This window comes from Parambassis ranga, chromosome 2 (genome assembly GCF_900634625.1).
Source record: "Parambassis ranga chromosome 2, fParRan2.1, whole genome shotgun sequence".
NCBI lineage: Eukaryota > Metazoa > Chordata > Actinopteri > Ambassidae > Parambassis > Parambassis ranga.
Genome location: NC_041023.1, coordinates 4,087,195 through 4,213,729, shown reverse-complemented (window position 1 = coordinate 4,213,729; position 126,535 = coordinate 4,087,195). Strand labels below are relative to the sequence as shown.

The following is a 126,535-nucleotide window of genomic DNA, read 5'->3' as shown; positions in this document are numbered from 1 at the left end:
GTGTGCAGACATGCATATTTTAACGCTTTCAAAATCTATCTGTGGGCTTTAGTGTGGCTCAGTGATGGATACGTTGACAAACTGGTGAGTCAGCTGACACATCAGGAACTCAGCAGATCTGTGCTGCTCAGCAAAAAATATGTACGCTGGTATATTCTGAAGAACAACCACTATTTTAAAAAAGACTCAGTCTGCAGCGTTTCTGCTTTTAATTTTTAGCGTCATCAGCCTCCATCTACAATAGAGCTAAATGTGATTTCATCAACATCAAGAATATAACACTCAATCACCAAATCTATTTTAAATTACACAGTAAAAACTTGTGTATCAGAAGGAATTTGAGTGTGGAGGTTTGTCATGCTGCCCTTTACATCCTCCTTCCCTGCATCTGTCCCTTGATCTGATCTGGATGACGTCAGACATCTACATGTTCTGTTAGCATAAGCATAACCTTGTGTCTTTCTCTGTGTCATGCAGACAGAGGCAAAGTTTTGAACAAAAAGCTGAAGCTCTTTGAAAATTCCATGAGGGAGCAGAGGTAACAAAACCAAACAAAGTGAACACAAGGATACCCAGAAACCACAATCACGGCGGGACAGGTAATCACAAATAGAGGGAACACAAGAGAAGGTAAAGCACAGCAGAACCCAGGAAAATACCAGAAGAACTGGGAACAAACAAACCCAACAGAACCAGATACCGACAGAGGGTCTCCTAAAGTGAGTCAATGCCCACAGGCTACGGTTAGAGCAAGAATAAACCTGTTTATAGCCCATAAAACAGCTGGATGTCAGTTGACCTCAGCCTTGACTGAGCCTCTTTGTGTTTGTGTCCATCTTGTTTTTCACACATGGGTCAAGGATAAAAAGTATTTTTAGTTCTGTGTAACTGCATAAATGGCACCACTGACAATAAAGCTGACCGTGACCACTGATTAAAATCTAGAATAGTAAAACCTACATTTTGCATTTTGTGACTCATGCTTCACCTCTTTGCCTGTATTTGGATTAACTGGGAGTTTACGTAGGTGGACTTAGATGCTGACTACAGGGTGACATTCAGATGAAAGTTATGGGTGACGTCACATCATTTATTTACAGTTTATGGCACAGAGAGCAGCATCGATCTTCTCATTAAACACTTTTTTAAAAGTTTGCTGGACATTTTGTTTGTAGCCAATAAACTGGCACTAAGCTCGGAGAGGAAGCCGTCGATAACACAGACCTCTGTTCATTATCTGGCTTCCTGGCAAGGCACTTAGAAGAAAATAACAGAACTGCTGTGAAATTCTTTAAGACTCACCGCGCATGAAAAGAAAACAGCTAAAGCGCTCCAAATATCAAAGTATTGATTCTGATAGAGCGGCACAAAAAGAGCAGTAATCAATGTTAGAAAAACACACACACAGTGTTTGATTCTGAAAGATTGCACTCAATCGATTAGCTCTGAATAAAGAGATCCAAGGCTTCAGCCTGTTCTGAGAGGAGCTCGTCTGAGTCAGTGCAGGACGTTCAGCTTCAGACGGAGTTTGCATGCTGCTGCTCAGGTGCTATCTGTCCAGATATGAAGACCTGGCACGCAGGATAAACTGCAGCATAAATCAGAGACAATGTAAGCAGAACTGTCCCGTGGTGAGATGAATTCACCTCCTCCTCCAGTTTAGAGGCATTAGGAGGCTTCTTTCTTTCTCTGAGAGATGCCCACATGTCTGAATCTGATGTTTGAAGACTGAACAGAAGCCAGAGTGTTCCTGCTGCAGCGACTCCATCCATCATTTGATTCATAGTTGAGTTATTTTCAGCTGAGTTTTAGTGGTTAAACATTTCACACTTTTTACAGCAGCATGTCTGCTGCACTCTGAGGACCCGAGTGCACATTCATGACTCTGCCCTGTATTAAAGTGTACAGTTTAAACAGCAGAACAAACCTCAGCTGTGAGATCAGTCCCAGCTTGTATTATAACACAGTCTCATAATGGATGACCTTTTCAAATTAAATCATTCTTCACTGTTTAGCATGTTGTTGCACCGAACCAAGCTGGCCTCTCCATCATGTTTCTGGTGCTATGCTAAGCTAAGCTAACCAGCCTCCCTCACAACCACTCACTCCCTCACACCTCCAAGAACCTAAACAAATAATCTGAACATATTTTTGTTCAGTGGCGTCTCCGAGCTACAGGTGGAAAATATGAGCTGTATCGTCACTTCCTGAGCCGACAGCTGCTAACAGTGGCTGTAACAGCCTGTCTTCTGATAGCTGAAACTTTCAAATGTTAACATCGATTGCAGGTTGCTATAGGCAACAAGGGAAGTATTGTGATTCAATTTAATGTTATTTATACAGCACTTTTTTTCAATCAGAATTGTCTCAAAGCGCTTCACAGAGACCTGGACCCTGAACCCCCTTAAGATCAACAGTGTCAGGAAAAACTCCCTTTAACAGGAAGAAACCTTGAACAGGACCCGGCTCATAAGGAGGAACCGTCCTGCTGATAGAGGAAGGAGAAGAAGAGGGAGACAGGACAGAGAGGATGAAGGAGAGAGAGAGAGGAACAAACATGCAGCAAATGACACCAAACTGAACTGAACTTCCAGGCTGACTTGATGTTGCTACAGTTTCAGATTCATATGGTGGTTTTTATTTGCATGTAAGCTACATTCTGACATGAAAATTCTTATTAAATATTAGTTTTGAATCGCAACATTCATCACACACATATCTGTAAATTTACTATGACTTAGTCTAAAAGTTTGTCATAAAGTTTGTAATGGGTTAATTTTTTGTGTGAAATGCCACAGTGAACTACGCCTGTCTTGTTTTTGTGCCATGAACATCACCAACATGGCCGTCACCCTCGACCACGATTCACCATGAAGGAAGTGAAAACCAGACGACCTGGTCCTGTTCAAGGCTACAGAGTTACAGCCGGGCTTCATGTCATGGATTTAATATGTGATTTTAATAAACACTGTAAAATCCTGGTAAAACATGTGGCCCTGCAGTCAGTCATGCTCTGTGGAGAGCTGATGAGGAGTGTTTTTAAATATAACAATAACTGTATAATAACAGGCTGAGTGGCTCAGATATAAAACCTGCAGCAGATACAATAAACAGCAGAAAGGTGTGTTCTCTCCACCACAGTCTGACAGAGATCTGGTCTGTGGGTATGCGTAAAAAAAATGCTGTGCTACACTGAAAAGCACAGTAAGCAGCACATTCAGCACTCAGACTGCAGCACGGTGTGTGATCTGAGCTCAGGTTACAGAGGAAGTGTTTTCTGTCACTTTCTAAAGAGGACGTCTGACGGGAGACATGTGATGTCAGCGCCTGACACGACTTCCCAAATGAAGCGTGCGGTTCAAAAGGCTCTTTACAGCTGGTTATAATGGAGGGAATGTGGTTATAATGGAGGGAACGTGGTTATAATGGAGGGAATGTGCCCGTCTCCCTGCTGCAGCTGCCATCAGAGAGGCAGAAGAAGAGGAGCATCTTTAACTCTGTTAGCCGAGCTGAGCCGTGGCGGCATGCAGGCGTTTCTCCGTAGCAACAGGCTGACCCCGTTTCTATGGTTATGGTGTCCCTTCTGCATTTCTTCCAGGACAACGATGGCAAAAGAAAAAAAAGGAGAAAAAAAGGGACAGGAGTATGTGGGCGCTGCTCAACCTACAGCAGGTGGCTCACTTCATCACCATGAGCAGAGGAAGAGGCTGGCAGGTCATGTGTGTGAGTCCTGCAGCTCTCCTCTGCAGGTTACACAGTTCAACAGAGATTTACCTATAACACCCGCAGACAGGCGGCCTGGCTCTCTCTCCTCTGCCTGCAGCCTGCAGGTGCACCCTGACAGGCGGCCTGGCTCTGTCTCCTCTGCCTGCAGCCTGCAGGTACACCCTGACAGGCGGCCAGAGCGTGGGGACGTCACTTTGTGCAGGATTCTGAGTCTTCTGTAAGTCCCTCTGAGCCGACTGAATCCAGCAGATAAATGATGTGGAGGCTGATTTTATGTCCAACCTGTTAGCCTGCTCCTCCCTGTTCCTTCAAAGAAAAAAGAAAAGAAAAGCTGAAGCTCAGCACAGCCCCTTCTCTCTCGGAGTTGCCTGCCGTTGCTATGCAACAATCAGAGTAACGAGAATCATTATTGAATAAGTCGTTAACTTAAGGCCTTTCAGACCTGCAGACCTGATCTTACTCCTGACAGAACAGAGTGTGTGTGAGGGTGTGTGATCCGTCACTCGTTCTGATGATTGGCTGTGACAGCTGATGATGAGTGGCTGCCAGGCGCTGATGTAAAGCGCCGCCACGGACGCTCTGCTTCCTGTCGGTCCCCAGTGTCCGCAACCACACTCCAGCTCCTGACCCCGAGTGACCCCTGCAGCAATCCAATTCTATCTCCTGCTGCCAGCTGCCCTGAATGATTACTCTGACTAACTCCATTCATGAAAGAGTGTGTATGTGTGTGTTTGTGCCTGTGTCTGTGTGTGCGTGTTTGTCCGTCCATCTGAGTGTTTTTGTATACAAGATGCACATTTGTGAGCAGAAGCCTGAACGATTAACGACGTGTTCACAGGGTTGTGTTCGAAGCTCTGACAGTGTGTGTGTGTGTGTATTACAGGTTTGATTGTGTGTCTGGGGGGAGTCCCCTGGCAAAAACACAAAAACAACACAGACACCAATTAAAGCTGCTGTGATGTCCTGGCCCATGTCAGTAATCACATCAGTAATAATGTGCCTGTAGGAGGAACAGGCAGCTTTAACCCTTTCCTGCCCACCTCAGCTGTGTCTACATGAACTCACTGCTTTCTGTAATTAGTTTAAACTAATGGACGCACACAGGAGAGACATCTATGTTCTCACCGAGGAGAGCTGGACAAGCACCAACAAGAACTTTAAAGTAAAAAAGAACCTGATGAATTGTTCGGGTGTTATTCTCGTTACCATGGAAACACCAACCCCTTAGCACTGCACCAGCCACACTAAAGTTAAATAAGGGGCGGGGCCTGCTTAGGTTATTGGAGCTGACCATTTAAAACTGGGCAGTGACAGTATAGCAATATGCTAGCTACTTTATTGGAAACAAAAAATAGAAATGCTACTTTAGTCAAAAACCAGGAGAAATCTGTTCCACTGAGCTGGAAGGACTAATCTAATATCGCCACCACAGACTCCAGTGTGTTGCATTGACTCTCTTACTTCGTCGTAGTACACCACTGTCTCCATGCTTAATAATACCTCTGTCTCACTGCTGCTCTCTGATGTAAGGAGGATCCTCAGAATCTTTTTTTTCTTTATTGTTATTCTGCTGCATTAAATGAGCTCAGATTAGCATTAGAAACAGAATCATTTGATGGAGAGGTGAGATGATTCCTCCTGTTTAATTATATTAATGAGGTGAGAGAGTGAAGGTCATCTGGAGGATCATGTCTGCCTGTCTAGAAGCTCCTCCAATTACTGAGGCTGCTCACAGTAAGCAGGAGATACAGCTGATGTTTTCACAGCATCATGCGACTTCCTGTGAATCCAGCGCCACATTTCTGTCTGAAACTGCATCTGCAGCGGTTTCAGTGGTGATAAATGGGCAGGATTTTTTTTTAAATTTACAGACCTCCCATGAGCAATTAGGTAACACCAATTACCATGAGCTTTCCCCTGGGGGGTTTGTTGATTTCTCCCTCTGGCTTTCTGTCTGCAGGCTCCTGAACATCTGCAGGCATGCATGTGCATCTTACACAGAACCAGCTTCCCCTGACATCGGTGCTCAAGCACAGAATCTAATTTCACCTCCTGTGGTATCGCTGTTTTCCTTTCAACAAACATGAGCCGACACAAGCCTCACTTCACTGTGTCACAGCCGTATCACACAGAACGTCTGTGGATTCCTGCGATTGTTATTTCTGTGAAGCAGATCTGCACGGCTTCATTCGTGGAGCTGTTTCTAAAAGAGGAGAAGAACAGAACCGGTCGGATTTCTCCTGCAGCTACAGCCTCTTTCAACACACATGTGCGTTTCAACAGGAACTGACTGAAAGCTGCAGCATCACAGGAAGCAGGGTGAACAAAGCAAGCGAGCAAACAACGTGAACAAAAGTGTTTCAGTGAAGAAAACTTCCTGTTTTACCTTTAAAAACTTGAACTTTTTGGTACAGCTCGGTGCAAAACTGAGAATCTACAATTTGAAGAAATTAACATTTATTGATCCATTGTCATCTTCAGTGAGTTTACAGGACTTTAAAAAAATCATTCTCCAAAATTAGCTCATGTTAGCTTGCTAGCCACCTCATGGATAACAGCAGGGGGCTGATCTGGCTGCCATATTGTTTAGAACATTTCAGCCAACCTTACACAACAGCATCAAGCCAGCTAGCTGTAGCTAATGTAGCTCTATTTTATTTATTATGTTGGCTGGTTTGCAAACAAGAAGCTATAAGAGTATTCTTTCGATCAGACCAGTGTTTTTGTGTTATTACCTTGACATGTTTCGACTGCTTCCGGCATTCTTCTTCAGAAGTCACGTGACGCCAGCTGATTTTATGCAGGTTGTGGCGCCATTCTCCCACTACTCCAGGTAGTAGGGGAACAGCGCCACCTGTAGTCCGGCTTCTTCAGCACTGTGTCCCAGGTGTGGGACAGCAGTCTGGTCTCCTCAGTACAGTGTCCCAGGTGTGGGACAGTGTGAATGTCCCCTCGTCCCGGTTCACTGTCCCGTTGGCCCGCTTCCTGGTTTTGATTAGCTCCTTAATCCAACATTTGAATTTGTTGTCCTCATTGCCGATTACTTTTGCCCCATCCCAGTCCATAATGTGTCTTTCCCTTTTGCAGTGATCCGAGATTTCAGGTTTTCTTGTGCTTTCTGTTGTGTCGCCCATGTGATCTTGATCTTCCTGTTTTGCCAATTTAGACAAGACAGGCAGGGTATTTCGTATATGGCGCTGTTCCCCTACTACCTGGAGTAGTGGGAGAATGGCGCCACAACCTGCATAAAATCAGCTGGCAGACACTTCACCGGTAACATCATGTGACTTCTGAAGAAGACTGCAGGAAGCAGTCAAAACATGTCAAGGTAAAAACACAAAAACACCGGTCTGATCGAAAGAATACTCTTATGGTTCAAAAGGTGAACACCAAATGAATCTTCTTGAAGAAAACAAGAAGCTAGCACATTTGTTTGCCTTCATTCACTTCAACAGTATTTTAGCATAGCAGAGCATAGGACGTTGACTGGCTATTATTTCTGCTCAGCATTTTGCTCATGCTAAAATTAGCGAGCATGCTAGCTAAGCCCAGCTGTAGCTTTGTGAGACCTTGTAGCATTGGTTGCTACAGTATGTAACATTCAATCCAGGCTAACTGCAGTTCACTTAACAGCCACAGGTGTCGCTGTAGGGTTCCTTAATACACATATAGTCATTTACACACTGTTAAGTTAAAGCTTCCACAGTCTCTGGGTTTATTTCCACATTGTAACACTTTAAATAACAAAATAAACACATCTCTGTTTGTTTGAATGGGGAAACTTGGCTCCAAATCTAAGAAGAAAAGCCTCATATTTAATATGCACACATCCAGCCAGCATGAGACACTCTGTTGGGGACTGTAATAAACTGTTTATCTGAAAAAGCCAGCAGAAACTCTTTAATGTGAATAAATGTAGTTTAACAGCCTTGGAAAAAATATATAAGCCTGTCCTTAAAATAGAAGATAACCAAACAGACATTAAACCTGCCGGCTGAGAGGATTTTCTGAGCGCTGTCTGGGTCTTTTCCGCTTGTCCCGTCCATAAATTCAGCTGAGCACCTCTAAATCCTCATCAGCCGCTGACACATGGGAGCAGGACTCCCGCGCCGGGCTGGAGCCGGCTCTCAGGCTGATGGAGCCGTACAACTTCGCTGCGTGTTTGGAGTAGGCGAAGGCTTTCCTCCTCATCATCTCCCCTTTCCACATGGAGACCATGAGCAGCGTGGAGAGCAGCACGCCCCCGAGCGTGAGCAGACACAGCCCCGCTATGACGCACCGGTCCAGATGGGCTCCCACTCTGGCTTTCTCCCTCTCCAGGCGCTCCATCTCCCGCGCGGACACGCTGTCCGGGTCCACGCGGACGTCCCTGGGGACCGTGTAGGATATGGCGACCAAAGAGATGCCGGTGACCAGGCAAGTGACGGCGATGATGAAGCCGTAATCCACAGACTTCCCAGAGCCGTCAGAGGACAGGTCGTCGTCGGACAGCAAGTAAAGTTCAGAGATGTCCTCCTCCTCCATCACCACCTCCCCCTCCTCCTCCTCCTCTTCGTACAGTTCACTTGAGGAGCTCTGACTCAGTCGACACAGTCCTTCCTCATCCTCTTCCTCGTGTGTGCAGGTGAAGGAGGTTTCCTTTTCCAGCTCCGGGGCTGCTGGAGCCGCTCCTCCGCCGGCACGGAGCCACTTCCCCCCGGTGCCGCTGAGCTCAGCGACGCGCTCCGGAGCTGTCCGCGGTGCTGAAAGCTCCGCTCCGCCGCTGATCTCAGTGACCTCTTCCGGAGCTGTCCGCGGTGCTGAAAGCTCCGCTCCGCCGAGAAGGAGCGACTTTCCGACGCTGCAGCTGATCTCAGGGGGCCGCTTTAAAGGCAGGGAGGCGGCTCTGGGATCAGCGTGATCAAAGTAAAAGAGTTCCAGATCAGCCATCTGAGCTGGGCTGGGCTTCCCGGTCCGTCAAACCCATGCGGCCGCCTCTGTGAGAGGAACGCGGCGGCTCGAAGCTGCAACAACTTTGATTCTTTGCATGTTCGCAGCAGTCTGAGCAGAGCGGGGTCTACACGCTGCTCTCTGCTGGGCGCACAGGCAGCAGCTTAAAGTGCAGCTCAGCAAGTCAGAAACAAGCCTGTAACACAGAAATGATTCCTCAGCTGTGAGCTGTCAGTTCAAACACTGGGTAACCACGTCTGATTCCGCGCATAACAGGCTATTAAGCAACAGCATGCGGAGCACCTCTCCCTCCGTCCGCGCCTGCCCGCATCCTCGACTGATTCTGCTCCCTGGTCAATTAGAGGGAAAGGTTTGTCAGACCCCTCCCACAGACTGAGCCACAGTAGACCGCCTCAGAAGGCTGATTACTGAGCCAACTCCAGTGTTCCCCGGCACATGCACCCTAATCAGCTGAGAGGAAGGAGGAGGAGTAGGAGGAGAGGAGGAGGCATCGCTGCTGCTGAGTAGATTTCAAAATAAAGTAGCTTTTTTTCTGATAAGAAGCTCATCAGACCTTAATGCGGTCCATCCTGTGGAGAGCACAAACGTCTGAGGTGGATTTCTGTGGCAATTAATCCCACAACTGATGAGGAATGTTTACTCAAAATAAGAGGGTGGAGCTCAGCCACACTTATGTGGATTCATTTACCGGGGCTAATGAATGATTGAGGTGGATTTAATTTGGACCTCATTCAAAAAAGAATGAACGTCTGAACTTTTATTGTAATTAGTTCAACAGCTGCCTTAAAAATCACTCACATCAAGCTGATGGTGGAGCTAAAGATGCTGTAAAAGCAGAGTGATTGTGGTTCAACCTCTGGGGATTATGAATGTTTCAGCTGTGCTACAGTAATTTCAACAGTTGTCACATGCAGCATTTAGCATATAGCTTATGATCATGCAGGAGGAGAAGCAGGGAAATCACCAATTCCAGTGAGTCAACCTCTGGGGACCATGACTGTTTAGTCTAAGTTTTATTACAATCCACCAAAGAGTTAATATAACATTCCAGTTATAGTAACATATGTAAGATTAACGGTGGCATCACAGGAAAAGTTACCAAACTGATTAGGGTTCATCCACAGGAGAGCATGAAACCCTGACCAACACCTAATCTAACAGGTTTTGGGACATTTCACTTAAAAGTACACATGCAAACTCAGAGTGGAGCTAAAACACTGTCACAGACAGTTAGCACAAACAGTTAAACCTCTGAGGATCATGAATATGTCAAGTAGACTCATCGAGTAGACTTCACACAACGCCAATATGATGGATACCAAAGTGACTAGGATCCATCAGCTGGGTATTGCACTAGATTCCATTACAATTTATACCAATGCTTTTCAATTCAAAACACAGCTCAAAGAGTAGAGGAAATATCACCATTCCAAAGGTGAATAGGATTCATTCTCTGGGGGTCATGATTATTATATTATATTATCAGTGAAGTGATTGGGATGTAACGTCAATTGCCCCTCGGGGACAAATAAAGTAGTTCTGAATCTGAATCTGTATCCTCTGTAGATATCATCGCGCTCATGTCGTTGCAGCATTTTAATAATCTGTATAATCTGTATTCCCACACTGTGAGTGACACAGAGATGTAAGAACGAGTCATGTTCATCCTTCAGATGAGCGTTCTGCTCTTCATATTCCTGACTGGCCCATTTTCAGGAGAAACTCTGATATTCAGTCTAAATGGTGTCACATCCTGCTCAGACAGAGCAGCTCCCAACCGGCAGCTTTTCAGGAACTCACAAAAACAACACAAAGCTACAATGTAGATCTATGAGTGTCGAATGTTCCTGCACTTAAAAGACAAAACAACCATGTGACATTATGCAGAAATGCTGAGCGCCTGATGGAAACCCTTAGTGCTCCTCTCTGCCTCTGCAGAGCACTGGAGCATATGTAGGTTATGCTGTAGGTAGCCAAAGGTCACGATTAGAGAACGCTTCAGTGCGTCGCCATTGAAGTTCACTTCTACTGTTTACTCAGATCAAGCACCCTGATGCTTGATGGTGCACAGTGAGAGCTGTGTGCTGTACATTTAGCAGTCAGGACCTTTTTAAGAGAGGAAGCAACAAAAAGCACCAAGCTTCAAGGCGGGTTAACATGTCTGACCTTGGACAAAGAAGACATGTTCAGAGCAGCTGAATTCACAGCACAGACGAGACGGGTCACAGTTTGGGGCCAAAACAGACCATTTAAAACTCAAAATACATGTACCTCAGACTCAGGGTCTGGTCACCCGAGGAGGTTTGTGTAGACAAGGCGGCATAGAAGGCTGGTCACACGGATACTGAGACATTTCAGCAGCAGTTTGTGACCATGGATGAGACCTGGGAACAATCCAAACACAGTGGAGTGTCCAAATCAGTCTCCAAATCAGTGAGATGTGCATGAAGGTCTCTGAGACAACCTTCTGGAACCTGTCTGCTCCACAAAGGGGCTTTGAGGGGCTACACTGACATAAACGTGACTCTTCTACCTTAGACCACAAAGCTGAGCCGTTCATTTCACATGAACAGGGTGCACTCCTCTCTCCTCTCAGACATGGTCACACTGATGTGGGCGATAACCAAGGTTAGATTCTGTTACTTCAGGTGCTGCTTCAGTCAAGGTTCCTCTCAGTCCTTACAGCACACAGTCCACAGTGGGCTCATTGTTAGGTTCTGCAGTGTGAACAGTACGAGCAGGGAAACAAACAGACTGTTATATAATGCAGTGTTTATTTCATACTGATGCTCATGTTGCTGCAACGGTTAATAAACCTGGACTCAGTGTGAAATGACCACAAGACCCTGAACATGAGTCCACAATGTGAACACACTGCTGATGCATTAACAGTGATTCCTGACCCGCCTGCAGCTTTCTGACATACATAACCATGACTGTGCCATGTCACAGGGAGTCACACAAAGACACACACATGGTGGAGCCCGAGGCATCAGACCAGTGTTAGACATGCTGCAGCTTGTGATGATGAAATGTCAGCATCAGTCAAACGTGTAAAGATTTACATTTCAACTAACTCGAGGAGAAAGTACGTTACACAAACACACAAATCATGTAGCATAAGACACGAGGTCATTATCAACTGATTCCAAGCAGCAGGAGGAGAATATTGAAATGTTCTATGAGAGTGGGGACAATACATTCTCATGCTGGATTGCCAAAGGATGTAGATCCATTCACAAGATGAAAGTATGTCATGTTTATGCAGGGAGGACTCAAACACGCACACACACACAAATTCAACAGAAGAAGGGAAAAAAAGCAACAGAGGCATTCAAAAAAACATCAGAAAATCCGAAAAGCAAAACACCTGAACCATCAGGTACAGCCAGAACTGAGGAAAAGCCAAGAACTGAACTGAGACCAGCCAGAAAAGAAGAATCCTGAAAAACCTCTTGAAGGGGGCTGACCACAGGCACAACACAACAAAACACAAGAAGAGGTACAACACATGGAGACACACAGGAAACCTGAATTTCAAAATAAGACAGGAAGCACAACCAAAACAGAACAAATTATAGCAAAGCCAGGAGAATAACTAAGACACGCCTCAAAACAACAAGACCAAGGATCCTGATAAAGTACCGTACACCAAGAAGTGACTTATAAGCAGGAGCGGGACCACCATGTCTGTTTAACCCTACAGGGTTAAAGGGTGCTGTTTCTCTGAGTGACATTCACAGTGCAAGCTTCCTACTTCTGTGACTTTGTGCCCACCTCTCATGCGCCACTTCTTTGGCTGTATTTAGATCAAACAGGAGTTTAGGATGATTCAGAAAGTGCCAACACTGAGTTATGTGGCTCTTTGGAAAACCTGTGGGTGATGTCATGATCAGGAGGTTATCAATCATTTTAACCCACTGTAAGGGGGCAGATGACACTAACTTCCAGTTGTTCTGTTCTTTATTAACAAGAGTCGTCCAATCAACAAACTGTCTGTTTCTTATGATAAAACCATCTCTAAATCTGTCTTTGGTTTGTTGAGGTAATGATGTTTGGGCGTATTTATAGACTGTAGTTGCGTCTGATGACTCTGAGGTTCATTTCTGCTGTGTGCTCCTGAGGTCTGAGTGTGTTTAACCTAATTTTCCTCTACAACCCACCACCACCCGGCAGCAAACAGACAAAGAGAAAACTCATCTCAGTAGCACTTTACGTGCAGCACAGCAGTCAAATTTAAACTAACCACAGACAGATGTTCTGCAATGTCGGCCTCCTGCAAAATATTCTGCTCCATCACAGCTGCAGAGAGAAGAAACCCCAGCGGTCTGTTCCCATGACATGTTTTCCTAGTAACACCGCTGCTCTGCTATTTATGATCTAAAGTGATTTGTCATTTCCTCCAGAGACGCTCCCAACCAGCAGGCCCATTTTATTTACGCCATCCGGTGAAGTGTGGCATTTTACGCTGACGGGTCTGCTGTGAAGCTGCAGCGCGAGTAAAGCCAAGAATAGCTGATGGGAAACCAGCAGCAGCAGCAAAGACGCTGGTCCAAGGTTAGACCAGGACACAGGAGGACACAACTGAGTCAGACGGCCTTGCAGCAGGCCTGGGAGGATGAGGAGGATGGGACTGGACACACACACACACCCACACTGTATGTACAGTAAGAGCTGAGTCAAGCTGAGGTCTTAAGCTGAGCTCTCTCTGCTCTCACTCAGCACTACTTAAATGTTTTGGTGAAGGTTCAAAGAGGTAAACAGTGATAATAAAATCGCAGAGACATCAAACGAACCTTTGCCCCGAGATCAGGAGCGCAACTACAGGCGACAGAGCATCAGCAGGAGACAGACGGCCTCCTTTCACTTCCTCTGATAATCCCTCTGTCTGACACACACGCACACACACACACACACACACACACACACACAGGATTTGATTGAAGCAGAAGTTTCCGATGAGGTTGCGTGTTGGAAGTCTGTCCCGTGTTTGACTGTTTGTGGCAGGTTGTCTCAACAGATTTCTGAGACGTCTCAGTTTGCTTGCAGTTTTGTAGATTTGAGACAAATGCTGTCTTAAAACCCGCAGTGGGAACTTGTCAACACATGAGAAACAAGTGCAAAACAAATATTTTGTGTAAGAATCATCTGTTACAGTTTATGACTGAAAGCTCTGAGCGGCTTTAGATGATCATGTAAAGATGTCACTGATCATGTATCCTCTGCATGTTAAACAGGAGAGATTTGTCACTTAACTGTTTTGACTCAACAGTAACACTTACATGTTTTTAAGATGAGAGCATATTCCTGCTCTGACGTGCAGTTTCTGATCAGAACATATGATCATATTGCCCAACAAACAAGGGAACAATACGGCTGCAAAACTCTCAGTAAGGAGTAAAACAGCAGGTTTGGGATGATGGAGAATATGGTGGAGCTACACTCAGACATCTGAGGTTCTCCCTGACACCTCAACCTGATGTGTTTTCACCAGGCGTTAGCTTTTTGTTTTGTTTTTAATCACAGCAGCTTCTTGTTAAGAAAAAGATTATTTTAAAACACAATAATAAAAATGAGGAACAATCTCTGCTTGGTGGCGCCTCCATCTGGTAGTGGCTGCAGGCCGCACTCACACGTCCTCTCTCTCTGAGATGTTTATCTTCCTCCTCTGAGAGCTCAGCGTGACGTTTCTATGAGCTCTTCCCACCTTTAAAGCCTTTGGTGGAATCGGATGAATTATGAATGTGATTTTTTTTCACACCTGAACACAGAACTCCCTCAGTGTGTGTGTGTGTGAGGAAGACAGAGACTAATGCTGTCTGTCAGTGCAGGTTATAGACTGGACCCCACAGTGTACTTATTATTAATGAAGGGAGGTCAGGGACAGAGCAGCAGAGAGGTTTTATGACTGACCTTGAGTCATTGGTCTGCAGTGAGTGAGTGTGTGAGTGTGTGTGTGTGTGTGTGTGTCCTTTAGAATGAGCTGCCTCTGTAAATCAGAGTGGTCAAAGGTCTTTTTACATTTAAAGTACTGTTTACGTCTTTTCTGAGTTATTACATTTATTTGAACTGCAGCTTTTCCTCCAACAGATTCATTTGTTTTATTTACTGTACATCACGGGAGTGAGCGTATGTGTGAAACAGCCACATAACTCAGACAGAATGGCCACATTTTACGGTTTGGGAGCAGATACAGCCACGCTGATGTTACAGGCACACAGGCTGCAAAACATCGCCGTCTCCTTCCATCCATATTCATGAGGAACCTGCGGAGAACATCATAATCTTTCCTCCTCTGCCATCTCTCATGGTATTTTTGTCAGACCTGAGCAGCGCCTGTGTTAAATGTTTCCCAGGAAACATGGTGTCTAATGTTTCATGAGCTCACACGCCATCGAGTCCTGTGGCCCGGCTTAAGCTGTTTCACTTCTGCAGATTTGTCTCCTTTTTCTAAATATAACTGTGATGGAAATAAAATCAGACGCTGGAGGATTTCCTGCACTCCTCCTTTTCGCTGCTGCACTGACGACTCACTCAGATTTCAAGATGTTTTTCTCAGATTTCTTTCTTTTAACGGTGTGATCTTGTTATTCTTTGTGTTTGTAATAATCAACATACTCACCCAACTCACCCAAGTTAGCATGATAGCCCGTTAGCCATAGCCCGCATTTCCTGTGCAGCACCAATAGTGAGTGAGTGTAGCTCGACATGAGACAGAAGAGGTGTCAGAGCTCCTGGTGTGTGTGTCTACTACACAAATCATCCAACCACTAACCCACATGACGATGTGATGGATGAGCTGCGGCCTCCCGTCTTTGGCATCAGGGGACATTGTTATTGGGATGCGATGATGCAGAATCAACAGCCTGCTCCCTGAACAATGAATAAGAGCATCAGACTCCAGCAGACAGCGTGGTGGGTGTACAGAGACTATAAACAGTGTGTAACTATGGAGGATGTTGCTGTGGTGTTGGACAGTTTAACAAGGGATTGACTCACTTTTGGAGCTCCTAGAGGCTGCCAGGTGAACTGCAACTTTGGACACTTCCACACACTCTTGACTTCATTTTTTAATCCTGGATTTTGCTGCTCTGTAGAGACTACAGCACCTTTGTTTTCAGCTGCACCAGCTCAACTTGTCTTCATTAGTGTTAACAGCCACTCTAGTGCTAGTCTGTAGTTACCTCTTCTCGGTGGCGGGTTGGTGGATGGACTCCTCTTTGCACTTCATAATAAAAGCTGCTTGAGGATCTCAGAGCTAGCTCCTTTAATGAAGCCGTTCAAACATCTCCTCAGCATATCTGTGAATATGAATGTAAATGTGGTCAGAATATGTTAATTAGAACTCTTGATGAGAATCTTGCAGCCTCTGATTGAATAAAAAAAGTGAAGATAATGAAGACTTCTCAAAACTATGAGGGTGAAATGTCTCATTAAGTCTTTTTATTTGTCACATCTGACAGCTGCAGATAAGAAGTTAGTAAGAAGAAACCTTAAACACAACTTACTGATAAACATGTAGTCCTGCCCAGGGTGTACTGGTCTGCTCCGTCCTGTAGGGGGCAGTAAAACTCTTCCCCTCAGTCTCTGCAGAAGCTGCTGATGTGAATAATGTAATCAAGTGAAGACGTTCAGTGAGGAGCCGGATACAGCAGTGATGTCTCCACGATTAATGAAGACTGATTTAAGCATGTGGTTGAAGATGATTAGAGGACATGACGGAGAGCTGAAAGAACGGCTCAGTCTGCTTTAGAGTTCATTTCTATCTGAAATAAAAACACTCATTCAGCCTAATAAACACAATAACAACCAGTCAAACACACATGGGCACTGTGATAAACTGCCTCTTTTCTTCACTGTTGGGAAATAATGGGAGAAAAAAAAGGAAGGGGGCGTCATCGTTATGTAATTCCCTGCCGTACGTGGTTCCACCTGTTGCTCGGGATGGATGGCTGGCAGATCCGCAGCTTCGAGCACAATGGCGTGAACAAAGTGAGTGTTGGCATGATGGCCATAGCTCTCAGCTCGGCACAGTTGGTGAGGAGGAGAGTTTCCCACCTCCACAGAGTCGTGCAGAGAATCTGCAACAGCAGATTCCCATGTCTTTGGACGGCGTGGCAGCTGATGCAGGTCACTGTAGAGCTGGGTCTGTGTGCTTTTCATGTTGGCTTTACAGCAGAGGACCTTCGTGTGATGTTATTTACTGTTTCAGCTGCTTGGGTGGTGAAGTCATTTGCATCAATGTGACAAATCACAGCTGAAACTCAGACTAATGAGGCTGAAATGTGACGTATAGCCTGACATATCAGCAGCAGATGTCTGAGAATATGAGCAGAAGAAATAGAATACGAGCATCACAGTGGACTGACAGTAAGAGCTAAAGTGTTATTTTCTTAACGGATGTTTAGCACAAGGCTGAGCAAATATTTCCCACATTATGACACATTTGTGTGTAGAAGGAAAAATCAACTGAAACCAAAGCAGAAACCTGACGCGTGGAATCAATGCACATCTCCACCAGCAAGATGAAACGAGTAGAAACCAGCACACAGAGTGAACACCACGGAGAGCCTGACGCCACAGAGCGCAAGGCAACAGACCCCTCACACTGTATGAAATATGACAGCATGTCCTCATGAAAAAAAACGCCACGTTTGGTCAATCATACATCTACAACACACCACACTTGGTTTGTTTATTGGCGCCATTTTCAGCTGCCGTCATGACAACTGCCCGCCTCCATGAACACAGCCAGAGAAAGACACACACACACACCATGTTCAAGGACTGAAAGATCAACCTCATGTTAGGTTTTCCTGAAGAGGAGGGACTGGAACGCAGCATAGCCTATTGTTTTGTGAACACTGACGTGAATCATTCACACATACATGAATCAACCATTTCATAATATAAACAAAAAGTCCTGGGTTCATGTCCACTCTGTGGCACCGGTGCTTTGGTGACTGAACTCTTTTATTTAGTTTTCCACTCCTGGTTAGGGTTAGGCATTAAAAACAGGGTTGTAGGTTGTTGTGTTGTTGTGTCAGTGTTTCACTGGAGGTCTCCTGCTGCTCAGCTCCTTCCACATGAGCTTTGTGCACATGCATCATTCTGTCACACAAACACAAAAAAGCATCTTTACTGTACACACTGTGCAGCCTGGTGAGCTGCACACACGGCAGTTCGCTCCATTCTGCAGCCTGCTGAGCTCAGTGAGAGGCACGCCTCACTGTCTGAACCAGCTCCATCACTATCACTGATTTCTGTAAGACGGATCATGGTGCTGTTACAGATGACAGCTGATCGTGTTGATGGGGGAGGTCTGATTGGAAAATAGAATGATGGGCTAATCCCCCTCGCATGCGTATGAGCGCTCGTGCCAAAAGGAAAGCTCAAAACCAAGCCGCCATCTGGCCACACACACAGTTTGTTCTGAGGAGAGCGAGGCAGCACGCCGCCCCTTTTACGCACAGCAAGAGCGCGAAAATACTCCGGAGACCGAGCGTCTGTCTGTCAGATCACGATGCTTTAACGAGCAGAGGACACTTGGGCAGATTCTCGAGCTGTTTAAATCCGTCAACACTTTATTTTCTGAGCTGTGAAGTTGGCGGACGTCTCGTTTCTGCCGTGCGTAAAAGCGGTCCACTGCGCCGGGAAGGTGATTCAAGAAGATGGAGAACCTGACATCCGCTCCAGAGCTGAACCAGACTCTGGGTCCGTGGACGGACTACAGCCTTCAGTACAAGGTGGTAAGCAGCCTGCTTCTGTTCGTGATCTGCGCGCTGGGGATCGTCGGTAACGTGATGGTGATCCTGGTGGTGCTCACCACAAAACACATGAGGACTCCCACCAACTGCTACCTGGTGAGCCTGGCTGTGGCGGACCTGATGGTGCTCACCGCGGCGGGTCTACCCACAATCACCGACAGCATCTTTGCGTCGTGGGTGTTCGGACACTACGGCTGCCTCTGCATCACCTACTTTCAGTACCTGGGGATCAACGCGTCCTCCTGCTCCATCACCGCGTTCACCATAGAGAGATACATCGCCATCTGCCACCCGATCAAAGCCCAGTTCCTGTGCACTCTGTCCCGGGCTAAGAAGATAATTTTGTTCGTTTGGGCTTTCACCTCGCTGTACTGCGTCATGTGGTTCTACCTGTCAGACATCCAGGAGCTGGTGTACGACAACGTCACCATCATCACCTGCGGCTACAGAGTCCCCCGGAAGCTCTATCTGCCCATCTACTTCTTCGACTTCGGCGTCTTCTTCGTGCTGCCGCTGCTGCTCTCCGCGGTTCTGTACGGACTCATCGCGCGGATCCTCTTCCTCAACCCGCTGCCCCCGGACCCCAAAGACAAGAAGAAGAACGGACACAACAACCACGCCGGCAACAAGGGCGCGAGCTGCAAGAACTCCCGCCACTCCAGCTCCACGGCGACCTCGCGCAGACAGGTGGGTCCGCCGCGCGCTTTCACTCTGAAAATCACAGTATTCGGACGAATATTGAAACCCTAGGGATTACTTTCTTTTTATTTTCATTACTTTTTATTTTTTTTTAAATACTTTAATGGCTGCCAGCATAGAGCGCTAGTGTGACTAGGGAGGAGCTGGGATCGAACTACCAACCTTCCGGTTATTGAACAACCCTGCTCTACCACTGAGCCGCTGCTGCCCCAAAGAAAGCTACTTAAAGCTGAAAATGAACAGTGGATCAGAATGTTATAATATTAATTCTACAATAAATATAAATTAAACACATTTAATAAGTAAAACTATTATGGCCTCTAAATTGTAAATTATATTTATATTTATATACTATCAGTTGAATTATTTCATTCTAAAGTCTGTATATTAATACATATAAAGTACAGCCTCCAGCAGGAACATCTTTAAATTCCTAATACTCATCTTGAAAAGTTAAAGTTTGGCTTTTAAAGACTAATTCAATTTTAATTAATATCAATTCAAAACATATAAATAACTAAACCATCAACAAATTGATGCAGCTCTAAAAGGAATTTAAGTAAGTTTTTTATATACACATTCAGGCAGATTTTACTTCCTGATGTCATTTCTGATGCCTAAATCCAACCCAATATTTCAGGTTAGAATAAACTGGTTTTACAGAGGGATTAAAGGTCGGCAGAAAATAGCATACATCAGTAAAAAATCTAATCTAAATTTAATCCAATCTAAATTTCTTCAAAAGTTGTTCAAGTGCATCCACAAAGTAAAATGTTTTAATAAGTTTTCTTTTTCATGTAATCTTCAAATGTTTTATAATTTCACTTAATAATAATAAATAAAAAACCAAACTGCAGCCTGGTATATGTGACCTTTAGCACGCTGTGGCTCAGTTCAAAAAATCATCACACCGAATCAGGAACCAGGCAGCGTGAGCCACAGCTGGCAAGATGTCAGCAACCTGGCAACATTAAGATTTTAAATGATGAACCTGTGATCAGGCCATTTGACCCTCTGATGAAACTCAAACTGAATAGAAACAAAGCATCTAACACAAGGAATAACAAGGACAAAGATGGCAGCAACAGAGGCCACAAAAAGGAGCTACACATGACAAGCTAACTGCTCAGCTAGCTTAGCTTTATGTATCATAATCATGTCTCTCTGTTTCCCTCTACAGGTGACGAAGATGCTGGCAGTGGTGGTCGTCCTCTTCGCCGTGCTTTGGATGCCGTACCGCACTCTGGTGGTGGTTAACTCCTTCCTGGAAATGGCCTACCTGGACACCTGGTTCGTGCTTTTCTGTCGCATCTGTATCTACCTCAACAGCGCCATCAACCCGGTCATCTACAACGCCATGTCGCAGAAGTTTCGCGCCGCCTTCCGCAAGATCTGCCGCTGCGGACGGAAGGGCTCTGACAAACCGGCCACCTACAGCGTGGCTCTCACCTACAGCGCCGTGAAGGACACGTCGATGGTGGAGAGCACCGATCACTTCACCACGGAGCTGGAGGAGCTCACCGTCACAGACGAGCTGCTGTCGGATCAGAAAATGATGTTAGCGGACGCCTGCGTTTACGGGCAGGTGAACTTCAGTGACGCCTGAGTTTGTCTCAGGCCAACATCCTGCAGGTCATTCCAGGATTTAAGACTTAGAAAATGTTGCCTAATGGAGTCTTTTAAGTGGGAATATCGTTTCCTGAGTGCCTGCTGACCTTTCTGAAGGCAGGCTGCTGCAGCCAGAGATGTAAACACAGATTACAGCCACTGATGCGTAATAACAGCCTTTGAGGCACAAACACGCTCGCCATGGAGAACCATCCCGGACATTGTTAAGCCTCAAACATCCACAGATAAACACTCTCAGCTGCTATCTTATCTCAGAGCTGCCCACGTAATATAAGCTCCATGAGTCAACAAAACACCAATGTGAACAAAAACACCATCCTGATATCAGATGGACGCTGTCACAGAGACTCATTGCTGATCAGCTGCTAACATCAGTGAGCCGCCCTGCACACATTCAGCTAGCGGAGCTTTAAACCAAAGACACAACAAAAGCAGCAACTCCGGGTTCAAGTGTGGACTGCAGGATTTTTTTTCTCAGCTGCAGCTCGATGCTGATGTTCACACCCCGAGTCAAAGAAAAGAAAGACCTCCCCCCCCTCCCAAGCAGCTGGACCAGCTCACATCCGGCCCTCCTGATATGTTCAGGGTAGGCGGTCCATTAAAGGCTGAGTCACACATGAACGGCCGCTCGCACAAAAGGCCTTACCTCTGCTGCCGAAGGCCTCGACCACAATGTGAAGCCCGACAGGCTGTGCTGCCAGCGAGGCAGGATTACTGAGAGACGGCAGCAGAGGATCCAAGAAGTGCCCAAATCAAGTTTACTGTCCTGTTCCTGTTTGTCTAAAGAACTTCTATCTTTATGTGTTGCGCTTTAAAGTGACAGTATTTTCTCAGATCTTCATGGTGTTATACTGTAATAAGTTGATTTTGCATGGCAGACCTCATCATGAGAATGACAAAGCTAAGATTTCTATCCGTTTTACACCGAAATTAGTGGGAATTAAAAAGGGCAAAGCCCTTTTCTTTACCCAGAGGTTGAATTAGCTCTTCATTTAGCCACAAATCAGGGTTACAGAACAATACCTGCTACAAAAAGGTGATTTACTGCAACCAGCAGAGAAGCACGATGACCAGAGGCCATGTTACATATACTGCTGTCATCTTTTACCTAATGCTGAATGAATGATGCTGGAGAAGGGCGGGTGTAGTAAAATACATACTCCTGAGCGGTCCTAACCCTCGGAGACAGCGCAGTGTCACAGATGTCGGTGTAACATGTGGAACGTGGCGATGTTTAGCTGCAGTGCTGTGAGCTAAGTGACCGTGGTGTCCGTGGATGTGACAAACCATCGCTTCGCTTATCTGTGCTTCAGATGTGAGAGCCGTCTGTGAGCCCCTGAACGTGGCCCCGTGATGTTTGCTGTAGATACGCTGACGCTGTGTGACGTTTACTGACCGATCAGTGACAAACAGCCTGCCACACTGAGGGAAGGCATGTGTCACAGAGCTGCGTGTGGAGCAGCTCGTTCGTTGTTTAAATGTGCTGCACAGGGTTTTAGGATCAGACTTGTGTTGTGTGTGTGTGTTTAAAGTGAAGCTCTGTGTGTCAGATGTGTATTTGATGCCTGTCTCTTGCTTTTATTATTGTTCCTTGAAACATATTTTATTATTTGGTGATGTATATTCAGATGAATGTGATGCTCTTTGTTTGATGGCTGTATAAAAATACTTTTTTGTCTTTATGTTGAAAATAAAGTTATTTATGGAATGAAACTGGAGGATTTTTCCCTTTTTGGAGCAACTTTAATATGATGATAATAATAATAATAATATAACATTATAATATGATATAACTTTTTCTTTCTGGCTCAGCTCACTCACTGGTTGCACTGAGCAAAACTGAAAAAGCAGGAAGGAGAAGAATTAAAGTGTTTGGACAATCAGCCAAACTCAGCCTCTCTCTAGTAGTAAATGAAGGCTAATACACTGCAGTGGTACATTCATCCTCCATTATCTATACATTTTCCTGGGGTCGGGTCACAGTGGCAGCAGCCTAAGCAATGAACCCCAGACCTTCCTCTACCTGACATCAGAGGTGGCTAATGCACTAATCAATCATTTGTATGTGATGGATGTTTTCAAACATTAATTAATATATCTATAATTTTAAATATTAATGTGAGCTGCATCAACATGGTGCCTCAGTTATTTAAAAGACGTTGGTTAAAAACAGTGTTTCCTTCATCGTCATGCTCAAAGGCTCCACGGGCTAGCATGCTCATTAGCGTCCTGCTGACAGACCTGTACAGACCTTGCACGTCTATAATTCCCATTATCAAAGCCAGCTGACTTCCTGTTGGCTCCATTCACACATGAATGAGTTTAAAGTAATCATCATGCATACTCGTTCTGTTATTAAAATGTCACTTTGCAGGTTTAGAAAACTCAAACATGTATTCATTTTCTTTACACATGCTATGCTAAGTATGAGGAATGCTACATTGACTAGCGTGCTAACCAAGGAAGCTGTGTGCTTGCTTCATTTACAATATAAATAAAAAGTGTCAAAGTGTCCACAGCTTGTTGCATTGGCCCCAGGAGGCCAAAAATAAATAGTCTATCAGCAACCAGACAGTGAACGCAGCATGTCATTTATATTCAGACGACACAGAGCCAATAAACTGTATCCATGCAGTGTTCAGACACTGAATGTAAACAGCAGCTTTCATCCATCACTGCATGTTCAACATAATGAACATTTAGACTGAGGCAGACATCAAGTGTAGCTCCTGGGAGGGGTTTTATAACAGCCAATTTACTGTCATCGCCATGAATAACCTGCATGAGTGGAATGTAAAAAAGCCTCCTTAGATTTCTCTGGAGTGTAAATAATGTTTTGATGTGTGCAGGTGATTCCAATCCATCAGCGGCTTCAGAATCAGAGGTGAGAATGGCTGTGAAACGACTCATTTCTGTCAGGCTGCAGAGAGACGCCAGCCTCCAATAAAGAGTGAGGACAGCACGGAGGCAAAACGTCAGCGTCTTTGAAGTCAGAGTTTTTTTCCTCTAAGAACTTTTGTGGCAAAATCGTCCAATAAAACAAAAAAAGTGTAAAAGGTGTAATCCATAAATGTTAATGATAAAGGACGACAGCTGACAGCTGGATGTTGTGTGTGCAGACGCCCACTGAACGCAGCTCTGACTAAAAGCCCTCACATCTCGGTCGTTGTGTTTTTCCAATCAATGGCAATATGGGTGTCAAAACGTTCTTCCAGCATGCTGAAGGCTTCTGAACGAGTCGACCATGCTGTCAGTGTCACAGTCCACCAAAAAGAGTTCATGCACGTGATGTCACAGGATGTGCGGTTCCACTTACTCAGTGTCTTGATAAGTGTCGGCAGTGTGTTGAAAACTGTGGCAGACACAGATATAAAAAGGTGAAGAGCTGTCGTGTGACTGACTGCTTCGACCTAACATGAGGCCGATACTTCAATCATCCAAAACGGCACATGTGAGCATTGTTTCAGCCGCATCTTTCCATGTCATCACAAAACCTAACCGCAGGTGAAAACCAAGCAGCTTGTGGTCTCAGAGGGGCCAAACCTTGGACTCCTGAGTCCCTAACATGAATTCTGACCCAGATGTTTGCAGCTCCCATGATCAGATGGCACTGATCAATACAATGACAATAATAATATAGTATATGATATCGTCCCTGCTGGACGTAACTATCAATCAAATGTGGCATTTTTTTTTTTTTTTTTTTTTACAAAGAAAGTCTCTGTTGGCTATACAGCTGCTCGACTACACAGTAAACTTCACCAACACTTCCTCCAGATGACAGGTGATCACTGAGAACCTCAGAGCAGAATCACCACAGCAATTATCCATTAGCAGCAAAATCTGAAAAACTAGAGATTACCAGAAAAAGTGACGCTCCTCATGTGACAGGATGCAATTATCAGACAGTCGGCAGGCTTCAGGCCGTGAATAAGACGAATCACATTAGTGCCCCTGTGGAAGTTAAATAACAGAGCACAGCCTGAATTTAGCTTAATCAAAGTGTCAAAACAGACAAGGTGCAAAAAGAAGGAAGAGCGATCAGAGAGAGAAAACCATGGAGGGACAGGAGGACGAGCAGCAGAGACGGGGGAACATGGGCAGGGAGAGATAAGAAACCTTCAGGCTCATTAACTCTGAAGTGAGCGTGTTTCAGCACAATAAAAAGAGGCCTCTCTGTGATAACAGGGCTGTAATGCTCAGTGTAACACTCCTGGACAGAGGGAGCCACAAAGACAGGGGGCGGTCTAATTGCAGCTCTTGTGCTGAACACGAGCAGCCTCTATGAATAATTATAACTGTGTGAGGAAGAAGACCAACTGTGTCACAGGCTGTTCGAAGACAAGTCACTGCTTCTCCTGACAGAAAAAAGTCTGAGCTCCAAGGCAGAACATGTATGTGGATGTTTATTTCAACCATAAACCCGAAAATCTGTTTTATTTTTAACCACTGTCACCAAACATGAACTGATGCTTGTGGATAGTTACACTGATATATGATGCAGCACTGTATCAATCCACTGCAAAAAGTAGTCCCCAAGATTGTACGCTGACAGGAAGTTTTTCTCACTTTTTCTTTGTTTTGGTGGAAAAGATTAACAATAAGGTAAGTTTAGAATATCAACAAGCAACACACACATCTTAGCATCTTAGCTAGCAGGCTAGCTTCTGGACATTTAGCAGCTAATGAGACTATGCCCAAACACTGGACTGGATTCGCCAGTAGGTGGACAGAAACCCCTTTAATTCTAACTAGGAAGGGTTAGCTTAGCTTAGCATTAATAATAATAAAAGAAAAGGCAGGAAAACAGACAGTGTGACTGTGCAAAGCTAACCAAACTCAGCACCTCTACAGCTCGTCAATCAGATATTAAAATTAGTTTGTGTTTCTGTACAACAAACAAAATGTAAAACATAACTATCATTTCAAAACAGTGACCACCAACAGAATTCTATGAATGAAAAAGTCCTCAAACACATCTCGTGTCAAGTTTTCACTGCTTATATCGTCACATTGGATGCCCGCAGACGGGCGGCCGCCACGTCGTCCATGATGGTGTCAAAGCTTCTCTAGGAGCTCTATTCATTACCAAAGAATGTGCAATCACCTCCGTAACTCACTGTATGCTGAGAAATGTGTGGGTTTGATTGATTTAATCATTTAAAAAGGTGCAATCACACCTGCAGAGGAGTGCAGGCTTAATCACAAACCAATTGTTTTTATCCTGACACAGACAATGACACCACTACACTGAAGCAGATGATAAACAGAAATATGATTTATGTTGAATCAATGGAAAATAACAGTAGAATTAGAACACAGTGTTGATAGATTTTCATTATCGATAACCTATACTGGTTGAAACTGGTTGAACAACAAACAGGTGAAGACGTATTTAAAAATGGCAGCTGTTCTGATTTTCTAAAAATATGGTGTGCCACAAGGTGCTTGTGTAGGTCCTCTACTCTGGTGCAGCATTGAAATAAAGCTGTCTATACAGGGAAGAAAGAAGATACCAAACGTCTTGTTGTCATATAGGAAACAGCATATTGAAAAAGTTGTAACCTCCATGATTGAGGAATGGGAATCACTAAGAGATGTGCTAGATTTTTGCCACAGCAACACATTCAAAGGCTCGTTCTCACCCACTTAGATTACTGTCCAGCTATATGATCAATAGGTCCAATAAAAACCAGGACAAACTCCAGTTAGTGCAAAATAGCTACACACATAACTTTGAACTATAACAGAAGGACTAGTACGAGCAGAACTCACACCACACTGAGTTAATGATCGGTGAAGGACAGACTGAGTTTTTCTGCTCTGCAGTATAATAAAGTTTTAATTGTCTAGAGCACCCAAGGTCCTGTGTACTAAGAGCGACGGTTCACATCAGGCTGTTTTTCACTCCCAGCAGAAACATGCTGTTATGTACTGAGAGAGACGAACCATTATCAAGTCACATTGTGTTTAAACTCGAGTTTTGAAACGACTCATTTCATGCATGCTGCTGTATTCTTCCCTGTCTTATTTCGTCTTTTTATCATGCTGATGTTATCTGTTGTAGTGTAACGTGAGCCCGAGGAAGAACATCATGTATCATCATCATGTAGAAGCTGTTGTGAAATCCAAAATAAATAAACGACACTGAAGAAAAAAAACTTCACGATCGCAGCGCTCCAACTTCTAAACAGAGGAACAAACATTTCACAGGAACAGTGAGGACACACCCGAGCCTGCCCGTCTCAATCTTTCAGAAACACTCATGCTAATCTGCTAATGCTATTGGCTTTCTTATTAAGCATCAAGTAGCAGAAGTAATGTCCAAACATCTGTGAGTCTTTGAAAAATGTGGACATGAGGTCACCCACAGGTCCACCATGAGTGAAATCCTCCAAAATGGAGGACAGTTCCACCATCTCAGTCCTCACTCAGTCCTCACAACATCTAAAATAAACATGTTTCACAGGCTCCACACATTACTTTTTCAGTGCCTGTGCTTTATCTTGGTCTGTTCTGTAGTACATCATCACAACTTTACACAACTCAGCAACTTCACAACCTCTGAACATCAAAAGTCTGGAGGTATTTGATGCTTTTATCCATTGAAACCTTTGCTAAAGCGAGCTACTGTTGTTTACTGTCATTGTGTTCAGACAACAAACTCACATCTTGTAGCCACTCCTGCACATTGAAGGTCGGCCCACAGGTGGACTTTGTCTGTCCTCAGCACAGCACCAAGCTATAGGTTCCTGAAATGCCTTTTCGAGTCTCCATTGAAGGCTGCTGTGTCCTCCTAAAACTCTTAATACACAGGAAGAGATTGAGTGAACAGAAAATCACATATATTTATAATTTTTGATGTAAATATCTAATTAATGACCCTTCTGTTATAGGTGCTGGATTGTTGTGTATCGTCTCCCCGGCTGCCTCCCCTGTGCGAGCGTGCGACATCCTATCAGCTCACCGCAGGTACAAATGTCATAAAGTGAATTGACTCTAATTGACTCTATTGAAGCAGTTGTTTACGCTGAAATGTCATATGACTCTCAGCGCTGCATAATCCTCATTATCTTTCATTATGAGTCGTTGCTGGTAAAAGTATATCACAGACTGAGGAGGGGATATGAGTCAGGCTTTAATTCAGGTCTGCTTCTGACCCTGCAGCTGATTGCTGTCAATCTTGAAATTTCTCCTTTAATAAAGTAGTTTTTAGCCCCGTGTTTACCTGACAGCAGCCTATGACGGTCTGTGAAGTGCAGCTACTGTTTTTCATTTCCCTGCCGTCGTCACGCGGCTCGGCGGCGTGTGTTCTTCTTTTTGTGTCCTCAGAGACATTAGTGAGCTTTGACAGGCTGCCTTCAAGTAATCTAAGGATGCTGGTGCGGCTAACAAAAGCAAAAAGCGGTGCCGTCTAATGCAATTGCACACCAATAATTAAATAAAGTGAAGCAGGGTTTTCCTGAACAGAACAATGAGACAGAAAAAAGGCGATTAGAAGAGTACAGAGGAAATGGCAGCACTCAGTGGAGCTGAGGACACAAATTGAACGTAGTCTCGACAAAATTGCAGAGGAGAATTGGACTGCAGCCTCTGACGGGAACTCACACACTGTTCCTCTCAAAACTCTGAATATCTGCGCAGTTATTCTTTCAGTCCTTTTCTTATTTTCCCTTCAGCAGACATGGATCTGTGTATTTACAGGAGGCAGAACCTCCTTTTCTCTTTAGAACGAGGAAGAAAAGTCCATTAGCGTATCTCTGAGTGGGCTTTTGGAAATGTCACATGTTTACTAGAAAGACAAAAAAAAAAATAATGCAGCTACACGTTGTGAAGTTGTCTTCATTATTGATCTCAGAGGGAAAAAAGGACACTACTTGAGGTATTAAGAAAAACAATCAGAGCCTGTTTGACAAGTGCAGAATTTCCATTTCGATGTACCCAAGCAGGAAAAAGCAGCGGCGGTGGACATGATTAAATTTTCAGGCCTCTCGTGATTGAGGCTAATGCAACAGAAGCCGGTGTGATGTGAGAAATATGTTTATGGAAATTTATGGAAATGAACATTTCCACCGTCATCACTGTGGAAATGTTCCAGGGAGCCCAGGAGAGAGGGATTCCATCAGTGTCCAGCTCCCCGCTGACCAGCTGACACAGCCAGCCTTCCACAAGTCTGTTACACATTCAGAATAAAACGTACAGTTTCCTGTGATTACAGCAGCGAGCACAACTCTGCCGGCATCACACTGTGTGTAATGAATGGGCAGAAACATAATGAGTCTAGGAAACATTGTGTTTTAATATTGTTTGTTTATGTTTTGAAAACAAGCAGGTTTAGTTTGGAATCTTCAGTTTGGAATGATCACAGTGTGAGAGAAGTCCCAAATCTAATTATTATTGACCTTTAGAACAAAGAGATTATTGGAGGTCAGGACATACAGTCTCTCGTTGGACGCTCTAAAGCCCAGGATTGGTCTATCGGAGTCCAGGCTCGCCACCTGTTGCTTGGCAACCTGTCCTACCTGACGGCCCTGCTTCCTGTTGAAGAGGACGGTCTCCACCGGCGACGGCTGTCGGTAGATAAAAGCCCGACGGAGACATTCGCACAGGGACGCGTAGGAGAAGTTTGGAGCGCAGGTGGCGAACTTCTTGTCTCGTTTGGATGCCTGGACGTAACCTGAGAGAAGATCAGAGGCCAACAGAAAGGCTGTGACATCGATTTTATACAGACAGGAAGCGGGGGGGGGGGGGGGGGGGGCTGCCTATAAATACAAAAATACAATAAAATACAAACAATAAAAGTATCACTTTATACATCTAAATATAAAAGCTGTATAGAAAAAGTGCTGCTCTTCTCCCCACAAGAACTGACCGTCCAGAGACGAACCAGCTCCTCTAACCTGCAGGTCACTGCTGAGAGCTCACAGCGGAGCAAAGTGTGCAGCCGGGTGGATGTTATGGTGCAGGAGGCGGCGCAGCTCTGTCAGATCTAAATTACCGCCCTTAAATCAGAAGGGACACCGTGGCAACAGGAAGATTGGTCTGATCTCTGCTGAACAAGCTACTTGGAAAACAATCAAGCAGAAACCCAAAGCGTTCCTCAAGTGAATGTGAATTGTTGCCTAGGGCCCCAAAAGTGCCTGGAGTCACCTCTGTGTGTGATGACATTGGCAAGTAAGAGCAGTGGCTTTTTGTTACGGTCCTCTGACTTCAGTAACTGAAGAGACACCTTTACTGCAGCTTAACTATAACCTGCTGTAGTGGAGCACAGTCCACAGTAAACACATGTTACTCCCAGGTCTATATGAAGCTGTGTTATAAATCCCTATTACACTAAAGTGCTGCTTTGGCTCCTTTCATTTTTTCTCTCTGCTTCATTTTGATTCATTGAAGTCATTTCAGAAAACATCCCTGGGATCAGTCAGCACTGGATGATTTATTCCAAACAGATCTGGGCTGATTGGTGAAAACTCGACGAATGAAGCAGCTGTCGGGAGTGAAAATTGAAATAAAACTTGTTCCAGAGGACGTCGTTTGAGACGAGAAGAGACGAGGAGATAAATGAATCAGAGGCTGAACGAGATCAACACATCAGCGGGTGATGGATGACGCTGTTCTCACACAGCAGAAGCTCGGTCTGTTACGTTATAATTACGATGTTTTTGTTGTTTTTTTTCTGCCCCTGTTGTCGTTAACTGTCGCTTTTTATTGTAGCTATTTAAATTGTTGTGTTTGCTGCAGCAGGATGGCAGATGTAAACAAACTTAATAGCCATAAGAATGAATAATTCAGCCTGAGCAGGTGTAATTCATCAAGAATGGAAATTAAGTTTGACTTCCGCTGGGCTCAAACTGTTTCCACACACTGAGACTAATAAGTGGCATGCCTACAGAGGACTGGAACATGGCACTCTGCTCATAGCCCATCTGCTTTAAGGTGTCTGCTCATATGAGGAGCTGTGGACTTCTGATCATCAGCTCGTTGGATGTTTCTTGTGTTGAGTAATGTGTTCAGATTTATCTTGGTCATCATAAGCTGACCGATGCAACTTGACCGACAGATCGGAGACACTAGAGTTTGGCTGATCTAATCAGCAGTCTGAGCTCTTACCCAGCGCATTAAAGGTGGCGATGTGCTCCCACATGTTACTGGGCTGGTCGGGACGAGGCTGCCACACCAGAGCGTCCACATCATGTCGGAGGCAGAGGCACGGCATCTCAGAAGGGTCCACGTCCACTGTGAATAGGTACTGATGGCTTCCCAGATTCACCTGAAGACAAACAGACAGGCAGGAGGGTGTTACCTACATTCAGATTCATGTTTGGATCTGTCAGTCTGCAGAATTAGCAGCACTTCTCTGTGACAGTGAGTGGTGACGGGGACATGGTTTGATGAAGTGCGACGACCCTGGAGCCAGCTGGGGGACAGGGAGACAGTGATGGACAGGTGAACTACTCTGGGGTTAAAATCTGGGACTCTTCAGATAGACTAGAGGTCAGCATTTTAAAAAAGGCAGCTTCTATGCTAAATGTATTTAGAAATTTCTACCAGGAGGAGGAGCAGGTCTTTCTGAAGCCAGAGGGATCCTCAGCTGCTCCCAGATCAACTGGGAGATATAATCCCTTTAGGGAGCCCTTGGCCTGCCCTGTGGCCTGCACTTAGCTGGCCTGGCTCTAAAAAGGGGGCATCAGGTGACCAAATTACCTTCTTTCAAGCTTCTTTCAATGCTTCTTTCAATGTGGAAAAACAGCTGGATGTTTGAAAGCCTTTTGTCATTTTTGTCATTTTAAGTGAGTTGTTAAAAAAAGAAATAACCCCCCATACTGTCACAAAAATGAATCTTATCAATAGAGACCAAAATCACATCTCTTCTGAGGACTAACGTCTGAGCAGTATATATTATTATGACCACAGGAGAGCGCTTGATATGAAACCCTCCAATCTTATGGTTCCCTGGAAAGCATAGACTACACCAATCAGGTCGCAATCGCACTTATAACATGCAGGCAGCTGGTAGTCCCTCCCAGGATGCTAACATGTGAACTTAAAATTCTCATAAAAGCTTTTAGTTTTTTAGTCTCCTGGTCTTCCTACATGGTCAGTGCTTTTCTTAAATGGAGACATTCTTGTTTGTGGCAGGTCTTCATCTGGAAATGAATCATAGCTGAATGGTAGGCGATAAATATAAAAGCCCAGTATTTGCCTCACATCCAGTTAAAGGATGAATGTGCACTGACGTAAATCTGTGTGTGTGTGTGTGTGTGGCAGAGTGTGTGTGTGTGTGTGGCTGTGTGTGTGTGTGTGTGGCTGTGTGTGGGGCAGTGTGTGTGGCTGTGTGTGTGTGGCAGAGTGTGTGTGTGTGTGGCTGTGTGTGTGTGTGGTATGCTGCTATTCTAATGTGACTCTTTGTTTTGGAAAGAAGCTGACCGTTGAAATGACATAATCGCTGCTCGACATTGACTGTTCACATCGATCCCTCACTTAGAGTCAACCCACATGATGCAAATCCATCTGCCAGCCTGTCTGAGAGGCTGTCAGCCAGTGCTGTCCTCCCCGTCTTACATCAATCTTGACAGCCATTGAAAACTCAGTATGAACCGGCTCATACGTTGGTGGTTGATGTTTTCTTCACAATGACAAGGCATCACTCTGCCTCTCTATTTTTTCTTCTATTGGAAGCAGCGTGTGTGTGTTTGTGTGTGTGCTGACTGACTAAATAAACAATAAAAATATGAATTAAATATGGAGGCTGTGTGTCAGGGAGGTCTTCCTCTGAAAACCTACAGCAGGTGATTTCATTGATACGTTCATGCTCCTTCTTTAATCACTAATCAATCAGAGGAATGAGCCATGTGATGCTCAAACCTGAGCACAGCATAAAGGATTGTCTTTATGACAAAAAACCAGTGAACCAGCGTAATATACATATTAAATCCTCACTTCTCCGGCTACTTGAACGGATTATTTCCTAACAGAACACAAAGGTCAAAAGACAGGTAAGAGAGGAGAAACTCTGATTTCCTGAACCTATCCAAGTAGTTTTTGTTGTTAAATCTTCACCAAGTACAGACCGAAACGTATAAAACATCAAAACAAAACATACAAAAGTGAGGTGCAAAAAACATGCATGTTGTTCTACCCTGATCATAGCCATAGGTCACACCCTTTCAGTCTGTGAGAATTCAGTTACAATCAGTTAAAAATCAGTTAATTAAATCCGTCCTCTTTCCAGCTGGTTCCGATACAAACCCTATCGCACCAATAACACCTGAAATGGGCTGCTTGCACCTTTAAAAAACATATTCAAATATTTAATGACACCTTGGTCCTCCAAGCTGCAGCTCTTTGGTGGGTGAGGTGAAAAATCCTCTGATCTGTACATTGGTGAAACTGAACAACCACTCCACAGAAGAATGGCAGAGCACAGGAGAGCCACCTCCACAGGACACGACTCAGCTCAAGGAAAGGACACTCATTTAAGGACAATTATGTCCACAGAGAGGACGGATGGTTTGAAAGTCAAGGAAGCATCTATGTTTAGCTTTTTTTCTTCTTTGCCTCCCTGAGTCGTCATTGGACCCACTGCAGTAATTACATCACACAAAAACAAGTCCATCCACCTCTCCCCCACTCATGGAAGCAGACGGGTGTTATCTGGTTACCATTATCAGGTTATTTCTGCGCCACCTTTACTAAGAATTACACTACCTGGAAGAATAAAACGCATTCCTGAAACACCTGAAGCTTTACTTGGTTTTCTGTCTCCCTGCCTGTGACTAAAAGTCGTTATTGAGCGACTAACCTTTGACGCTCCATACGTCTGGCTGCACATGTCTTTTCCTCATTATTTCACACAACACCTTTTCCTGCAGCCGCCGGCCTGCATGCTGTGTGACACATGACGCACAGTCTGACCTCTTAGTAAACAGTAATGCCAACAAGGTCGTAACGCCAAAGAACTCTGCATTGTGTTCGACTTTAGCTCCTTCACAATGACGAGGATTAAACCGCCAGCAGCAGAGTGGAGCATTGGATTAAACTCCTGTTAATTCCTCCGTTACCTTCAGACACACTGCTCAGAATACAGAGTGAGACGAAGCAGGAGGCTGATTGATGATCCATTGACAGGATGATTGTCTCGTTCAGCAGTACATTTATTGCTAAGCCAAAATGATGCAGTGAAAGTCTGACAGGATCACATCTCTTCTCATCCATCACTTTACACACGAGCCCCCTTTGTATCCATCTATATCAATAAACACAGCTATATGATCCCAGGAGAACGCTTCCCTGTCAGAGGCCAGGCTCATTTGTTTGTCATTGTTCGTCTGTACTTTTCTGCAGGTATCTGTGGCCTCCATCACACAGAATATTTGAGATGGGAGCACCTCACCGCTCTGTGCGAAAGGGTCTGGAGGGGGAACGGCGTGGCATTTTGTTGCACCTCTGAGGTGGAAGTCAACACCGCGTGGAATCAGAAAAGCCAAGCATTCATATCATCACACACCGGACCTCATCATAGGTGAAAAAGGCAGAATAAACAGAGTTGGTCTTAAAGTGAGATCTCAGAGCGCCGCTGTTTTTGGAGCTGCATGTTTCCGTGTTTGTTGTTACTCATCTTTTTGTCTTTCCGGTCTCTTCTCACCCCAACCGGTGGAGGCAGACGGCCGCCCACCCTGAGTCTGGCCCTGTTGGAGGTTCCTTCCTGTTCTGCCTCACACTCACCAAATGCTGCTCGAGGGAAGATTTTGGCATTTTTTTTCCCATTTAAAGTGAATGAATGGTTAAAGGACAGCTTTTAAAGGCTTTAAATATGATGTCCTGTCATCTGTTTTTCCATGTTGATGTCAGCTGTTCCATCTACGTGTATCCGAATACATTTTATGTACAAACATACATACAGTCATGTGGAGCTCACCCAGGTCTTATTAAAAAGGACCTTGGAAACATTTTATACAACATTCATATTACCAGGAATGTTTGTATGAATGGCCACAGCAGAAATGCTAGAAATATCCTCCTGAAGGTTCATTCAGGACCTTGAAATGTTTTCACATCCACTTCACAGTGTCCTCAAGTTTTGATTTAAGTAACAGTGGAGCCTGACAGAAGCTTCCTGTCAGCAGCCTGGTCTGATCCACGCCTCCATTAGCTGAATGCTAGCATTTTATGGTAAACATCCCCTTCTATAGTACCAATATGAAAATAAGATTTTAGTTTAGTTTTAGTTTAGCTATTTAGATTAATTTACTCCTATTTACTAACGACTAAGTCATCATGAGCGCCCTCTAGGGTAAGCTGCTGCAGTGTTTACAACAGGTGTATATACCGTATATACAGATGGCCAAAAGTGAGGCCAAAATATCTCACTTACAGACGCTACCATGTTGGAAAAAGGTGCTGAAAATGTATTTAAAAAGCACTTTTAGTGTTCAATTCTGTGCATGTCACATTCACTACAATAGAGGAGGCAGCGTTTATGACCTATACTGCACCCAGCCACCAGGGGGCAATCCAGATGTTTTGGCCTCACTGTTTAGAAGCTGTTATGTCATGCATCTTTATACTAGTATCTTAGTAGATGGGCCCCTGGGGGTCTCTGTGGATCAGGCTTGTTTTAGTGCATCTAACAAATGTTCAATTGAGTCGTGATCTGGTGAGTTTGGAGGCGGGGTCAATAGACACAGAGCAGAACACTGCATTTCAACTAGAAATTCAATGTTATTCACATCACAGGTCAGTGGTTCTAATGTGGCTGATCACTTGGCTTGCATTAGGAGGCTGCAGCATCAATGCACAATTTTAGTCTGTATAAAAAAAAGTGGGCATAAATTTCTTTGTACCTGCTCTCGAAAGCTTTTTAGCGAAGGTCCTTTTCTTTTTCATCAAAGGATTTACAGGCTTTGTAGATGGAGACAGGAAGTGCGAGGCTGGAGTTATGAAAGCAAAAACAAATGCATCTGTACACAGAGGCCAGATGTCTGTAATAACAGCTGAAATGCCAACTCTCTGTCATCATCACTGATGCTGCCGTCATCTTCCTGCTCGCCCGCCTTTACAGAGGAGGACCAAACGATCGTTATTCAGATTCTTGCTGCTGAATTTTGTCTTTTTAAATCCATCCGAAGAAAACCGACAAGACGACCTTCAGCTTGCTGTAGGATCGGCGGTTTAATCCCTTTCCCACGCCGTCTTAACCTCATGGGCATCACAGCTAATTAGTTCTTTGAGTCTAAGGGAAGCAGATTACCTGAAAGCTACTGGCGGGTGTTTTTCTGTCAGAAGGTGAATGTTCAGACTGTGCTCTACCATTGTTAGATGCTGGTCGGCTTTAAGAATCACACCCGCCCTGGATGACGAAGCTGACACCTGAGAACAGTCCAGTTTCACACCGTGTTTGTCTCTTCACACCGTGTAAAACCAGCAGAGCCACACATCACTCAGCCTGACTCTGATCCACACAGATCTCTGCTGTGCTTCAAGCATTGCATCAGTCACCTCACCACAAACTGAACATTTTACAGAGTTTAAACACAGACACGCTCTGAGGATGAATGAGCACCCAGCTCTAAAGTTCAGTCTTAGAAACATTTACATCTTAACACAACCAACAAAACAGTCTGGAGAACAGCAGACCCGTATCTGTCTTCAGTCTAATCTCTGTACATCAGTGTGCTTTATTTCTCCCATTGCTCTACCCACATGCATTTAGAGGACGTTTATTCTCCGTCCGTTGGTACTGACCCCCTTTAAATGCACCTCAAATCCACAGAGACCAGATTCTTGGTATAGACTAGAATCAACAATAAAAAAACAGAAACCTGGCAGCAAACTGTAAACCTACAGCCAGAGCCTTATAGTTTCTAGAAAAAACATAAACATATCAGTAATTAGAAAGTTTTACCCAACAAACTGAGAACCCTATGAGTGCGACTGGATGAGACACATTAAATAGTCCAACCCAGTCAAGCACACAGTGTATCCAAACAGAAAATGCTTCCAAAATTCAAAGGGAGTAAATCTGTTAGCAGCCACAGCTAGCGCTGATAAAGATAAACCTAAAAATACAGCCAGGCACTGACGAGGCACAGACAACAACTGGCTACACAGGTTCTAACCAACATTTCAAACCTCAGTTTTTAGAATTTAATCACATCTCAGAAACCATACATCTATACAGCATTCGGTTCCACCAAGCTGAGAAGCATATCCGTTTCTCTCCTGAATGAATGCACATGGAAGCAGAAAAACCTTTTTAAAGTGTGTATTATGCGTCATTACAGCCTCTGTGAGTGCACACCGACTCCTGCTGCAAGGACAGGCGGGCTGAGCGAGGTGGAATCAATTCAATTCCTGCTCCTAGAATAAAAAGCTTTTTTAAAGCCATTATTTGATATTTATGTTATATGATGTGGTTATTATTAAAAACCTCAAGATTCAATCAATCTGCTGTGCCAAAATCCTGTGACAAGATGTTCAGATACGCTCCATTGTAACAGGTATTACAGATATGGCTGTGGATATGACTCAGAGCCTCCCCCCTGGAAAACGCATACAAAAACCACTTTCCCTCTTTTCAGCTGGGATCAGAACCAACGACAAAGGTGCCAAATTAATAGGAGGAAGTGCAACCTTAAGCTGGGAGGTTTCATGGAAAAAAAGGTCAGCGAATATCCGGGCAGGCGGGCAGGCAGCTGGAAGCATTAAGGTGGACGCAAAGAGAGACGAAGAATAGAAAAGTAAGGCCTTGTGGATGAGATACTGTACAGAGGAACACATGCTCACACACATGTGCAGCGTATCCTTCAAAAGGCTGATGGAAGCGACCATAATCCACCGTATTTAAGGGCAGCAGCTCACCTGGCTGCACTATTAACGGAGTGAATGGAGGGAGCAACATTAACAGGCTTTTATTCACATTGAGCCCGTCAGCACAGAAGCACCATACTGTATATTCAATACTTATTATTAGCCTTTTATTACATAATGAAAGGGTTCATTTTTGACTGTTGTAAAAGTTTTTTGTGATGGAGAATTCTTCACAAATTATTTGGTAGCAAATGAGACATCTGTGATGGACTAATGTTCCCAGATGAATACAGCTTTTTTGCAGTCTGCTATATACCCGCTGCACTTACACTCAGTATTTCCAAAACACTGAGGTGAGGGTGAAACAGCTGCTTTTACAAACACTGGCGTCACAGAGCAGCAGAGCTTTTTTTTTTTTAATTGGATCCTCAACATGAACCCGTTACGTCCTTGAAATACAAAAGAAAAAAAACATTTATAAATCCATGTTTTCCTCAACCTCTTCAACCAAAACTGCAAAGTATGACGTTAGTTTTTCACCTTGGGAGCAAAGAATGAGGAGAGGAGAGAAGGGTGGGAGCACTTCCTGTTTTTCTACAAGTGGGCAGGGTCTTAAACAGACCCAGGCCCTCTTCTACAGCAGTGATCATCAAGTAGCAGCCCATGGACCATTCAGCCTGAATTCAGGATTAGCCTAGTTAGGAAGGAAAACACATGTTTCCAGTGTCTAACCCAGGGTGGGATTGAACCACCAACCCTGCGGATGGGGATCAAACACTCAACACTTCAACCCTTAAAGCCAGGTTTCTTCATAATAAATGACATAAAACTGCTGGCTCTCAATTAGCACTTCTTTTGTTGTTTCACATGCACGTTTTATCTATTGCCAGGGTTATGTGCAGCAGTCCTCCAAAGACTGCTTTCGGAAGACAGAAAACTCTTATGTGTTTTTTTATACAGTTCCTTTTTAAAAATATAGCTCTCCAGGTGGTCTAATAGCCCCCCCCCACACAACACTCCTACAGCCTCACAAATATAAATATCACAACAGCCCCCTATAGGGGCTTGCTGCTGTACAGGTAATGAGTCTATCAACACTGACATATTTAGAAAGGAAATTTAATAAATCAATATATCAAATAATCTTACTAAGCAACTATCTCTGTTTAGAGACATTCAGTTTCATCATGCATCAAACTGAGATAGGCCATAATAGATCTCATCTATGAGTGAGAACCAGAGAGAAATAGGGGGGGGGGCTAAGTGGATGGAAATCTGTTGATATAAAAACCGCTTAGTTTCTAAGTTTCTAAAGTGGGACTCTGTGACAACTCATTGGTCTGAAGTGTCATTTGCCAGGAGACACAATTTAAGTAGCACTGTATATAGCAACACATTGTAATACAGCTGTTCTCCGTGTTTAGTCAAGTAATGGTGCTTGAGATTATATTCCTTTAGGATGGTGGAAGAAAAATTATATATAATATATATATTTTTTCTTTGTTTTAACACACACTGTGTGTAGTTTTATCTATACGAAGGTCCCAGCAGGAGAGATGGCTGCTGGGGAACCAGAAGGAGGGAGAGGAGGCCGACCCAGAGATCCCTGTTATGTATGAAGCATACTACCAAAGACAATAAATGATAGCAGCAACATCATCGAGGCTGTAAAGATATAGAATTACAGTCTGTTTGGCATAAATGTGGTGCTAGATACTGACCACAAGACTGTTTGCTAACCAGCATCATCACATCACAGCTTCTACTGAGGGATGCTTCTGGGAAAAATAACTTAGAATCTTAGCTTGACTACCAAAAAAAATATTTATCTGTTCCAAATCTATAAGATCTGACCTGCAGCTTTTCAGCATCTGTATCCATTCGCTCGTCCTGACAAGTGACGCACTGCTGCTGGATGAGTGTACGCACACAAGCATTTATAAAAATAGCAAACAGTCCAGCTTCTTACTATTCAAGTCACGAGGGCGAGTGCTGAAGGGGGTGAGCCTTTTCTTCTTTATGGGCTCTCCGGTCAAGTGGCTTGTTAAGGGGCATTGACTGCCTCACAGGGGCCTCGGCTGGATAAAAACACGGTCTTATAAAGGCAGCGAGCATCAGGCAGCCGAGGCTGCACCTGAGGGGAATGACGGGTGAAAGAGGTGACAGGGGCTGAAAAGGTCAAAGATGAGGGCTCACACCTGAAGAACGGGAGAGTCAAAGTGTTTACCAGTGAAGAGGGAGGTGTTACTCACCACCTGAGTGGGCTTAAGTGATTCTTCATCAAAGTGTGTGAGGCTGAAGCTGTCTTCTGGAAACCCATCACACTCCTCCAGCTCCTGAGAATTACAAGAAGGCTTGTCCCTGTCAGGGTTTCCATTCTAGACAGAGAGGAGAAGCAGGAAACACTTGTTACTCTTGTTTTGCATTCATTAACATGTGAAAACCTTGATGTGCACCAAAGGTTTCAAGTGGTCCCACATGATCCTGGTGAAGGGTGAGAGACAGGAAGTGGCTTAAAATGCTGAGAGAAGGGATGTGTGGAAATTTTTAGAGGAGGAGGAGGAGGAGGAGGAGGGCTCAGAGCCGCTGAAGAGGAAAGTATGGAAGGCCTCAGAGGAGGGAGAGACGCTAAAAGCTGGAAAGAACGGTTGTGAGAAAACGAGAAACAACAAACAACAGCCAAGCGTTGTGAAAGGTTTATGGTGGAATAATATTTTCACACATACACTGCTGAGTGATTTACAACTTAACGTCTGAGTGACATTTCCAGAAATGACGACTGAAGAATGATGCTACTGCTTAAATAGGGGCTCTTTTAACATTGTTGATTTATTTAGTAAACAGAGCATGTATGATTCAATACTTCTAACTTAATAAATGACGAACCCAGTGTTGATTTTGAGCAAAGTTTACCAGAATTCTGAAGCCAACTGGACATGATCCTCATGTTGTGTCGCCATTGAACAAGAAAGTATTGAACACACTCCCATTTTCATCCATATAAGGATTCTGCTGTCTGTTAGCTCTGAAGAACAGACCGTTGCTATGGATAAAAGGCCTTTGCTAAGGATAACAGACTGCTAAAAGAATATTGCTATGGATAACGGCCCGTTGCTAAGGATAACAGACTGATAACGGACCGTTGCTAGGGATAACAGACTGCTAAAAAAAATTGCTATGGATAACAGACCATTGCTGCGGGTACCAGACCATTGTTACTGATGACAAACCGTTGCAATGGATTGATAACAGACCATTGTTATGCAATATGGCTGTTGCTATATGGATAACAGACTGAACAGAAAGTTGCTATAGACACGACTCGCAGGAAGGATCATTTGCAATCCACTTAAGAGGTCTGGACTGGACAGAGGAGGATGGTAGAGTGTCCATTACATTGAGTACTGGACTCACCAGGTCCTCAGAGGTGAGGTGGGTCAGCCTCTCATGGATGAGAGCAGCCTGCTCATCGCTCATCACATGCTCCCCTCTCCTGTCCCCCATCACCAGCTCTGGCCACATGGGCCCCTCATTGCGCTTCTGCAGGGTCACCTCCAGGCTGAAGACACAGAAGACACCAATAAATACATGTTCCCTCTCAGACAGCAGACTCATCCTGACTGATCCATATATAGATGAAGAGTTCTTTAGTTTTTTAGTGTGTGTGTGTGTGTGTGTGTGTGTGTGTTGAATTCCATGAAATAAAATCAGAATAACAAAATAATTGTAATTTGTATAACTTTTAATACATTTTTGCCAAGATTGAATAGGAGCTCTATATCATTCAAATGAATGAATGGTAAATTTTGAATACTAAAAAGGAAAATACGTTTTTCCACAAACACTTCAGGCCATTTGCCTCCACTGTGGCTGCAGGTGTGGAGTCTGCATAATGTCATTCAGTCCTATACACTGGATCACACTGTACTTAGTTCAATGATACATAAGGGCCTATTTGTTTGCTCTGGGCATTTCACTAAATGATGGTAATGAGGACGAGTCTTTATGAATTCCAGAAAAACAAGAATACATCAGAATAACATTAGAATGACATTATCCTCTCTGATATACATGCTACACATGATGTGCCTGAAGATCCTCAGTCACAGTTAGGATTTAAATATAACACAGCATGCAGCACAACAGGTGTGAAACACAGAGAGGGTAATTACTTCGACTCTCTGGGTAAAGAAGACATTTATCATGCTTTAAATATTCAAATAATCTTATTTATTTTTTCATTCATTTTAAATAGCCTGCTTCCTCCTTCGGTGTGCCATGCTGGGTGCTTGCTGCAGCTTCAATCCAAGTATGAGCACATGGAGCCTCAGCAGCCAGTCTCATTTTTACTCTATTGTGCTGCTGGATGTTATAAAACAGCTATATATTTGGGCAACAATGAGAAGATATAAAAGAGACACAAAGGGCAGCTTCTTAATTCACTTCTGGACAAAGCAAAGCAGGACGCTGCTCGCCTGTCTGCTTATAAAGAGCATCACCCATTGGTATGGAAAAGACAACACACAACAACACTGTAACAAGGAGGGACTTACATCACAAATACACACGATGATACACACAGCCGTGCCAGATTTCTATCTAAATAAATGCTGCTGTGCATTGTGTTTGGCTGCCATGGTGTCCTTTGTGTATTGATGGTAAATCATCCAGGAGAAAGGCGGGATTTCAGTGACATACTCGCAGATTAAAAGGGCATCTAGACTTAAACAGCAATGCCAACATTTGTCTTTGTTTGATAAGCAGCAGCCATCTCTCAGCTCCTCACCCTCAACACACACACAGCTTATCAAGGATTATCAGAAAATTATGAAACATGTTTTTATGCTGAATGGAGCTCTGGAGGTCTGATACTGAGGGAGACACTTATAAAAGGTCTTAAACCAGAGGATATGACTCAACATAAAAATCTATCAAATATGAACAATAGTCTACTTTTCATAAACTCTTCAGTGTGAGTTATTGTTTTGCTGCAGTGAATAACAGTGGATGTACTTTGGTTCAATGACAGACATACCATCCAGATTTCTCTGTGGACAGACAGAGATTCAAGCCTAAGATCAGGAGGATTATGGTGGCTCCAAAGTGAGGTCACTGAGACAAAAGGTGTGTAAATGAGGCGAAAATGTTAAAAATGCTATATTTAACACCTTGTGATTGTGTGCCACCGCTACAAGTTGCATCCATTTCTCTCCAACGTCATACACACCAATCAGCCGAAACATCATGTCAACCTAACCTGCTCTGCACTTCGAGCGCCTGACCCAGTCCTCTGGTCTAAATCGTCCAGATCCTTCTGCTGCCTATTTTTCCTGAATCATGTATATTCTGTGGATGAAATATTATAGCTGACTGGTGTATGTGCTTAAGATTTTTAAAGTGTTTATACTAAAAGGTAGGGTAGGAGATTTTGAAAACTCAGTGAGAGTCAGCCAGATTTCCAAAGAAAACACACGCCCCTTTCTCTCGGAGCTCACCCCAAAGCCACGCCTACCAATCACATGTACGCGCATTACCTGAAGACGAAGTCTGTGACTTCGGCCATCATGCATGTACCTCTCTGGTGCGCGCAGAGCAGGAAGAGAGTGACAACCAGCCAATACTCTGTGCAGGGTCCACCCGTAGGATTGGCTGATGTTTTTAGTGTTTTATAGCTTCCACAGATGATTAATATTCTTCGTTTTAATGTGAAACTGCCGAACTAATTGGTTGCTATCAGATTGTAAAGAGAAGTTACACTAATTTAACAAAAAGTGCATCAGAATGAAATCTCCTACCCTACCTTTAATACTTCTGAATCTGGAGGAGCCTCTACCAGTGTTTCAAACACCTCATACCATCAATCATAAAGAGTCCTGCGTTACCATGGCTACCCCGCAAAGGAAAAAATAAATTCAGCCACCATTTTCTTCTTTCAATCATTTCAAGTTTTCAAGTTTAGGAAAAAGGTTAAGATGTACACCTACTTGTAAATCAAGAGCTTTACCCCAAGTCTCAGACTTGGACACTCTTAGGACACTATAAGGCGCCTAAACTATAACATCACAACCCTGAGACTCTCCCAGCTCACTGAGTGAACACTATAAAAAAATACATTTTTAGATCATTCAGATACAGTAAGTGTATCCATGAATGAACTGTACACGTTCCAGACTGCAGACCTTTTGTCGTTTTTGATGATCCAGGCGCTGGCCTCAGGGTCCACCGCCGCATACAGCTGGCCTTCCAGCAGGGGCGGGAAACCCCGAACTCCAATGCTCACGCTGTCCGCCGTCAGCCTGAACTGCACCTCCTCTTTGGTGACGCCCTCAGGCATGCGTACGCACACCGTGATGTCCTCGGCCGTCTGCTGCCAGAAGTAAATGGGATCTGAGGTCAAAGAGGAGAAAAATGTATGATGTCGCCGTTAATGATCCAGCTGTGGGAGATTCATACATAAAACATCTCAAACAGAAACTGAAGGGAATTACTGCTGAATATTCAGAGACAGCAGGTGGGAGAGTTTAAAATAAATCACACTGTGCTGCTTTTTTCCTGCACAAAAATGAATTTTAAACCTGCATTGTTGTACAGAAATAAAGTCAGGCCATGAAAACATACATTTATAAGGGTCAGAGAGGGCTGATTGATAAGTTTGCGACCAAAGAAGAAGAAGCAAGACGAAAAATGCATAAAACCACCAGCCAAAAGAGAGTCGATCCCATCCATCAGCAGCCCCGTTCACCTGGCCTGTCCCGGCAGACCTCCATCCTAACAGTGTAGCAGTGTCCAACATTAATGTAAATTTATCAAGCGATGCCTTTGCCAGATGTAGATATGAGAGGTTATGTCTTTAAATCCTGAGTCAAATCTGTGAACAGCTCGCAATCAAACTGTGCAACTTTTGGCCCTCAGCCAGGAAGCACATTAGCTGTTGGTAATGTGAATCACTGCCAGGTGCTGATTCGTGTTTTTAGAGAACATCAATGACAAACATTTTTTTAGAAAATGGTGATGGCCACAAAGTCTCAAAAAGGCTCCTCAAAAACCTACGGTCCAAAGTTAAAAACGGTCTCTGGAAAATACCCATCACGTCATAAAAATTCTATTTTTCTTCTTTTTTAACAAATACCGTTTATTTATTGGATAAACACAGAGTGATCAGACTTTCTCCATTTACTGGTGCACCACAGACACATTCTTGGAACAAATCTGTTCACACTGATGCCCACATTATTGAGAAGCCAACTCTCTCTCTGCTGCCTCTGACTCAGCACGTCCTCTGGCCTGTTACAAATCAGGCAACACCTGCACTGAGCAGAATACCGTGAGGAAATAAAGGGAGAATTCTCCTCTAAACTTCGAGGATGGAGGTACACTCTGACAACAGCTGTGTCCTAAGACCCCGTTCACACTGGGGAAACCAATCCAGCTAGAGCGGGATTTGGGCCGTATCTGGATATATCCTGTGTGAACACTGCGAATCCTGCTATATCCAGCTTGATTTCAATCCACCTCATGGAGGTGAATCTAGCCGGATTGGCTCAAATGTGGCTCAGGTCTGAACGCAAATGCAGATAGCGAATCTGGCTAGCGACGTGCTACTTTCGGTTAGCGATGTGCTACTTCCGGTTCACGCATGACGCATGCGCACACACGGTCCTACCGTGGCCTGAGCGGACTCTGTATATTACGAGGCGCCACCTAGCGGTTTGGAGGACCGCAAACAAGCCGGATTAAGCCGGATTGAGTGCGGACACGCTTGTGTGATAGCCAGATTTTAAAATAGGTCTGAACGTATCCAGCTTAAAGACTATCCAGATACAATCCTACTCTAGCTGGAATGACTTTCTCCAGTGTGAACGGGGCCTACATGTGCTCCGGTGCTCAATAAAATGATAAGATAAGATCGCACACCGAGTCAGAGGTCTGATAAATATCTCTAAAATAAAGCCGTCTTTTATCAACAGAGGCCTCTTCATGTGTACATCTGATCTAAAAAAAGGAGATTCATACATGTTTTCCTTTCAGGGTTGTATCAGGTCAAAGGTGTCCTGCTTCCTGTAATGCAGCTTATAAAAAGATACAACGAGCCTACGACTCAATAGTCCTCCATGACTACAGACGACATGATTCAAATTTAATTAAATAAAACATCATAAAGTCATCAGGAGATATCAGAGAGCTTTTATCCACTGCTGGGAAACCACGCCGAGACTCCATGTCCTCCATGTGTTATTATTATTACTGCAGCATATTAAAGGGTGGAGTTAAACAATATGAAATATAAGCTGCAGTTCCTCAAATGGCCACTTGAAGCCAAAAGAGAGTCGATCCCCACAAACATCCCACAACACTGTCACGTCCATTCCTCCATTTGACGAACCACTGAACATGTCTCCACATTAAAGGGGCTGTGATGTTCAGATCAATGACTGATGTGAGAGCAACCGAAACGCAACCAAAGCACAAGATACAGATACAGAGACAGATCTGAGCCGGAACTGTCATATATATCCCTCTCTGATAATAACTAAAGCCAGAGCCGGTCCAACTGTGATGCAGCACAACAGTTTGACGGAGCTGCGAAAAACTGTGACTCGTTCATTATTACCCTTTGTTATCAACAAAGAAACTAACGAGGAGGAGAGAGGAGGGCTTCTCCTGCTCTCCTCTATGGACTGCCCACAGAGCAGTCACATGTAATGTACACTCACACCTGATTACTTCTGGTATAAACGTACTTTAAAGTGGATGGTTTTGTTGCCCAGGTACCTTTTCCATCTATTCATCAGGAGCCGTTCTCTATCTGCATGAAGTCAGCTGCCCCCCCTCCCTCTCAGCACTTACAAGCTTCTTTGAAGATGCTTCCTCTCTTGACATCTAATCCACCTTTTTCCTTTTAGAAAGGCAGAAAGCTGATAAAAGGATGGGCTGAAAAAGCTGCCATTATTCTGCATCCACACACACACACACCTCACCCTGTCTGGGTCATCAAGAGTGATTTTTATTTTATCTTAAATAGCTGTTTTTCAGCTTGTTTAGCAGAGTAAAAGCAAGAAAAAGGACCAGTTGTTGAATGTTGAGATCGTATAGATTCTTTCATTGATTAGAATAGATTAAATTGACTTATACACAGAATACATGGTTTGTCTGGAGTATTGAAGAGATGTCTGAACATTTTTACCAAATAACTACGAATTAATTATAAAATACAGAAACAATCATCTATAATACTTATTTTCTATCTAACAAAAACAGCCTGTAACACACTGACATATATAAATGACCTCAACACACACACACACACACACAAGCACTGGTACAGATCACCTAAGCAGAGACCTCAGAGACCGTGCTGCCCGCTCAGCCGTTTCCATGGTGACAACCAAACCATGCCATCGACCCCAAGCTCTTAAAAGGTAATGAGCAAGAAGAAGTTGTGCAATCAAGAGCAGGCAGATGCAACTGTGTAATAAATCTGAAGCAGAAACTGAAGAGGATCAGCAGACAGCTCGACTTTTTACTCTGTTTCAGCTGAAGACAAAAGAATAGATGCACTTTTTATGGTTAAACAGGGTCTGAAATAAAGAGTAAAGACCAAAACCCCTGTAACCATCAGCCTTATAAAGATGTATAAAAGGTTAAAATACTCTGCAGAAGAAGTGTGCTGATACAGGAATGTACAAACTGCAGGGCTGCATTAGAAATAAGCCCGAAGCTTGGATCCCACCCAAACAGGAGCCTTCCGGATGCGGAGCACTCCCAAACGCTGCTTCTCTGGACCAGACTTCATGTAAAAATCAATTCTATACAGTGTCTGCTGGACTCCAGCCTCTACACACACACACGCACTGTATTATAAAGCAGCCAAATCCTCAGTAAATTCTCTCTGCTGTCCTGGTGCCTGACTTCCTGCCTGCTCGGTCTTGTCGCTGCAGATTGAGGCGCCGTAAGAGAACCAGCGCATATCTTTCACAGAGCAGAGCGGAGAGTCGCCTCTCAAACGCACCGCATACAAAGAACACAAGGCTGCAGTTCCTCAAGTGGCCACTTGTGGCTGGATCCATAAACCCCCATAATGTCCCACTTTAAAGCAGAAATAAACATGTTTAGAGAGCTGTGACATAACTGAGAGAACTCCATCATCTTCCTTGCTTATTTCCCAGCAGCACCTCTGACCCACCTGTCTTCTCCATCTCCATGGGCTCCGGTTCTGGCTGCTCCACAGGCTTGCCGTCCACATGTGTAAAGACAAACGGCTTCTCTGAGGCCACCATCAGGCCCTTCCCCTGGGGCTCCACTGCCGCGTAGTGAGGCACCGACTTCCCCCTAAGGACCCTCCTCTTCCTCACCTCATACTTCTTCTCCTGACCTGTGTGTGGAAACAGAAGGGTGGCATGATGAAGAAGCCAAAGTAATCTCATCTTCCATTAAACTGAGATCTAATGCGGACAGAGAGGTTGTGTTTGAGTCTTCCTTCTGCAGATTTATCGACTCGTATACCAACCACATGATACCTGGCAGAATTCTGTTAGATTAGGGATTAAAGCACAATATTAAGTTGTCTTTTAAGAGCGTTCACAGCCAGTATTACCAAAGAAAACTGTAGGCAACATTGATTTCAGAGACCCTGAAGTTCAGATGAGTCACAGCAGCTGATTGGTATTACCCAAGTGTAACCACTAAACAAACAATAAAAGCTTAATCTACAGAAGGCAGATATCAAAGGGCTGCGTCTTTAAATCCCACTAAATGAGGCAGAGACTCTGAAAAGGCTGCTTCTGTTGTTTTGTGTGTCCAATATCTGAATCATTAGTCAGGGTGCCTTTCTTTCTCAGCGAATGCCAAGAACTTTAATGAAAATCCTTCTTGGCAATGTTTGCTTCAGAGTACTCTAATCTCATCTGGGACACAATAATTAAACTCTATTAAAGGAAGACTGCAACTAACACTTCAGTGTGCTGTAATTAAACAGGACTTCAGTTGTCTGCTGGATATGAAGCCTGCAAAAAAAATACTTAATATCAGGCCTGAAACTTTGAATTCTAATTATGTAGCTACGTCTTATCTCGAAATCCATGAACAAACGAGCAGCGGGGGCAGCGCAGCACCCACCCTGTCCTGCAGTGTTGGCGACGGTGATCCACTCCAGGCTGATGGAGAATCCGCTTCCTTTGGTTTCCTGCGGGTCCTTCTGGATGCGCAGCAGCAGAACCTCCATGGTGTGGACGCCAGCCTGGACATGTGAGACACTGTGCAGGACGGTGAAAGGTTCCCCCGTGTCCTCAGTGAACAGAGGCTGCAGAGGACGACATGGACAAGATAAGGCAAAATCACACTACTGAGCCGATAACTGTTGAAGTACACTTGAGAAGAAGAACTGTGATGTCATAATTCTACAAAAAAAGATTTTGATTTTAAATTTCATTTTTGTTTGTTTTTTAGCAGATTGGACGTGACAACAGACCACAAAATGACACAACCAGAATCGAGTCTTCATCACTGCTGTGTGATAAAGTACAATGATGAACATGCTCCTAAATATGCTCACCTTTGTTTGAACAGACGAATATATTTCCATAAACATCCTGTGAGCACAGCTTTATATAAATCTGTGCTTTTCATAACTTTTCACCTTTACAGTTGTTCTCAAACTGTAAAAGTTTAGGAAAGAGCTGCTGCATCTTCTCATGAATATGAAACAGTAATAGCTCTTAAATTGAGTAAAAAAGCCCAAATTTACCATCTGAATAATAAAAGGCTAATACAGTCATACAGATGAATGTCTTTAAGCAAATGGCCGTAGCTGTAAATGTTCTTAAATGCATTTAAATGCACTGTCAAAGACACATCTGTCTTTATTCTACTAATAAAATGCTAATTCAAACTAGTATTTCTATATCAGTGTCTGAAGCTGTTGATGTGATGCTGAGAAGCCCGGTTTTAATGTGACTGCATAAATCTGCTTTATGAGGCAGTTTATTATTGGTATATACACACACACAAAGTGAGAGAGGCAGAGTGGTTTGGCTGCAATCCCCGAGTGCTGAAACTTAAAATTAGAACATTGGAAGTTACAGACTGCAGGGCTTAAAGCTTCATTACAAATTCCTCTCCTGCTCTTTGCTTTCAGAATTGCTCTAAATGTGCTTGTTCGAGGGACGACACTCATTTGCAGCCAATCCCAACTGCACGCCTGTTAACAGGATAAAGTGCAGACAGACATCATTCCTTACTACGACAAGCCAATTACCAGAGGCTGGACAGGCTTTTAAACACAGGAAATGGCTCCTCTGAAGCTTGAATTTGGATAAGACCTCAAAAAAAAGCAGTTTGTGACAAGATCCTGTGAGGATTACCGACATATTTTATAACAGGAGCGTGCAGCTGCACTCTGATCTCTAAACTGGGTTTGTGAAAATCATTCATATTAATAGCCATCTGGTAAGAAAATGCAAAACAAAAGTAGTAGTCGATTTAGTCACCAACAGAGGTCAATAAAAGGTCAGGAATGAGCCTTATTGTTTTCCATACATTAGATTCTAATATTCTGTGGAAGCTGTACTTACCTCCCACTTGGTGTGGGAGCTGTCTCCCCTTTTGCCGGTGCGCAGGAGGCACAGGCGGCCGCTGCCATCAGACAGAGCAGCCCAGGTGGCTGAGGTGAGGCTGAGGGAGGCACAGAGACGGTCCTCGCTCTGGCTGGACTCAGGGTTTACACGGTACACTTCTCTAGGCTTCCCCAAGGCCGTGTCCTGGAATCACAACGTGACAGACCCAACAGCATGAGAGCTATCTACGATTCATTCACTTCAATCAAGTTCTTACTACATTAATTGATGAAATATCACCTTCTGGTTCTTAAAATGGAAAAGAAAATGCAAGAGAAATTTGATTTTTCTTTGTTTAATGAGGCACCTGAATTTAAGCTTTAAGGTGGATAAGCATAAGAATGGTGCAGGAAGAAGGAGGAGAGGATGAAGAGGAAAACAATCAAGGAGGAGAAGCAAAAAAAAGGCAAAGGAAAGAAATAATAAAAAAATGAAGGCACAGAAGAAGAGGCAGCAAAGGGTGGAGGTGGTGGGGAGGGGGCAGATTTAAAAGCATAAAAGGGAAGAAGAAGACGTTTTTATAGTTGAGAGGCTGCAGAGTGGTGCAATCTGAGTGAAAGAAAACAACATGTGGGCGTCCATGTGACTTGGCCTCGTGTGTGTCATTCATATGAGAGCTTTATCAGTAATAAATAGATATGTCACCTTATGAGCATCGCTCTCCGGATCAAGACACACTGTTTCAAGTGTGCAGCAGCTGCCCTCGTGTTGCCATGGAGCGTGACACTGTGCATTATACAGCTACCTAATGTATGATGCACCTCTGAGATCATTTTCTCCAGCAACTGTGCCGTTAATGCCCCAAACAGAGCCCGCACAATGTGCCGACACTCCCCAGCAAACGACACAAAAGGGCCTGCCAATTATCATGTGATGATTGTAATTATGATCTGAGAAACACACGTCCATGAGGAGTCATTTAATGGTGCAACTAACAGCGAAAAATACAGTCTCCTAGGATTATGTTCTGAACATCATCATCATTATTCAGGCCAGTAAAAAGAAAACTCCAAAGCAACTCTAATTATCAGTAATTACGGTCAATGATAGCAGTTTAAAAGGTCGTCTCAACATCTGGGTGACAAACCTGTACCAGAACGAGACATACAGACTTCATGAGCTGATGAATCCTGACTGAACACAAAGTAAATGAGCAACACTATGTCAATGATAAAATACTAATGTTCTTTTTATCCTTTTCTCTTGACATCACCTGCCAGTAATGTATCAATGGATAATTCTGCTGTTGTGTTTGGTCTCCACCTACTGGTGTATCAGGTGCATTAAAATCAACCAATACTCCTACTACTGCTACATCACTGGGATGTGATGGCACCAACAGGGCTGCTGCTGCACACCTCTTTTCTTATTCACAAAAAAAGATGATAAAAACTGTGTAAGGAAAAACTTACAAGGGTGACGGTCAGATTGAGCACACGTCCCTTGCAGTCCACAAAAAGAACGCTGTCTTCGTACCATGGGTCTATGTGCAGGTAATTGTACATGCCAAAAGCACGCATATGTGCCAGGGTGTACTGAGCGTCCTTCAGCTTCACCTCCTCCACAGCTGCAGCAAGTATGGACACAAAATATAGTTACATAAAGACATGAAAATTTTTATCTTTTTCTTACTGGAAAGAAAATATCAAAATATCAAATCAACTTTAAATATTTATATGTCAGTGATATATTGCATTAGTGCCCCTGACATTTCTGTAGTTTGTAATGTAGCTGTGCATCAATTGTCGCCTAAAGAAATATAAACTGTGCTAATTACATAATTTCTTTCTGCTCACCTGTGTCTTTTATGCAAAAACAAACATTTCTAACCTCGGTGTTATTCTGATATAGCTACACATTATCACATAATAATATTTAAATGGTCCTATTGTTTATTTACACTTGCAGCCCTGAACTTTAGTTAATTGGAAGAGCTTAAACAATAATTTGAACCCCCAGTGTTGCTTCAGTGTAAGTTAGCATTACCATTTACCTTTTTAAATACTATCAGCCTGTAAAAATGCATCTTTCACTCCTTCTTATTGCTAAAACACTAACTATATCACAGCTTGTATTAATGCTACTGAGAGCTAGCCGACATGCTAACTGTCCTGTAAGTTTCTTTCACCTGCATCCAGCTCTACGTTGTAGGTCGGGATGGCGTCCAGAGACAGCCTGTAACTCTCGAAGTTGGGGTCCAGCAGGTCTCTGTTGACCTTCAAGGAGTAGTTAGACGCAGCCATGTCTTCTTAATAAAACCAGCTCATTCACAACTTGAGCAGCAGCAGCAGTGATGAAGAAGAAGTCACGTTAAACTGACGCTTCCTGTTTTGTTTCACACGGAGATATTTTACAGCGGACTCGTCCTCCCGCAAGCGCTCATGGGAAGAAGAGTTTTTCTGTAATTTGTCCTAAAATGTTGTTTTAATTTGTGTTTATGACCTATGTTGATTCAACTAAACGTGTTTTAAACATAAAATAATTCATTAACCATTATTATTCGGTTATTTTTATGTTTTTTTTTTAAATTAGCTTTTAGCCGGAACCGTGCCGCTTTTTTGTTTTAGGCGGTACCATTAAGTGAAGGGACCGTGTGTTCCCAGCTGATCCTTCCCGACAAAGGTATCGTCTACCTGATTGCTAGCTAAATGAAACCATTTATTGTGTTATATTTCACATTGGTCCGTCCAAACTGACACCGGCGGAGTTTTGTGTTTGATTTCAGGCAGAACATGAGCAAAGACTCCCAGATGAGGGCTGCAATCAACCAGAAGCTGATAGAAATGGGGGAACGGGAGCGGTAAGCGAGACTTTCCCTCTGCAGTGATTTGGCGCTGAATGTTCTAGAGATGATTGAGGCTCTTTTTATATTGTGTCAAATAATCAATGTGTTTCCACAGGTTGAAAGAGTTACTCAGGGCAAAGCTGGTGGAGTGCGGATGGAAGGATCAGCTAAAAGCACACTGCAAAGGTAATGCTAGTGTGTGTGTCTGTGTGTGTTTTACATGTGTGATTGTATTGAGCTGTATCAAAATAGTGAAATAATTTCCTCCCACATGCAGATGTGATCAGAGAAAAGGGCTTAGAGCACGTCACAGTGGAGGACCTGGTCACAGAAGTCACGCCAAAAGGCAGAGGTACAGTACAGATACACAAACACAACAGCAGGGGGTGGAAGAAAGATGACAATCATGTTGAAGTGCTTCATCTGTATGGGTGTACAACACAAAAACACAATGCTCCTTTGGATTTTTTATCAATAAAAACAGTAGAATGCTGACTTACTTTGAGCATTTCTGCCCCCACCCCGCAGCTCTCGTACCCGACAGCGTGAAGAAAGAGCTCCTGCAGAGAATCCGCGCTTTTCTAGCTCAACATGTCACCTTGTGAATGTGACGATTTCCCTTCTCAGCGTTTTGTTTTTGTTTGTTTTTTTACTCACTGTAGATCCACGATTGAAATCCAGACTGATGTTTGTTCTCATTGTGAGCAAAGTGTTAATTTTATTTTGTATTGTGTGTTTTCATATTGATTTTAGTTTGTTATGCTGCAGTTTTGGAGAAAAAAAAATAAAGTCATGCCTATTTTTGGTCACTGAGGGTCCTGACTGTTTTTATTTATTCACATTTAAACATGCAGACAGAACTTTATTTCTAATGTTTCAGCTGACAGCAGGATGAGTGATTTGTGCTAAAAATAAAACTACAAATATGACAACAATGTCACTGGCTGTCACTCAGTCTTGAGGCTCAAAGAACAGACATATTTTTGGGTAATTATTGGAAACATGAATGTGTTTAATAATGTTCTAAATAATCTGTTCTCTAAGTCACAATCAGTATTCTTACTTTTTTCTTAGAAGTTTTAAACATGTATCCAGTTCTCAGGATCTGATTTACCATTTTCCATCATTTTGCTCAGTGTTATTTGATCATGATGCTCTGATGCTGCTGCGTCACTTTCTGAACCTGCAGGACAACATTTCTAAATATTATTTCTCAGACTTTGTGGGAAGAGCTTGTCAGTTCATTGTCTCTGCCTCAAACAGCGCAGTGACAAGAGCGGTAGTTATGGTCTTAGTCTTTAATTTGGTGCGTGGGCAGAGTGAGAGATTGTGTGTGGGCTGTGTGTGGATGTTGTACAGTACACCACAGTACAGTAGGTCCCTGTGTGTGTGTGTGTGTGTGTGTATACCTCACAGTACCTCAGTGCCAGCGCTATTCATAGGGAGAGTGTTCATACAAAAACTGGAACTGAATGCTTGTGAAAACATTAACAAATATGAGCACAGATTCAAATGAGAAAGTTTAACCCTTACACACACACACATATATACACATCACTACCAACCACTGAATACACTTTGGTTTTGGCTTTATGAACTAAATGTCAGACTGAAAAATAAATATATATTTACTGTATAAATGTCACTTTTGGGCAGAACACAAATCAAATTTTTTTTCATGCACTGGAAAAGAAAAAAAAATGTTTTAGATGATGATGTTCTCGTTTCTGTGGCAACAATGGCAAAGAGGAGCCTGACAGAGGAGCTGTAATTATCGTGTTAGAGTAAAGCCTCGCTAAGCTCTGCTTTGTGTCGTGTAACAAATGCAGAACATTTCTTTGGGCAATCATATTTGACATTAGGTTTGACAGCACGCCAGCTGTTTTAATGAAATAGTACAATGAACATTTTGGTATGTCACGAGCTGCTTTAGATACAATATTAGAGGTACGACTGTGTGAAAATGTGTGTATGTGTACATGTACAGTACGATGTGTCTGAAGCCTCTGAAGGAGCACACAATACAATAAGTATCAGCAATTTGTATAAATATCTGAGAATATGGAAAATACAATACAAACTACACACAAAGTGCATTTCAAAATTAAATAATTACAATTAATTAATTAATTATTAATTAATTTATTTATTATGAGGGGGTGGTTGGACGGTGGAAAGAGTACTTTGAGGGTACCCCAGGTCGCGGTGGAGAGACTAAGTCTCTCGGCTGGCCTGGGAACGCCTCGGGATTCCCCCAGAGGAGCTGGAGGAAGTGTCTGGTGAGAGGGAAGTCTGGGTGTCCCTGCTTAGACTGCTGTCCCCGCGACCCGGCCCCGGATAAGCGGTTTGAAGATGGATGGATGGATTATGTAATCATTCTTATTATTGTAATAAAAATATTGTTTTTAGTTACAAAGATTAATGTATTCATTTATTTTCATATTTTATGATCTTTGTAATAAATGATACACGCAGGCACAGTGTGAATCAAATTATTAGAGAAAGTGAAATAAATGGAAACACTGATGTTAAAGCAACACAGATGTGTTTAGAGGCACTGATAAATTTGTCTGGGCTTGTTTTTTAACATCCCTCCTCCTCTTCTTCCTCTTTTTGACCCAGCTTTCTTTCCTGTTACTGTTTTATTGGGAAATCATTTACATACTGAGCAACAGAGTGAGGCCCGCAGGACTCAGGGACGTCCTGCTGGCCCCGCCCACTTTCAGGTGAGAGGCGGAACACGGAGTTCATTATAAAAAGTCAGTGAAGGTCCCGGCACGCTCACACAGTCTGCATCTGTCTGTGCGCCACGTTTAGACAACAGGTCAGTGTTGTTGATTACATAATTTCATTTCATTAGAGATGAGATTCTGACAACAAGACGTTCTCACTGCTTTAGCGTTTAATACTTCACCATTTTTCCCAGTGAACGTGAACGCAGCGCGCAGGTGAGGCAGCAGCCAAATCTGGGAACTCCCCGGGATGGAGACCGCGATGAAGCCGGCGGCTCCCCTCCTCCTCCTCCACCTCGCACTGTGGTGTGGTTGCAGTAAGTCTCATCGAAATCTATAACATTTATGAAAGTATCATTTGAATTATGTTTAAGTGTTGCAGTCGTTTATAAATGCGCAGAAAAATGCGCAAAAGAAGACATTTTTCTTACATTGGTGACTTTTCAGGTGCGCAACGCATTAACTATGTAAACCCACATCTTGGAAGCACCAATGGAGCAACACGACTCACCATTTCAGGAGAAGGTAAAATGATTAACTTCATAGAGTTCATGTTATATTCACACTCCATGTGCTATAAGGTGCTATTTGAGCCTTCTGTCACCAGACTTGTGCTGTAAGTGATTGTTTTCTTCCAGGCTTTGCTCAGCAGAACCAGTTCCAGCTGAACCCACAGGATGAGCAGTTTGGAAACCGTGTGACCCTGGTGTCCAGCACCATGTCAATCCCCTGTGACGTGGAGAGAGACTCGACCCACAGCAACCAGATCCTGTGCTACACCAGGTACACAAATAATCTGTGATTGGATCTGGAGCACTTTAGTGACACTTTAATGCATCCAGACTTATGATGTCACCCATCACAGAGCCATGCCAGAGGACCAGTACATAGTCCGAGTCAGCGTGGACAGCATGGACATTCCAAACAGCAAAATGTGCAACGGATACTACAACAGCTACCAGTGCAGCTTCTATGTAGGAAACAAACACACAAACACCACACACACACACACAGGTCTGTCTCACTCTGACTGTCTCTGCAGACTCGCTGGTACCGCACGCCCACCATCGCCTCTGTGAGTCCACTCAGTGGTCCTCCAGGTACAGTTTCAACACACACACACACACACACGGTCTATTACCTTCACATTAAACGCACATTCAATCACTCTGCAGGCACGCTGGTGACCGTACGAGGACGGATCTACACTGATGTGTACGGCAGCAACACCGACCTGAGCTCAAACGGCCTCAACGTCAGATTCCTGAGGTATAAAAGTTTAACAAAACAATTCTTCATACAAATGATACAAAAACACCCTGACTGTTGCTCAAAAAGAGAAAGAGAAAACAAAGTTACATTTTGGGGTAATTTAAAGAAAAAAAGTCAGAATTTTCTCTGAATTTTTTAATTAAAGCCACAATTAAGAGCAAAGGTTGGAGGTAAAAAGTCAAATTTCTGAGAAAAATAATATTAGATAAGGTAGATAAACTCAAATGACTCAAAAACTCAGAAAAAAAGTTAGTTACACTCACTCAAAACAGCTCATATATGTATCCACCTTTTAGGAAATAAAAGTTTGAGACTACTAATTGAATGTATGCAATAAAAATAAGATGTTTTCCTCATCATCATCATCATCATCATCATTTCAGATCCTACATGGGAGGGATGCCGTGTGAGCTGCTGAAACCAAACTCAGATGAACTGTACGTGCTGCTTATTAACAAACAGATCATCTGTTGTTTCATTACTTCACACAGTAATTAAAGAGCCTGCTGAATATTTCCAAAGGTATCAACTACAGCTAGAAACTGAAACTTCCACCTGGGGATACATGAGCTGCAAAATGGCGGGCACATATGTTGGTAAGCTGCTTTTTGAAAACTGCTCCTAAAAAATGATCCAAACTGGCCTTTAATGATCATGTTTGGTTTCCAACAGGTCATCACAACATGAGCTACATCCTGGATGCTGACTATGGAAGGTAAGACACTGTTAGAACTGTTAGAACCTCCTGTATCCGTGTCACACACAGAGGCATCTCTACAGGCTACAGGGGCCCCTCGCACCACTATTACACCAACAGTAAAAAACAGTGAGTGCAGTCAGGTGGGGCCCCATCAGGGAGGTTTTGCTACTGTACAGTGTAAACTGTGTTGGCCCTCAGGGGCCTCTGCCATACAGATGCCAGCCTCACCTGCTGTCAAGCAGGAGCTCTGATCACATGATCTGTTCCTGTCTTTCCACCAAGAGAAACTAATGTGATCTCTATGTCTGACACAACTCAAAGAAACAAACCTTTGTTGAGTCTGGGTCACAAACATCCTGATGCTAAATATAGCTGCTAACCGTGTGAGTCTCTCATTATAGTAAAATAAGTCATGCAAACAAAATCTTTGGATCCAGCCCTGCAGGAGACAGGAAGTGTGTCCCGTGTCAGACCAGCATAATCTGATATCTTGTCAGTGAATTGGTGATAATCCTGTTTTAATCCAGACAGATGAGGTTAAAGTTTGGGTTCCACTGATCAGATCAATGACATTTTGTTCTTTCTAATGTTTAGGAGTTTACCGGACAGGAATCTGTACCGTGTGTCTGCTTCAGGAAAACTTTCCATGTTCCAGACGTTTGCAGGTACGTCAGAAACAGTCATGGCTGTGTAGAACTCATTCACCATGACAGCACCGTGAGATGTTTTTCTTTGCGTGTGTCTGTGTCTCAGAGGTGACCGGAGTCTCTCCGTCAAAGGGGAGCGTCCTGGGAGGAACGCTGCTGACCATCTACGGCCGCTTCTTCGACGAGACGGACCTGCCTGCGCGCGTCCTCGTCGGAGGTAAATCAGAAAGGAAAACTTCACCAGAGCGCAGCACCATGGCGACCATGGTGGTGTTGTTATCACACAAAGTACAAAGTGTTCTCCAATAAACAAAAACTGGTCTGCAGACGCATTGTTGGGTCTTTAAGTCGTGTGGTGGTGATAATCCTTTTCAACACAACAGTGCGTGTGCATACTTTGAAACAAAAGCAGCTGTCTGACAGTGGAAACATTCATCTAAAGCTCAGAGACACAGTAGACCATGACAAACCGTCCACCGTCTCACGCAAGATTGATTGATGAGTTTTTCAACACAATGCTGACGTTCTGCAACAGTACATGAAGACGCTCCTGTGTGTCTTACACAACTATACAAGCTGCTGTGTAATCTCATGTAGAGTTCCAGTGACAGTATCAGTCTGTGCAGATCTTAGAGATTTTGTTGTTGTGTTTTCTTAGATGCTTTAAATATTGAGAAAAACTGAAGAAAAACAGCACAGTGCACGTGCAGTGAATCATTTTCTTTAGTTTCCCACAGGTGTTACAGGGTTGTTTTACTTATTTTCAAGTTTTTTTGTTTTAAAAAAAGAACTTTTTTATTCAATAATCAGCGACCACAGATCACTGAAATGACATTTACTGTATTTCCGGATGGCACTAAGCTAATTTTCACAGAACGTCCCGCCATCTTTCCTCCTAAATATAAACCTCTCTGTGACTCCGACGTGCTTTCAGTCACTGATGGTTTACATTTTTCTTCAGGCCTGCCTTGTGAAATCCAGAGTGTGGCTGATGACAGAATTCTATGCAAGACGGCCAGATACCAGATGAACAACAACATCACAGTGTACCCAGGTGAGCGCTCCTCCTCCTCCACTTGTCTTCATCCATCCTGCTGTGTCATTACCTTGTTATTCTTCTTCTTCACTGGAAGAATTTAAAGTGTCCGTCTTATCAACCAAGCTTGATGAAGATGATTTCAACAGGTCACACCTCATTGAGACTGCAGGACTTTGATGTGCTGCGTGCTGGAACGAGATAATCTGTTATCAGAGAGTGACAGCTGAACATTTTTGTAATTGTACATCATATAAACGACGTCAGCGGCAGATACAGCCTCTGCTTTTTAATGGTCTGACTATTTCTGTGACTATTTCTGTCAGGTTTTAAAACAAGATAACATCTGGACATGATGTGGAGAATCCTTCAAAATAAGAGCATCATAATGGTCACTGGTCACTTGGTATAAAAAATAATAAAAGCTGTTTATTGTCAGGCGGCAGAGGACTGAAGATGGACGTGTGGAACAACACAAGGCCCCGTTACCTGACCGACATTCGCAGCTACACTGACAACACAACTGGATACTGGACGCAGTGGATCGACACCCTGCCCTACGTCTTTGCACAAGAACTAGACTATTTCAGCACACGATCCACCGGGTTCTTGGTCCCTCCGGCCAGCGGCAACTACACCCTGTACCTGAACTGTGACGACCGATGCGAGGTCTACCTCAGCAACAGCAGCCGCCCAGAGAACAAGGTACAAAGACGGCAAGGGTGGCAAAATAATCACAGATAACCTTTCATTAAATGTTTGTTTTTTACTACTTCAGGTTAAAGTTAGTTTCCAGCCAAGTTATGTGTCAGACTACACCAAACTGGACTCACAGAAGTCAGCAGTAATGGCTCTGGAGAAAGGAAAACCGTAAGCACAGGCCTACAGATCTTCCATTCATGATACGCAGACAAACATTCCTGATATGTTTATGATTTATTTTTTATTTCTGCAGCTACTATCTGGAGCTGCTGCAGCAGGAGTATGGAGGCGCTGCCAGCATCAACCTGGCCTTGTTCCAGGAAAGCAGCTCCTTCACAGCAGACCAGACGGACGACGCCGTCAACGAAGTGCAGCTCATCACTGCTGAGTACGACGTGTTTGATGAGGAGCAGGTGCAGTGTTAAACACATGACATCACAGATTTTCAGATATACAGATATAAGAAGATCAAATATTGTATTTAAATTATCCACAGAGATAACAGCTGTCTGTAATCATGTTTTTTCTGCTGTGAAGTTGAACATTTAAACATGGAGGTCTGTGCGGACTGACACTTTTGGAGACAGCCTCCAGTGGCCATTTGTGGAACTGCACCTGCACATCATTTCTGCTTACTGTAACCCAGGTGATTAGCTTTGGCGCATGGCCCACCAGCGGTGCTGCCACAGTCAACGAGGTCCAGAAAGTGAACGTCAGCAGCAGCTGTGCCGGCCAGCTTTGTGGGAGCACCTACTTCAGCCTCGGCTACGGAGAGGCCAACACCGGTAATAATGATTCATCTGATGATTCTAAAAAAGGGAAACTTTTCTTCTGTTGCACTCATTTGTTGAAACGTCATCGCCTGCAGGACCAATCCCTGTCAGCGCCTCAGCAGCCGTGGTGGAAGCCGCCCTGAATGACCTGTGGTCCATCAAACCCGACACTGTCCAGGTCACCAAACAGGATGACGCCGATGGCTCGCACTTCACCGTTACATTCAAGTCTGACAGAGGTGAACACACAACACGGCAGCACTGACTGTGTTTTAGCGGACCAAGTGCATTAAAGACATTTATTTTTGTCTGCAGGCGACTTCAAACCTCTTCGCTACGACACTTTTGGTGCTGACATCAACATCACCGTTACCGAGGTTACCAAGGGGAGCAGCAACATGAAGACCTTCACTCTGCTGTGGAACGGGATTCCCACAAAGCCCATCGCCTTCAACGCATCCGAGTCTGCGGTCTGTGACCTCTCACTCTCAGGTCGTTCAGTGATTTGATGTTAAGTCTGTTAAATCATGTCTCATGTGGACCTGCACAGGTTCGGACGGCTCTGGAGGACTTGATGAAAGGCGAGTGTCCCAGTGAGATCCAGCCCAGCGAGGGCACCGACGTGAAGTACTTCAACAACTACGAAAAAGACAACTCTCAGGTCAGTAGGACAGAAGCACCTTTGACTCTGTAACATGAGAAAAGTGAGAAAAAATCATGAGTGTTTTGTGATGTCACAGTTTAACAGTGCTCAGAGAGGGACCCCCGTGCTGTACGCTGGTTTCTGTGGCCTGTGGTCGCTGAAGAACGCTGAGATCCTTTTCTCAGAAACCTACACCTCAGAGTCCGGAGTCACCTACGGGCCCATTTTACTGGATACCTACCCCATGGTACAACATAGCACTGCTTTATTTTCATGCACATGAATACTTGCACAGTTTATTTTGTGTATATCGTTCTTGGTTTGTGCTGTTTTTCATTTCCCATTTATTTCCTCCCAGCTCTGCTTTGCATACAAGGGAACTCTGAGGAATGAAGTCGGAGTGGCGTTTAATTACCGCAACAGCAAAGGCCAAACCCTGACAGCGACCTCAAAGGTCAACACGGTCTTCAACAAGGGCCCCATGTCAGTGAAATCCAATTTTTATTGTCCATTCATGTTGATGTTGAATCTGCAGTGTGTTAGTGTGATTGCTTCTCCACAGGTGGAGTTACAAATGTGTGGACCTGCTCAGCCCTCTGCAGACAGGATTCATCGGCAGCAGGTACAACCTGCAGCAGCTGAACCTCTACAAGGAAGCCTCAGGCGAAGACTTCTTTGTGGACGCAGTTCACATCGGAAAGAGACCGACCACAGTCGATGAAAATGGTACAGACGGAGCAGACAGCAGCTGTTAAATAGCTTTTATGATCAGTGACTAATCCAATTTTTGCCTCTCACAGCTCTTCCAAACAGGAGGAGGCCTCCTCCCTTTGAGAACTCCGGTCGCTCTTTCGAGGCGGTTTCTGTCAGCAAAGACGCATCGAATGCTTCCAAGATCAGCTACGTCATCAAAGCCACGCCTGTAAACTGTGCGTTTGATTTCCCACTGATGGAGGTCGGCTTCCTGCAGGTGAGGAATTCAAGACCTGCAGTACTCCTCTGACAAAGAGAGCAGGTGTCAGCTTTAAGGGTCAGTGTCTCCACAGCAGTGACTCATAAAGACAGAGGAAACGTTCAGCAGCCTGCAGCCGTGTGACATAACTTAACGAGAGGCGCCAGACTGACCCTGCACACGCCCATGCCTTCACATGCTGTGCTGCCATCATTTGCCTAACAGATTACAGCATTAACTTTCCCCTGACAATTTAGCATGACCATGAACCTTCAATTGTCTCCTCTCAAAGATGTCCAGGAGTGGCGAGGACACGGCTGAGTTCAGGGAAAGATCGTCCAGCGTCAACATCACTCGTCCTCACAGAGCCACGCCCCCTCTGAACGGCACCTTTGATGTGGAGATTTATGGAGGCCGAGCTGAAGGTAGCTCACACAGACTTCATATTTGCATGTTTCACTGTCCATGTTCCACAGATAGGATCATCCAAAAGGCTGGATCTACAGTTACCGCTGAGGGACCACAGACTGTAAACAAATCCAAATCAAACTCTCTTGGTTGGTTAAACAGCTCTTGGTTGTTTAAGAAACCACTATTTCTTTCTACTGAAATGTTTAAAAATGGTTTCCAACAGTCACATTATGAGCTAATATGTTAGCTGTTGTAGTTAAAGACACGCTGCAATAATGTGTCTTCCACTGTGTGTCTCAGACCTGCCTGTGAACATCAGTGTGGAGGACCTGAAGTACGCTCTGGAGGGAATCGAGGGGATGGGCCAGGTCAGCGTATCCCAGCAGGGAAGCTGCAGGCAGCCAAAGTGGAGGGTGGCGTGGCTCACAAAGCCCGGAGACCAGCCCATGATGCAGGTCCGGCTCGACTTCTCATCCTCCTTTTGTGTTTCAGCTTATTCTCAAACTGGGTGACTGTGACCGTGCTCCTCGTTACAGGTCAACGACTCCTCAGTTGTCGGCAATAACGCGGCTGTTTCTGTACGTGAGATGGTGAAGGGAGGACTGCTGATCCGAGGCCTGACGGGAGATTTTTTCCGTGTCCCAGAAAACAAACCTCAGGTGAAAGTCTGATTCTTTCACTAATCGCTAATTATACATCCTGCAGAGCGAGTCCTATTTCTGTCTGTCTTTCTGTGTAAGGCTTTTATTCATTTGTATAACTTTTGCCTGCAGGAAGGATCTAATCCTTCTCCCCGCACGCCACTTAATATCTTTGTGACTGACAGCCATTCAGTGTCACGTTACTGTTGTGACTTCAGTTGTCATGCTGGGCGGTGACTTGTGTTATTTTTGGTTGATGAGGCCTACAATGCTGTTGGCAGGTGGAGGTGATCATCAACGGCATCCCCTCCAAGTGTTCAGGTGGCTGCAGCTTTGAATGGTCAGAGGAGAGCACGCCAGTGGTGACAGGAATCAGCCCATCTCAAGGTGCCAAAACCTTCAAAACCTTCGAATGTCAACCACATTAAACTCTTTGCACACCTGATCATATTGATTTGATTATGTGTGACCTTTCTCCAGGCTCTAACAGTCTGGGGACTCTGCTGACTGTCACTGGAAGTGGCTTCAACAGTGAAAATGCTTCCATCATGGTGGGGCCTGCTAGCTGCCGCGTTGAAGCAGCCTCAGGTGAGAGAAATGACAAAACGCTGTACATTTAAGTCTGCAGGACATTAACCAGATTTTTCTGATTCCAGCCACCACTCAGGTGTGCAGACTGGGCAGCGCCGGCGCCGGTACATACCCAGTGTCGGTCAGCTTCCCTTCTCTGGGTAACTCACGCTCTGCAGGCGAGGTCTTCTTCTTCACCTACCAGCTCATCTTGTCCTCTTTCTCCCCGCTGTCTGGAAGCGTCGCAGGTTGGATGTTAATAACAAAACTGTACATAAAACACACAGAATTGTAGTACGTGTTATATTTCTGACTGCACGTTTACCTCAGGAGGGACCCTGCTGACAGTGACAGGCTCCGGCTTCAGCCTGAACACCACAGTCACTGTGGGCGCTCAGGAGTGTGGAGTGGTTGACGCCACCGACTCTGAGCTGAAATGCAGAACACCAGCAGTGAGTTCACACACACGTCAAACTGCTGATTTGTTCTTTATGTTGAACTGTAGTTTCTTTGTAGTTTAAAGCTCAGCCTGAGGCTGAGCTTTAAATGCAGGATGGCGTGCTGCAAGTTACAGTAGCGCACTGTGAATCCTTCCCTGTCTATCATTTCCATCAGCACTCACTGTAATTACTGCATGTATTTATGTGTCTGTGTTTCTGAAATGATTTGGTTATTGACACTTTGCATGCACCAGTACAGTATACACTGATTGTGATGTAGGAAGAGATGAGTTGTGAAAAGGCTCCAATCAAACATCATGTTACAGAAGTTATTCACTTCGTTCACGCTCAGACTAACTCCCAGTGAGCTACAAAAGGAAAGAATCTGCCTTCATACAGCGGTCATGAAGGGGGAAATTATCCACAAAAGCCTAAACAGGACATTTAAACGTGGAGGTCTACAGGGATTTACTCAGTTTTGGAGCCTGCCCCCTAAGGCCACTTGTGAAACTGCTTGATGACTTAATGTCAACACCAAGCAGCAACCTTCGGGGCTCAAAGTGGAAGCCCATGCGGAAGTGTCAAAACTTGTAATTCACGCTGCAACAGCTGGGGGTTGGCTCCAAAAGCGAGTAATTTCCCATAGACTCCCATGTTAAAATGGCCGATTTCACAGCAGAAAAGAACATGTTTACGGCCTGGTACAAAAAATCGCTGTGGTCTCAGATGATAGGTTCTCTTCTAGTGTCAATTGTAGGGGGGGTGAATTTTTTTACAACTCACTCGTTTCAATTGTATTCGGACTTAAAATTACGCATAATTATGGGCGTTGCCGCTTGAGTGACAGACAGTTGACGTATCACAGCGTGAGTTTCCTGCTTCCACGATCGCCCGCCCCCCTAAACCCCGCTCGTGCCCCCCCTCTTTGTCCATATTCGGAGTTTTAGTTGACGTGACGCTGCCAACATGGCGGCGGTCATCACGTCCTGGAACCTCCCACTGAGACTCAAAACGGCTCTTCAGAAACAAACGGGTGACGTCACGGAGGCTCTGTCCATAGTTTTTACTGTCAATGGTCAACACACAGGCTTAGTATTATTAATTAAAAAGCTTTAAAAGCCCAACGTTTTTTGGATCTTTTATTCGAGGACTGTTCAGATTGAAGGAACTGGACTGAGTGCTTATTTTTCTCCCACTTTCTAATAAAAAAATATGATTTCAGGGAGCTGCAGGATCACAAAATGTCACAGTGACGGTGGGAAAGATGAGTCGGACGGCCCCTGCCTCCTTCACCTATGATAACAACCTCACACCTCAGATCTCAGGGCTGAGTCCTCAGACTACCACCGTGTACGGTGAGTCATTTTTAAACCTTCACTGTAAATCTGGTTCTATATGAATACCTGTTTACCCAGAGGGATTATGTCCTTTTATTCATTTAGATGAAGAATGAGGTTTAATGGACTTTGTGCATAAAGGCTAATGTCAGCTGACTGTTTTAGCTGCTTCCTCTTTGTTTGTGAAAACAATAGGATTCAGTGTGTTTTTAGTGACGAGCCTCGGGACATTTTCTGTCACAAACGAAACCACAGAGCTGACGTTCAGACAGAGCAGGTTCCACTTCCTGTTCATTTTATGCACGTCACTGATCACCTGCCCGACATCTCTGCAGTGTGTTTTCTGTGTGTTCTCACATTGTGTGGAAACTTGTTGTTGTCACTGGTTTTTGTTACACCAGTTGTGTAATGTTGACCTGCAGGTTTTTTGCCCTCTGATCTCACTAAACCGTGCCGAGAACTCATGCTGAGGAGATTAGCATGTCTTCCCATGCAATTAAATTAAACAATACAGAAGCATCCACACGCAAAAAAAGAATACCTGTTCAGTGCTGTCAAGTGCAGTACAGCCAGGGCAACTTTGTGAAGATAAAAAAAGAGGAATTAGACAGGTGACATGTGGTAATTATCATGACTGACAGAGGCTCCCGCTTCGTGCAGGAAGGCGAGTTCTCACCATTCAGGGCTCCAACCTCGGAGGCCGAGACAATGACAGCATGGTGCTGGTGGGCAGGACGGAGTGCATCACCGTTCAGTGGATGCCCACAAACATCACCTGCGTCCTACCCGCGCTGCCGCCCGGCCTGCACAGGGTGGACGTGCAGGTTGGGAACAATGGCTACCCGGAGACGAGGTACAGATCAGCCCATCAGCTATGTACAAAACGCGTGTTTGGATTGTTTTTCTCGTGTCAAATGGGTTCATGTTGCACAATGTTCAGATTCTCAGAAATTATATTAGAAATAAACACGAATGTAAAAGAAAAGTCAGGGTTATAGGGTAAATTTCCAAAAGAAAAACGTGTCATATCATTTTTAAAAAGTAAAAAAAAGAGTGAAAACTCAAATTTCTGATAAAACTTTGAGAATATTAAGTCATTAAATTACTTTACAAAGCTGGATTAATCCCACTTGAGTCTTTAATCTCAAAAATGATGTTGTGAATGAATATTTAGCCTGTTACAGTCCATTTATGTCACTGTTGTCATAGGAACGGTGTGAACATGACCACCGAGTACATCCTGGAAGTGTTCAGCATCTCCCCGCTCTTCGGCTCTCTGATGGGAGGAACCAAGCTGACTGTGTCTGGCTTCGGTTTCAGCAACAACACGTCTGACAACAGCGTGTCCGTTGGTAAGAAACACCCCCCAACCAGCAACAGCATGCAGGCTGAATTACCACAGCAACAGTGGAATCAGTGATGATGTAATGACCTGCAACTACGGAACAACAAGTGGTTTAACTCATGCCTGGACTGTTGTGTTGTGACAGGTGATGCTGAGTGTGAAGTGACGGCCGCCTCAGAGATTGAGCTGCAGTGTGTGGTGAAGTCGCAGGAGAAGACCCACACCGTCACCAACCAGGGATCCCACCTCAGTAGGTTTTAAGTTTCCATCCTTTGTGTAGGTGTCAAACTAAATCAAATGAAGGACAACAGAAACAGGGTTAACTTACAGAGAACTGCTGCGAGCCAGGAGGCCCTCACCTGCAGCCTAAATGTGACTCTTAGAGAAGAACACAAAACCAGTTTGACTTCTGTCCTCGGCCAGAGTTGGAGGATAATGTGTGGTTGTTCCCTCTCCTGTGTCGCAGCGTATGGAGTGGGATACGCATGGAGCCCCTCCTCACTCACAGTATTTGTTGGAGACACGGTGATGTGGCGCTGGAAGGCTCCAGCCTTCCAGCAGGTCAGCTACCGGGTCTTTAGCGTTTCCATTCCAAGTGGTACAACTTACGATGGGGGGCCATTAAACAGTGGAGAGTCCAGAACAGCTGAAGGTACGACAACTTCCATACATGAAACATGACGCTGTCCAAATATGATCTGTGTTTTCATGTTCATTAACTCTCACTTCCTCAGGCTATTACAAGTACAAGTTCACCGTGCCCGGCGTGTACTACTACAGCAGCGGCTACATCGACAACACCAACCTCAGGCTGCTGCAGGGAGTTGTGAAGGTCCAGCCTCGGGAGGAGAAGAGCAGTCAGGTCTCGGTCAAGGTGGCGGGCATTGAGGCCAAACTGATGGCAGGAGGTAAAAAAAAAACGATGCTTCCAGGAAATGCATCAATCCAGTGAGGATGCTGATGGGTGGATGTTTCCCTTTGCAGGTTCCCGGCGTGTAACCAGAGCAGCTGAGCGTTGTGTGGCCTCTCCAGACTGTGGAAACACCAATGCAACATCAACTGTGCTCTCCTACAGCTCCTCCACCTGCTCCACCCCCACAGTCTACTCAATATCTCCTAACCAAGGCTCATACCACCAAGTCATCCACATCCAGGGCAGCGGCTTCAGCAACGTGGCCTGTGCTAACGAGGTCAGCACAGATTCAAATGTGTCCTGTTTGTGTAGTTGTCCTTAGTACCAGACGGCAGAGACAACAGTACTGAAGCTTTGAAGCCATTTTAGATTCCATTTTCAGCATCTTAGCCTTTGCTGTCTGTCCTCTAGGTGACGGTTGGAGATCAGCCCTGTCTCGTCATCAACAGCTCTCAGTCTGAGATCTTCTGCCAGCTCGGCCCAAACACTGGACTTCCTATAGGCCTCGCTCACACTGTGGCCGTCAGAGTCAACAACCTCGGCAGCGCCGTCATCGCCGTGCTAAATGAGCTTGACCGCCGCTTTGTGCTTCTGCCTGTTGTGGACTCCGTGTCGCCCCCTATCGGAAGCCCCAACGGCTACACGAGGCTCCTTGTCCGTGGTTCTGGCTTCTCTGAGGGTCTTGTGACTGTAGCCAGCGAGTCCTGCTATGTCCTGTCAATCAATTACACCTCCATCATCTGTGACACCACCTCCTCTAATCCACACACCGGTGATGTCACCTTCACTGTAGGCCGGATCCAAAGCTCCTGTGACTCCAACTGCTCCTTCGTGTACTCCTCCTCTGTTACTCCCACAATCAGCAGCATCTCCCCCAATAGCATCAGCAACATCACCACAGTAACCGTCTCTGGCACAGACTTTGGCAGTCGCTTGGATAATGTGGCAGTTTTTGCCGGCGTTATTGAATTAGAAGTCACCGCCGTGACTGATGGGAGCATCACAGCGAGAGTCAGCGCTCTGCCTGCAGGAAACCACTCAGTCAGAGTGATTGTGAGGAGCAAAGGCCTCGCATCAGGCGACGTCACTCTGCGCAGCATCGCCCAAGCCTTCCTGACCCCTGATGTAGGCAGCCTGGAGGGAGGAACGCCACTGGTCCTCACAGGAAACGGCTTTGCCCCAGGCAACACAAGCGTGACGGTCGGTGGTCAACAGTGCAAGATTCAGGAGGTGACGCCGGGGCTCCTTCGCTGTCTGACGCCTCTTCGTAATGCAGGGCTGGTGACCGTCAACGTCCAAGTCCTCTCTGTGGCATATCCTCCTCTCAGCTTCAACTACTCCGCAGCCCACACTCCTGTCATCAGCTCCATCAGCCCAACCACTGGTAATCCTCCAACACAATTTTACTAATTAAGATAGAACTGTAATGTGAATGCTTATATCTAGACAACAACTGTAAACAACAGGTAAATCTCTGATCCTGTTTATCTCTCCCAGGTCCAAGCGGCTCCCTCGTCACGCTGACCGGATCAGGCTTTGGCACCGACTCTCTGCTCGTCTCCGTCACCATAAACCAGATCCCCTGCAATGTGTCCACAGTGTCCGACACGCAGGTCCAGTGCACAACAGGAAACAACCCAGGAGGGACCTACACGGTCAAAATGCAACACCAGGTCAAAGGTTACGCCCGCTCTGCTGTCACATTCACCTATGAGCTGACTCTGAGCGGCGTGCAGCCCAACCAGGGTAAGCAGTGTCTGAGGTTCATCAGTTCATCAGCAACAAACTTCCAACAAATACAAACAACACAATCAAATATTTGGTTTGCAATCAGGAGATCAGGCTGTGTTTAAACCAGAGATAAGACAGAAAGCAATTTGTCTTCTCTTTGAAGCCTTAACTACATGAACAAACAAAGAATAATTTTACCTGAGCTGCATTTCTTTGTGTTTCTCTGCAATCAGGAAGTTTTGGCGGTGGCGCTCTGTTGGCCATCCAGGGTTCCGGGTTCGACCCGCTCAACTCCACGGTGCTGATCTGTGACAAAAAGTGTGAAGTTCAGAGAGAAGTGTCAACATCAAGCCGTCTGTACTGCCAGTCTCCATTCAACAATGGTAAGAGAGACGAATAAAACTCTGGACATCTTAACAGGAAGGTCTCTAAGGACTGACTCAGCTTAAAGTGGCCACAAGCTGAGGCCACAAATGTGTGAATAAAAGCAACTTTATTGAGAATGTATCCTCTTGATATACAGCCGGAGCTCTCTCATGTGTTACAGCTGGCACAAAAAACAAAAAACAAGCCCCCGGGCTTAGAACAGAGTAATTAACATATTTTTGTCAGGCAGGTAATTATGATGCTCATTTTCTTATCATCAGTTTTACATTCATTATCTTTGACACGTTTTCCTCTAAAAGAATGTGTTCCTGCTGGTTTGTAATGTTTTTGGCTCTCCGCTTTTTACAACAAACCGGTTCTGTCTGAGCTGAACTCTGAATGCCTTAATGGAGCCAGACTGCAGCTGTGAGGAATGCTTATTGTCAGATAAGACAACAGCTTGTCATGGATGAAAGGACAGCTGCCTGTCATCTTTGAGCCCGCATCTTAATTCCTTCTGTTCTTTTTTCTGAATATGTGGGTGTCCCGTCTCCTCTCAGGCACTCAGGCAGAGGTGAGCTGCACCGTCGCCGTCCTTAACCCAGTGGGCACCGTCAACATATCCAACGGCTTCACTTACAAATCTGCGTTGACTCCAGTGATTGCTGAGGTTTCTCCACGCAGAGGAGGCACTGCTGGAGGCACCCGGCTCACCATCACCGGCTCCGGTTTCAGGTGCAGTAACCAGATGACACAATAGAGGGACACACCCAGATCATGGACCGCTGCTTAGGAGTCAGCTTACTTATCTACACAGATTTTTCTCACTGTGATGATTCAAAACAAGAACAATATATCAAATATATTCAGTTTATATACCAAATAAAATTTCTTATTATTATTAATTCTTTTATCACTTTACAGCAATAACATGAATGAAGTCAATGTGACGATCGCCGGCTCGGTGTGTGACGTTCAGTCCACCAACAACACACACATCATCTGTGTGACCAACGCTCAGACGCAGTCTCAGGAGGCCAAAGTCAGAGTCAGCATTGCAGACCTAGGCATTGCCAAGATGGTAAGAGAGGACGAATGGTCTGCATGGAACCAGGATCCTTCTGTTTTCTGACACTGTCTTTGTGCCTTTTTTTGTAGGATAATGCAAGCTTCTTCTACGTTGACGTGTGGTCATCCAGGTTCACATGGGGAGGCCTGCCTCCACCTGAGACTGGCTCCTTTGCTGTCATCACCAAAGGCCAGACCATCCTGCTGGACACCAGCACCCCTGTCCTCAAAATGCTCCTGATTCAAGGTGCGAATATTTAAAATGTTTCACACGCCGTGAGGGGTTCCTATAAGTTCATATTATATGTGAAATTTTTCACTCTCAGGAGGGACATTGGTGTTTGATGAGGCGGACATTGAGCTGCAGGCAGAAAACATCCTGATTACGGATGGAGGGCGGCTCCAGATTGGTCAGGAGGGCGCGCCATTCCAACACAAAGCCATCATCACACTTCACGGACACCTGCGCTCACCTGAACTTCCTGTTTATGGAGCCAAAACACTGGCTGTCAGAGAAGGCATACTGGACCTCCATGGTATGAAAACACAAATCATATGTCGTAGCTTAGCTTAGTTTAGCTTGGCTTAGACAACTGGCTTAGTGTAGAAATGTTTGGTTTCTATCAAACAAAGGAAATGATAATGTTTCCAGTAATGTTTAAGCCTGTTGCTAGGCTAATTGTGCTGTTTGGCCAGCTGTTTACCGGGTTCTTCCACCTCATTGTGTTATTTCCTGTAAGTCCACAGATAACAGAGATTAAGCAACAGAAACTGAAGTCCTGGCCTGAATGTTAAAAGCCCTGATAGCATGTCATTATATCATGTAATGATAAGCTGACAGTGTAATTTGAGCGTTGTGTCCTGCAGGTGTGTCATTATTAGTGACACTTCACCTGCCCTGTCCTCAGGTGCAGCTCATTGTTAATAACTTGTTTCTCCAGGTATTCCCGTCCCCGTCCCCTGGACACACCTCGCCCAGACGGCGAGCAGCGGCTCCACTACTCTGACCCTGATGAAGGCCGTCACATGGAAAGTTGGAGATGAGATTGTCATTGCCTCCACCGGCCACAGGTACAGCCAGGACACACAGTTACTTCCTTTAGTCCTCAGTGGACACATTTGTCGCTGTGATTAGAGAAATAATCCATATTTTATACAGCCAAAAGTTGAAATCTACTTTTTACATTTCCAGGCACAGTCAGATAGAGAATGAGGTGAAGAAGATTGCCGCTGTGTCAGCCAATGGGATGACTCTCACCTTGAACGAACCACTCCAGTACACTCACCTCGGGGTGAGAGTCACACTTCCCGGCGGCACGGTGTTTGAAGGCAGGGCTGAGGTGGGGCTGCTCACCAGGAACATCGTGGTGCGAGGCTCCCAAAACCAAGAGTGGAACGACAAGATTGAAGCCTGCCCTGACGGCTTTAACACGGGTACTGTGTGTCAGAGTGGATAATGTTTAAACAACCAGGAAAGATAACAGTAAAATATCATGTGTGTTTTTTTTTCTGTAGGTGAATTTGCCACTCAGACTTGTTTCCAAGGAAGGTTTGGAGAGGAGGTCGGCAGCGATCAGTTTGGCGGCTGCATCATGTTCCATGCGCCCAGGCCCAATGAGAATCTTGCGATCGGCAGACTGGAGTATGTTGAGGTAAAAAGCGTAAAACTTTCTCTGCTGGAGCACATTTTCATGCACAGACCGGCCATGTTTACACAAATCCAAAGGGTAAATAAATGAAAAGGTCTTTCTTTACCTGTGCCGCAGGTCTTCCATGCAGGACAGGCTTTCCGGCTGGGGCGTTATCCAATCCACTGGCATCTGATGGGAGACATCAACTACAAGTCCTATGTGAGGGGCTGTGCGATCCATCAGACCTACAACCGGGCCGTCACCATCCACAACACCCACCGGCTGCTGGTGGAGCACAACGTTATCTACGACATCATGGGCGGGGCCTTCTTCATCGAGGACGGCATTGAGACACAGAACATCCTGCAGTACAACCTGGCCGTCTTCGTCAAACAGAGCACCAGCTTGCTGAATGACGACGTAACCCCGGCAGCGTACTGGGTCACAAATCCTAACAACATCCTTCGCCACAACGCCGCCGCGGGTGGCACCCACTTTGGCTTCTGGTACCGCATGCATGACAACCCTGATGGCCCATCCTATAACCCAAACATCTGCCAGAAGAGGGTTCCCCTCGGTGAGTTCTACAACAACACTGTGCACTCTCAGGGCTGGTTTGGAATTTGGATCTTCCAAGATTTTTTCCCCATGAAGACTGGGGGGTGCACCTCCACCACCCCTGAGCCTGCCGTCTTCCGAAGCCTCACCACGTGGAACTGTGAGAAGGGTGCTGAGTGGGTCAATGTGGGCGCTGTCCAATTCAGTAACTTCCTCATGGTCAACAACGAGAAAGCCGGGGTCGAAGCCAAGCGCATCCTCCAGTGGGCCGTGAGCGGCTTTGGGGAGAATGGAGGGGCGACGGTGTCAAACAGCACCATGGTGGGACACGTAGATGAGCTTGGACTTGGGAGTGGCTACTGCACCACCCGTGGTGTCATTACGCCTTTTGATGACGGCATGAGCATTCTCAACACCAAGTTCATCAACTTTGACCGCAGCTCCTGTGCAGCCATCGGGGTCACCAAAATTGACGGGACGTGTATTGATCGTTGCGGTGGCTGGGCTGTCAGGTTTGCTGGCATCCAGTATTTGAATACACCAAACAAGGCTGGCTTCAGGTGGGAGCACGAAGTGCAGCTGGTGGACACTGACGGCTCCCTCACAGGTACGTCCTGCTCATATTAAAGCTTAGTTTGAGCTGTTAGCTCTTCTTAACATGTGGTTTTTGCTCATTGATCATAGGAAACGTCGACCACAAAGTTGTGCCTGTCAGCGGCCTCCTGGATCCCGCTCACTGTTCCCAGAGAGACGAGTGGAGCGTGGGTTTCCCAGGTGCTGTGTGCGACCACACCGTCAACTTCCACCGACTGGCATTCAACAATCCCACGCCGACCTCTCTGAAGGCCAAGAACGTCATCTTGACCAACTCACATGGTATTTAAACACATCTGAAACATGTATTGCTCCCTACTGCTCATAAGTAGGACCTGCACAAACCTCGTTGGGTCTGTTCATTCAGGCAGCAGTGTGGTTCCCTATCTGAAGAAGAGACTGACTCATCCAAATGGCTGGATGGCCCTGCTGCCGTCTAGAAAGACATACAACTGGTACTTTGAGAACATGGACCACATCAGCAACATCACTTATGATTCAAAGTTCTACGGCTTCAAGGTGACAGCAGATCCCTCATGTGATGTGAAGAGGTAATTTTTCATGTCTGTATTAATGCTGTTTCCCTGCCTTCAGTCGGACCAATATGTCATCATCAACCACAACTTCACCCAGAGTCTGGACAGTGTCCAAATTACCGACAGGAGGAACGGCTCAGCAATGCCACTTAATTTCACCAACAATGTGAAAGGAGACTGGTACTTCGACGACAGCTCCGACAACCTCTACTACATGGGTTCGACACATTTCACATCTATATATATTATAGGCAACCCTTTGGTACAGCTTTGGTGGTTTAAGATTTGCGTTGTGTCCTGTCTTAAATTGTGCATCCATTTGTCCTCCTTCTGCAGTGTCTGGGAAAACGAGCATGCGCAGGCGGCGTAACAGTGTCGACCGTTCTATGAGTGATGTCCCAGTTTTCTTCATCGTGTACCGCTGTTACTTCCCCAACTGCATCCCTCCACCGCCTCCACCACCAGCCACACTTGCCCCCTTACCCTCTAACCGACCTGCCAACTTTATGTATGTTTCTGAATTCAAACTAGCTTCACGTAAAAAGATGAAATTGGCTTTTTGACCTCCTTTAAAAGAAAGTGTCTTCCATTTTCTGCAGTCTGTGGTCCAACTCTTCTTTCTGGAAAAGTTCAGCTGAAAACAACTTCACTGCACCAGCAGCAGGCTCTGACGTAGTTATCCCATCAGGTAATGTGGAGCCAACAAGATATAATATATGTATATATGACATGTACTGTATATGTATCCAGACATGTATAACAACTCTATATTTGACTACAATGCATGTGATCCCTCCCTTCTTTAGGGATGTGGGTGGTTTTGGACAGCAGTCCTCCTCCTCTCAACAAGCTGACAGTCGTCGGAGTCCTGGAGATTCCTGACAACATGAACAGTTCATCCACCAGACAGGCTCGGTCCATTAATGACTACAGCTCTGTGGTGTTAGACGCTGTGTACATTTCCATCCAGGTCAGCGTGAATAAACCTGTAATTCCATTTCAGCTAAACTAAAAGTGTTGGTGTTGATATTTAACCATGCGTCTCCTGCTTCTTCAGGGTGGCAGGCTGATTGCAGGATGGAAGGATGCACCATTCAGAGGCCAGCTGCAGATCATGCTGAGAGGGAACCACCGCACTCCTGAATGGCTTCTTCCAAATGGACCTAACCAGGGATCCAAAGTCCTTGGTAAGAAAATTATTTGCTTAAATGACCAACATCTGTACTGTCTGTACTTTAGAAATAGAAGTACTTTTTCCCCTGTAGCAGATGTATAGTGACAGGTGCTTCTGTCTCTATTTATACTACAGGTGTGTTTGGTACACTGGAGCTCTATGGACTGCCACACAACGTTTACTACACCAAGCTCGCTGCTACATCTGCCGCTGGGTCCAACATACTGACCCTGAGACAGGCTGTCGACTGGCAGGTCTGTGTGGTTTAACCTTCTGCTACTTTGTCCGATGTGTTTGCTATACTCACAGTTACCAGTTACGTGTTCTCAAACCCTCTCTTGTGTTCACTACGTGTGCAGGTTGGAGACGAGGTCGTTATCTCCACCACCAGCTACAGCGCCTGGGAGACAGAGAAACGTCAGATCACTGCCTTGTCAGTTGACGGCCTCACCCTGACTTTGGACCGTGCTTTGGCCTACACTCACACCGGTAAGTTCCATCCACAACACATCACTCTGGGAATAAAATGTAAAAAAGACACAAAGAATGTAACTGAGAACCAACCAGAGGTTTTAGAGTGCAATGTCCAGGAACTTTAACACAGAGGGGTGACACAGGACAAACTGACAAAGACAAAGGGGAGCACAGGTGAGAACAATGAGGACCAGACAAGGCAATCAACAAGGTGGGAAACACAAGAGCCAAAATGAAACAAAACCAGAAAAACTAATAAAAAAAATACTCAAAATAACAGAAAAACGAGCAATAACACAAAGTCCTGTGGGCTCATGAAACGCTAAGGATTTTCCACAGACACCACAAAACAAAACTACTATAAACGTTTTTCCTCCGGCTTCAGGTGGGACTTACTCGGTGCCAGGTACGTCTCTGTCCTACACTCTGGCAGCTGATGTCGGCCTCCTGACCAGGAACATAAAGATCATCGGTGCAGACTATCCAGACATGATGGCGGAGTCGTTTGGAGCCAGACTGCTGGTCGGCGCCTTCTCCTCAAAAGGAATCGACTACAAAGGTCAGTGATTTTTCTGCAGCTCTGCTGCTGTGAAACCTGTTTGTGTCCTCTGTCACAGTTTGATGTTTTCTTCCTGAAGGCAAAGCTCAGATCAGGAACGTGGAGTTCTTCCACTCTGGTCAGGAAGGCTGGATCGACTCCACTGACCCACGCTACTCTGTGGCCTTCCTCGGCCTGGGACAGGTACTGCAACACACACACACACACAGCAGTGTAGCACCAGAAACCAGTGTTTACAGATGAGGACATGTTTCTCTGTGTTTGAAGGTTTCAGGACAGGACACATACATTCAGGGCTGTGCTTTCCATGATGGCTTCTCACCGGCCATCGGCGTCTTCGACACTGAGGGACTCACCATTGATGACAATATTGTCCACCACACTGTTGGGGAAGGTAAACAGAGTGCTGTCCATCATGAAGCATGGCTCACCAGCCAGTCAGACTCATGTTTGATGATGAATAAATGCCTCCATGTGTTTGTGTTTGCAGGTATCAGAATTTGGGGGAACAACATCACACTGAGGAGAAATCTGGTGACGATGTCGCTGTGGCCTGGATCATACCAGGACAGAGAGGAGTCCTCCAACATTGAATGGAACGCTGCCATCGAAGTTCGTCTTCTCAAAATAACTTTGAACCTGAATTTTCACTCTTTATCTCTCGGAATTTATGACCTGGATTTTTTTTTATACCCATCAGGTCAACGAGGGGACAAATGTGGTGCTGCAGCATAACATCGTTGCAGGTTATGAGAGAGTGGCATATCGCATTGACGGTGAACCGTGCCCAGGTAAAACAACATGTTTACTTTTTGTCTCTTTAAGGACAGTAAAGCAGCACAGCTATTTATATGTCTGTGCAGGTTATGTGAACAGTAACCAGGGGTGGATGCATAACGAGGCGCATGGTGGTCTGCACGGGGTCTACCTGAACAAAGACGGTCTGCCCGACTGCAGCTTGGTTCGCAACTTTTTCCTCTGGAAGAACTTCGACTACGGCATCTACTTCCAGGTATGAAATGTGAAAAATGGTATGAGAAAGTAACAAGCTTAGTGCATTCTACCACCAAATACAAAAAAACACAATCTCCATCCTGCCTGTGACAGGTCACCATGAGTGTCTGGATTTCCAACGTCACCCTAGTGGAGAACGGCATGGGCGTCATGCCTCTCACCTACGGTCCACCCTCGCTCTCACATGAATTTGCAGACAAACCAGTGCATATTGAGGTGGGCTGGTTTATTTCGATCCTCTCATTTTTGTCGAGCAGAGATGTTTTTTTTATTAACTGTGTTCCCTTTTTTCACAGAATTCCCTGATTGTTGGGAGCAGCCCCAGCTTCAACTGTTCTGACACTTTGCCAACCAGCGACTTTAATGTGGCCATCACTAGTGCCCATCGAGCTCCACGACCTCCCCAAGGTGAAGTACAGACTCTCGGATGCAGCATGATTACAGATGTTAACAAGCTTTCGGTGATATTGAGCAGAAACTGTCTTCAGACAAATTAAAACTGTTTCTGTGTGCTCAGGTGGCAGATCTGGAATCTGCTGGCCAAACTTTGGATCTGGACACAACACGGCCCCGGGAAAGCCCCATCATCTCAACATGAACTATAATGCCATCAAAGGGCTGCTGACGGTCAGAGGTGAGACTCAGGAACAATGCTCACAATGATTTGAACATATTCTTCAGTCCTCATTCCTCCTCCTCCTCCTTTTTAGACACGACATTCGTCAATTTCCGAAGCGTCTGCTCCAGTGAGAGTAACATCATGTTCCTCACCAACCCACTGAACGAGGACCTCCACCACCCCGTACATGTTTCAGGCATACGGATGATTGACAGCACAGAGGATGGCAAGGTCTTCATCCACAGGCCTGATTTGGGGTAAGTTTATATCACAGCTTGAACAGATGCCTCAACTTGGATTCCCATCAGATAGCCAGAAAACAAGTTTTTTATATATTTTTTATATATTTATTTTATATAAAACATCTGATTGATGTTATTATAATGACTTCTTGCACCTCAGTAAAGTCAACCCATCTGACTGTGTGGACATGGACTGCGATGGGAAGAAGAAGAGTCTTCTGACGGACTTGGACGGGTCCTTCCTGGGTGCGGCGGGAGCTGTGTTGCCACAGTCTGAGTTTGAGTGGGGAGGAGATCCTAGGAGGGGTCTGGGTGACTACCGCATCCCCAAGGTCATGCTCACTTACCCCAACGGTAGCCGGATCCCAGTGGAGACAATCGCTCCATACAAAGGTAACAGTATCTTTGATTTTGGGAAAGCATAGATTTGGCATTTGGATTGGAACTTTATAGCACCATCTAAGGTAGCAAAACACCAGAAAAAGTAGTTCCTTTCCTGTCCTATCTTCAGGTGTGATCAGGAAAAACTGCACCTACATGACTTCCTGGCAGAGCTACAAGTGCTTTGCACTGAACTACAGGATGCTGGTGATTGAGAGTCTTGACGCCGACACAGAGACCAGACGTCTGTCTCCCGTTGCCGTCCTGGGAGATGGCTACATTGATCTGATCAATGGTAGGAAGACATTTTAATAGACAGATAGAAATGAGGGAATGAGTTGTAATTCATCTGTGTATCTTTGTTACCAGGTCCTCAGGATCATGGTTGGTGTGCCGGCTACACCTGCCAGAAGAGGGTGTCTCTGTTCCACAGCATCGTGGCCACCGGTCGCTCTTTCGACGTCTACTTCACCAGTGTCAGCCCACAGAAACTTCGCCTCATGCTGCTCAACTCCGACTCATCCGAGGTCAGTGTTGACTGCAGAGGACGGGACTGAGATCTGAAAAACACCACAGTCATTAAATCTTCAGTTGTTTCTCATTGTAACGCAGTGTGTCTTCGGTTTGACTTTGTGCAGAGTGTTGTGGTGTCCGTCTTTTACTCCAAGCCTCAGCGGCTTGATGTGTACGTCGACAACAGACTGGTTGCGCCAACTAATGCTGACTGGAACACTGGAAAAACTGACTACACCCTGATGAAGCCACTTTATGCAGGTACAGAAACGTATTTATGTATAAAGTAACGTGTGTATCAAAGGTGTTGTATGGCTTGGATGAATCATACGAGTAAGTAACCCTTTATCTCTCTGCAGGTCAGTACGTCCCTCAGATCAACAACACTGATGGCACCAACTTCTTTGACCAGGACTTCAAGATGTTGAAGGTCGTAGTGAGAGGATCCAAACCAGTGGAGATCAGAACCTCCCCGCTGCTGGTCATTGCCTTTGAGCTGCCCGCCATGACTGAGGACGAGTTCTTTGGCGCAAACCTGGTGCAGAATCTTGCTGTGTTCCTCAAAATCCCCCCCAACATGATCCGCATTTCCAAGATCGTCAGGGAGGATGCACGCCGCAGGAGGAGGTCCACGGGCCTGACGGTGGAGGTAGTGATCACAAAGCCTCCTGTCCAGCAAACTGTCAACACCACCAACGGTCAGTGCTGAGAAGACTTAGACAGTTTACAGTTTAAAAAAGCAGAAATGATCATTCTTCCTGTGTGATCACTTTCAGCTGATGAGGACTTCACCCTCCTGAAGAACATTGCCAATGACCTGGGTCAGGCGGCCGTTTCTGGAAACCTCAGTCAGTCCATCGGCTTTAACGTCTCCTCAATGGGCATCATCCCGCCTCCCCCTTCATCCTCAGACCCCAGCTGGAATCAGGTGAACTGGAACATCTGCTTAGTGAAAACTTTTTTTATATGATGATGAAAACTCATGTTCTGTCATTTTTTTCTGCTTTAAACATCAGGTGGCTACAGAAGAAGTGACAAGAAAAGAACCCACAGTCAGTTACGTGTCCAGCGTGGCCAACCTGCTGCTCATAAATGAACCGATAGCCGGGGAGTTTGTGGGTCCGCTTTACCAGCAGCCAACACTGATGGCTGTGGATGAGCTGGTGAGTCGACACGTTACATCCCAGTGAACAATGAGCCTGCGGTGCTGTGTGCTGACACTGATCTGTGCTGTTGTGTGCAGGGTAACTGTGTCGCTGTGGGAGTGACAACTCTCACAGTCACAGCCAGTCTGAAGGACTCCAGCGGAAACAGCGTGGGCGGACTGGAAGGAAACACCACCATCCGCTTTAGCAGCTGCTGGGCCAACTTCACCGACCTGTCCATCCTCAGCAGCGGTACATTCCTTCACATTAACACGAGAAATTTTTAAAAACTTTATTAGGGAAAGTAAAGTCTGCATTCCCCCTCCTCTTCCTCTCTCTGCAGGCATGAACCTGACAATGGTCTTTACCCTGAAGGACTGGGGCGCAGAGTCAAAGGCCTTCTCCGTCAGGAGCATTCCCACCACCGAGGCCCCGACTGTCAGCAGCAACACTACATCTATCTCAACCGCGCCAACCACCACCGACAACAGCATCTTCGGCTCCAGCAGCACCCTGTCTGCTGGCAGCCTGTGTGTGGTCAGCGTCATCTATGCCGTGGCCTGCTGCTCCGAGAGCATCCCCATCTGTTAGAGCTGTGTGACCGGGCGCTATGAAGGATTTCTCCACTTATATCCACTTTAACATGAACAGAATGTACTTCTATATTATTATTATTATCCGCACATGAAGGTTTTATTTCTGTTTCTTTTTTTTGGGCTCTTTATGTGGAACACTTGAAGGTAAAGGTGCAATAGTGAGGTGTTGGTAACTGCTGCACATAAATAAAATAAATTCTATTTTTCTTTTCTAAACACATCTTTCTTGGATCAGTGTGTTTATTTATTTATTCAATTGTTTTCTGAGGCAGAGTAGAGACTCTGTCCATGGTGCTGAAGCACGCCGATTGGCTGCGTGTCTGCACGTTTTTCCTATTTCCAGTCACGAGAGGGCGTCAGAAGCCCGCGCTCAAGAAGCACTAAAGAACAGCTGGAGTGAGAGTCAAACTTCTGCATTAACGGAGACATTACACATGAAAACCTCAAAATTTAAAATCAAAGTCTTGCAACAGAAAAAAACGAGTGTCACTGAATGCAACAGAAGTCGATGTGCATCTTTTCAGCGCACATCTGCCCTCCCAGGAGGAGGAGGGGTGGGTGATGGGGCCCGACAGAGGAACAATTAGTTTTACAGCCTTAATTTGCGCCCTCCATTTACCCCCCTCCACGATAACAGTACAATGTGGGCGTGTTCTCGGCCCCCACTTTTAAACCGTGCGCCGCCTTGTCCTTCTCTGGAGCCGTGCGCACTTTGCGGAGCAGAGTGGAGGCAGCTCTGGTCCCCCACCGGCCACAGCGCAGGCTCCGTCTCTGACTCAGGACGAGACCAGAGGATGGATTTCTATCACTTCAGTCTTCTGTGCGGGGCTCTTGTGTTACTTCTGGAGCTCCCCGGTTTCCAGACTCTTGCTATTTTCCCCAAGAGCAGCGTGGTGGCGAAGATTTTGGATAGACAAGAAACGTCTCAGTATTTTAAGGACTATTACGCGCCACCATCGGTGGACAGAAGCAGCAAAGAGACCTCTAAAGACTTGATTGAACCTCATGACTACATGTTGTCCATTTACAAGACCTTCTCCACAGCGGAGAAACTGGGACTCAACGCCAGTTTCTTTCGGTCTTCAAAAGCTGCAAACACTATAGCAAGTTTTGTGGACAATGGGGAAGGTAAGAGGAGTTCTCTCTCTCTCTCTGTGTGTGTGTGTGTGTGTGTGTGTGTGTGCAGGTAGGATTCATTGTGACTCATTCTTTATCTCCCATATTAATTCAGTGCAGACAATAGCAGAATGATCCTGTCAGATTCCACTTCTCTGTGGTATGCACATCATCTCCGTGAGAATGCCTCTGACCGTGCCGTTTTAATGCTTTCCACAGATGACCTCCCACTCTCCCCTCTGAGGAGACAGCGGTATCTGTTCGACGTCTCAACCCTCTCTGAAAAAGCGGAGGTGCTGGGAGCCGAGCTCAGAATATACACCAAAGTGTCTGGGAATTTCAGGATATCGGAAACAGAGCCTGTCGACATCCAGCTCCTCTCCTGTCATGACCAGCAGCTGCTCGACTCCAGAACGCTGGACCTGCAGGATTCCCACAGTCCAAAGTGGGAGGTGTTGGACGTGTGGGAAATATTCAAAGAGCGGCAGCACCTGAGCCAGGGGAAGCACTTCTGCCTGGAGCTCAGGGCCATGCTGGACAACCCTGAGAGAGAGCTGGACCTGCACCTTCTGGGCCTGCACCGGCATGGGAGGCCACAGCAAAAGAAAGCCATTTTAGTGGTCTTTACTAGGTCTAAGAAAAGGCAGACGCTCTTCAGTGAGAGGAGGGAGGGCAAAGCGCTGCTGGGCCTTGAGAGGAAGGCTAGAGAGCGGGGCCCTGGCGCCAAAGCCAGCAGGAGACGCAGGACAGCGGCGTCCAAAACCCGGCACGGGAAAAGGCATGGCAAGAAATCCAAATCCAGGTGCAGCAAGAAGCCGCTGCATGTCAACTTCAGAGAGCTGGGCTGGGACGACTGGATAATCGCCCCCCTGGATTATGAGGCGTACCACTGTGAGGGTGTGTGCGACTTCCCCCTCCGCTCCCACCTGGAGCCCACCAACCATGCCATCATCCAGACTCTGATGAATTCCATGAATCCAAGCAACATGCCGCCCAGCTGCTGCGCCCCGTCCAAGCTCAGCCCCATCAGCATCCTCTACATCGACTCAGGAAACAATGTGGTCTACAAACAGTACGAGGACATGGTGGTGGAGTCCTGCGGCTGCAGGTAGTGGATCTAACAGGTGTGGTATTGGTTTACACCACCTCTTGGTCCTGTGTGGTGAGCAAACTGCACCTGAAATAAGGAGAACTTACATGTTTTTAACCAACATGGTCATGTTCAATACCTCAAAGATTTGCTGTGTTTCCTCCTGGTTTCCCTCCTGGTTTCACTCCTGGTTTCACTCCTGTCCACCTGGTCGCCTTAAACTCTGAAAATCACAGTTAACAGTGTCAACAAACTTGGAAGAATATTTGAGCATTTAATAGATGAGAAGATTCATCCCACTTGTGGTACAGCTATAGAACACTATAGGAAACATAGGTCATAGCTCTGTTCAAAGTTCAGAACCACACAAAACTGCACATTTGCATACAGACAGACTGAGTAAACTATGCACCTACATGCTTGGTGAGACTTTGTGGTGCTGGTAGAAAACTTTACTTTCAACTATAGGTGCTGTGATTTACCTACTTTGTTACAATAGGCGACACAAGCTAGCTACAAAGCTAACACGGCCATAGGAGATAACAGAAAAACAACATGAATGCATTTAAAAAAGAGAAGCTGGAGCACTGGCTGCCATGCTGTCCACCTCAATGAGACCAAACAGTTTACTTGGCACTTAATACAGAAAATAAGATCAACACTCACCTGCTGGTACAGAACCAATCACGACGAATGCAATAAAAAAGGAAAAACCTAGTATGCTAGCTAGCTATGTACACATGTTTCTGGTGTTTTATGCTAAGCTAAACAGTGGACTCAAATGTCTCATCTGCAGGAAAGTGAGAATAGTGTCAAAAATGTGAAGAAAGTGTGAGGAGAAGAAGTTTATCATCAGTGCAAACAACAAAATCAGCTGTTGGGACTCCCTGATGGACCAACAGATAATAATAATAAACTCTCGTCCAGTTTCTTTACAAACGTTTTCTGCAGATTTTCAGCACTTGACTTGTGACTCAGGGAACGTCTTAAAGTGCTGAGGTTACATGAACGCCCCCTTTTCTTCCAGCAAGGAGCTTCATATGGTCGTGCACACGTGTCATTTTGTCTGTATTGCACTGATGATGCTCAGAGGTTCCATGTGTAAATATTTGAAAAGTAATTTAAGTTCTGTGAATAAGTTATTGCATTTATTTTGTCTGCTTCCTTTGAGTCACACGCCTGGATGTTCAGGTTAAATATACATAAACAGTTTTTTAAATCTAAACAGGAAGTATTTAGCGCACGCTGTTTCCTGTGGTGAATCGTTTTCTTCATTTTAACCTTGTTTACTTTTTGTTTTTGCATTATTTACTGGAAAATAATATATGATACTGAAAGATGGAGAAATAATGCCAGAGTGTATTTTATTTTCTCTCCACATTATGAAGCAGAAAATGAACTGATGATGTATTTTTACAGTGTAAAATAATCAGCTTGTTTAACCAAATGAATCTATTCTTATAACCTGTATGAAAGTGTGGAAACACAGACTAATTATTAAAATACTTTCAGTTTACAGTGTTTTCTTCTTTTTCTTATAAAATGTTGTTTTTATTATAAACATTATTAGTTAGGATGTAACTGTCATTTCAGGCCACTTATTTATCAACAAATCAGGCGTGAGCAGATTCTAAAAGGTCAATTTATTCAAAATATTTGGTCAAAAGGCTGTTAAAACACACAAAGAGAGGAATATGGATCATAATCACACCCTCTCAGACTCCATCTGAACCTCCACCGGTTCCCCTCAGGGCTGTGTCCTCTTCATTCTATACACTGCAGGTCCACCCACCCACAGTGTCACCCGGTTAGGTATGCTGATGACACTGCTCTCCTGTCCCTGCTCTCAGGCCACTCTCACCACCATGGCCCAGCACTCCAGCAGTTTGTGGACTGAATGTGGAGAAGGCCAAGGAGGTGGTGGTGAGCTTCTCTTGGAAGCAGAGGGAGCTGGATACAACATCTGTCAGCACAATCTACGGGAAGCCAGCAGAGATCACCTTCACTGCGAACACCGAGGAGATCCTCAGGAGGAGAACTTCACTCCTTTGGTGTCAACAGCTCCATACTGACACTCCTTCATAGACGTTCTCTATAACCTGCTGACTGCCTTCCATCTCTCTACAGAACAGGAGCCGCTTGCAGAGCACAGTCAAGGTCTGCTCTGAAACCACTGCACCTCCACTCACAGTGTGTGAGCGGCAGACACTAAGAAGTGCAGTGTTTGAAAGGCTCCCCTCAGGTTCTGCGGGTCTGCTGCCCCTGATGCAGAACCCAGAGGAGGAGGATGACCTTCACTCCCAGAGCAGCTCTGCTCCTCAGCTCCCTGCTATCCCTGCCTGTCTACCCCCCTGCTCTCGAACTGTGTACCCCTCCCACCCCCTGCTCATCCTGCTCACGACCTCCCTTTATATTTATGCTATTTTATTCTTTTATTCTTATATTTACATCGCAGCTGCTGTTATTGTGTTAACTGTTTAAACTGCTCACATGCCTTGAATTGCTCCCTTGGGACAAACCGTCTTATGTCATCCTCCGACTTTCCTTTTTATCACTTTTTCTGTATTTGTTCATTTTGGTCAGAGTATTTTTAACACACACAAACATAATCAATGCAAAAGTATTCCTGTAATGTATAAATGAAGACAGTTGGTGGTAACACTTCTTCTATGGTGGATGATTAATCAAAGTTGAGTACCTGCTGCTGCGTTCAGGAACTTCCTCTGTAGCGTGAAAAGGACGAGCAGGTTGAGTGACAGTTTGCAGGGTGAAAACAGGGTCAGCAGACAAGTGGAGAAGAGCGCCATCTTCCATGGGTGGCCTGCGATTCTGCGTGGGACAAACAAATTGCAGTACAGATGCCCCCTCACCCTCCCTCCCCCCTCCCACCCCCCTGGCTTTAGTCTACATTGGGTCCTCTGCCTGTCAGACAATGGGCAGTAGAGGATCTCAACATCAGATTAAGCCTGGCTTTTCCTCACCGGGGTCAAAGGTCAAGTGGCCCATTGTCTCTGTGAACTGTGGACATTAAACAACGTACACATCCCTTTAGAAAAGGCCAGCAATCAAGAGAGGCTGGAGGGGGAGAGGGAGGGGGAGGAATGTGTGCGATGCTCTGTGAGGGCCAAACAACTAGGTGAGATATAAAAAAGGGGCGGCGGTTTGAAGCAGCTGCTCGGAGCAGCCTTGAGGACAAAGGGCTGGAATGTGCCGTCTCTATAGCGGCGTACGGAGGCGTTCCTGCACTGTGTCTCTCTGTGGCAGATTTGCTGTGAGATGGAGCAAAATATTTGCCCGGGAACAAAAAGCCGGGTGTAAATCGAGTGCAGGACTCAGCTGCTGTTATCAGAGGAGGGGAAATAAGTGGGAACTCGTGTTTTCCTCTTCCCTTTTTTCTGTTTTCTTGCTGTGATGTTAAATGTTTCACACATGTCCAGAGAGGGATAAGCACAGAGATCTGGAAGAAGATGAAGCACAGAAAACGAGCATGTGTGGGTGTCTCAGAAAAAAAAAAGATAAAATACTTTCCCTTTGAAGTATTTAGGGGATGTTATTCCAACACGTGTCTCCCTTATTTGCTTACAGGCGCTGGTAAAAGTGACGACCTGTCACCTTGACCTCAGTGTTTGCTCTGCAGGCTTTGGAGTGGAAATCCTCTCCGTGGATCGGATGGCAGCGCTGACACACGAGGGGAGTGACTCCTGTTGCTTAAGTAAACCTCGCTGATGTTCTGTTCGCCTCCCAGCAGCCTGATTCAGGTTAAAAGACGGCCCATTTATCCTCATATAAATTAATTCAAAAGGGAAATCAGTCATCTTTTTTTTGGCTGCTGCAGGGATGAGAGGGATGATTGACAAAGCACGGTGATGGAGCATGGCAGAGCAGCTCAAACAAGGACAACCTGTGCTGAACGTAGTTTGTGGCAAACCCCTGCCCTGGTCCAAATATGAAAACTTGACAAATGGTTGCACCTACGATCACAGTCTGCTGTAATCTGCGTCAACTGCAAGGAGTTTCCCCGACAGAAACAGCATCCATCAACACCACATTACGTGTTGTCTAATGTTGTTGTGAGCTCCTTCACCTCCTCTGCTCACCACCTCGTCAGCAAGAGGAGCCACACCTGCTGCTCACATTCATCAGCAGGTGGATCGATCAGTCATGACTGACTGTTCGTAAAACTCAGTCTCACTGCTGAGTTCACTGCACGTTGTCAAATGAAAGTTTGAATCATTGTGGCTCTTCTTGCGATCGTACTTCTTCTCGACTCTCTTGTTGCTTTACATTTCACATTTCATGATAGGGACTACTTTGTGTCAATTGGTAACTATGAGTCTGACCGAACTAAAATCACATGCGGGGTTCCTCAAGGGTCCATTCTTGGACCACTTCTGTTCAACATCTACATGCTGCCCCTAGCTCAGATCATAGAACAGCACAACATCTCCTACCACACCTATGCAGATGACACACAGCTTTATATATCAGTGTCATCACATGACTACAGTCCCTTACACTCACTAAGTAAGTGTACTCAACAAATCAATGAGTGGATGAGCCAGAACTTTCTCCAGCTCAATGCTGACAAAACAGAGATGATCGTTTTTGGCCCCAAAAATGAAAGAGCTAAGATCAGTGCTTACCTTGACTCCATGTCACTGAAGGTCACAAACCAAGCCAGAAATCTTGGTGTAATACTCGACTCAGACCTGAACTTTAACACCCATGTAAAAGCCATTACTAAGTCTGCCTATTACCACCTGAAAAACATTGCTAGGATCAGGGGCTTTCTGTCCAAACAAGACACAGAAAAACTTATTCATGCATTTATTTTCAGTAGGCTAGATTATTGTAACGGCGTCCTCACAGGTCTTAGCAAAAAATCAGTCAGGCAGCTGCAGCTGGTCCAAAATGCTGCTGCTAGAGTTCTGAGTAACACCAGGAAAATGGACCACATCACACCGGTCCTCAAATCACTGCACTGGCTTCCTGTGAGTCAAAGGATACATTTCAAAACTTTACTCCTGGTCTACAAAGCACTGAATGGTCTTGGACCAAAATACATCCTGGACTTATTGGTTCCCTATGAACCATCCAGACGCTTGAGATCATCAGGGACAGGCCTACTGTGTGTACCCAGGGTCAGAACCAGACAGAGTGAAGCAGGATTCAGTTACTCTGCCCCTCACCTGTGGAACAGCCTTCCTGAACACCTGAGGTCTGCTCAGACAGTCACTTCATTTAAGTCAGGCCTGAAAACTCATTTGTTTACTGCAGCGTTCTCCTAATTTCTTGACTGCACTCTTCTCATTTAATCATCCTGATTTTATTTGATGTTTTTATGATTTTATGATTTTATTTTTTTATGATTTTAATTTCCTTCTTAATTTAATGTTTTAATATGTTTTTATTCTGTGATTGCATCTTATGTAAAGCACTCTGAATTGCCTTGTGTATGAATGGTGCTATATAAATAAAGCTTGCCTTGCCTTGCCTTGCCTTCATCCCAGATACCTTTGAGTTTATGTTTTTTTGCAGCTTCTTTTGTATCACTCTCACACACATAATAGGCCTTTAAATGTATGTACGTTAAATCCTGCTAAAAAACAAAACGTAAGTACCAAAAGCTGCAGTTCCTTAAATGGCCACTTGAGGCTGAACACAAAAGTGACTCATAAATCAATGTTAACTTTACAGCACGTATTTAATCCACTTAGTTTAATCATGCTGAGGCATAAATCTCTACATATTCCTGCAGCAGGCTAATTTTTCACATGCACAATATTCAAACGACCACAGGAGGGTGCCAGACCTGTAAACAGTTGAAAAATCTACCTGATCTTACTGTTTTTTTCTGGGAAGAACAGACAAAGAAATAAAAAGGTAGCCGGCCTTTTAGTAGATATTGCATTTTGAAATAAAATTCTACATTATTGCAGATATTATCAGGCTTTTATTTTTGTCCACCTTCACAAAACACGATCAGCACATTGATCAGCTTGTAAACTGTTCTTCCAGTAATACCTGCACTTTGCTCCCTTTAAACTGGGATTAGATTTCACTTGTTAAACCAACACAGACTGAACCCTCCTATCTGTCTCCTCCGTCTCTCCCCTCGCTGAAACCCCGCTCTGCCTCCGTCACAGCACTTTAAGATACATGTTATGTTTCCACTCTTTGAACAGGATCCTCCAGCTTTGTTCCCACACTTGATCTCGAACAGTTTGTGGCCTTGGGTGAAGGTTAAATGAGAGGGCAGCGGGCGCAGATCCATGTTTTTAAAGACACACATTATCCACAACACCTCATTCTGCTAAAGTTTTATAGAGATTTGAAAAGTCCTGATAACACTCCCACATATCTCTGATGCACCTGAAGGGGAAAAGAGAAGGCAGGGAGCCAGCGGCGTGCATGAGGGGAAGACCAAATCAAGGAGGAATGAGAAGATGATTGAGATAAGGAAAACTAATGGAGAGGAGGGCGTGTCAGAGAAGGAGGGGAGGAAAGATAATCCCAAACCACATTTTTCCAACACATGAGCCTAGTTTAGACAAATGGTCACAGTTCTACAGGTTTGTGTGTTATTAGGTTTGTTTCTAACACATTTAAAGTTGGTCCTGAGTCCTGACACTGGTCAGCCATGTTTACATTGCTGTGTCAAATCCTAGGTTTGCTAATGGGGATCAATAGAGAATCATCCATCTACTCAGAAATGAATGCTACATGTAATATGCAATACTCGCATGAACACTAGGGGCAGTGTTTGGCTGGATGTGAAAAGAAGTCGCCATGGAAACCTGCTTAAAACGAAGCATTTTTGAGACTCCACAAGACATCAGACGCCATCCATCCATCCATCCGTCCATCCATCCGTCCATCCATCCAACCATCCATCAATACATCCGTCCATCCATCCATCTCCATCAGTACATCCATCCATCCATCTCCATCCGTCCACCCACCCACTCATCCATCCTTCCATCCGTCCGTCCATCCATCCATTCGTCCTTCCGTCCATTCATCCTTCCATCCACCCATCCATCAATCAGAATTCTCCCCTGTGCCCTCTAGTGGATTCCCACATTATTTCAGATACACAAAGAGGACGTCTAACCTACACGCATGGTTAAAAACAGCTGGGTTTATTCCTGTCTGCTATTTTACTCTGATCCCTACATTTCCCATAATGCAATGTGATATTTCAGAGTGACCCTTTAATAAGGGTGAAAATTTGAAAATTAGAGAGGACATCAGCTAGAAGACGAGAAAAGTAGTGTATGTCTGTGTGTGTGTGTGTGTGTGTGTCTGTATGTGTGTGTGTGTCTGTGTGTGGGTGGAAATCACATAATATAAGTCTTTGAATTTTAAAGTAAATTCTTGGTTTCTCCTTGGGTTAAAATGAATAGGGAATGTAAGTGTGATGTCCTCTGAAGTGATAGAACTGTGTGTGTGTGTGTGAGCTCCCTGTCCCGGCTGCAGAGCCCCATCCGTCAGGCCTTTTGGCAGCAGAACAAACCGGGCAGAGTTACTTTTTAGCGGGTGTTCCCCTCTTCTCCTCTCCACAGTCTTTTACTGTCACAGAGGGATCTAAATGATGAGGACACGCAGAACACGCAGATGTTTGCAATATCTCCCTAATATGAACTCTCTGGTTCGGACGCACCTGGCTCTGATTTGTCTGAGATAGAGCATGTAGCGTGTGCACTTGACATCAGTTTTTATGTGTGCAGAAAGATACTTAAAGGAAAGAGAGAAGCGGAGGGGGCTGTAAGTAAAAACAGAGCAACTGTCGCTCACATGCCCGACACAGAATGATAATCAGGGCCTGAGCTGCTTTTGTACATGAGCAGCTTTGGTTTTGGGTGACAGCGCTGGCAGTGTTGTTTTACAGTCAGTCTGCAGTTGGAAATAAAAACCAGACGAGGCGGGCTCCATGGCCAGAATCAGTCCCCCCGGTAATTAAAAGTGCCTGCTGAGAGCCCTTTACTACACGCAGCCAGATCACTGATCATCACTGACCAATCACATCAAAAGGAAATGACACAGGACACAAGGCGAGCCATTAGTGAGTCGATTTCCCCCAAAAGATCACAGGCAGCCATTGGGTGGTTGATTACCTACAGATTGTCTGTGCGTTCTCCACCTTTCCACTCAAACACGCGCTCATGCTTTAAAATCTGCAGTGAGGTCAACTATTTAATGCTCCAATGACTTGATTTGATGCTTCATCAAATCTCACATTTTGGCCATATTTCAGTTTTAGTGAGTTCACTTTAACTCAATTCTTAAAATATATGAAAACGCATGGACCTACCCACTTCCCCCTGCATCGCCCCCTGCTGTACAGAGAGTACACCTTCCCTATATATGTGGGTGACTACTACATGGTTGTATAGGCTGCTGGTTGTGTGTGGATGTGCCGTCCCTGTATGCACAGTAAACAGGGCTCCACTGACTTCATCGACATTGTTAGCTGAAAACTTTACATACTAATGGATGTGCAGGGGGTCTGTGAGAACACACACTTGTGTGTAGTGGGTGTGTACTCTCTTCTGTCTGAAACACGGAACGACGACGTCTCGAAGCTCAAGCGCTAAAAAGAACCACGATGAAAGCTGAAATATAACACCAGAGTGCTACATCTAAGCTAGCTGGCCTCTCTCAACATGGAGTGCTCGATTTACAAAGTGTCAACAGCCCAAAACATAAAATGAAACTTATCGTTATTGCCCCCTGATAACGTCTCTCAATCCCAGATATCAGATTGTGAACATTTAAAGGTAGGGTAGGAGATTTTGAAAACTCAGTGAGAGTCAGCCAGATTCTTTTCTCACGGAGCTCACCCCGAAGCCACACCTCCCAACCAGTCTGTGACTTCGGCCATCATGCACGTACCTCTCTGGTGCGCGCAGAGCAGGAAGAGAGTGACAACCAGCCAATACTTCGCGCAGGGGCGCCTCGTAGGATTGGCTGATGTTTTAAGCGTTTTATAGCTTCCACAGATGATTCATATTCTTCGCTTTAAAGCGAAGTTACACTAATTTAACAAAAAGTGCATCAGAATTAAATCTCCTACCCTACCTTTAACAGGCAACCAGTAACACAGGGCAGCATATAGAAGTCTGGTGCCGAGTCTGCAGGGCCTTTCTATCCCGTGGGAGAAACCATACCACCAATACAATATACAGAAAATAATAACTCACTGGCACGTGGAATCAAAATAAATAAAGGTATTATGTTAAATGTGAAAGTTCTACTTCCTCCCTCTGTATCTTCACAGACACGCTGGGGTTTCTATTAAAAATCCACTCACAGCCACACAGTCTACAGGCTCACTTTCCCCTAAGTTTGCCCGGCATATGTGATGATTTTTAAGTTCTACAGATGATTGAAGTATAGCAGGAACTCTTGATGCCTCTGTGGTGTCTACATGTAGAAGCAGAACAGGAAAAAGCTTTTATATATATATATATATAAGATTCATTTGGATGTAAAATGTAAGTAAATGTTGCCAAAGCTCTGGAGATGAAAAAGAAAAACTTCTATTTAAATCGGTTTTAAGTTTTAGGTAACAAACTCACAGACCTCCTTCTGTTCTGCATGAACATCAGACATTCAGGGATGCTTGGAGCTGCTGGATGTTTCTGAACACCTTGTTAAATGAGTTGCAGGTGCAATCAGCAACACAACAGCACTTTCAAACCCTGCTTACTGTAATTTATTCCCCGTAAAGAGACGCGGGGGCGAGTTAGTGTTGAGGCTGTGGGGGGGCGGGGAGGGGGCAGCGGCGGTGGGGGAGTTTTGAGTCTTTGGGTCAATAAAAATCAAAAAAGCAGTTATTGACTTTGAAGCCCTTTGCCGTTTGAGGGAAACCCAAAACCGGGCCGATTGCGGCGAGCCGGTCTGGTTGAGGCTGGAGAGGAAATGCAGGGTGACACTAACAGGCTGAAGGAGGAAGTGTTGATGGACTGAATTAAACAAGGGGAGAAAGGGCCTGTGGGGGCGGCGGGTGGGTTTGTGTGGGGGCATGACACTAATGTTTTCCATTGACAAGACGGAAAAGCCCCGCTGCTATGCCACACACACACACACAGCCATAAATGCATGCATTTATTCACAGGGAACGTCCACCCTGAGCTGGCAGCAGGGCCACTTTCCCATGCATACTTTAAGAAACACACACACAAACATGTTACTTCAGCTGAAAAGTGAAAGATCCATCCAATCAGCATGAACCGGGTTCAAAGTTTCCCAGAGAGGTTTGATTAAAGAGCAGAAAAATGCCCATCACTCGACTGGAGTGAAAGAAAATAACAAAGATTCAAACATTTTTCAGGCTACTGTGACTCGGAGGTACACAAGCTGTCTGTTTCCAATTATGGCTTTTAAGCAGTTTGAGGAAATGTGTGGTAACTTCAAGAGGAAATATTTTACATGTCAGGGATGTAATAGAGGAGCATTGTACTTTGTATAAACTGCTGGATCTGCGTTTTATCTCCGCGGGAAAAATGCAGCAGTGAAAACAAAGAAGGAGCCGAGCGGAACATGTTTCACTCGATACTTGAACACTGATTGTTGTTTTATATCTCACAAAAGAACATTAAGTAGAGTGCAGTTCAAAAGTAGCATGCAATGTAGTTTAACCAGAAAACATGCACATAAAGGAGGAAGGCCAGCGGAAAGGAGCTCTTTATAAAACTAATGTAAGACTAATATGAAGAAATGTGTTTATAATGCAGAGATAGGCTAGCATGCTAACAGGCTAGCTGTTGTTTGTCATGTGTAAGGACCATGCTTGGCTGCTTCCTGGACAATACATGGGATTGCATTCAGGAGTTTAGAGATACTGCTTATTTTCAAAAGTGCAGTCTTTACCAGATGCGTCTTCGGTGTCTTGAACCAAAGCTGAGGGTTCTGTTGAACTCAGGGTCTGCTGACAGATCCACGGGCCTTCCTTTGTTCACAAACATTTCCTGGTGGGTAGAAGGCCAGAAAAAACCTACCACAGGAAGTTCAGGGTGCTCTCCAGCAGTGCCCCCTGCAGGTTCGGAGTCTCTTTAGTTTCCTAAACTGGGAAACTGACGCGACAGTTATAAAGCAAGCTCCACACACAGCCAGGCTTCACCTGGTGGTGTCACAGAGGTGAGACTGGCTGTCTGAACAGAACCCGGCCCAGTTCAGGTTCCTTCAGTTCCAGAGGATTTGATCTGTGAACAGTGATGACGTGTTTAAATTATAGGCAGTCAGTGAAATACATCAGCTGCTCCTGACCAGGTCAGGTTTGCAGCATAGGTTCCCATGGAAACGAGCCACCTTTGTGACCATGATGTCACTCCGTGGGTCACCACCTTAGCTTAGCCTTGTTTTTTTTGCTAACAGACATGTAGCTTTGTTGCGTGGTGCAGGTATCTAGTCCTGTCCTCTGCCTGCACATCATGTTTTTTCTCCCTTTGCTTCCTTACTCTGCTTCTACACTGATGTGTTGGGTCAGTGAACGCAGCATGGCCTCGGGGCTGTTTAACAGCTGTGCTTCTGTTTATCATATATCAGTGTAATCAATATCATTTGAATTCTGGACTGTTGGCAGACAAACAAAACATTAAGATCAATTCTCTAAAGCTCAGTGTGACATGCTAATGATTAATCAATGTGATTTTACAAATATATTTATTCCAATATGTCAGAATGTCCTAAAGTTAAACAGGCTATACTTCTTTCATTACATGTCACTGACAAATGAAGCCTATACTGTACACATGTTTTGCTCCTGCTGTCCAGCTAGTGTTCATTACTGTAGCTACAGCATGATGTTATCGCTGCTGTGACGGTATTGATAATAGCAGACAGTCCTCCCCTCTCTGTTCCAGCCTGCATCAGAGCCTGCTTGGATCTGCTGTAGGCTGCTTTTCATATCTGGATTCTGGAGGCACATGGAGGCATGGGAGAGGTCAGCTTTTATGGGCATTAACGCCGAGTCAGACAGACCTCCCACCATGCGCTGCATTCATCTAATAAAGCTAATAAAGTTTACTCGCGGCCCGTCACGCTGAGCCCGCCTTGATAAGGCTGTCAATCAGCTGTCCGAAGCAGCCAAACATCCGAGACCAGATGAGAAAAATACAGAATTAAAAGAGAAATACAAGACAAACAGCAGGAATAAAGTGAACTCTGATGAGCGCAATGTCTCGTTATCAAACCTCCTGTCAGCACAGACCTGACTGATTATCTTACAAAACCACCCTCAAGTGGCCACTTGGGGAACTGCACCTGTTTTGAGCACATGAGTTTTGATTTTTTTATCCCTTTATCTTAAAAATTGATTTTGCTTGGATGATATTCATGATTATTGACTCTCAGAGACAAAATTCTTTTATATCTAAACATACATGCCAAGAAAAAACTACAAAATGTGACAACAGTGGCGCAGTGGGATAGCAGGGTTGTCCAATAACCGGAAGGTTATTGGTGGTTGGTGGTTCGATCCCAACTCCTCCCTAGTCACTGTTGTGTGTTCTTGGGCAAGACACTTCACCCTAGCCTGTGGTGCGCCTTGCTAGTCATTGTATGACACTGCTTGTGCAGCAGCTGTAACGAATTTCCCTCTGGGATTAATACAGTATCTAAAATAAAAAAAAAAACACAAAGTCTGCAAGTTTTATTCATTGAGTTAACATTCTCTTAAACTGACCTTGCGTAACAGTCTAGGTATTGATTACAGCATTTTAACCCACAGCATTTTTACCTGCGGCTGTTCTTCTGATAGTGTGTGTCTGCAGCGTCTGAACAAGCCGATCATCATCATCATCATCGCTCAGGGCTCTCCGCTGGCAGTGACCCCGGCTCCCCTCTTTCACCTTTAGGTGTTGATTGCTTTTAGAGCCTAAGTCTAGATCGAGGGCTTTTCCCATGGAGATTAGACGATCTGGTTTAAAGCTGTTTCAAAAGGTCGCCTGTGAGGGGTCAAAGGTCAATTACATAGTAGTGCCTAATGGTAGCAAATAACGTCAATCACCTTAAACGGACCAGTGGCGAGACTTGTGCCTGACATTGGGGGCTGGAATGTGGGGAATCCAGGGGTTAAGCTGGTGGCATGAAGTGGCTGACCGGACAGACGGACACACACACAGTTCCTAGCCTTGAAGCTGGTCAAGCTCACTCACCATCACCTAGCATGCTATCAATCTTGCAGTGATCTTATACAGTGTGAAAAACACAAAAATAAACAGATGACAAACAAACCCTGGGATGATTTAAACTCTAATCAATAAAACAATTGATAGAGCTGCACAAGAATTTAAAGTGTAGAAGAAGAACACGTGTTCCTGGGGTTACCTCCTGGACCGATTCTGTAATTAATGATTGCACCTGGGGCATACAAACAAATGACGATGCTGCGTAACCATGACAACAGAGCCAGCACTCACCTGCAACCCTGATTTTTTTTGTTCTCATGGTATAGTCGACAGAAGGTGTAAAGAATCACCACCATACGTTTAGTCCTCAGCTGCCAGCACACCTGATCCTAATTCACTGTAATCAGCCTCTTACACAGAGGAGTGTGTGTGAGTGTGTGTGAGTGTGTGTGAGAGTGTAAACACACACACAGGAGTACGTTCAGGATTCAGCACTGTGAAAAGCTGCAGGTTTTAATTTCACCTACACAGCGCGGCAGGAAGAGGGAAAGAAAAACCAGCTCAGTCCTGCGCTGAGCTACAAGCTGAGGTTTGAACAGCTGCTCTTCGTCCACTCGACCCGACAGCTTTCTGATCCGGCCTAAACGCTGCAGGGATTTTTATCCAGTAACAAATGACATCAGCTCATTGTTTCTGTGCAACGGATCAAACTTTAGCTTTTTATTAGTCTTGTTAATTAGGCAGCGGTGGCGTGGAACGCAGCCTGCGAACCATCCGTCAGAGTTCAGGCTAAACTTTGGCTTTCAGAGAGCAGGGCTTCGTCACAGGGACCATCGCTCATACATGTTATTTACAACCAAATAAATATTGATCCTCAGATCAAGTCAGCCACTGACAGAGTATGATGGTTTGATTCCTGTAGTGTTAACAGTTTAATTTGTTTATTATTGTCATAAAATTTAACATGACAAGCTGTGTTCACAGTGCTGCGAAGAAAGACACAGACACTTTTAAACAAACACTTGAATCATCCAGTGTTTGTTTCTGATTACATTTATATAAAAAACATGGAGGACACGACCTGGGTGTCCTCAGAGCGTCTTCAAATGTGCACAGTGTCTCTGTTTTCTCTCCATATTCTATAATTTCATCCATCTGTTAGAAGCGTTTGTTGTGTGCAGAATTATAACGGGATAGTTTTGATTGACAGCAATAATAAATAAATGAAATTCTTCTGTGCAGCAGTGCTGCGAACATGCACACCCTGTGCCATCGTATAGCATGACTGTGGCACAGCACCAGGGTCCCACACACAGTGTTTGTATCTGCAGGCTTTGTGTTTCCATGCCTCCCTGGGACTGAGACGTCTTCCTCTGGGAACAGCACACTGCAATCAGGCCCTGTTTATGGCAGCCAATCTGCCATTCACTGAAGCCCGAAGATTGATGACGCCTGTCCTGACTGACTGGCACTCTGAGCGAGGGGACGCTGTCTGACATGCACCGCACACTCATAAAAGCCGGTCCATCTGGTCAGAGACAAACAAGGAAATGTGTCCATAAATTCTTCGGAAATTTTCATGTCGGACGTGAGAAGAGGAGGAAAATCAGCCCGATCAGCAGCTGGAAACAGCTGCACCTCCTCGTATCCTTCAGCCACGCTGCCCTTTTGACCTGCTGACCAGACCACTTACACTAACTAGACACAATGTATTCTCCCATGAATGCTGCGTTAACCGTCACAGGCTCCCATTGACACTCAAACGGAAGTATTTTTACGGCCTCCAAGCACCACTGAACAAGTTTAAAGCAGCTTAATTGCTGTGTTGACCTGACCGCCAGCAACTTGAATGCGTCTTGGCGGAGAAGAGGCCACCGACTGTTAACTGCAGCAAGGTGCAAAGAAGAAGAAGAAAAAAAAGGGGTTAATGAGCTAAACGCTGCGCTGCAACGCCAGCTTTCAAGTTGGGATTCATTTCTGTGTACAGACTCATAAACATGTCTCGGGGGGGGTGTATGGAGGCTCAGCTCAGACAAGTGAAACTTACTTCTGCAAGGAGGTTTGGAAGAGTTTTGATGTGACTGATCTGAATCCTGGATTGAACCTGGGTACACCCTGGACACCTATGGGCAATTTATAGTCACCAATTTACCTAAGCACGTCTTTAGAATGTGGGAGGAAGCCGGAGTACCCGCAGAGAACCCACGCAGGCACAGGGAGAACATGCAAACTCCAGACAGAAAGGCCGCGGTCAGAGTCGAACCGGGAACTGTCTTGCTATGAGGCGACAGTGCTAACTGCCCTCGCCTGGTAATGTTTCTGTTAATTTGTCCCACACTGGTTCGTTGTTGTGTCTTTTGGCACTTCAGGGCCACCATAGAAGCGGCCATGACTGATTCCGTCACTCTTCTTTGTTTGTGTATTTAAAGCTTTAATGTACCCTCCGTGACAAACACCGTGACGTTCCAATGCTTGTCTGGTACAGTAGTAACAGGAAATGAGGTAATGAGGGGGCCTCTCTGGGAGTGAACGCCATGGAGAGCCATGCACTGACCCGTGACAACCCAGACAGCTCCACTGAACTTTAAAGGTGAATTGGATCAGGGCCCCCCGCCCGGCCACTCAGCCAAAAAACCTCCTGATGAGGGGCTTAGCAGTGGCAGTGAAAGCAACCTAATGAGTGACGAGTAATCAACACTATGACCAGGCTCCAGCCCGGCAGGCCTTCACCACGTTTACAGCCAAATAACAAGCTGGTGTGCTGTGAGGGTGACTAATCAGAAGAGGGGGATATTAGTGCGTTTAGTATAAATCTCTGCCACTGCTCAGCCAAAGGAAAAAAACACAGAGCTTTGATTAATGAGCTGAAGTGGTGATTTTTCGCCCAGGTCTTTAACCATCTGGGGCTCTATCTAAACGGATGACCTCACTGCATTTCACTGGCTGCAACATGTCCCGGCAATCACAGAGCACTTCCAATACAAAGGCCAAGTCCAGACCCTAGTCCCCAGGGTCAGAGTGCAGCAGGAGCCCGGCTGACGTGGAGCCTCACATGACGCAGACAACAAATATTTATGTGAAACTGTTCAGGAAGCCGATCACAACAACGTCAGACTGTCTTTAAAAGGACACCACTAGGGGGCAGAAGCTAGCAGACCATGTATGTTGTGATCCAGGCTAACTACCGACTGTCTCAAGGTTCCTGTAGTTTGTAATTTGCCTGAAATCACATCAAATGAGGGCAAAAGGAGCTTGTTGTGTTTCGTGTCAATGTTGCATCTAAAACTCTTCTTTCTTTATTGTCCATCATATCAAAGTGATTGGGGGACATGAAGCTTTTTAAAGCCGTCCTGAACAGAAGCTGCAGCTGTGATCCCAGGCCTGTTCCGGGTCTGCAGGCAGGTCCTGTGGTCTCCAGGCCTGCTGCACCAGAACAGAGTTCAAAAGTTTAAACTCGGCCAGGGTCCATTGTCAGGACACTTTAAGCAACTTCTGGACTTATGGAGCCATAATCCTTTGTATGTAACTGATTTAATGAACAAAGTAAAAACAGAGAGTTGATCTTCTAATCCCGCAGATACTACCAGCTACTTGAAATACTGGCGCGCCGCGGCTCTTTCCCCTTGATGTTGGTCAGGACTGTAAATCCACAGATTTCTGAGATGGTGACTTATCAATCTTCCAGAGTGGAATAAAACAAAAGCAAAGTGTTTGAGGAGGATCTGTGATATATCATACTGCATACTTTTAGATGGAATCTCTGTTAAGTGGTGAGTGAGGTTGGTGTGTGTGTGTGTGTGTGTGTGTGTGTGTGTGTGTGTGTGTGTGTGTGTGTGCGCTGAATCCTCTGGCATGTGAAACAGATAGAGTTTCATATGGAGATGTGGTCGTTAATTCGCCTGTTTATCTCGATGCAGAGCTCTGGACTAAATTTAAATGTAATATATGATTCTCCCAGACACTTTTTATCTTTGCCGACCTCCTCCTCTTCTCCTCGACTTCACCTCCCCCTCCATCCTCTCTCCCTCAGCACACACACCAGTCCTCCTCCTCCTCCTCCTCCTCCTCCTCCTCCTCCTCTTCTCCTTTGCCAAATACCTTCCAGTCAAACAAACACCCAAACCTGCTGCTTATCAGTCTCATGCATCATCACTCCCACTTCTCACGTTAGCCGAGCTGAAGCTATAATCCCTGTTTATCTCCACATTCAGCAACTGCTATTAGAAGTCTTACAGTTTTGAAGCCGTTTGTCATATTAGCTTCTTCAAAACAAAGACATCACTGTGGATCAGCAGGAAGCAGCGGGGCCCTGCGGCTGCTGCTGCTGCACCTGTAGTGGACCAAGGCGAGCCGAACCGGCTCTGATGTCTGGTGTATGTTGGATCAGGACCCAGAACTCCTCGCTCAGTGCATTATTTTGGCTTCTCACTCCGGCCTGGTGAACACATGCTCACAGATGTTTGTTTGTTTGTTTGTTTTCTGTCAGTTTAACACTGCACAGCTCACCGTGAGTTCTTCCAACAAGCTGGCAGTGCCACCTTGTGGTGGAGCTCGGTAGTGTGATTCAAAGGGTTTTATTTGGCCTGTTATTCCAGGAATGATGTTCGTACAAATGAAAGAAAGGATAGTTTAGTCGGTAGTGTTCCAGTTTGCTGCGGTTTGAAGAGATATTTTCCTCTTTCATCCCAACAAAGTTATAAAAAAGAAGATGAAATCTTTCATGTTTGGTGCTGACTTTGACTTTGTGTAGCCTGCTAAATGATGAATAATATGTTTGTGTGTATTTGATCTTAGTTTATTTGTAAGGAAATGTAAAAATAAACATTGATAGTTAACACTGTAAATGTAACATGTAAAGGTGTCAACAAAGCAGTTAAAAAGAGTTTGATTCTATGAGTTTGAACACATTTATATTGCAGTTACTTCCTACTACATTCATCAAATCATATAATGTATAAACAAATATAATATTAAACCACCTTAAAGAACCTGTGTGTCCGTAATGATTTGGTGCCATACCATGTAGCAGCTAGCATTAGCTCTGTAAATTAGCCAGTCAAATGCTGCTGTCATGTAAATATAACAATGAACATATAGTTATGAATGAAAGAGAACAGAAGGAAGGAAGAAAGACGGGGAACAGGAAGAGCAGAACTGAAGACGAAAGGAGGGTGAGGAGAAGAAAGAGACACAGGAAGATACTGAATAATCCTAAAATGATAAATAAAAACAATACGAATACAAAACAACGATCATAAACACAGGCTCATGATGTTGATCACTCGGGGCTCACAGGCGTGTAGTAGTCGTCTTCATCACCTGATGATGATGAGACAACGTCAGCAGTCAGCAAATGCTACAGATCACATGTGGTGTGTTCTGTGATGTGTACCTGAGCTCTGCATGTGCGCTGCTTGTTCAGAATGAAGCAGATGGTTGGAGTAGGGTGACGGGTTGTAGGCAGCGGCCGGCGGGTCCGGGTCCGGCTCTGGCTCTGTAATGTGAGCCAGCAGACAGCAAAGCGTTCAGTCAAGATTTTCAGGCTGAACTTTTTTACACCACATGAACACATGAGCCTTATTTTCACCCACACACAGGTTTAGGTTTAGCAGAGTGAGCGGCGAGTTTCAGTTCAGGAAATCTGTCTTCCTCAGAAATGTCATTCACTGTCTTTTTGGAAACAAAACAGATCCACAGCTCACGTACTGACATGAAAGTACAACAGATCTTTACATCAAACTCTCAACTAATGACTGAAGCTCATTCTGTAACGATCCTCCTTTCTGTTCTTCGTTTCTTGGTTATTTCCCTGGTTGTTTGTTTAAATTTGTATTTTTATGCTTTGATTTTGTTACTTCTTGTTTTATTTTGAAAGGCCCATTTCCCTTGTGTGTCTGTGTGTGTTTGACTTCCAGCTCCGCCTTCATGTGTTCCACCTGTGTCTGCTGTCGCCCCTCCTTCTTGTGTATTTGAGGTGTGTGTTTTCCCTCAGTCATTGCCAGTTCGTCTGTTTTTCTGGTGTCTGTCTTTGGTTTGTTTTCAGTTTTTTGGTTTGTACTTTGTGTGCGTTTGGGTCCTGAACTGAAAAATCCTGACTACTCCTTTAAATTATAACAATAAAAACACTTTTTAAAAAAAAAAAAGGGTCCATGGATGAGACTCACCCGGAGCGGCCTCTACATAACCGTTGGTGTTTTCGTAACATTCGCTGGAGGAAGTGCTGGAGGTCTCGAACGAGTCCACTGAGATCTTTGACACTCTGGCATATTTAGGCTCCATGGGGTCCCCATTAGAGGTTATTAAGGCTCCTGTCGGCTGAGGAGCTGAAAAATTAAAACAAAGTGAATGAGATCTTTAACTTTGTGTCAAGTACAGATGTCTTTTTACACATTGTAAAGCTAATTTGAAGGTTTGATCTCTCCATCTTGGAGTGAGAGTAACAACACAAAGGGCTTCACTTTCAGGTCCTTGTCTTGACCATTGCTACCAAAATGTCCTTTTTGAGGACAGTCGGGTTCCTCTCTTGGACGTGGCTGTGATTAGTTTCACTATCAGAATGTCAGAATGCAACTTTTATTTACAGGAAATGTTCATGTTAGATGGTTTCCAGTGTCTGTCACATGTCTTCAGTGACTCACCCTCCTCATGAAGACTGTCAAGGCCTGAAGGCCTCATCAAAAGGTTGAAGTCTGTTCTGTACCGCTGAGAATCTGCATGCAACAAAACACACACAATGGTGCAACACATTAATCACAAAGCACCCTCTGCAAACAGCACTGATTCACACACACACAGAGATGCTTTAACCACAAAATGCAGAAACACTCTGAGACACAGAAGCAGCTCAAGAGAAATAAGATGATAAATAAAAGAACATGGCTCACTCCGAAAGGTCGATAAACCGTCAGACGGCTCATTGCCTGGGTCATACTGCTCATAGTCTGTATCTACTGACGTGCTGTCAGCACTACTAAGCTGGGTCAGAAGATACCTGGGGTTGGGGGGGGCTTTATGAGACAAAAACAACAGTTTTTCAACAGTGAGCTACATAAGCAGGCGAACGCTAGTACTAATGCCGCATAAATGATGCGAGGACTGACCGTCCGCCGGTTGAGGGTTGACTTTCACCAGATCCACAGTTTCCTCGTAGTTGTTGTAACGATGTCCAGAGACCGGTCGGGGGACTGAGCGTGTCTCCTGGAGTAAGAAAGCTGTGCACGAAAAACACATGTTTTTACTTCATAAACCACCAAATGAAACCAAAGTTACAACTAGTTAGTGATTTAAACAGAATTGTTGAAACAGAAACTCTGCTCCGGTGTGCAGATGAAGACGCGGCCGTACCGTGTCTCCTCTTGTAATGGAAGCAGAGCACTGTGTTTGTGATGAGCAGCACGAGGAGCAGCAGGCACACAGCCATGGCCACGATGAGCCCCCCAGACTGGAGGGCTGAAACCTCAGCAGCAGCTGTAGACACTGTAGTTGTTTCTGATGGAAGAGGAAACACGTACATCACCACAGGGGACAGTCCAACCTAAGGCCAAGCACAGGATCTCTAAGTGTTTACCTGACATCCAGTCAGGGATCGCACTCGCTGTGGTGACTGCAGGAAGCCCGAGAGAACCTGCAGGATGGAAACACAGCCGGTCACACCAGAGAAGAAGAATTCAAAGGATGACATGTTCACTTAGTATAGTCAGGAATTTGTAGTGAATTTATATTTCTTATAGAGCAAACTTTTTGATTCTGTATGATGGGTGTGCAAAAACATCTTAGGTGAATATCACGTCTCAAATCTAAAACATTTAGAGGTCACTTCTAAATGTATTTAGATTTATTTAAAAATGGTTTACTTCAAAATCAAAATTACCGTGAAAAAACTAAAAGGCGAACGGGGACACTCACCACTACAGATGACTGCAGCAGCCTTAGAGGTGTAGCATATATGTGGGTGGTTAACGTACTCCTTGCACTGCCACAAGCTCTTGTCCTCTGGAAAACAGCTGTAGTAATACAGAGGGCCATTGTTGTGGGTGGGCGTAGGTTCAAACTGGGTGAATTTCAGTGGCTCTTCGCCGCACTCCAGCGTGGAGCACACAATGGCGGCCACTTCTTCATTCCAGCAGGTATCACACACCGTCCCCCAGCTGCCATCACGGTGGATCTCCACCTTACCAGAGCAGCGGTCCAGACCTCCAGTCAGCCTGATGGCCTTCATCTCTGCACAGAGAGAGAGAGACCAGTTTAACTATTTAATCATCAAGATATTTATATTTACTAAAAAAGCATTTCCTGAAGAAAATGCAACTTTGATTGCTGCAGCTGAAGTATTGCTTCGAATGCAACAGTATGGAGTCACTGACCTTAAAGAATAGCCTGTGAATATAATAGGAGGAGCACCTTTGATCTTTCAAAATAACTTAATGTGTCAGTCTGTCACCACGGTAACAGCCCTGTTTGTCTGCCTGTATCCATGGCAACCTGAATGTTTATCAACTGCCCCTAACTGCAGCTCTCTCTGTCCCCCTCCTAATGCGTTTCCAATGTAAAAACACCCTCTAAACAACTTCTGTTTTTGTCCAAACCGACAAACAATATGGACGCCGTCAGAATCGCAATGTTGCTCTACAAAGCGGTGCAATTGTTATGTCTATGATGTCAAACATACAGAAGTAAACGCTCATTTTCCGATTCTGGAATCAGCGTTTTCTTTAAGTTGAGTCTAACATCAATGTCACATCACCAAGAGCTCCACTGTCTCTACAGTCCCTGGGTTTACACTTCTCTGGTCTCTCTATCACACAGAATGGAGTTCGCCCCAATACGCACGCACACACACACACACACACACACACACGTGTACATACACAGCATGTGCGTAAATGCTCACAACTCTCTCTCTCTCTCTCTCTCTCTTTAAATAAACATGATGAAGTTGCATTTATCACTCACTACTGTTGGTACTCACCACAAATCTGACTGTATGAAGAACTATGTTGCTAAGATGTTAGCCTCCTCTGCAGCTGTGTTTCTCGTTCTTCCTCTCTGATCCTTCTGTTCTCCGTGTTTAGTCCAGTAAAGGTATACCTTTGATCTTTGAAAATAACTTCCTGTCAGCCTGTCACCACGGTAACAGCCCTGCCTATCGCAAGCCATTCATATCACATTCGCCAGTACTTACTTGTTACTTTAAACAAAAAAGGAATATTTTCAGAATAATCCTGTAGCTGTGGACCGAAGTGATACAGCAAAGGAGGTCGGTGCTGAATCAGTGCGGTCCATCCTTCAGAGATCATTAGAATATTAGAAAATGCCGTACGGCATTATGAGTGGCTGTTTGGAAAACGCCGTACGGCGTATGACGTGAAAACGGCGTTTTCTGCGGCGTACAATGTAATAAAATGGCGTTTTAAGTACTGGCGAAATGTGATATGAATGGCTTGTGATACCTGCCTGCCTGTCTAATTACGCTGGAGACTCAGGTGTGTCAGCCTCCTTTCACTCCTCTCACGGCAGATCCCATGTATGTTATTTTTGGGGGTTGCACCCTCCAAACAACTTCTCTTTTTGTCCAAACCGAAGCCTTCAGACAAAACATAAGGACACCGTCAGAATCACAAGATGTTGCTCTACAAAGCAGTGCAATTTTTATGTCTGTGATGTCAAAGATGTGGAATTGTCAGTGAGTCAGACAATATGGCTACTTTGCTTCTCTGTTTTTGGTTTTACATTATGTCTGAATGGAAGAATGACCGGCACTCTCCCCGAACAGCTGGCTGTAAGGACAAAATGGTTTGGTGTTCAGTTTTAAGAGTCACACCGTCAGAAAGCTAACGAGTGTTCCTTCGAACTGATATAAAAATTATCCCAGTTAGATGGAAGGTGCAGGCCTGAGCGCAGGTTAGATAGATTTTTTTAGGCATCTCCTCAGCCTCTCTTCACGCTGAATCTCCACTTTGAACTCTCCAGTCGCTTTGCAGCAATTAAACTAAATATAAAATATATGCTTTACTATATATTGACCATCCATCCACTCTTTCTTTGTCTGTGTCTCTGTGTGTTGTTGTCACCTGAGCACACAACACCAGCATCTTCTTTGTGTCCACAGTCAGACTCGTTCTGTGTACTCCGACAGGCCCACAGGTTCTCCTCCCGACCCGTACAGTTCAGATCGTCCAGGTAGATGGGACCTCTGCCGGGCGGAAAGGACCCGGACTGACCCGTCACACTGAGGGCGTATCCGCAGCCGAGCTGGGCACACACCACGTTAGCATCCATCAGGTCCCAGTGGTCATCACACACTGTGCCCCATTGACCATTTCTCCACAACTCCACCCGTCCAGCACAGCGGTCTGATGCTCCGGACAGTCGCACGGCCTGGTGGCCTGCGGATGACATCATTACACAATCAATACAACATTAACTGTGTAACTGTGTTCAGTTAAAAAGACTTATTTGCATTTGGTGTCACTTGGAAACTTTGTGGGAACATTACAGAAGGCCTCACCACAGACTGCTCCACTTATCACCGTGCACTCTCTGTCTGCGCTCTCTGAGCAGTTCTGCAGGTGTCGGTTGTGGTATGAGCAGTGCTGAAGGCAGCTGGTGTTGGAGGGTGGGCTGCTTCTGTTCACATGATAAATGCTGCCACAGTCAAGATCCTGACAGATCTGTTCAACCAGCCGGTCTGCAGAGTCTGATGTTAGGGCCACCACCTCACTGCTGCTGTTCCCGGGCAGCCTGAGCGTCCAGCTGCATTTACCAGTGAGCTGGTGAACATAAGGGTCGGCTGAGGATGTTAAAAACAAAGAGAACGTCAGTAGTATGTAGTGACAATTCAGTGGATCTCACAGCTTCACTTCACATCTATTTTATCATCTTAATTCCATGACAAACACAAGACGATTCCACTTCTAGGTCAGGTTAATGAAAATGTTCACGCTGTGGGTTGTGGGTGGAATGTATATAGCTCTGAATATGTAGATGAATATGAGATATCATAAATAAAGATGATGTAAAGGAAATGAAATGAAAAAAGTAACACTATTAGCCTATTTCTGCCAGGAATCCCATGCGAACAATGAGAAGTGTTGCATGCAGAGCAGAGTCTGCAGAGCAGCGCGTGGGAGAGCGCTTTGCAATTTCAATGTTTGATTTCTGCACCTGCAGAATTCACTTAAACAGGCCACCCCACATCCTGCCACAAGGGTCACAAGGGGTACTCGTGCAGTGTCTGCATTAGTATTAGAGTCTAAAGTTATTATTACATTGGTGTTGTTGACGTATGTGTTGGATTATAAAAACAGACAAACATCTCACTTACTGCTGAGTTTTGAGGTGTTTCTCTCTTCTCTTGTGTCAAAAACCGTGGTGTTGAGTTCAATGGATGAATTTTGAAAGGCTGAAGTGAAGATGAGGAAAGAACTTTTACTTTTACAGTCAGTAACAGAATGACCATGAAGCCCCTACGAGCTACTCACCAGCAAACCCACATCAGACATACACTGCAGGACTTCAGAGGACTCACGGCCTCACCACCATGGTTTGTGTGTGAATGGGTGAGGTCACACACAATCTGTTCACAGTTTACAGTTCTTCTCTACAGAGTTTTTTTGTGTTTTTCATATGAACGTTTTGCTTGTTTTAGTGTCGTTTTATCGTTATTGTTTAAAATGTTTTGACTTTTCTCAGTCTTAATAAATTATCAGTAAAAACAATAAAATTTCCCATGAATACTTGAGAATAGAGATGAATAATAGAACTAAAATGTTCAAGATGTCCCACTGGTAAAATTTAAACCCCACATTAAAAACCATGTGGTTACATTTAAGAATAAAGATGATTCGAGATGATTAAAAAACATGCGTGGCAATAAGATGTGCTGAATACACATATGAAAAATAAAACACTAAAAAAAGAACTAGTGTCCTGTTTATGATTATTTAGAATTTCATTATTGTGCCATATTAACTTATTAAGTGAAATAAATACACCTGAAAATAGCATAAAATTTAAATCACAGCATGTAACTAAACACGTTGTCATTTCCAGTCTATAATGATACAAAAGTTTAATCTTTTTAAATCTATTTATAAAAGTTAGTAAATATATAATACTCGACACCTTACCTTGACAAAACCAGCTCAGCTGGATAATGTAAAAACATTTCAGAAGCATCATGTTGTCTCTGCTCCTAGGTGGAAGTCACACAACTCAATTCTGCTGAACGTGTCTGTGCGCTGTTAGGTTTTCTTCCCATTTGTTGCATCGTAGCAGGAAGTGAAAACTGCATAGCTTTATAGTATTTATTGTGCGGTAAATATGATCAAATATTATATCTTCATTATAATATTAAGTATCTTAATAATAATATTAAGTATCGTCATAATAATATTAAGTATATTCCAAATTAAATAAAGTAATAAAAAATAAAATGTAATGTTTTTGTTTAATATTAAGTTTTATGTTCAATAATAGGTGTTATAAAATTTTTCCATTTTCCAAAGGGAAAATAAACTGCTATATATTGATTCAATGATGGAACCTTAAAATGTTTTAAATTGCACGAAAATCGAAATCAGTTTTATTAAAACCGAATAATAATAATAATGATGATGATAAAATACAGATAAAAAATATTAAGTAATTTAAAAAACGTGTCTGTTGCTTTCTCTTTCATTGCTTTGTATGATCAGCATTTCTACTCTTCCCGTGTTTAGTGGTTTTGTGCTGTTTCTGTCCTCCCCGCAGTCTGGCTTGTCTTGTAATGTTGCGGTGGTTTAAATAAAGTTTTGAGTAAAATGAGGCTTTGTTTACATCCGGCTTCAGAAGCACGCGCTCAACTCACCCCTCTCGGGTATTGGCTGTCCGGATGTGTAGCTCCGCCCACCACCGGCAGACCGGAACCTTTAAGTGACAGAAAGCAAAAAATGTAAACGTTTTATCTTATGTTCTGCTCAAACAGTGACTATAAAAGTACACCTAAAGTGAAGTACATGATTTTAAAAAGTAACTTTTACTGGTAACTAACTCGTGTTTCCTCATTGAGTTACTTGTTTAGTCATTAGCGTACTGTTTTCGCTTCTTGTAGCATTAAATCGATTCAATTGAAGACCATTTTACAAAGCTAACCGAACCGCATTCATAACCACTGGTATTCAACTTATTTACTTATTTTATTTTATCTAAATAAAAACATCCGCTTACATTTTTAGGGTTGGAAGTATACACATGCGCATTGTGGCGCAGACGCACGTTCATTGGCGCCAGCGCCAACTGCAAAGTAGTTATTTCCATTTGGGCTCAGAACCGAAGAGGGTAAGCTGCGCACAGATTAATAATAGTAAGCTAGCTCATGTAGCATCACGGTATGTTTACACCTGTGGTTCTTCTTTGTGTAGCAGAATGTGTTGTAGTGTTTATTGTAAACCACTTTGTTGGTATTTTACTGTCCGGTTGGAGTTCGCAGTGAGACTACTGCTGTAAAACATGCTAGCGTCACAGTTAGTTAAAATAAACTCGCTAAACATCGTGTTGACTTTACTGTGCAGTTATTTATCAACTTGATTGAACCGGGAGGAAACAGGAAGGCAAACGTTGCAAAGCTCCTGGGCTGTAATGAGTTAATTAGCACACTCTCCGTGGCGTGGTGGCATTGAAAGTCGAACAATAGTGCAAAGCTAATGCAGTGATCATAAAGCAGAATCGATCAAATAGTGTTAAACTCTGAGCAGGTCCTGAATGTTTCTGTGGACAAAATGTCCTCCCTGAGCCTTTGTGTTGTCGCTGCACGCAGGGGAACAGTCGGAGCGTCCACTGCCTTTGTCCTGGGGCTTTTTTTTGTCTCATGCAGCTGCAACAATCTTTCCTCCATTTCTAAAGATGATGTGTAATGTATGTGAGAAGCAGCGTTTTGTTTGAGCTGATTGAAGCTGGAGAGCGTTTGAATGATAATATCTGCGGTAGTTGAACAAAGCATACTGCTGAGACAAATTGCGGGTTTGTGCGGGAATCAAAGTGCGTTTTTATGCTTTCATAGAGCTGCAGCTGGTGGTTAACGTCCGGTATTTGCATACCGGACCCAAGTGCCAACTTCCTGGTTCAGTCGTTAATAAACACTGACACCGTTTCCTGTTTTACAGATGAAAGCAGCCACAGATATGACAGGACGCAGGTAATGCCATCTTATACAAAGTTTACAAAAGCAGTCGCAGACAATAGTCTGTCCCTGTCTTCATATGTATATTATATGAATAAAGAGCTGAGCTGGAACACTGTATAAAGTCATCATAAGTAAAAAATCTGCTGTCATTGCAGTGGCCGCCTGCCAAAAAGATCTGAAAATGGGCAGAAAAGCAACGGTACAAAGGTAAGAGACAAACTCTAACTGCTACTAAAAAGCTCTGATCACTGTGCAGACAAAGACTTACAACTTTTTCTTTGCAGCAGAGCAACAGGAAAAAGATTCAGCCCCTGGCGAAGCTGCACTGTGAGGAGGTAACCGTTTGTTTTCTCTCAGATACATGTTGTCTGCCTTCCCTGTTCCCTGTCAAGTGACAAAGTTTCATATCTGTTTCAGAACCAGACGGTACTGGAAGGCGTCACTAAGCCCTGTATCCTCATCGAGACCCCTGAGAAGGGAGTCGCCATGGACTGTGACGAGCCCGCCCATCCTCCCACAGACCCCTTGGTGTCACCGCTGCATCACTTTGGGTGATTGTTGAATAAAAATGTCCGTCTAGCATCAGTCATCAAAGGAGTTCAACACATTGCATCAGTTTTTTTTTCTCTGTTGGTAACAGGTGTAGATCATTTGAGGACGTTTGGGTAAAGATGGTTGATAAGGAGCAGAATCACAGACACAGCAAGAGCTTTCTGCAGAATCACCCCAACCTAGAGCCTGGAATGAGGTCAATCCTCCTCGACTGGCTGATCGAGGTGATCTTTTATTTGCGCCTTCCTGCTTCCTGCTTGAAAAATCTCTGATGTATTAACATCATGTCTGTTACAGGTGAGTGAGGCCTTCACTCTTCACCGGCAGACGTTCTACCTGGCACAGAATTACTTTGACCGCTTCATGTTGACTCAGAACAACATTGAAAAGAGCATTCTGCAGCTCATTGGGATCACCTGTCTGTTCATTGCATCAAAGATGGAGGTAAGAAAGAACATGCTTTAAAAAGAGACTTTTCAAAGAAAGGAAGCACAGCTGAAGCTGCAAGGAGGAGAGGGATTCATTGAAATGCTGATAAGAAAACAGGGCCTGATGCATATGGAGTGATGTTGGAGGTTACATGTGAATGATTAGTGTCTTACCTCCTCACAGGAAGCTTGTCCTCCGAAGGTCTCTCAGATGGCGTATGTGACAGCAGGGACCTACTATGAAGAAGAGATCCTTCAGATGGAGTTAATCGTTTTGAAGGTAACACTGTTGTGTGTTTGTTTTTTATTTGTATGTACACACAGGCAAACTTCAAGTTATACATAACTGTGTTCCATGTCTGTTTTCCAGACGTTGCAGTGGAACCTTTGTTCCAAAACAGCGCTGTCCTGGCTGAATGTTTACTTCCACATGGCATCAATGAACGCCACCTCTGACCTGCTGGAGCCGCCACATTTTCCACAGGAGGCTTACGTAGTAATGACACGTGTAGGTGTTTACATTCAGCGCACATGAGTCGATACTGTTCCCTCATATCAGACAATTTATTTTTCCTTTTTTGGGATTTTTGTAGCTTTTAGATCTGTGCACCCTCAACATAGACTCCCTGGACTTCCAGCATCGAGTGTTGGCCGCCTCAGTCCTGTGTCACTTCATACAGCAGGAGACTATTGAAAAGCTTTCAGGTAAGATCCTATTTATGGATGAATACAGCTGCATATCCACATCATTCAAACTCAGTAGCTGCACCATGATCAAAACAAGATCTAAACGCACTTGCTCAGTGTGTGTGTATGTGTGTGAGACATCTGATGGTTTCTCGTGTCCAGGTCTGTCCAAAGACGTCATCCAGCCTTGTGTCAGCTGGATGAGTCCTTTTGTGGAAACGGTCAGTCGCTTAGGCAGCGTGACACTGAGGGAGTTTGCTAAAGAAGTAAAGAAAGAAGAAAAACACAACATCCAGACACACGCAGACTACATGACCATGCTGGTTGGTACCTGATGTTGGTTCTATTTGTATCCTCTGCTGTCCACAGTGATGTTTACCTTCATCTTTATTTCTTTTAAGGAGACTGCAGCTCAAATGGCGAACAGTCAGTTTCTCTCTCCTCCAAACAGCAAAGAGAACATCTGCACGTTCTCCAGCGTTCTTCTGTTGTAAAGTACAGGCTCAACTGATGTGAGTGTGAACAGAGGACAACAAGGGTCAGTGTCCTGTGAAGACAGGGATACTGTGGGAGATAACATGACTGCCAGTGTACAGTGTGTAAGCATTATTCAGGACATTTTAAAGACTTTTTGCCAAAGCTTGTCTCAGTTTGTAGCTTTTCTAGAAATGGGTGTGATTCTGAAAAGAAAGAAGTCAGGGTTGGCTCTAAGCTTAAAGTCATTTCTAGGAAATGATGTGATTTGTGCAATTGTTTAGCATCTTTTAGCATATTAAATATGTTCATAGGCAACAGAAAAAACCTTGAAACACTGCATCGAATGAAATGTTAAAGTGAAATCTGCTGAAGAAGGTGCCCTGCATGTTTCTCTTGTTACTTTTACCAAGCTGTTTAAACTGATGCAGCAACTCAGGGTGTTTTTTAATAAGAATTCACATCAGATTACAAGTGTACAAATGAACTGTATTTATTTAGAAGTTTATTTTCTACCCCAAAATAAAATATACATTCCCACCATGCAGTGAGTGTGCTCCGTGTTTGTACTAAAAGTACAGTTTGGCCATCGCCTGCAGGAATTTCTTCTTTCTTTTCTGTGCAGCCAGCTGCAGCACCTCCTCTGGGTTACTGGTGTTTAGCTCCGCCTGTCCGATCGCTTTTATCTGAACAGTTTGGAGATGTCAGAGTTAAAACATGACTCTGCCAAGTTCTCCCTCTGGCAGTATAATGGTGTGATTTCGAAATCAGTTTTTTTTTTAACTTTTAGACCTCCATTCATATGTTTCTATACATCAAATCTGATGAAATGAACACTTACAGCTATCTGTCTCTTCTCAGCCTCGCCTCGTTTATGGTGAATATCTGAACAGAGAGTCAGGAAGAAAAACACACTACAGAAAACAACAGGTAGAATATAAGAGCCTCACTAAACGTTATCTATAAGAGAAAGGATACGTGTGAGATATTCCAGGATGGTGACGTCCCAGATGTAGTCGTAGAATGAGTCCATGGCATCATGACTAAGGAAACATGACACATGTCAGTAGGGATTCTGTGGTTAATATAACATAACGAGTCCGGCTGCGTCGTACCTGCTCTGCTCCTGAAGAGCTTTGAAGGCCGTCATGTAGTCGACTTCTCTCAGAAACTGACACAGAACAGCAACCTGATGAAAACACAGCCCGGTGTGTTACAGTACAGTCAGACACAGACGCCCACTTTTACACATGACCCGCCCCGGTTTGACCTCTGACCTGTGTGTGGCAGTTCATCATCGAACAGCACTTGATCATCCTCTTCAGGACCTGCAGTTAAAACGGTCACAGAGTTATTAAGGAATTACTCTCATGTGTCTTTAACGGTTAGGGCTATTACCTGGTCTGTGTAGATGTCAGGTGGAACAGCTTTGGTGAAGAAGTCTGAGCACACGGCTCCAGCCTGGAGGTAAAGGTTCAGGGCAGCAGAGTACTGATTTGTCACTACAGAGGGAGAAAAAGAGGCTCAGCAGAAACATTCATACTTTTTCTTATTGGTGGCAAATAACAGTTCATACGTCTCTTTAAAGAAATGGTTCACCAGCAAACCTCTTCCGCTTCTCACCAAAGTAGATGTCAGCCTGTGTGATGAGCCACGACTGGTTGTTTGGGTTCAGAGTGAGAGCGTAGGTCACCAGCTCCTTCACCGTTACTGCCACTGCTTCCACATCCACCGCCTGGATGCTGCTCAAAAACACAAAGCATCACAACACAAACAGCTAACGTTATACTTCCTCTGACTTTTAAAATAAGAGCTAAGAGATGTTTTGAAGTGGAGGACAGAACGAAGCAGCTAATTCCAGTCTCCTCATCGTGTAACACTCTTAAATTAGCACCAGAGGAGAAACGGCTCTTACTTGGGGAGAGAAGACGGCCAGATGGAGAGGTGTTCTGCTGTCACTTCATTCACAATGTCATCCTGAAGAAGAGGATGAGAAGAGGTTAAAAGTTCAGTAAGCATTCTACAGTTTTCCGTCATGATGTGGGAGCTGCTGTTTAATTCGTTACCACATCCTTCCCACAAATTTAGTCAGACGCTTACCCGCACGATGCTGTGTAGTCTCACAAACAGTGAGATGAGAGTTGTCAGCACTAACGGCTCCTGGAGAAAATATCACAAAACGTGTCATTTAAATATCTGTAACAGTTCCACAGTGTGTTAAGAGATACTTACTCTGAGTTTCTTGATGAACGTGATGAATTTGCTCCTGAATGGGTTTGACAATAAGACACAGCAGAATGAGTGCGATTGTCTGGTACAGACATCATTAAAATCTTCAATGTCAGGCTGTGTGTGTGTGACATACCGGTGCAGGATGCCCATTGAGGACTCCCTCTGTTTAATCAGGCCGACTCGGCCATCACTGTTCCTCTTGTGCTGGATGGAGACGCTGCAGATCTGAACCACCACGTCCCACAGCTCCTTGGCGGTGCGTCGGCTCTCTTTAGGACCTGGGAGCTCTTTGCATGTGGAAGCCAGGAGCTGCCCGAGCTAGAGGGATGAACAGGAAACAGGAAGAACTTATCAGGAGATCTCTCCGAGTATTGAAGAATGTGAATAAACCAGAACACCCAGACAGAGAGGATGCAAATTCAGGATGTCCTGATCTGATCACGTGATTGGAAATTGGGCCCGATAATGTGATTTCAGACTCGATCGGAATCGGACATTACCTCCCGATCAGGACTCGGATATATATTTATTAGGGCTGTCAAAGTTAATGCCTTCGGATCGGGACTCGGTATCGGCAGATACTCAAAATCAAATGACTCAGACTCGGACTCGAGGGCAAAAAAACCTGATCGGGACATCCCTAATGCAAATTGAAGCAAATGTGACTTTAATGTGTCGTTACCTTGATGTACGGGTTGTTCATGACCAGAGATGGCGGCACCTGCAGGGTCAGGTAGTCGTTCTCCCTCCAGTTTAACATGAAGGCCACGCACTCCTCTCCTACCACCTGGCGCAGGGGCAGATCTAAAGACAAAGACCAGCATTCCCTTTAGTGCACCTTCAGTTTTTGTACCGTGTCTTATGGAGCTTCAGGTCAGTGAGTAAAATGTGTCACAGTGTCGTCACCCTCTTACCGTGAATCCTCATCTCCAGGTAACCTCTGACCCTGCTGACCAGGTCGGGAGGCGGACGCTCCTTGCTGCCCTCGGCTGCCATAGTCTCGTGAGCGCGCACCTCCAGCAGCAGCATCTCATTCAGCATCACCTGCCGCAGCTTCGGGGAGAACTCTGTGACCAGCTCCAGGCAGGCGGAGAAAAGCTGACGAGCGTGAAAAAAGTCCTAGAGATACCAGGAAGACACGATGGAGGTGATTCTGACTGATGTCATGTCAATTATCATTATTGTGTACGCTAAGAGATAATGGCATCAAACCTTTATTAAAATGCAGTGGAGTCCTTTGGCCATGAGGATGTACACCAGGTCCTTGGTCAGGTTGTCTTTGATGCCCAGTATGACGTTGATGTAGTCAGGAGGAACCTCCCACTGCGCATACAAACAGGAAGTGTTACATGAACAGTGGATAAATGGATGTCTGATTCTGCTCCTGAGGGATTCTTTGACCTCTGACCTTGCTGTTCACCCTCCAGAAGGGTCGCTCTGCTATCCCGTGCAGTTCAATGAGAATCTGCCGGATCCTGCGAGGCTCCAGCAAGAGGATGAGCTGCTGCTCCAGCTGCCCGATGTTCACGCTAGCTGAAGCTAAAAAACAGAAATTAAATCAGTCACAACCTCAAGAAAACGGCTGGCAGCTCTTCCTGTTGTCTGTACCTGGAATGTCGTAGAAGGAAGGCAGAGGTTTGGCGCTGAGGTTGATGGTGGCCGACCTCTTCCTCATCTGCTCCACGAGGACCTTCCTCTCCTCCTCCTTCAGCAGCTCCATGAAGAGCTTATGAGACGACACCACGAACACAAGGGACAGATCCTCCAGGCTTTCACAGAGAGTCCTGCGCCACAGAAACGAAGACAGATCAGTCTGACATAAAATCAGCACTGTGTAGACCTCAAACCTACGCCTGACTAACTTCATGAAATTCGCCATGTTTCTTCTGGGTGTCTCAGACGGACGGTCCTTTTCCAGCGAACGTGTGCAAACCTGCAGGACAAAGAAAATCTTACTTTACTTTCTGAAACCAAACTACACTCAAACACCTGCCGTATTCACTTACCTCTAAAATAAAGTCCACCATTCGTTTGCTGGGCTTGAGAAGCAGCTGCTGGAAACGCACACTGAGCACTTCTCCTTCCAGAGCATCTCGGACGGCATTACAAACACACAGCTTGTGACAGACCTCATCCAGGCCGGACTCCCTGCACACAGACAAATCATATCTTTAGCATTATTAACGTCAGCTTTGTGTATCTGTGTAGTTGAGCGTGTGCTGTGTGAACAGGGTTTTGTTGTACCCTCACCCTTGCTGGACTTTATACAGGAATTCCCGGTGAACAGAGCGTCTGAAGTGGTTCGGCAGACTGCGGATTACGTTGTCTTTGATGAAGGCTTCGATGACGGCCTGTGAGAGAGAGAGAGTCTCACATGTGTCAGGATCTTTCAGTCTTATTTATATCTGGCAGTTATATCATTATATACCTGGTAGTTGTGTGCCCGGATCAGGCTGTTGATTTGGTCATAGGGGGTCATCTGAGGGTCGCCGGGGTCACAGTCTCCGGTCATAGCTTTACAGGCGTTCCAGTACCCAGCGAGGCGCTTCTCATCCAGGTGAACGTGGACAGTCAAGTCCAGCTAAAAGACAAAAAGGAAGGATTGAAAGGCAAACTGCGTTTAGGACAAGTATATGACACTGTGATCCTGAGGGCAGAACTACCTTCTTTAAGAGTTCCTTTGTCTGTCTGAAGTGATCCCGGGCTTTCTCATAGGCCGACTGGTCTGTGCAGCCTTGATGGAAGAAAATAGCTCCCAGATCATAATGCACCTGAAACAAAAACCACTTCATTCAGACTGATCTGCAGCTCAAAATATGGATCCCTGAAAGACATCGCCGAGCTCTCCACCCACCTGACAGTGCAGCTCGTCAGCACTGATGCAAAGCCCCGCGGTCGATGACTCCGTTTCTCCATTAGCGGCGGCATCTGCGGTCAGCAGGTCTAGAGTCCTCAGTGTGTGAACATAGAAGTCTTTCTTCAGCCGCAGCGCTCCTTCCAGGACGCTGATGGAGTCGGCTGCCTGCTCTTTCAGCTGAGGGAATAAAAGCAGCAAATTCAGCACCACGATCATTCAATTCATTCTAAATCTGGACAGCATGCTAACCCACTCACCACAGTGAGGATGTTTTCAGTCATTTCTTTCTCCTGCTGCACGATATTTATCCTGCGTTAGATAAAGGAGAACTCATCCAGGTCTTTTGGATTAAACATTAAAATAAAAGCAACAGTGTGTGAATATTTTTAAACAACTTAGTTCTATTCTGAGTGGACACAGGAAGAAAAAGCAGATGTGTTTACATGTTCATCTGGTGAGGTCCGGGTTTGGTTTGTTTCTCTGGAAAGCTGCTCAGCACGATGGTTCTGATGGCCCTTTCAAAGACACAGCAACAAAGATATTTAATCTTCATTTCTCATAGGACTGATCATCCTATTGTTGTTGTTGTCGCATGTAATGACAACAACAATCTACAAATACATTGTTTTAATATTTGTTTATGCAGGTAGTCTTCTTACTGACCATCTGTTGTAGATGATGACAGCCATGGCGGTGGTAGGAGGCAGAGTGGACAGGTCCAAGTCCACGTGTTTCACTCCTGGTGGCACTTTGCTCACGCACAGGAGTTCATTCAGTAACATATTTAACACTGGGATTGTCAGCCTGGGAAGGGGAGGAAGCAGGTGAGATAATGACAGATCGGACCAAACAGAGTAAATCTGCATCCTCACACTCACCCTTTCTCGAGTAAATCTAGATCCCACTTCATGTGTGCAGCCACTTTCAGTGCCAGCAGCTTTAGGGTGCGGTTCCTGCGGTTGTCTGCTGGAGGCTGCACCTGATTCTGCTCATTTACAGACGGCTTAGATGCCTGCTCCAGAAACTGGATGATCAGCTGAACTGGGGTCGGGTCTAATGTGGAAACATAATGCACCACACTATTTATATCACCCTTGATCCATTCAGGTCTGTGTAACAAACATTGACAGTAAATAATCAAACTAAACTGACCTGGGTTTGATTTCTGCAGGTGTTTCTCCAGCAGGCTGCCATCCAGGAGAAACTCAAACCAGGAGGTCTGCAGAGGCGTGCTGGGCCGGCTGCCGGCCACCGCGGCCACCCGGTCCGCTGCTTCAGCACTCATCCTTCCCTGGTTTTAATATCAAGATGTCAGCTCAGGATAACTGTAGGTTCATGAAATCAAATTGGTGCCCCTAATAAAACAACAAAGCTGGGAGCCTTTGACCAGGGGCCCATGGACCCCACCAGAAAATAAATTATTTATTATTATTAATAAAGAAATTTTTATTGTCTAAATAAATCGTTCATAATGACTAATCTTTCAACTGTATTTATTGTTATATTTGTATTGTTTTCGTGGAGTCACAAAGTTTGCATTTTTATTTTTTTAATAATCTTTATTTGTAATGATTTTATACGTTCACTGTTCATTTTCTTAACATATATTTCTTTACTAAAATAATCTCAAAAACTATCCTCGCTGTTTCAAAGGTAACTACATGTCAAAGCTGTTAGCTCGAGTACAGCTAAAGTCTGTTGATGTTTGAATACTTTCACAGTTTCATTCTAACTGGACGGAGCTATACAAGTATATGACATTGATTTGCTCCACGCTGCCGCTATATAAATTTCAAGCGCACCCCAAACATCCATTCTCTGTTGTGTTTAGAGCTTGCGACGTTCTCGGCTAAAATGCTAGCTAGCTAGCTAACGTTCGCTGGCTGGGGCACACACGTTGGGACAGGTTATCTTACCTTAAAAGACCAGAATGATAAAAACAGAGGATAAAAATGGCTGAATGTGCATTAAAACCTAAATATTAAGAGCTGGAGCAGCTGCACAGACTGGTTCTCACATATTTCATTCTGCGGCTCGCCATCCCTCCTCCGTACTTCCGGTTCCGCTTCGTCGCCAAGGCAGGGAAACAGTGCGCCATATTTGCGCATATGCTGCGTTCAAGTCACAGTCAGGTGAAGTCGTAATTATGAGTGTCTGGGTTCAAAATAATCAATTAATGTTTTGTTTGTTTGTTTGTTTTTGTGGTGTGAGTTTTGAAGTTTGTAATCAGGCTGATTACTACTGTGAAATAAAGGAAAACTGAGAACGGGATATGGGTTAATAAAGGGCGTTTTGTCTCATCTTCCATTTACCGACATCTCATAAATTCAACATTCCGCAAACATCTTTGTCAGAGGTTCCTACGTGCTCCTGGCTGCCACCAAATAATCAAAATAATAAAAAGCTAAAATAAAAATAATTTCAGCTCTATTTTCTCTTGGATAGTATAAAAATTTAAAAATATAATGCATCATTTTAAACATGTACTGATGATTATATACAAATCAGATTACAAAAGTAAAAGAACCATCTACAAGTTTGCCCCAGAGATTAACTCATACACACTTTTTAATTTCCATCAGTAAAACCAAATTCTCACAACTTGGCTGTATGCAGAGAGAGACAGATGTGTGATGATGTTTGCACAATAGCACCGAGGGATTTACCACCAAATACTGAAGAACGGATCAGAACCAGTCAGTCCCAGAGAAGAGCGACAGTGATCAATAACAGATGTGGGAGCATCCACCTCTCAATATAAGGCAAACAAAGATAAGGACAAGCAACTTCAGAACAGAGCCTCCACCTTCTAATACAAACTCTCCTTCCACTTCCCTTTTGAAGGTCAGAGCACACAACAAGCAGCATACAGTCACCTTCCCTTTGAAAGCAAAGCATGGAACTTTACAAAACACATGAGTATTTGATAAGGAAGCAAGAGGCAGACAGGCAACATCAGGTTTTAGAATCATTAGACATTATTTCATCTGTTAGATAGTGTGTCCTATTATTAGTTACTGTGTGGTGCTGCATTGTGTAATTAGCCACCATCAAACTATGTCTACACTATAAATGGTCATAACCGTAATACTAATAGCACGTCTCATCCCATGATTAGAAGAAGCTGGACAGCCCAGGAGGTTGGACTTAAAACACCTAAGTTTGGATAAAAAAAAAATGCATAAATACTCCAGTCACACCAGAGGCTTTTGGGAAGCCACGTTAACTTTGTGCTAAATGCTAACAGGCTCATATTTATGCTATGTAGCAAGAATAAAACGTCCAGCTGAGGCTGATGGGATCTGTTACCAGGTTCAGAACTCATCAGACATCAAGAAGGAGACATTAATGTGTGTGTGTAGATCTTCATTGACTCACTGAAATCACTCAGCACCAGCAGCACAAACATGACTGGTAGTCTGGAGATGAAGAAATGAATTGAACCTCATCGACCCCTCCCTGCATTAAAATGCCTCACAGTAACATGAACAGTAACACGTGGCTTATAAAACTACAGTACAGTGATTAGTATGGCATGATTCAACTTAAACATACACATGAAGGCCGTTCCAGTGTGCTCAGCTGATCCCTGCTGGTTTGAATGTGCATCTCCAAGTCTGGAGTCAGACCAGGCCAGTCAGAGCATCAGCAGAGAGGCTGTCAGTACTGAAAGGAGATGACCGAGTTCACTTTATAGACGTGATACGAGCGGTTCCAGAAGACCCGAGTGAAGTAGTTTGTGTAGGGCGAGTAGTTCATCTTTATCTCGTGGCAAAACCGCCCATACTTGGAGAAGGAGTAGATCTCTCCTTTGTCATAGACGACCTGAACAGAACAGACAGATCGTGGATGAAATTTTAAAGAAATATAAATAAACATTTACCGTATTTTCCGGACTATAAGTCGCACTTTTTTCATCCTTTGGCTGGGTATGCGACTTATACTCAGGTGCGACTTATATATTTAAATATACAGTTAGTCAGCCTTGTGTCCTGACGTCCCATTACAGATATAATGGCAGCTGTTCTGTCCCTCTCCTGACGGTTCTCTTCCACCTCTAGCTTGTCCACACTTTGCATTCCGAGAACAGGTGATGATTAATGACAGATTAAACTCACATGTCCATTGGAGATGTCGAGCAGGTCTTTGATCCTGCAGCCTTCAGTAAGACTGAGCTCGTTACAGATGGACTCCTCGATGATCACATAGTTGATCTTTTGCGACGTCAGGAGCTTATAGATGTCCTCTGCTGATCTCATCGCATACACCTGATACATCTTCAACAAGAGAAAACATGTCCCAATGAACAACACAGCCTCACTGAGGAGCACAGCACGTCTAATGTTCTCACTCACGTCCTCGGTTTTCTTCAGCAGGTGGATGTCTGAGTACAGTGGTAAACTAGTTACAGCTGAGCCTGAACACAACTTCACTGCTCCCAACAGCTGGGGACTTCCTGCGAACACCGCTGCCACCGGAGCCTGCGACCTGGAGGAAGAAGCAGTTTGACGCCTCAAATATGACTAATAAATAATCTTCTTAACTTCAGCAAGGATCAGACGACCCCACCTGATCCAGCTCATCAGCTCCACTGTGTCCGGGTCGTAGAACTCCTGCAGGTCCGACAGATCCGCTAACACACGAGGGCAGTACTGCAACACGGGAAAGAGAACACATGATGTGTATGGGACATGGAGAGCTTCTAAAGGAGACAGGCTGGAAGTCTTACCTCTCTCCACAAACTGAAGCCGATGATGGTGGGAACAGCTGTGCTCAGAATCAGAGACTGGAGAAGGACAAAGAAACGACACGACTATTCAACAGATGAGGGTGTTTAAATCCAGAAATCCTTGTAAAACACACTGACCAGCACTACAGGGTGGATGGACCTCAGTTTGAGCCACTTAAACACGGTCATCCACAGGTCTGGAGAGCACACACCAAATGCTGTGAACATGCATACATACGGTGTCCACAAATACTTCATCCTGCAGGAACACAGGAGATGTTTAACTGAGCCGAGCAGAGCTTTTAGAAAGCACACATACTGCAGGTGGACGTACCCGTCGAACAGCAGAGCCAGACCTCCAAACAACAACGTGTGAAACACATGATAGATGACCTGAGGCTGCTCTCCTATACAACCATCCTCCAGTTTGTGCTGGGTGTTCAGTGGCTGACCGCTGTGGAGGAGAGAACGTAAAGCACATCGTTTGATCATTCTGCAGCATTTTGGCTTGAAAAATAAAACCATTTTCAGAGTAAAGTGTGACGGGCTGAACCACCTGAGTCTTCTGTAGATGGTCTGCAGTGTGGACAGCAGGCAGACAGCAAGGACCAGGAAGTAGAAGGGAAGAACTGAGGCCTGCGTTAGTCGTAAAAACAAGTCCTGACTGGGTGTTTGCAAACTGTCCTGGCACAGGAGGAAGTTGGTGACAAAGTCCCTGACGCACACACAAAAAAAACATGCTGTTAGACCTCACACACTGACGGAGGCGCAGTGAGAGTCCAGCCTGTGTTTTAACTCACGTTGTGGTGTTGAGACCAAACTTTACTTCAAGGAACTTCAATATGAAGTCGCTCTCACTGACAGGGATGAGTTTCTGTGGATGAAAAACACTGATTACAGCCTCATAACTGACCCACAGATGTGTCAGCAGTCCCATGTGTGAATGTACCTTAACTAAATAACTGAAGGTGATCCCGGTGGTGAAGACCAGGTGAAAGTGTAGGCAGAGCTTCATCACTCTGGCCACGAGAGGCCCCACCTTCATCTTTTGCTGGAACAGATACAAAGCTCAGTTAATCACGAATAAATCAACAGTAACATGCCACGTCACGAAGGGGAGCTAACGCTACCTGGAAGTACCTCGCGAGCACTGAGCCGATCAGGAGGCTCAGCAGGGGTGAGCTGAGCAGCGCTGCATTCTGAAACTGGAACAAGTAGGCCAGGAACAAGGAACTGAGGTACACCTTGTGAATGTCAGCCATCTGTTCGACACAGAAACGACAGGAAGTGAGAGGAGAGACAGAAATACAGAGATGCTAGCAGTTTAGAAAGCTAAAACAAAGCTTCAAAAATAAAAGCGTAACCCTGGTTATGTAAATTTATGCTAATCAGACCATCCAGGAGAAGATTCAGTAGACATATTGGTGAAGTCCTGCGTTACCTTACGTGGCGGCACCAGGTCAAAAGAGTCAAGCAGAAACAGACAAAGGCCTTGGACAAAGAGCACGTAGTGACTATGCTCCCAGAGCAGCAGGAAGGTGAAGGTGGTGGCACTCATGGTGAGATAGCAGAACATCTGCAGGGAAACGCAGCTCATCAGCAGAGGATTCATTCATCATAAATGAGGGAATATGTGAGACTCACCTCAGCGGCAGAGCTGATGTTGTTGCTCAGGAATCCAGTCAGAGCTGCAACCTGGCAGGAGAAGTACGGCAGAGCCCAGTTGTCCCGTAGAGGTATCGAATGATCCACTTTGGTGGTGTCTGCCCTGTGGGAGAGACGACTGTGGTAAGGTGGGCCGACCACAGGAAGTGCTGACACTTCAGTTTGACACTTGTTATCCGCTCACCTGTTAATCACATACCAGGCCACAGCCAACATACCGGCCACCCAGGTGCCACTCATCACCCAGCTGCACACAAACAGGGCAGTGACATAGACCGCCTGGAGGCCGAAAACCGCCCCGATGTAGAAGTAGATGGGCTCCACATAATCCTGAGAGACAAAGACACACTTTAGTCATTGTGACCCGGAGATTTATACTTCATTTGTGTGAAACACACATTGTCTTTTTACTTCTTTAATGACCAGCTAAACAACTGTGGGGATGATGTGTTCCTGACAGCAAAAGGAGAAATACACCCTCACCTGGCTACCTGTGAGTCTGTAAATGAGGCTGGTGATGAGCTCTGGATAAAGGAACAGGCGTTCCACTGCGTTGATGGTCTGACCTGAGATGGTCCTGTTGTCTATCGTCAGCTCATAAAACCCTGGGAAAAAAAAAACACCACAGTGAAAATCGGATTCATGTTGAGTGTGGTTAGATCTGTATGAGCGCACACGTACCTCTTTCAAAGGATGGTGCTGCTAGCATGTGCTTGTAGTAGTAATAATAGAGCCCGCTGCCTCCCTGGAACGTGATCTCACGCTCCAGTTCCTGTGATAAATCTGTATTTTAGAGCTGGTAGATATGGCTGCACAGTACATATGTGATGGAAGCACAACACAACAGTCTCCCACCTGTCGAGTCGAAAACCAGAACTTCCTGTCATGATATGTAGATAGATACACAGCATAGAGCATGCCACACGCAACTGCTGCCAGGCACCCGAAGAACACCCGCACCAGGCGCTGCAGAAAAACCGCTGAAGGACAGAACAGTGAACACAACACAACAACACTTTATAAACCTATGTCTATGTGTGCTTATTCCCACCAGTGTGCTTTGTGCGTATTTAAAATGCACATACATGTAGTTAAGCTCTTGGGTCTTCTGACAGGGGGCTGGTTTGGTTCTTCATGTTGATCACTAACTTCTCCTTCCTCTCTCTGCTGCAGGTTGTCCTCTGCTCCGCCGCTGTCTGTCCTCTGTTCGTCTTCATCTTCATCGCCTGCTACACAAAGTAGACAGTCCACTTATCACAGCATCCACACAGTGATCTGATGTGTCACATCATAAAGGTTAAGCAGAGCTGGATGATTCTGCACAGGATGCTAACAGGAGTTTAGTTAGCAAACTGATAAATTGAATTCACTTACGTTTTGCTTGCGGCTCTGCATCATTTTGGCGCTCCTCTTCCTCATCTTTATCCCCTTCTAAAATCTCTGATTTGCGGCATCTTAGTTCAGTCATGACGAGATCAAGTTAATCCAAGAGGAGTTGTCTGATGTTTACAGGTAGCAGCATGCTAGCTAACAAGCTAACAGAAGATCGCTTTAAATTAATGTTTACTTTGAACTAAACAGGTGGCCCGTTAGGCTACAAACGTGTCTTTAGCGGACTGACTTTTCCTGCACAGAGACACAAACCCAGCAGCTCATTCGCGGTGTTTCGGTGGATGATGACAGTGTGGAGGACTGAACTTAGCGCTGCAGCTAGTGGGCTGCGAATGGGGGACATGGCGGACGTACAGGATGGCTGCAAAAACCAGCGAAGAAGAGCTAATACGGAAGTTGATTCAAAATTCACTTAATTTAGGAAAAATTAAATTGTTTTTTTTTTTTACACAACTAGGTATATGTATATGCAACAATTGTAAAGTAAATAAATCATGAATATAATAAATAAATAATAAAACGCCATTGAAAATGAACCACTGTAGTTCAATAATATTTAATTCTCAAATTACACTTTTGAAAACACTACATTTTTCTTTTTCACATATTGAATGTCACTTTTTTTTAATTCCCAGGTCTTTTTTAATTTTCATTTTATCAATTGACATAAAACGACAGTTAAAGAAAAATACCAATAAGTATAGAATGCCGAACCAGCTCATAGTGAA

General features: G+C 44.7%; 11 protein-coding genes across 14 annotated transcripts in view; 5 read left to right on the top strand and 6 right to left on the bottom strand.

Moving 5' to 3' along the window:
• Positions 1 to 7,776: 7,776 nt before the first annotated feature.
• Positions 7,777 to 8,655, bottom strand: LOC114432292 (transmembrane protein 74). Its single transcript, XM_028400215.1, has 2 exons — positions 8,503 to 8,655; positions 7,777 to 8,364 (listed from the first exon to the last, which is right to left on the bottom strand). The coding sequence occupies exons 1-2, from the start codon at positions 8,653 to 8,655 to the stop codon at positions 7,777 to 7,779; spliced, it is 741 nt and encodes a 246-aa protein (XP_028256016.1).
• Positions 8,656 to 18,347: 9,692 nt separating this feature from the next.
• On the top strand, positions 18,348 to 20,748 carry trhrb (thyrotropin-releasing hormone receptor b). Its single transcript, XM_028399435.1, has 2 exons — positions 18,348 to 19,130; positions 20,323 to 20,748. Exons 1-2 carry the CDS (start codon positions 18,348 to 18,350, stop codon positions 20,746 to 20,748), a joined length of 1,209 nt encoding a protein of 402 aa, XP_028255236.1.
• Positions 20,749 to 29,050: 8,302 nt separating this feature from the next.
• On the bottom strand, positions 29,051 to 52,510 carry nudcd1 (NudC domain containing 1). The gene is made up of 10 exons (XM_028399111.1): positions 52,320 to 52,510; positions 51,604 to 51,758; positions 50,150 to 50,335; positions 48,696 to 48,879; positions 47,764 to 47,952; positions 43,760 to 43,967; positions 40,995 to 41,139; positions 39,833 to 39,958; positions 30,882 to 31,041; positions 29,051 to 29,448 (listed from the first exon to the last, which is right to left on the bottom strand). Exons 1-10 carry the CDS (start codon positions 52,432 to 52,434, stop codon positions 29,159 to 29,161), a joined length of 1,758 nt encoding a protein of 585 aa, XP_028254912.1. The 5' UTR covers positions 52,435 to 52,510; the 3' UTR covers positions 29,051 to 29,158.
• A 247-nt stretch (positions 52,511 to 52,757) lies between these two features.
• On the top strand, positions 52,758 to 53,785 carry LOC114431823 (transcription and mRNA export factor ENY2-2). The gene is made up of 5 exons (XM_028399470.1): positions 52,758 to 52,813; positions 52,917 to 52,991; positions 53,092 to 53,162; positions 53,254 to 53,328; positions 53,505 to 53,785. Exons 2-5 carry the CDS (start codon positions 52,924 to 52,926, stop codon positions 53,579 to 53,581), a joined length of 291 nt encoding a protein of 96 aa, XP_028255271.1. The 5' UTR covers positions 52,758 to 52,813; positions 52,917 to 52,923; the 3' UTR covers positions 53,582 to 53,785.
• A 1,972-nt stretch (positions 53,786 to 55,757) lies between these two features.
• On the top strand, positions 55,758 to 81,493 carry LOC114447054 (fibrocystin-L-like). Its single transcript, XM_028423044.1, has 77 exons — positions 55,758 to 55,800; positions 55,903 to 56,025; positions 56,156 to 56,233; positions 56,347 to 56,491; positions 56,574 to 56,682; positions 56,751 to 56,808; positions 56,884 to 56,977; positions 57,364 to 57,417; positions 57,503 to 57,576; positions 57,653 to 57,695; positions 58,275 to 58,345; positions 58,434 to 58,544; positions 59,289 to 59,381; positions 59,803 to 60,068; positions 60,142 to 60,233; positions 60,319 to 60,478; positions 60,712 to 60,850; positions 60,934 to 61,077; positions 61,154 to 61,308; positions 61,389 to 61,499; positions 61,579 to 61,728; positions 61,840 to 61,964; positions 62,044 to 62,207; positions 62,282 to 62,451; positions 62,726 to 62,858; positions 63,145 to 63,299; positions 63,381 to 63,503; positions 63,767 to 63,872; positions 63,966 to 64,073; positions 64,142 to 64,303; positions 64,386 to 64,507; positions 65,718 to 65,850; positions 66,493 to 66,685; positions 67,042 to 67,184; positions 67,323 to 67,427; positions 67,644 to 67,829; positions 67,912 to 68,085; positions 68,162 to 68,367; positions 68,502 to 69,474; positions 69,588 to 69,836; positions 70,055 to 70,204; positions 70,748 to 70,922; positions 71,112 to 71,268; positions 71,346 to 71,502; positions 71,582 to 71,791; positions 72,197 to 72,326; positions 72,448 to 72,689; positions 72,771 to 72,907; positions 73,022 to 74,051; positions 74,129 to 74,320; positions 74,406 to 74,557; positions 74,633 to 74,792; positions 74,911 to 75,082; positions 75,174 to 75,262; positions 75,381 to 75,544; positions 75,632 to 75,761; positions 75,884 to 76,002; positions 76,108 to 76,237; positions 76,608 to 76,781; positions 76,861 to 76,964; positions 77,049 to 77,175; positions 77,272 to 77,393; positions 77,482 to 77,572; positions 77,645 to 77,793; positions 77,889 to 78,011; positions 78,092 to 78,203; positions 78,313 to 78,429; positions 78,506 to 78,671; positions 78,817 to 79,049; positions 79,168 to 79,332; positions 79,407 to 79,564; positions 79,676 to 79,811; positions 79,910 to 80,248; positions 80,327 to 80,478; positions 80,567 to 80,713; positions 80,794 to 80,947; positions 81,039 to 81,493. The coding sequence occupies exons 2-77, from the start codon at positions 55,959 to 55,961 to the stop codon at positions 81,284 to 81,286; spliced, it is 12,657 nt and encodes a 4,218-aa protein (XP_028278845.1). The 5' UTR covers positions 55,758 to 55,800; positions 55,903 to 55,958; the 3' UTR covers positions 81,287 to 81,493.
• A 592-nt stretch (positions 81,494 to 82,085) lies between these two features.
• On the top strand, positions 82,086 to 83,519 carry gdf6b (growth differentiation factor 6b). Its single transcript, XM_028399603.1, has 2 exons — positions 82,086 to 82,419; positions 82,627 to 83,519. The coding sequence occupies exons 1-2, from the start codon at positions 82,086 to 82,088 to the stop codon at positions 83,517 to 83,519; spliced, it is 1,227 nt and encodes a 408-aa protein (XP_028255404.1).
• Positions 83,520 to 101,491: 17,972 nt separating this feature from the next.
• On the bottom strand, positions 101,492 to 108,860 carry LOC114429848 (T-cell differentiation antigen CD6-like). 2 transcript variants are annotated; one of them, XM_028398465.1, is made up of 13 exons: positions 108,759 to 108,860; positions 107,954 to 108,031; positions 107,138 to 107,419; positions 106,701 to 107,015; positions 104,536 to 104,850; positions 104,198 to 104,254; positions 103,975 to 104,118; positions 103,731 to 103,841; positions 103,515 to 103,637; positions 103,269 to 103,340; positions 102,795 to 102,953; positions 102,023 to 102,124; positions 101,492 to 101,949 (listed from the first exon to the last, which is right to left on the bottom strand). In XM_028398465.1, the coding sequence occupies exons 1-13, from the start codon at positions 108,808 to 108,810 to the stop codon at positions 101,909 to 101,911; spliced, it is 1,851 nt and encodes a 616-aa protein (XP_028254266.1). In that variant the 5' UTR covers positions 108,811 to 108,860; the 3' UTR covers positions 101,492 to 101,908. The 2 variants fall into 2 exon arrangements, with proteins under 2 accessions (XP_028254266.1, XP_028254274.1); XM_028398473.1 differs by lacking the exon at positions 103,515 to 103,637.
• A 1,021-nt stretch (positions 108,861 to 109,881) lies between these two features.
• Positions 109,882 to 113,467, top strand: LOC114432207 (G1/S-specific cyclin-E2-like). Its single transcript, XM_028400073.1, has 12 exons — positions 109,882 to 109,947; positions 110,772 to 110,803; positions 110,947 to 110,998; positions 111,076 to 111,126; positions 111,209 to 111,342; positions 111,432 to 111,567; positions 111,641 to 111,787; positions 111,956 to 112,051; positions 112,142 to 112,279; positions 112,365 to 112,476; positions 112,621 to 112,781; positions 112,860 to 113,467. Exons 2-12 carry the CDS (start codon positions 110,772 to 110,774, stop codon positions 112,950 to 112,952), a joined length of 1,152 nt encoding a protein of 383 aa, XP_028255874.1. The 5' UTR covers positions 109,882 to 109,947; the 3' UTR covers positions 112,953 to 113,467.
• On the bottom strand, positions 113,405 to 120,074 carry ints8 (integrator complex subunit 8). 2 transcript variants are annotated; one of them, XM_028400071.1, is made up of 28 exons: positions 119,938 to 120,074; positions 119,174 to 119,312; positions 118,900 to 119,074; positions 118,685 to 118,825; positions 118,465 to 118,536; positions 118,279 to 118,330; positions 118,019 to 118,198; positions 117,828 to 117,935; positions 117,593 to 117,745; positions 117,415 to 117,515; positions 117,171 to 117,312; positions 117,027 to 117,097; positions 116,773 to 116,948; positions 116,573 to 116,703; positions 116,377 to 116,487; positions 116,079 to 116,283; positions 115,847 to 115,968; positions 115,298 to 115,482; positions 115,165 to 115,198; positions 115,033 to 115,092; positions 114,848 to 114,909; positions 114,556 to 114,674; positions 114,331 to 114,434; positions 114,210 to 114,260; positions 114,048 to 114,121; positions 113,911 to 113,975; positions 113,774 to 113,817; positions 113,502 to 113,618 (listed from the first exon to the last, which is right to left on the bottom strand). In XM_028400071.1, exons 2-28 carry the CDS (start codon positions 119,304 to 119,306, stop codon positions 113,502 to 113,504), a joined length of 2,988 nt encoding a protein of 995 aa, XP_028255872.1. In that variant the 5' UTR covers positions 119,307 to 119,312; positions 119,938 to 120,074. The 2 variants fall into 2 exon arrangements, with proteins under 2 accessions (XP_028255873.1, XP_028255872.1); XM_028400072.1 differs by lacking the exon at positions 119,938 to 120,074 and having other exon boundaries at positions 113,405 to 113,618; positions 119,174 to 119,306.
• A 496-nt stretch (positions 120,075 to 120,570) lies between these two features.
• Positions 120,571 to 126,140, bottom strand: LOC114432644 (probable C-mannosyltransferase DPY19L4). 2 transcript variants are annotated; one of them, XM_028400793.1, is made up of 19 exons: positions 125,790 to 126,140; positions 125,501 to 125,644; positions 125,271 to 125,395; positions 125,097 to 125,187; positions 124,899 to 125,020; positions 124,600 to 124,745; positions 124,395 to 124,518; positions 124,192 to 124,326; positions 123,881 to 124,012; positions 123,700 to 123,801; positions 123,551 to 123,624; positions 123,307 to 123,465; positions 123,085 to 123,204; positions 122,889 to 123,009; positions 122,751 to 122,807; positions 122,591 to 122,673; positions 122,377 to 122,509; positions 122,140 to 122,298; positions 120,571 to 121,846 (listed from the first exon to the last, which is right to left on the bottom strand). In XM_028400793.1, the coding sequence occupies exons 1-19, from the start codon at positions 125,881 to 125,883 to the stop codon at positions 121,682 to 121,684; spliced, it is 2,286 nt and encodes a 761-aa protein (XP_028256594.1). In that variant the 5' UTR covers positions 125,884 to 126,140; the 3' UTR covers positions 120,571 to 121,681. The 2 variants fall into 2 exon arrangements, with proteins under 2 accessions (XP_028256594.1, XP_028256595.1); XM_028400794.1 differs by having other exon boundaries at positions 125,501 to 125,641.
• A 207-nt stretch (positions 126,141 to 126,347) lies between these two features.
• The window catches only part of LOC114431192 (nucleolar protein dao-5-like), a 2,839-nt gene continuing 2,651 nt past the window's right edge, over positions 126,348 to 126,535 (bottom strand). Inside the window, exon 10 of the mRNA XM_028398798.1 lies at positions 126,348 to 126,535. This exon is cut by the window's right edge and continues 334 nt beyond it. The gene's annotated coding sequence lies outside the window, so the exon portion shown is untranslated.

Coding starts and splice junctions, on each gene's coding strand:
- LOC114432292 (XM_028400215.1), bottom strand. CDS start 8,655: ATGGCTGATCTGGAACTCTTTTACTTTGATCACGCTGATCCCAGAGCC. Junction 8,365..8,502: donor CGCGGACAGCTCCGGAAGAG/GTCACTGAGATC, acceptor GAGCTGGAAAAG/GAAACCTCCTTCACCTGCAC.
- trhrb (XM_028399435.1), top strand. CDS start 18,348: ATGGAGAACCTGACATCCGCTCCAGAGCTGAACCAGACTCTGGGTCCG. Junction 19,131..20,322: donor CGGCGACCTCGCGCAGACAG/GTGGGTCCGCCG, acceptor TTCCCTCTACAG/GTGACGAAGATGCTGGCAGT.
- nudcd1 (XM_028399111.1), bottom strand. CDS start 52,434: ATGGCTGCGTCTAACTACTCCTTGAAGGTCAACAGAGACCTGCTGGAC. Junction 48,880..50,149: donor GCTCCCACACCAAGTGGGAG/GTAAGTACAGCT, acceptor CGTCCTCTGCAG/CCTCTGTTCACTGAGGACAC. Junction 41,140..43,759: donor ATCATCAAAAACGACAAAAG/GTCTGCAGTCTG, acceptor CTGTGTCTTCAG/CCTGGAGGTGACCCTGCAGA.
- LOC114431823 (XM_028399470.1), top strand. CDS start 52,924: ATGAGCAAAGACTCCCAGATGAGGGCTGCAATCAACCAGAAGCTGATA. Junction 53,163..53,253: donor GCTAAAAGCACACTGCAAAG/GTAATGCTAGTG, acceptor TCCCACATGCAG/ATGTGATCAGAGAAAAGGGC. Junction 53,329..53,504: donor AGTCACGCCAAAAGGCAGAG/GTACAGTACAGA, acceptor CCCACCCCGCAG/CTCTCGTACCCGACAGCGTG.
- LOC114447054 (XM_028423044.1), top strand. CDS start 55,959: ATGGAGACCGCGATGAAGCCGGCGGCTCCCCTCCTCCTCCTCCACCTC. Junction 60,234..60,318: donor GCTCTGGAGAAAGGAAAACC/GTAAGCACAGGC, acceptor TTATTTCTGCAG/CTACTATCTGGAGCTGCTGC. Junction 74,321..74,405: donor CATCTTGACCAACTCACATG/GTATTTAAACAC, acceptor CTGTTCATTCAG/GCAGCAGTGTGGTTCCCTAT.
- gdf6b (XM_028399603.1), top strand. CDS start 82,086: ATGGATTTCTATCACTTCAGTCTTCTGTGCGGGGCTCTTGTGTTACTT. Junction 82,420..82,626: donor TTTTGTGGACAATGGGGAAG/GTAAGAGGAGTT, acceptor TGCTTTCCACAG/ATGACCTCCCACTCTCCCCT.
- LOC114429848 (XM_028398465.1), bottom strand. CDS start 108,810: ATGATGCTTCTGAAATGTTTTTACATTATCCAGCTGAGCTGGTTTTGT. Junction 104,255..104,535: donor TGCTGCAGTCATCTGTAGTG/GTGAGTGTCCCC, acceptor TCCATCCTGCAG/GTTCTCTCGGGCTTCCTGCA. Junction 102,954..103,268: donor TGACAGTCTTCATGAGGAGG/GTGAGTCACTGA, acceptor TTAATTTTTCAG/CTCCTCAGCCGACAGGAGCC.
- LOC114432207 (XM_028400073.1), top strand. CDS start 110,772: ATGAAAGCAGCCACAGATATGACAGGACGCAG. Junction 110,804..110,946: donor ACAGATATGACAGGACGCAG/GTAATGCCATCT, acceptor CTGTCATTGCAG/TGGCCGCCTGCCAAAAAGAT. Junction 112,782..112,859: donor CAGACTACATGACCATGCTG/GTTGGTACCTGA, acceptor ATTTCTTTTAAG/GAGACTGCAGCTCAAATGGC.
- ints8 (XM_028400071.1), bottom strand. CDS start 119,306: ATGAGTGCTGAAGCAGCGGACCGGGTGGCCGCGGTGGCCGGCAGCCGG. Junction 117,516..117,592: donor TCCGGGCACACAACTACCAG/GTATATAATGAT, acceptor TCTCTCTCACAG/GCCGTCATCGAAGCCTTCAT. Junction 115,093..115,164: donor CGTTCATCAAGAAACTCAGA/GTAAGTATCTCT, acceptor TATTTTCTCCAG/GAGCCGTTAGTGCTGACAAC.
- LOC114432644 (XM_028400793.1), bottom strand. CDS start 125,883: ATGACTGAACTAAGATGCCGCAAATCAGAGATTTTAGAAGGGGATAAA. Junction 124,746..124,898: donor ACAGACTCACAGGTAGCCAG/GTGAGGGTGTAT, acceptor TTTGTCTCTCAG/GATTATGTGGAGCCCATCTA. Junction 123,625..123,699: donor CCTTCAGTTATTTAGTTAAG/GTACATTCACAC, acceptor TTTCATCCACAG/AAACTCATCCCTGTCAGTGA.